This window comes from Myxocyprinus asiaticus, chromosome 5, assembly GCF_019703515.2.
Source record: "Myxocyprinus asiaticus isolate MX2 ecotype Aquarium Trade chromosome 5, UBuf_Myxa_2, whole genome shotgun sequence".
NCBI classification, from domain to species: domain Eukaryota; kingdom Metazoa; phylum Chordata; class Actinopteri; order Cypriniformes; family Catostomidae; genus Myxocyprinus; species Myxocyprinus asiaticus.
The window spans coordinates 2,940,948-3,085,126 of NC_059348.1; the positions used below are offsets into that span (position 1 = coordinate 2,940,948).

Genomic DNA, 144,179 nt, shown 5'->3' on the forward strand with positions numbered 1-144,179 from the left:
GACTCCAAAATATTCATGTCATCAACATTGCACAATCAATTTTGTTACCTTTTTCAAGGTTTCTAAAGTGTCCACATTTACTTTGGTGATGTAATTAGTTTCTGTGACGGCATAAAAATCCTCTCCAATGGGGTAAACATTTACCAGACAGTTGTCTGTCACCTCAACACCCTTGAAGTACGAGAAGAACCTGTCCTGACAAAACAGGACAAATGCTTTATGTGTCATGCATGCTAAAAATTACAATTCTGAAAACTAGCAGTTTCTCCAAATTAAATGCAAGTGATAATCTGACCTGGAGAAGATGTTCTTGCAGGGATCTGGGTAGGCACAGGTTCCAAACTCAGTAATGACCACACGTTTCTCTGTCATAGCACGTACGTAAGCATCTGTTTTGACAAACCTATGATGAAAAAAAGTTTCCTATTAAAAAGTGAACTGGTGCAGGAATAACACAATAAAAACAAGATTAGGGACATACTTGCGGACATATGTGACCTGACCATTGCTGAAATCAAACTTGTGCATGAGGGCCTGGCCATCAAAAAGGTGGTAGAAGGGCTCAGATCCAACCTCGAACAAACCGGGACCAAGACGCAACAGACTCCCTTTTATAAATGAGGGGATGCGACCTAAAATGCATAAAAGTTTTTGTTTTGTTTTATTTATTTCTCTGTTGAAATTAAGTTTTTGGCTCACCAGCCACTGTGACTAGTAGTTTTCCAAGGTCACTAGCCACTCAGCATTTTCACTAGCCAAAATCCCCCACCTCACATAAAGTGATAAAGGAGACTAGAGACTGTAACTGCATGCATTTGTTTGCACATTTCATTTAAACAAGAATGATATGAGTTCAGCAGGACACAGGCCTAATGGTTTAAGTAACCTATAAAATATTCAAAGGCAAATGCCAGTTAGAACAGGAGAAAGATAGAACAGGATGAAAATTTGTCAATAATTTTTCCATAATTCATGGATGTTTCAACCCCTTCAAATTGAACTTGCCTATGAAAGTTTACCATTGTTCTACCATTGTTTAACAGTAGCATTTGTAATGACAAGGCCAGGTAAGACTATTGGTGGCTTCACATTACTGTGGCTAGGTTAATGTTGATAGTCTTTTCTAAAAAATAAGCTGTAGTATGTGTTATGAAAAAGCTAATAGCCTAAACATATTTAGAAACATTTAACTACAACTTTCACAGTTAATATCACAATAAAAATAAAGTCTAATAGATTCACCCCAATAGAATTAAAAACGAATCTATGCAAGTTACCAATTAGTGTTACTGCATTAAAAAAAATTATATATTTCAGTAAGGATAATAATGTGTATTTTAAAAACTGATGATGTATTTGTCTCCTCTTTACCTCGTCAATGCTGTTTATAATGTTTGTGCTGCACAGGAGTTTGAGAGGTTTGACTTCCTCCATATGGAGCTTTATACTAGAATGTTCTCTGTAGAATTAAAATGGGTCACATAAGTTTTGTGTTTTTCACCAGCCGCCACAATATCGAGTGAAGCGATCTTATCTCTGGAGCGCACTGGCGTGCGCTGCTGCAATTCTCGCAAAAGCACACTTCATTCGTTATGAGAGGCATGAATACCATTAAATTTCCTTTGGCAGCAGCACCGAGTCGCCCTATATTCACTGAATTTTCAATGCAGGAAAACCCCTGAAAAAACGTCATCCGCCAAAGTGGTAGTAAGAGTGACAGAGTTACCCGCCACGGCCGATTTTTACCCGCATGGCCCATGAACTGTGGTCTAGAGTGTGTGCAAGTTCAAGTGTCGTTTTCTAATCCCATTTTTTTCTGTTCACTGTCCATATCAATAAATGTGACCAAAAATAAAATAAAACAATGAACCACATACCAGTGACTGTTGCTGGTAGAGGTTCGTTCAGCTCCTCCACAGTCTCAAAGATTTTCTTATAGCCTCCAGCAGGGTGTTCAAAACTAAAAATTGAAACCTCTCTGTTAATGAATTTCACAAAGATTTGCACTTCGTAAAGGAAACACCAGTGATTGCAAAGCAGTTTTTTAATTATTCTTGATTTGGCCTTCAAAAAATTAATAAAAAAATAAATAAAAGGAAGACCAATCACAATTCAGTGTGCAAACATATGTATGAAAGTAGACATTAATGTAAGAAGAGAGAAGAGATAGGTTTATGTAAGTTCATGTAAGAAAGAAGAGATACATTTGCATAAATTATTACAGTGACATCATTGCTGCCAGTTAGACATTAAACACTGAAAATTCTATCAATATACGCCAATTGGGAAATTGTACATTTTTAACCCTTAATTTCCTAAAAGTATAAATTTGATAAAAACCAAAAATAGACAGATAACACACTAAAGGCTGAAATTGTGAACAAAACAATCTCTGAGCAACATTCATACAGTTATACAGTGTAAAATTTGCAACAGAATACAAATCTGAATCAATAAGCAAATGTTGCCAATTAACAATATTATTAAATAACTCACCATTTGTTTACTGATGGCATGAACAGAAGAGCCTAATCCAAAATTTAAGGCATCTAATATAAAAGAGAGAAAGGCAAGTTACTCACCGGCTGACCATTTTTTCTCCTTGTGCGATTTATATGTGACACAACTGGTTCTTGTGGGTTTGTCTACAGAGTTTATGGGTTTTTATACCTTTCCCCCCTACACACATTATCTTTGACCCCTGTTTAAGCCAACGGCAGTATTTGCAAAACAATAACCCCTTTATACCACAAGCCTGAGCTATTGCTCAAAGTAGTCTTCAAATAGGATTGACTTACCCTGATTTTAGATTTTCAAACAGCTAAAAACTGTGATGCAATCATGTATATAAAATGTGATTGTAAAACGTAAGACAAATAAATGAGTTGAAATCAGCTGACAAACACACCCCAACAAAGACTTTATTATCAGCCAATCAAATTATGTTCATTTCTCCTCATTTATACTCTGTTGAACCCAAACATATAAAGTACATTCTTTTTACAATAATATAATAGTAATTTATAATAATATAATAATAGTGGTAAATAAATATTTCCTCATAGGGTTTTAATCCTTCCAGGAAAGTTCTGAAGGGGCACACATTAAATTAACGGCAATAATGGTAAATACAGTATCAGAATCTTTCTATTCTTTTTTTTTTATTTTTTATTTGGAATGCTCAATTCCCAATGTGCTTTTAAGTCCTTGTGGTCGCGTAGTGATTTGCCTCAGTCGGGGTGGTGGAGGACGAATCCCAGTTGCCTCCGCGTCTGAGACCGTCAACCCACGCACGTATGTGTGTCTGTAAGTATGTGTATAATTATTTTTTATTTTTTATTATTATTTATGTCTTGCTGCTGTTTTTGTATTGTTGTACACTGGAAGCTCCTGTCACCAAGACAAATTCCTTGTATGTGTAAGCATACTTGGCAATAAAGCTCATTCTGATTCTGATCTTATCACGTAACTTGTTGAGCGCGTTGCCATGGAGACATAGCACGTGTGGAGGCTTCACGCCATCCACCGCGGCAACCGTGCTCAACTCACCACGTGCCCAACCATGAACGAACCACATTATAGCGACCACAAGGAGGTTACCCCATGTGACTCTACCCTCCCTAGCAACCGGGCCAATTTGGTTGCTTAGGAGACTTGGCTGGAGTCACTCAGCACGCCCTGGGATTCGAATTAGTGAACTCCTGGGGTGATAGCCAGCGTCCTTACCACTGAGCTACCCAGGCCCACCAAATCTTTCTATTCTTTAACACAAATGCAATTCTCGTCTACTCTCTTGTCAGTAGCTTTAATTTGGCAGGAAAATGAAAAATGTAATAGTAAAAAAAGTTATCAAAATAACCTAACAAGTAAACCACTCACGGACATAATGCATTTTTTACCCTTAAACACCATCTAATTTTCCAGCAAGGAAATCCAAGGTATAAATCAGGGGTACTCAATAGAAGGACTCCAGTCCGGATCCGGACCAAAAGACAGTTCAATCCAGACCGAGATCTAAATCTTTGTGCTAGTTATCTGACACCTGGCTAAGTGATTGTGTAAGCAAAGAGCAGGAATAAAGTGCGTTCAGTGCTAGAGAGAAACATTTCTCTCTAGAGCGGGAATGAAGCACGTTCAGCGCTACACGATTATTCCTAGTGCTGAACGCACTTTTATTCCTGCTCTCCACGTGTTGCCTCTCTCCCCGCTATAGAGGCGCCACATAAAGCCAAATTTACTGTACGTAGTGGCAGGCGCGTTTATTTTAACAACAGTAGCGGAGACACCGCTACAGATACTGGTATCTTCGCTTAAACACACTGCAGAAAACAAAAATGAAGCAAGTGAAACTATCTTCAACTGTCTGCTATTTGATTCAGATGGCTCAGCTAATGTCATTATTCAGCATGTTACGAGCCTTTCATAATAAACAAAAAAATGTTGTTCTAATTTTGTGAACATTTATCAGAGATGTCATCATGGCATGGGTAGCTAATTAAATTGTAAATAGTTTGTTTGTTTGTAGATTCTCACTTTTTAAGGAAAATATAAAAATGGTCCATTCAGACATGTACATTTGTTCCTCAGGGCACACACCTGAACCCCCATACAGTGTTTTTTTTATCCATCAGAAGGCCTCCTATGTCCCATACATTCTGAAATTAAAAATATTTCAACACAAAACTTGACTGCTGTCATTCAGATTCAGAACCAACTGTTGATCTTATCTTTTAATATTCATATCCAAGTGCCCTCAAATGAAGACTTGATTAAATATTTTAATCTTTTGGTAGAAGATCCCTCAGACCCCACTACTTTGTCTGTCTCTGGGCCCCAAATGTCCTCATCCCTACCCAGTTTTGAAGAGATTATTTTGACTGTTGAGGATTTACTTTTTTTTTTTTTTTCTTTTTTTTACAAAGTACTATTGCTGCCAACATGGCAAGTTATAAAACTATTCAAAAATTTTATAATTTCATAGCCATATGACACTGTGTAAGCTACGTATTATTATCTGGACCTTTGCTGGGAAAGAAATGTAGAGACTGAACCTCTTGGAACTTTAATTGAGTACCCCTGGTATAAATCCAGGTACCGGTATATTATGGCAGACATTTACTCAGAACAACCAGCACATTGTTATTTCATTACACAGAATAAACAAGGCTTGTGATGAATGTACTGTAAATACCCATAGTAAACCAGTTTAGTAGCAAAGAAAGATGCTTTATATCTGATGTTGACTGTAAAACTATATGTGCTATAACTGTTCATTTTTTAATGTGTTGTAATTTGACTACTGATAATGGCAATAAAATGTATAATAAAACTAATGTGAGGCCAGAATTTGTCAATCCACTTGACAAAGTTGAACAAAATAAACTTTTTTTTAACTACATAGATCTAGTTACTCTTCATTCTTAATTGAGGATCAATGTTGCATCCCTCCCAAACAAAAATCATTTGTTTGTCTTGATATATTTGCAACAATTCTATTTTTCAGCCACAGCGTTGCTTTTTTCTTTTCCAAGTTTTGCAGTCACAAGTATAAAGGCTATTGTTGTTGTAACACACAAACGGAGGGATTTCAGTTTTACATTCCTGAACAGATTTGTATTAACTGTTAAGAATTCAATTGTTTTGGAAACAGGCCATACTAAACAAGCACGTCATTGCTCAAGAAGAGTGCTGAATTTATGTTAATGTTTTATTCTGTATTGTACACTAAAATTAAATAAACATTAAAAAGCAAAGAATTTCTTTACAAGCAAAGGAAGATATCATTTAAAAATATTTTTTCAAGAAAATGGTGTTATTATTATTTTATATGGTTTACTGAATATAATGTGTATTAGGAAATATGAGAGGACAATTAGATCCATCATTTAAATAACAAAAGTCTCTCTGGCAGATTTAGTGGAGACAGAGGCAAATGAAGAATAATTAATACTTTTATTATACTTCTCGCAATACATTCTTTAAGAGCCGGAGAGAAAGTAAGGTCTAAAAAATTAAAGGTGCTGTTTTTTTTTCTTTCTCTGTTTGGGACAATACATTCTCTGACAGTCCAGACTGAAGGCATATGGCTATTTCTCATGATTAACTTTATGTCTTGCACTCAGGATAAGAGAGTTTGCTAAATGCCTTAAATGTGAACGCAAGTAGTTATGCCACAGTACTTTGGACAGAAGCACAACTATTGTTTGCATTCATTTTTGAGTCCTCTCACTTTATTAGATAAATTAACTTTAAGACGATACCTGTTATCTGCCCCACACTATGGTGTAACTTTGATCTTACGAACCCCAGTATTCGTTGCACGGCCACGCCCTCATCGCCCAACTCAGTCCGGGGAGCCATCCGACCTGTCACTTACCACACCCCCCCCCGCCATTTCTAGAGAGGAAATCCGCCACAGTCATCTGCGCCCCTGGCCTGTGGAACACCTCGAACTTAAAAGACTGGAGAACTAGATACCAACGGGTGATCCGCGCGTTGGTATCCTTCATGCGATGAAGCCATTGGAGCAAGCCGTGGTCCAAACAGAGGGTGAAAGCATGCCCCAACAGATAGTATCAGAGGGTGAGGACTGCCCACTTGATGGCCAAGCACACCTTCTCTATCATGCTGTACCTAGTCTCCCACAGTGAGAGTTTGCGACTACTGTACAGCACGGGGTGCTCCTCCCCCTTCACCATCTGGGACAGTACCGCTCCCAACCCCTTGTCCGATGCGTCCGTCTGCAATAAAAAAAGGAGAGAGAAGTCAGAAGAGTGCAAGAGCGGCCCGCCGTAAAATGCAGCTTTCATCCGCATGAACGCCTGCTGACACGGTTCCGTCCACTGGACAGATCTGGTGCCCCTTTTTAGTCAGATCAGAATCAGTGACGGTTGAATAATTGAATAAACATATGATAATAGCCAGCCAGCCCCAGGAACTGTCTCACCTCCTTTTTGGTCTTAGGTCTCGGGCAGGCTGAAATCGCTGCGGTTTTATAAATTTTCTGGCCTTACCTGCCCGTGACCCAAGTGGAAGCCCAGATACCGTACTTCCACCCACTTAATTGCACACTAATTTGGGTTTGCCATGAGTCCCGCTTGTCTCAATGACCTCAGGACAGCCCTCAGATGCTGCAGGTGCCACTGCCAATCATTACTGTTAATATTTATATCATCCAGATAGGCAGCAGCGTAAGCAGTGTGCAGTCTGAGGATTCTGCCCATGAGCCGCTGGAATGTAGCCAGGGCCCCGAACAAACCAAGCGGAAGTGTCACAAATTGGTGTAATCCAAACAGTGTGGAAAATGCCATCTTTTCCTGGGACATGGGAGTTAAGGGGATCTGCCAATATCCCTTCATTAAATCCAGTGTCGAATAAAAGCGAGCTGTGCCTAACTGATCGAGCAGTTTATCAATCCGAGGCATTGGGAACACATCATATTTAGACACCACACTGACTTTTCTATAATCCACACAGGACCAGACCGAGCCGTCACTCTTCGGGACCAGCACCACCGTGCTGGCCCAGTCATTGTGGGATTCTTCTATTACCCCCATATCCAGCATAGCTTTTAATTCTTCCCAAACCACTTTTTTTGTGTTCAGGTAGCCAGTAGGTACGACTGCGTAACACTACCCCTGGGGTCATTTCAATATGGTGTTCTATGAGATTCGTACGACTGGGAAGAGGCGAGAACATGTCGGAGAATTCTCTTTGCAACCTGGCAACCTCTGTAACTTGTGACAGTGAGAGGTGGTCTCCGCAAGTGACCGGGGTGACTTGACCGGTGGCTTTTAAGTTCAAGTCCGGTCCGAGCTCCTCCCTCTCCAGAACAACCATCGCCAAAGTCACGGGGACCGCCTCCCTCCATGGTTTTAGGTAAATCTGATGTACGTTTAACCTCATAATTGATTTCCCCGACTCGCCGTGTGACCTCAAAGGGCCCTTGCCAGTTGGCGAGTAATTTAGAGCTCAATGTGTGTAGTAATACAAGGACTTTATCTCCCGATGCAAATTCCCATAGCTGAGTACCCCTATTATATAGCCGGCTTTGACATTCTTGAGCCTGGAGTAAATTCTCCTGTGTTAATTGTCCCAGTATGTGGAGTTTTTCTCTCAGGTCAAGATCATATTGAATAAAATTTTTGCTGTTTGAAGGTCCCTCCTCCCAATTTTCCCATAGGATGTCAAGCACACTGTGTGGTCGATACCTGTACAATAATTCAAAATGGGGAGAACCCCGTGGAGGTTTGCGGGACCTCTCGTACTGCAAATAATAGGGCTCGAGCCACTTGTCCCAATTTCGAGCGTCTTTGTGTACGAACTTACAAATCATGTTTTTCAAGGTCTTATTAAATCGTTCGACCAACCCATTGGTTTGCGGGTGATAAACGCTGGTGCGAATCGATTTAATGCCTAATAATTCGTACAGGTCGCATAGTGTATGTGACATGAATGTTCTGCCTTGGTCAGTGAGGATTTCCTTTGGAATCCCCACTCAGGAGATAATTTTGAAGAGTGTCTCCACAACACTACATGCTGAGATGTTCCATAGAGGCACTCTATGGACGTGCGCCTCTCCAGCCATTGCGTCGCATGTCACACACTGCAAAATCACTTTAAAAGTGACACACATCCACACACATTACCCCCAATAAATCTTTTTAAATTAAATTAATCCATTTATTTGAACCGCCGCTACCGGGTGTCTATAAAGTAACTTAATCCACCCAATAAAAGTATTCCCGAACCCGTACATTTCCAAAATCTTAAAAAGATAATCCCATTCTACCATATCAAATGCCTTCTCGGCGTCAAGTGAGATGGCAGTGACCCGAGTCTGATCATTCGCCACTGACCACATGATATTGATGAAATGCCTAATGTTATCAGAAGATATGTCATAACTTTACTTAATCGGTTAGCCAAAATTTTAGACAATATTTTAACATCTAGCTGGATCAGGGAAATTGGATGGTAACTCTTACACTCGCTTGGATCTTTGGACCTTTTTAAGAATCAGACTGATCCGGGCTTGCGTCATGGTTGGCGGAAGCTTTCCATTCTTTAATGATTCCACATAAACTTCTAGTAAAATTGGAGTCAGTTCTGTAGCATAAGATCTAAAAAACTCAGTGGGAAAGACATCTGGCCCCGGAGCCTTGCCTGTAGGCATGGCCTTAATTACTTCGCCAAGCTCCTCCAAGTTTATCTCAGAATCAAGAGAATTGTTTTGCTCAGTCATCAGTTTAGGAAGTTCTAATAGTTCCACAAAGTTTCTAATATCCTCTTCAGTAAACGAAGACATGGAACTATAGAGATCAAGCTAGAATTCTTTAAAAGCATTATTAATATCAATGGCCGAGGTAAAATTTTCACTACCAGCAGATTTCACTGAGGGAATGGTAGAAAAGACTCTCTCTGTTTTATATATCTAGCCAGAAGCTTCCCCGCTTTGTCCCCCAACTCAAAGTATGACTGTCTTGCCCTGAATAAACAAAACTCCACCTGAGGACCAGTTGGTCTCCATATAGACACTGATTTCAGTCTTTAGCATTTGTTGGAATTCAGTATTTTGCAAAAGGGATACATTAAAATGGCAACTATATGATTTCTTTTTCTCCGTATGTGGCAACACCTCTAAACACACCAGAGCATGATCTGAGACTAAAATGTTTCCAATAGAGCAATCAACAACAGATGAAATGAGGGACTTAGATATATATATAAAAAAAATCTATTCTAGAGTAAATCTTACGGACTGATGAAAAAATGTATAGTCCCTACCAGATGGGTTCAGAAGTCTCCAAATATCTGTAAGACCAAGATTTTTACTCATCCTGTGAAGTGTCAGTGTTGCTCTAGGGGGCTTGCACAACTATGATCAAGGACTGAGTCCATCAAAAGATTAAAGTCTCCTCCCAATATTATATCATAAGGGGTGCCAGCGGCTAGCAACATCCCTTCAAGATCTATAAAAAAGCCCTGATCATCCACGTTAGGTCTATAAATATTAGCCAAAATAAGACTTTGCCCCTGAATTTCAGCTAAAACAATAATGACTCTTCCTAATTTATCTTTACTCTGTTTGAGACATTTGAATTGTAGATGTTTACTTATCAGTGTAATGACTCCCCTGCTCTTACTCGATCCAGCACTATAAAAAAATGCCCACCCCATATCTTTCCAAATTTTTCCGCTTTCTGCAGAGAAAGGTACATTTCTTAAAGAAACACTATATCATATTTCTTATGCTTAAGAAGAGAAATAACCTTCCTTCTTTTTATGAGGTGCCCCAACCCATTCACATTCCACATGAAGAGAGACAATCCACTCATATTAACATTTGACATTTTGACATATAAGAAAAATAGATAGAACCCTGCGTACGACGGTGCCAACTGGCATCCATCCCTCCAAACTTAAACAGTCCATGTATGCCTACGAGGACCCCCGTGACAACTTTGCTGTCGGATTGCTCAAGTCTGATGTTTCTATACAAATTTTGTGAGACAGAATTACACAGCAAAAGATAATCTATAAAACAAACTCCAGTCAATAGGCGGAACAAACTCAAAGAGCATGTAGAACGTTTCTGAGATCATCCGATAAAGATCTTGTGTTATGCGAGGCAAGGAGTAAAGGAAGACTTTCTTGGAAAAACCACAGCATTTTCTTGTTCCCAGACTTTGTGAATTCGACAAGAGAGAAACGTGATCGATTCAAGGAATGCAAGAAACTTTTACAGCAACGGAAGTTCGCTTTTGCACAGATATTCCCAGCCAAATTGAGAAAAGATGCTAAGGAGGGCCATAAAACATTCAATGCCCACAGCAAGAGATGTCCTTCATAAAGTCAGTAGAGTGAGTAAGTCATTTTGTGGTACTCATGTTGCAGCCAAGTGGACCGGCTCATTCACTTGACTGTTTGAGGAAACTGAGCGTTTTCTTTGTTTTTTTTTAGCAGGTTCAGCCTGAAGGAAAGGAGGGAGGAGTGTGGCAGGGAGGAGGGTGGGGCTGGGTGGGGCTAATCAGGCTAATCAAACCCTCGAGAGGGATAAAGGCGACCGGAGGTGGCAGTTCCAGAGAGAGAGGGAGTTACGGGCAGCTGCCCGGCATGTATTTGTCTTTTTGTTTAAGTTAATCATTAAATGATTATTTATGTTGTTAAGCTGGTTCTCGCCTCCTCCTTTCCCTTTTACTTCGTTACACACATATTATGTATTCAGAATATATGTGAAGTATTTAGTTAAACCTAATAATGGGTTTGAACTTAGGAGTAGTAGGCTTAGACAAAATGTATAAAGCAATACAGTTTGGTACAAGGCAAAAGCAACAATAATTTCTTTGGCATTAATTGGCGACCGGAGGGGGAATCGTCACCAGTAGAATAACATCTGAACTGTTGGAATTCCTGAGGGAGCAGAGGGTCAGAATATGGTGGAATTCCTGGATGGGCTCTTTCCGAATCTGCTTGACATAACAGGCCATAAACTGGAAATCGAGCGAGCTCACAGGGTCCTGGCTCGGTGATCCGCTGAGGGAGACCAAATTTCTGAAATCATCTCATAAAGATCTCGTTACACGAGGCGAGGAGTAAAGAAGGGCTTTTTTGTAAGAACTACAACATTTTCTTGTTCCCAGACTTTGCGAATTCGACAAGAGAGAAACGTGATCGATTCAAGGAATGCTGAATTGGTTGGAGTCTTGCATTCCTTGAATCGATCACATTTCTCTCTTGTCGAATTCGTAAAGTCTGGGAACAAGAAAATGTTGTAGTTCTTCTAAAAAAGCCTTTCTTTACTCTTACATCAACGGAAGGTCGCTTTTGCACTGATGTTCCTGGCCAAATTGAGAATAGATACTAAGGATGGCCGTATTTTCATGTCCCCAGCAAGCACTGTCCTTCATAAAGTCAATGGAGTAAGTTATTTTGTGGTTCTCACGTTGCAGCCAAGTGAACCATCTCACTGAAATCCACTTGATCATGTGCTGGTTCTGCTAGAGGCTGGAGTTTGTTTTGTAGAGGAACACACCTTTGGGACAGTTATGTGGATGAATCTACACGTTATTTTTGTTTATTCCACCTATTGGCTGGAGTTTGTTTTATAGATTATCTTCTGTTGTGTAATTCTGTTTTACAAAATTTGTATAGAAACACCAGACTTGAGCAATCCGATGGCAAAGTTGTTTCGGGGGCTCTTGTAGGCGTACATGGACTGTTTGAGTTTAGAGGGATGAATGCTGGTTGGCGCTGTCGAGCGCAGGGTTAATGTGCACGCTTTTCTTATTTCTGTTTGGTTGATTTGGGGTTTGATTGTTGCACTTAAGTGGAATGTGGTCTTTGTAATTGTATTTTTGACACACAATCTATTTTTTCTATGTCAAAATGTCAAAGGTTAATATGAGTGAATTGTCTCTCTCTATGGGGCACCCCATAAAAAGAAAGAAAGTTATTTCTCTTCTTAAACGTAAGAAATATGATATAGTGTTTCTTCAAGAAATGCATCTTTTCCTGCAGGAAGCTGAAAAATGTGGGAAGATATGGGGTGGACATGTTTTCTTTGTTCACTCAAAATCTCTGTCATACATCTAGTGCCCATGTACAATATATGTAATAGGTGCCAAAAACATGGTTGGTGGACAGTCAGTTTTTATGCAAAATTACACATTATCAATTGTTGTATATTGGTGAAAGTAAAAATGTTTGCGCAAAAAATCTTTTAGACTTCCTCAGATCTTCTTGAAATCCACACCATTGAAAGAGGAGGCTGAGATTAGAACAGGAGCACAGGTTTCACCCTCCTAAGTCTATCCAGCACTGAGATTTGGACATCCCATGTACAATTTATCCCATTTACAGAAATAGTGCTTTCGTGGACAGTCAAATTTGAGGGTTTTAAAGGGCTTATGTTGTTCAGGGGGAGTCAGAGAGTCACCTAAATATGATATTTAGTGATTTTCTGTATACTTTACATTATAATGTTGGTGGACATTAGCAGGTCTATACAATAAATTGGCAATGGACATTTAGTATGTTGGTGGACACAGGACTAATAGACCAATAAAATAAATTGAAAATTGACATTTAGTATGTTGGTGGACACAGGATTAATACACCTACACAATAAATTGGAAATGGATATTTAGTATGCTGGTGGACACTGGGGGGAAAAGAGACCTATACAATAAATTTGAAATGGACATTTAGTATGTTGGTGAGCACAGGGTAAAGAGACCTATACAATAAATTGGAAATGGACATTTAATATGCTGGTGGGAATGGGGTAAAGGGACCTATACAACAAACTGGAAATGGACATTAGGAATGATGGTGGACACAGGGTTAATACACCTATACAATAAATTGGAAATGGACATTTAGTATGTTGGTGGACACAAGGGTAAGAGACCAATACAATATATTGAAAAAGGACATGTAGTATGTTGGTGGCACAGGGTTAATACACCTATACAATAAATTGGAAATTGACATTTAGTATGTTGGTGGATACAGGATTAATACACATATACAATAAATTGGAAGTGGACATTTAGTATGTTGGTGGACATGGGGTAATAGACCAATACAATAAATTGGAAATGGACATTTAATATATTGGTGGTTAATAGACCTAGGTCTTGTGGTTCAAAGTGGGCAAAATAGTTGGTTAGGGGGAAGATAGTGGGTCTGTGGACTGCCCAGCCCCCTCCAGTTGGTACAGGGGTCTTAGGGGGTGTCATTGGTCAAAGTGGGCAAAATAGGAAAATTTTGGGGGGCCGGCACAGCGTCCATGGACCTGTGTCCGTTTCCCCATCCTGAATTCCAACAAATGTTAAAGGCTGAAATCAATGTTTATATTTAGACCAACTGGTACTCAGTGTCCTCTGTGGGCATGGCTTGGGAGGCACTTAAGGTGATTCTTAGGAGTCGGATCATACAGTATGCCTCATTCCCCAAAAAATCCAAAGTACGAGAACTCGTGGAGTTGGAAGGGAATATTAAAAGTGCCGAGGCAGAGCTGAAGCACTGAATGTCCGATGGCCTCAGAGAATTGACCCGATTGAAATACAGATATAATACTATTTTGTCACAGAAGGTGGAGTTTTGGCAATTCAGGGCAAGACAGTCCTGCTTTGGGTCAGGGGACAAGGCAGGGAAGCTTTTGGCTAGATATATAAAGCAGAGAGAGTCTTTTTCTATGATTCCCTCAGTGAAATCTGCTGGTGGTAAAATATTTACCTCAGCCATTGATATTAATAATGCTTTTAAAAAATTCTGGCTTGATCTCTATAGTTCCACGTCTTTGTCTACTGATGAAGATATTGGAAACTTTGTGGACCCATTAGAACTCCCTAAACTGACGACTGAGCAAAAAAATTCTCTTGATTCTGAGCTAACTTTGGAGGAGCTTGGCGAGGTAATAGGGGCCTTGCCTGCAGTCAAGGCTCCGGGGCCAGACGGCTTTGCCGCTGAATTTTTTAGATGTTATGCTACAGAAATTGCTCCACTTTTGTTGGAAGTTTATGTGGAATCATTGGGGATTAGAGGGTTTCTGCCAACCATGGTGCGGCCTGGATCGGTCTGATTCTTAAAGGGGACAGAGAGCCAAGTGAGTGTAAGAGTTGCCATCCAATTTCCCTGATCCAGCTTGACGTAAAAATATTGTAAAAAATTCTGGCTAACCGATTAAGTTGTGACATCTCTTGTACATGTTGATCAGGTGAGGTTTATTCTGGGCTGCAGCTCTTCTGATAACGTTAGGCATTTCATCAGTATCATGTGGTCAATGGCGAATGATCAGACTCTGCCTCACTTGACGCCGAGGGGGCGTTTGATATGGTAAAATGGGATTATCGTTTTGGGATTTTGGAAATGTACAGGTTCAGGAATACTTTTATTGGATGGATTAAGTTACTTTATAGACACCTGGTGGTGGCGGTGCAAACGAATGGATTGGTTTTGGATTGTTTTACTTTGGATGGGGGAACCGAGCGGGGTTGCCCTCTTTCCCCATTGTTGTTCTGTCTTGCCCTGGAGCCATTAGCGGCTACAATAAGAAGGGAAGATGTTTTCAAGGGGTGGTGGCAGGAGGTGTGGTGCATAATCTTTTGCTTTACGCTGATGATATTTTATTATTTGTCTCTGACCCCATTGGATCTGTGCCTTGCCTCCACAGAATTATTCATTCCTTTTCTAATTTCTCGGGTTGCAGAGTCGGTTGGTTTGGATCCGGGGCTTTGGCTTTATGGCGTGCTACCCAGTGGCGGCTTTTCAGCCGGGCACCTTCCAGTGGCCCAGACAGGGCATTGGGTATTTGGGCATTTTATTCCCAAAAAATTTGTCTGATTTAGCGGGTGGGCTTCATTGCATTTATCTATGATTGGGAAGGTTAATGTTATTGAAGTGAATTTCATTCCAAAATTTAACTACCTGCTATAGTCTCTCCCTGTAGATGTCCCCATCTCTTATTTCAAGCGATTTGGTAGCATAGAGGAGTCCTTCATTTGTAGTGGTGAGCATCTTAGATTGCATTTCAGTGGGTTGCATGGGCCGATTCATTTGTTGTAGTGCATTCGGTCTGGGATATTTGGCTCAGTAGTCGCTTCCACCTGAGAGGGCCCCTCCCTGGTTTTGTGTTAAAAGGGAGGTTCTTGCCCCTGTTTCGCATTTGCAGGGCCTTTCTACTAATTGGTGAGGTTGGGTTGGACCTTGTTGTCTCACATTTGTGCTCTGTGTGGACAGGGGTGTCCGGGGTGTTTGATTTGGACATTTGTTTGTATGTTGCCTCGAGCATATGGTTGAACCCCAAATTGTGTTTTGGTGGGTCCCCTTTCTGCTGGTCAGAGTGGATTGTGAGGGGGGTTATTACACTCGGTGACCTATATGAGAGTGGAGTGTTGATATCCTATAAATTTGGTTCAACATTTTGGGATTCCCAAGTAGCACACACCCCCCTAAAGCGGCAGATACTCTGAGAGAGGTGATTACTGCTTTTGGAAAAGGTCATGAGACATCAGTGTATTACTCCCTGCTAATTCAGAATCTGGGGGATGGAGCTTTAACTTCTATCAAGAGATTATGGGAGAAAGATTTAAACTTGGTATTGGAGGAAGGAGTGTGGGCTACGATTCTAAAAAATGTAAAGTCTGTATCTAGAGATACAGGGTGCGCCTTATGCCGTTCAAAATTTAACATAGATTCTACTGGACCCCCTCTAGATTGTATAGGCTTAGTCTTAAAGACACACCCACCTGCTGGTGATGCCAATACGAAGATGGAGACACAACCCATGTTTTTTGGTGGTATGTGTGAAGATATAAGAATTTTGGTTGAAGGTTCAGAGTTTTATATGTCACGTATTGGGTACTCAGATTTAATTTTGCCCCAGACTCTGTATTTTGGGCGATGGAACAGTCATCAATATGGGGGATAAACACATAAAAAATTGGGTTCTGACCAGTTTTATGATTGGCAGGCAGATAATTTTAAGGGGATGGAAGTCGGCTGGAGCGCCCTCATTTCCGGAGTGGTGTGCGGAGATGGGGAGGAAGGCAGCTTTCGAGAAGGTGTCATGTAGAAGGCTGGGGTTTTGGGATTTGTTTGATAGGATATGGGGCAGTTATTTGGCATTTTTGGGGGACTCTTGGGGTGGGGCTGTGGAGAGAGAAGTATAGTTTTAATTATGTATGATTATTATATTTTCTTTTTTGTTTTCTTTTTTTGTGTGTGTGTATTCTTATATGTGACCACAGGGGTGTTCATTGGAGGTCAGGGTGGGGTTGGTGATTGGGGAGGGGGAAGGGTAATAGTGGGGGTTAAATGTTGATATATGTTGTGGTTTTCTTTGTTATACAATTGTGCTCAAAAGTTTTCATACCCTGGCAGAAATTGTGAAATTGTGGCATTGATTGTCTTTTATTTAAGGATAGTGATCATATGAAGCCATTTATTATCACATAGTTGTTTGGCTCCTTTTTAAATCATAATGGTAACAGAAATCACCCAAATGACCCTGATCAAAAGTTTACATACCCTTGAATGTTTGGCCTTGTTACAGACACACAAGGTGACACACACAGGTTTAAATGGCAATTAAAGGTTAATTTCCCAAACCTGTGGCTTTTTAAACTGCAATTAATGTCTGTGTATAAATAGTCAATGAGTTTGTTAGCTCTCACATGGATGCACTGAGCAGGCTAGATACTGAGCCATGGGGATCAGAAAAGAACTGTCAAAAGACCTGCATAACAAGGTAATGGAATTTTATAAAGATGGAAAAGGATATAAAAAGATATCCAAAGCCTTGAAAATGCCAGTCAGTACTGTTCAGTCACTTATTAAGAAGTGGAAAATTCGGGGATCTCTTGATACCAAGCCAAGGTCAGGTAGACCAAGAAAGATTTCCGCCACAACTGTCAGAAGAATTGTTCAGGATACAAAGAAAAACCCACAGGTAACATCAGGAGAAATACAGGCTGCTCTGGAAAAAGACAGTGTGGTTGTTTCAAGGAGCACAATACTTGTTGAACCCTCTCCAAACATAGCGCTTATGGTTGTGACCGCAAACTTTTGAGCACAACTGTATATCTACGAATCAATTTTTTAAAAAAAATATTGAAAAAAATTACATTTGAAAAAAATGTTTAGAACTTCCTAAACTACTTTAGAGTTCTCATCAAAAAAATCCTCCACATGCAGCAATGACATCTTTGCACACCCTTGGCATTCTAACTGTCAGTTTGTCCATATACTCAGGTGACATTTCACCCCACGCTTCCTGTAGTACTTGGCATAGATGTGGCTGTCTTGTCAGGCACTTCTAACGCACCTTACAGTATAGCTGATCCCACAAAAGATCAATGGGGTTAAGATCCATAACACTCTTTTCCAATTATCTGTTGTCCAATGTCTGTGTTTCTTTTCCAACTCTAACCTTTTCTTTTTGTTTTTCTGTTTCAAAAGTGGCTTTTTCTTTGCAATTCTTCCCATAAGGCCTGCACTCCTGAGTCTTCTCTTTACTGTTGTACATGAAACTGATGTTGAGCAGGTAGAATTCAATGAAGCTGTCAGCTGAGGACATGTGAGTCGTCTATTTCTCAAACTAGAGACTCTGATGTACTTATCCTCTTGTTTTGTTGTACATCTGGCCTTCCACATCTCTTTCTGTCCTTGTTAGAGCCAGTTGTCCTTTGCCTTTGAAGACTGTAGTGTACACCTTTGTATAAATGTTCCATTTTTTTTTGGCAATTTCAAGCATTGTATGGACTTCATTCCTCAAAACAATGAATGACTGATGAGTTTCTAGAGAAAGCTGTTTCTTTTTTGTCTAGTCGGTCTGCGCTTATCTAGACAGACTAATTTGATTGACATTATTTTTCATAATAAGTATAGACTGCAACCACCGAAAATAACATTTAAATTAGTTAAATAAGGTTATTAGAAATCAAGACTCTTTTCTATACTTACCAGTACAAACAAATGCTTTACACTTTCACTGGCCTTCTATTGCCTAAAGAAATATGAAAACAAAAGATAAAATCATAATACAAATGCCTTGCAGAATCAAGAAGACTGACTGTGGGGTCTGCTACACAATCTTTTCTATTGAGATTCCCTCAATTGTTCCATATTACACCTCCTGGAACAAAAAACATGGTATTTACATGGTAAAGTCATGCTGACATTTACTGCCTTTAACCCCTTACACCCTAAAGGCATTTTGACGCATTTCCACTAAAATCACATACCCAAAATCTTATAACTCTAAAAAAAAAATTGATAATGAACTACAATTGAATGGTATACATTTTTAGAAAACCTTTAAAAAGTTAAGAAAATATATCTGGATCCTGCTCAGAGACTCTTATGCTACAACTCTGCTGACAAAACACAAAATATGAGTGCTAAAAAATAAACTTTTCAGTTATTATTCAGTTTGACATTATACCTTTTAGTCAGGAAGTATGGATGGTCAAAAATGTACTTTAGTGTCATTCTCCAACATGTCATCTATACCAGGAAAAATAAATTTGTTTATAGGACAAAGCAATCCAAAATTATAGAATACTGAGCCATGGTTTCCAAGGTGGCCTTTTATTTTTCAAAGTGTCCAAAAAACCTCTCCAAACAATAATTAATGTGTTTTATTGAACAATAAAACAGAATAACTGAAAACTATGAATGCAAAAAAATCTAAATAATAAATAAATACTAAAACACTTAAAATTATATCAAATACATATCTCATCCGAAACATTTCACCTCACTTTGCCACCTTAGTCCATCACTCCAAAAATGTGCATTGAGCGCCCTCTTGTGCACAGTTTATATATGTGTGCTCTGGTTCTATTATTGACCCCTTCAGAGACACACGGGTTGCCTAAATATGGAATTTGACACTCTCTTGAGATCCACTGAAAACGATCTGACACATCTATGATATAAAGAATCGTGTTGCAGTGAGATGCTCCCAGAGAACGCTATAGAGATCGCCATTAACACTACCAAGGTAGCTCTCAGGACACTCTTTGAGTTATATCTCTGGATTTACACAACATATGATGTCAAGTGAGGGCTCCTTTGATTCAGGGTCACCTGCTGTAAGTTGTGATATGAATAAAATATTGTCATTTTATTTACTATGTGTATTTTACATGAAAGAATAAACCTAAATGTGAAATAAAGGCTGTTTTTTTTTTTTTTTATAAATACATTTGGATTTCACATGCTAATACTCACTTTAGTTTGGTATATGAATGCTTGTTATATTCTACTAATCAATACCTTTCCAAAGATATATAACACATGGCTGTGTGATTTTTTAAAATATTTTATTTATTATTATTATTATTTTTATTTTTTACATTATTGTTGTGATCACAAATTTGCGATTTCTTTTTTTTTTTTTTTTTTTTTTTTTTTAAATGGAACCGTTCTAATTTATTAGCAAATTTAAAAGTAGTATTTTAGAATTGGTCAGATGTATTCATTCTTAAAATAAGAATCTTAGCTTTAAAACAACACTTAATTTGTGCACATCAAGCAAGTGGTTATTGAGTAATATCATAATTTTTTTTCGTGATCAGCCGGGTACCGGGTCACTCCTGGTTTAAGAGGTTAACTTAAATTTGTAAACTTACTAGTTCATGAGTTCGCCAGCCAATATAATCTCTGAGTGATAAAGGGTAAACTTTGTGGATTGCTGTCCACAAAGGAGGTGCTCGAGGAAGTCTTCCATGACAAGGAGCCTGTGAATCATATAACATGAGGCTTGCAAATGTCGCAGAAGGGGCGAGAGCTTGAAGGGGCGAGAGCTTGAAGGAATGGCCCAATGGTGGGAAGAGGGGACCACGAAAGAAATGTGGTGATCCCACCTCCCCCAAAGAAAGGGCTTGAATCCGCGGAAGGATGTTCCGGCACCTCCAGTCGAGTCGTCCAGACTGGAGAGCTCACATTGTGATCCGAAAAAGAGATCCCTTTGATTAAGAACATGAAATCTCATGCGGCGCTTCGGAAAGGGAGAGCCCTCCCTATATCCGAACTGGGGGCTCACACTGTATTTGAATGGGAGGGTCCACACTTCAATTTGCATGTGAGAGCCCACTGTATTTAAAACGTGAAAGGGGTCATGGGAACCTTGGGCACATAGCCCGGTCGGGGTCTCAGGATCACGTGAGAGTAACCCGGACCGAACTCCAGGCACGATTCGCTGACAGAGACAACATAGTAACAGCAGAGGCATTTCCCAAGTATTGGGCATCTCCAGCATAAAAGCTCATCTGAATTAGGTAAACTGTGTCTGTGATGTTAATGGTCAGGTTAAAGGTAAACATGTGGTGCCCTGTTGTTTTGTTAGAGGAACCCAAGAGGAAAAAGATAAAAGTGTGATAAATATACTATAATCTGTGTCTAATTCGATGAAAAATGACTTTTTTGAATCATTTACAAAACCAATATTAAAAAACAAATCACAACTTGTTTTTTCGTATTTATGAATTTATGCTCAAGCAGTGGCGCCTCTAAGGGGAACACTGGCCACCCATACGAGGGGGACCTACACAATATTGGGAAGGTGGTTTTAATGTTGTGGCTGATCTGTGTATATATATATATATATATATATATATATATATATATATATATATATATATATATATTATGTATATATACAGTTGTGCTTAAAAGTTTGCATACCCTGGCAGAAAATTGTGAAAATTTGACTGATCATGCAAAAAAAACTTCATGGTTACTTTCGTAACCTCCGTTCCCTGATGGAGGGAACGAGACGTTGTGTCGATGTAGTGACACTAGGTGTCACTCTTGGGGGCCCCAAACACCTCTGATCTTTTTTTTAAAAGGCCAAAGAGAATTGGCGAGTGGAATTTGCATGCCACTCCACCGGACATACGGGTATAAAAGGAGCTGGTACACTCAGCCAGTTGTCCCGGAACTTACCTGCTCGTGCCTGCCACTACTCGGGATGAGACCGGCTCAACCCGGAGATTGTAGAACCTCGCAAAGGTGTTGGGTGCTGCCCAGCCCGCTGCTCTGCAGATGTCTGCCAAAGAGGCGCCACTGGCCAGGGCCCAGGAGGCCACCACACTCCTGGTAGAGTGGGCTCCTAACCCCGCAGGGGGTGGCACGTCCTGAGCCTGATATGCCATCGTGATGGCGTCAATGACCCAGTGGGCGATCCTCTGTTTGGAGACAGCTCTTCCTTTCCGCTGTCCACCAAAGCAGACAAAGAGCTGCTCGGAGCTTCTAAAGCTCTGCGTGTGATCCAAATAGATGCGTAAAGCTCGCACCGGACACAGCAACGCCAAGGCTGGGTCTGCCTCCTCCTGGGGAAGCACTTGCAGGTTCACCACCTGATCCCAAAAAGGGGTCGTGGGAACCTTGGGCACATAGCCCGGTCGGGGTCTCAGGATCACGTGATAGTAACCCGGACCGAACTCCAGGCATGATTCGCTGACAGAGAACGCTTGCAGGTCCCCTACCCTCTTGATGGATGTGAGCGCAGTCAGGAGGGCAGTCTTCAAAGAGAGTGCCTTAAGCTCAGCTGACTCCAAGGGCTCAAAGGACTACAGAGAGATCCCACAGGGGAACGAGGTGCGATCTAGAGGGGTTCAACCTCCTAGCGCCTCTCAGGAACCTGATGATCAAGTCTTGCATCCCCAAGTGCTTTCCATCTACCGCATCGTGATGAGCCGAAATAGCGGCTACATACACCTTCAAGGTGGTGGGGGACAGCCGCCCCTCCAACCTCTCCTGCAGGAAGGAAAGCACCGATCCGACTGCGCATCTCTGGGGGTCTTCGCGTCGGGAAGAACACCACTTAGTGAACAGACACCACTTCAAGGCATACAGGCACCTTGTAGAGAGAGCCCTAGCCTGAGTGATCGCGTCTACCACCGCAGGCGGAAGGCCACTTAAGTCCTCCGTGTCCCGTCCAAGGGCCAGATGGTGCCATGTCCCTGAGAAAGAAGGTCCTTCCTCAGGTGAATTCGCGAGGAGCGTGAGATCCGAGAACCATGTCTGGGTGGGCCAGTAGCGTGCTACTAGAATGACCTCCCTGACCTTGGTTTGTGCAAGTAGGCTCACTGGGGGAAATGCATACTTGCATAGTCCAGGGGGCCAGCTGTGTGCCAACGCGTCTATACCGAGAGGTGCCTCGGTCAGGGCATACCACAGCGGGCAGTGGGAGGATTCCCGGCAAGCAAACAGGTCTTCAGACAGTTCAGCACCGACTGTGTCATTCGAGACTGAGTCCAACTCCAAACCAAGAAAAGAGATGCTCTGAACCCGGGGAGAGCTTGCTCTTTTCCCAGTTGACCCGAAGCCCCAGTCAGATGAGGTGCCAAAGCACGCGGTCCCTGTGTGTGCACAGTAACTCTCGAGAGTGAGCTAGAATCAGCCAGTCGTCAAGATAGTTGAGGATGGGGATGCCCACTTCCCTTAGCAGGGCAAGGGCTGCCTTTGTGACCTTCGTGAAGACGTGAGGGGACAGGGACAGGCCGAAGGGGAGGACCTTGTACTGGTAAGCCTGGCCTTTGAAGGCAAACTGCAGGAAGGGTCTGTGTCGAGGTAAGACCGAGACATGGAAGTACACGTCCTTCAGGTCTACCACCACGAACCAATCTTGTTGCCAGATGCTTGCTAGAATGCGCTTTTGCGTCAGCATCTTGAACAGGAGTCTGTACAAAGCCCGGTTCAGTACTCACAGGTCCAGGATTGGACGCAACCCACTGCCTTTCTTTGGTATGATGAAGTAAGGGCTGTAGAACCCTTTCTTCATCTTGGCTGGAGGGACAGGCTCTAACGTGCCCTTGCGCAGAAGGGTAGTGATCTCCGCACGCAAGGTAGCGGCATTCTCGCCCTTCACCGAGGTGAAGCGGACGCCACTGAACCTGGGTGGGCGCCTGGTGAACTGAATCGCGTAGCTGAGTCAGATGGTCCGGGCCAGCCATCGCGACGGGTTGGAAAGCGCAAGCCACGTACCCAAACTCCAGGCAAGGGGATCAAGGGAATGATCGCGTCGGACGTACCAGCGGGTGGGGCCTCGCGGCGGGGCGGAGCTCGAGGTGCCACATCGAGGGGATCTGAGCCCCGTGGCCATGCTGAGTCCAGGGACATGGAAGCACTTACCTGGCTCTTGCCGCCCACCATAAGATTGGCCGAAGGGGGGGGGAGGAGTCTCGTCCCCGTAGTCCACCGGACCCAACCTCGTGTGGGGGTGTTTGTGCCAAAGCTTGGCGTACAGGGGCGGGGGGACCGCCGCTGGAGTTCCATACCTGCAAAGATGAGATGGTGAACGTGGTCATGACGACGGCTGTGCACAACGGACATGTGACCCAGGGAACAAGGAAACTGCTCTTTTGCTGAACTTTTGGGTACCGCAGCCTCTTGGGCATGCGGCAAAATTAAATGAAAAAGAAACAAAAGATTCTCCTCCCGGCCCTCCACTGGGGGATGGAATGGTTTGCTTACCAGCTCCAGTGTAGTAGGTCTCCTTGCCCCTGGGTCACCCGTCTCAGGGGCACTTCGAAGACTTCCTCGGGTTCTTAGCAGCCGGCTGTGAGATGGGTGGCGTCTGCTTCCTGTGCTGGGCTCTACACCGGTGCTGGGCCATGGGAGCAGGCTGCGGCGGAGCCGATGTCGTTGCAGCAGAAGGACGCCCTTGGTGATGAGCAGACGGGGTGTGGGATCTTGTGCCACGCCGGGGCAGGATGTGACATATGGCCTCCGTCTGCTGCTTCACCACCGAGAACTGCTAGGCAAAGTCCTCGACGGTGTCGCTGAATAGGCCAACTTGGGAGATGGAGGCATCAAGGAACTGTGCCTTGTCAGCCTCTCACATCTCAACCAAGTTGAGCCAAAGATGGCACTCCTGGACCACGAGGGTGGACATCGGCTACCTTCATCACCCGGAGAGCGAGGTCGGTCACCGAGCGCAGTTCCTGCATCAATCCTGGGTCAGAATTACCCTCGTGCAGTTCTTTTAGCGCCTTGGCTTGGTGTACTTGCAGGAGAGTCATGGCGTGCAGGGCGGAGGTGGCTTGTCCAGCGGCACTGTAGGCCTTAGCTGTCAGGGATGACGTAACCCTACAGGCCCCGGATGGGAGTTTTGGGCGCCCGTGCCAAGTGGCGGCACTCTGCGGACATAAGTGCACCGCGAGCACCTTATCCACCTGGGGGATCACAGAGTACCCCCTGGCCGCTCCACCATTGAGGGTAGCGAGAGCGGGGGAGCTGAAAGATTGGGACCAGGCAGTAAAAGGTGCCTCCCATGATCTTGTCAGCTCCTCATGCTCTTCCGGGAAGAAAGGAACGGGGACAGGGACCAGGAACCAATCATCGACCCGGGAGGGTTCCGGGGAGAGTGGAGGGTTCCACTCTAGCCCGACAATTGCGGCCACCCGGGAAAGCATGTCCATCATTTCCGCGTCAGCCTGGGACTGGGCGACCATTCTCGAAGGAGGAAGCCCAGTCAAAGCCTCTGTGTCTGACTGGACGAGCCTGATTTCCGATGCTGCGCTCGATAACTCATCCTCTTCCCGGGCTCCGAACGAGGGGTCGAACTCACCCTGAGACGAGCCGGCAAACTCGTCTAAGCGTGCAACCAGGGCAAGTGAGCATGCTGGGGAATGGGAGGTCCGTGGGGGGATACCCGGCAGAGGTGGTCCCATTGAGGGCCCTAAATCTCCCCCAGTGCTAACCAGCACGGCCTCATACCCGTAGGTATAAGGAGAGAGGTGGGGAGCCGCTGGGGTGGCTAGCTTTCTTACGAATGCAAGCCGCGACCGCAACATTGCCATGGTCATGTTCTCGCAATGAGGACATGATATATCCACGAATGATGTCTCCGCGTGGGCAGCGCCCAGACACGTAAGACAGCGATCGTGGCCGTCGGAAGCGGAGAGATAACGACCGCAATCAGGAATAACACACAAACGGAAAGGCATCTTTAAAAAGACGCGTCTTTAAAAAGACGTTCTGTGTGTGCTGCTCTTTCAGAAAGAAAATATACTCTTTTAGAATATACTCTTTTAAATGTTCTGCCGAAGCGCCCAGGGGCGTTCTCTGCAAACCACAGATGCAGAGGGGGAGAAGCCGCTGAAATGCACCGTAAGCGTAGGGCTTTACTGGTTGTTTAGATCAGTGTTACTATCAGAAATAATTAATAATTATTTCTTTAGTTATTAATTCATATTTAAATTAATTAATTGAATCTAACTCATTAAAACCTCATATGGGGCTCCAGTAAATGTAGTGTGCTACGTTAGGAGCAAGTTTGGTTATTAGCAATAATGAATAATTATCAAAGATAATTATTAATTATTAAAATCAATAGAACATTGATGAGAATCAATGTTAGTTTTTTTTAATCCTTTAAATCAACAATTATCAAAGATAATCGTTAATTGTTAACATCGATGAAACATTAATTAAAATTAACACTAGCTTATTGATCATTCAAATTCAACAATCATCAAAGATAATTATCAATTATCAAAAATCAATAGAATATTAATAAGGATTAACATTGACGGGGCAACATCCTGAAATCAGGGACTGATAACCAAATAGTAAAACAGTCTCAATATTAGATTGTTTTCTTAGGAAAATCGACATCCGAAGAATATCGATTTTCGGGAAAAAAAAAACAATGAATGAAGGTTTGAATCCGAGTACTGACATCCCGTCAGCATGACACAGGCTTATGCAAAACAAACCAAAACACTTCTCTTTGTAATATAAACAAAGTTTATTTATGCAGTAATATCAATTAATAATTAATACAATGCAGTCAATAAACTTCCGACTTACAACTACAAACTAAACAGTGATATGATTAGATATGGAAATAAAAATAATCCTATAACACATAAGGTGTGTGTGTGTGTGTGTGTGTGTGTGGTTAGTACGAGAGAGAGAGAGAGAGAGAGAGAGAGAGAGAGAATTAAGTGACAGCCCTAAAGCCGATTTCGCGATCGTGGGAGAGAAAGCAGCTGTTAGTTTATTAGTCAGAGATGCAGTGGACGGCTCGTAAAAGTCCCGCGTTATTTGACTCTTTAATGGATGAACTCAGTTGCTGTCTCACCCGCAATGGCGAAATTGCACAACAATCCAATTTGGTTGGACCACAATACAGCAAAACAAATTCGTGATAATTCATACCCTAAGTATTAATAATGAGCGGACATGGCGGTCCGTAAACTGTACAAGCAAAAACCTTGAAACACAAGAATAACACACTATAATATTCTATCTCTGCCCAGACGTAAACCTCTTACTTGAATCGCATGAGGACACAGGTAGAATGTGTTTTACTCTGTCCTTTAACTCTGACCTGGTTCTTTGAGGCTCGGGTGATGACGGGAGGCCGTTTCCTCGCTCTGTCGGTGGGCGGTACGGCTGTTGATTCTCGGCGGGCTGGCGGAGAACTCAGAAATGTCGACTTGATTGAAGATGGAAGAGAAATCTTTAATCTCTTCACTTCTGTAGGCAAATGGATGAAGATGCGAATTGCTCGGTGGTATCCTTCGGATCCGTTAGAGTGTTCGGTTGAACACAGAGTAATCTCAACTTGTCCAGCGAGATGGAGATTGTATGGCTAAGTTTCAAGTCGGATGTTACTTCCTTGTGCCACGAGGTTGCACATGAGAGCAGCGATGAACTGTGTCCACACACTGCAAGCAAAGTTGCTGGAAGCAAATCCCGAAAGCATTTCAGAGGTATTTCAACTCCTGATGATGTCAAGGTTTGAGGTGCGTTCTGTTGTGTGCCTCATCCAATAGGAGTTGAGAGTTCGATCCTTTAGTGTGCAAGGCTTCATGGGATTTGTAGTCTGTTTTGGACTCCCTTTGTTTGATTTTGGCGCGATTTGTATCAGTAAGATTTACGACTTGGAATGTGGGGGCTTGAGTTAGGTTTTTACGACTGTGTTAGGCCTGCCTTTGTCTTCTATCTGAATACATGAGGCCAAACAAGATCCAGCAGAGAGAGGTGAATGAACTTGGTGGATGAATTCAGCTCAATGAATAGAACCGCTCAGCTCCGAAGAGAAAATCTGAATGAGTGGTTGCATACCAGCTCCTTTTATACCCATATGTCCGGGGGAGTGGCATGCAAATTCCACTGCCAATTCTCATTGGCCTTTTAAAAAAAGATCAGAGGTGTTTGGGGCTCCTAAGAGTGACCCCTAGTGTCACTACATCGACACAATGTCGAGTGAGTGACGGATAGGGAACTGTCTTTTATTTAAAGATAGTGATCATATGATGCCATTTATTATCACATAGTTGTTTGGCTCCTTTTTAAATAATAATGGTAACAGAAATCACCCAAATGGCCCTGATCAAAAGTTTACATACCCTTGAATGTTTAGTCTTGTTACAGACACACAAGGTGACACACACAGGTTTAAATGGCAATTAAAGGTTAATTTCCCAAACCTGTGGCTTTTTAAATTGCAATTAGTGTCTGTGTATAAATAGTCAATGAGTTTGTTAGCTCTCATGTGGATGCACTGAGCAGGCTAGATACTGAGCCATGGGGAGCAGAAAAGAACTGTCAAAAGACCTGTGTAACAATGTAATGGAACTTTATAAAGATGGAAAAGGATATAAAAATGATATCCAAAGCCTTGAAAATGCCAGTCAGTACTGTTCAATCACTTATTAAGAAGTGGAAAATTCAGGGATCTCTTGATACCAAGCCAAGGTCTGGTAGACCAAGAAAGATTTCAGCCACAACTGCCAGAAGAATTGTTCGGGATACAAAGAAAAACCCACAGGTAACCTCAGGAGAAATACAGGCTGCTCTGGAAAAAGACAGTGTGGTTGTTTCAAGGAGCACAATACGACGATACTTGAACAAAAATGAGCTACATGGTAGAGTTGCCAGAAAGAAGCCAATGCCACAAAAAAGCCCGTTACAATATGCCCGACAACACCTTGACATGCCTCACAGCTTCTGGCACACTGTAATTTGGAGTGACGAGACCAAAATAGAGCTTTATGTAAGCGTTATGTTTGGAGAGGGGACAACAAGTATTGTGCTCCTTGAAACAACCACACTGTCTTTTTCCAGAGCAGCCTGTATTTCTCCTGATGTTACCTGTGGGTAAATTAAACTTTAATTGCCATTTAAACCTGTGTGTGTCACCTTGTGTGTCTGTAACAAGGCCAAACATTCAAGGGTATGTAAACTTTTGATCAGGGCCATTTGGGTGATTTCTGTTACCATTATGATTTAAAAAGGAGCCAAACAACTATGTGATAATAAATGGCTTCATATGATCACTATCCTTAAATAAAAGACAGTTTTTTTGCATGATCAGTCATTTTCAAAATCAATGCCAAAATTTCACAATTTATGCCAGGGTATGCAAACTTTTGAGCACAACTGTGTATATATATATATATATATATATATATATATATATATATATATATATATATATATATATATATATATATAAGCAATATCACACGAGCAAGAGTGCGATATTGCTTATATACAACAATTCAATGAACAAGTAAATGTTAAAAAATTAGGAAAAATTGAGTACGGTCATAAAAACGCATTTGTGCATGGAACTACTTTCTTACGCGACGGATCAGAATATGCCATTGCTGGTTCAAACCAAATGATGCGTCCAAGTTTAGAACGGCACGAACACAAGCGGAGTGATACACACACAGTGAAGCGTGCGAGTGCTGATGGATTCGAGGACCGGAACTAACTGTTGTGTGTGTGTGTATATATATATATACATATATATACACACACACACACACACACACACACACACACACACAGGTGGACAAAAGTTTGGAATAATGTAACGATTTTTAGTTTCAGGAAGGAAATTGGTACTTTAATTCACCAAAGCGGCATTCAACTGATCACAAAGTATAGTCAGGACATTACTGATGTAAAAACAGCACCATCACTATTTGAAAAAAAGTCATTTTTGATCAAATCTAGACAGGCCCCATTTCCAGCAACCATCACTCCAACACCTTATCCTTTAGTAATCATGCTAAATTGCTAATTTGGTACTAGAAACTCATTTGCCATTATATCAGACACAGCTGAAAGCTATTTGGTTCGTTAAATGAAGCTTAACATTGTCTTTATGTTTGTTTTTGAGTTGCCACAGTATGCAATAGACTGGCTTGTCTTAAGGTCAATATTAGGTCAAATATGGCAAAAAAGAAACAGCTTTCTCTAGCAACTCTTCAGTCAATCATTGTTTTGAAGAATGAAGGATATACAATGCTTGAAATTGCCAAAAAACTGAAAATTTCATACAAAGGTGTACACTACAGTTTTCAAAGACAAAGAACAACTGGCTCTAACAAGGACAGAAAGAGATGTGGAAGGCCAGATGTACAACAAAACAAGAGGATAAGTACATCAGAGTCTCTAGTTTGAGAAACAGACGCCTCACATGTCCTCAGCTGACAGCTTCATTGAATTCTACCTGCTCAACAACAGTTTCATGTACAACAGTTAAGAGAAGACTCAGGGGTGCAGGCCTATGGGAAGAATTGCAAAGAAAAAGCCACTTTTGAAACAGAAAAACAAAAAGAAAAGGTTAGAGTTGGAAAAGAAACACAGACATTGGACAACAGATAATTGGAAAAGAGTGTTATGGATCTTAACCCCATTGAGCTTTTGTGGGATCAGCTAGACTGTAAGGTGCGTGAGAAGTGCCTGAAAATACAGCCTGACAATTATGGCAAGAGCTACATGAAGCATGGGGAGAAATTTCACCTGAGTATCTGGACAAACTGACAGCTAGAATGCCAAGAATGTGCAAAGCTGTCATTGCTGCACATGGAGGAGTTTTTGATGAGAACTCTTTGAAGTAGTTTAAGAAGTTGTGAAAAAATGTTTTCAAATTGTAACAGTAATTTTTCACGTTATTAATGTCCTGACTATACATTGTGATCAGTTGAATGCCACTTTGGTGAATAAAAAGTACCAATTTCTTTCCATAAGAGCAAAATCTGTACATTATTCCAAACTTTTGGCCATCAGTGTATATATATATATATATATATACATATACATACACACACACACTTTTTGGGGTGCCACCCTCAACATTTTAACTGTTCCCCTCTGGCCACAGAGAAAAGCTGAGAAAGTGAGAATGGCACCAAAAATGTCAAGTTTTTGCTTTGTTGAGATATCTAAAAAAAATATGCCAGAAAAGCATTCGTCTTATGTTACTCACTCTACTCGACAAATGAAGAATTAGAAGCAACGTCTAATACACTGTCCTATAACTGTGTGTAATTTAAAATAAGTTTTGAGGAGGATGTTTAGGCTATTTCCTGTGTTCATCTTGCATCATCTCTTGTAAAACATATTCTAACATTTACTTTCCTAGTCTATCACGTAGTCTAATCGACTGTCACTATGGTAAAGAAGAAATGCTTTAAGTTGAGTATACGCAATGGAACACAGAACGCCGTAACCGCATCTGCTGCTTAAAGTCCCTATTAAGAATGACACAATGTTCTTTTTTTGCTTTTTTGCAAAGTGATGGAAAGAACATACGTGTCTTGCAGAATATTCAGTGCAAGCCCGTATACCCTTAATAATGCATTTTGCCATTGCTTTATATAAATTAGGTTCCCGCGAAGTGTATCATGTTTAAACATACATCCGCACCACATCTTTGCGCATGAGCACAAGGTATTTTAGAATACGATTGAGAAAGTATTCGGATTCAAACGTTTACATGGCTAATATTTTTCTTTTAAATTGATTATTTTAGGTTCGTTGCAAGGGGACCCTCCAAAAGCTCTAACTCAATTTGAACACTGAAAAAATTATTTTGGTGAATTTTAGTGATTTTTTCCCCCCTAAAATATTTAAATACTGTACTCATATAATCTGACATATTGTCAAAATCTCACCTGCAGTAAGCAAGTCTATCCACTGGGAACTTACTACAACCTTTAGAATGTGAAAATAATCTTTTCATAATTTGTTTCTTTATTTCTAAAATAATTGAATACTGTACTCAAAAAAATTGGACCTAAAAATCTCACCTGTAGTAAGCAAGTCTATTCACTGGGAACTTACTACAACCTTTGGAATGTGAAAATAATCTTTTCATTCAATTTAGTGATTTAAAAAAAAATGAATACTGTACATGTATAATTGTACTTATTGTAAAAATCTCACCTGTAGTCAGTCAGTCAGTCACTTACTACAACCTTTGAAATGTTAAAATAATATTTTCATAATTATGAATTTATTTCTGAATAATCTAATACTGTACTCATATAATTGGACATACTGTACAAATCTTACGTGTAGTAGGCTAAGTCAGTCTATCTACTGGTAACTTACAGCCTTTGGAATGAATTATTTTTTTTTTTTTTTAGATTTAGAGTAAAAAAAAGATTTAAATATTGTTCTGTTTCTCACCCACACCTTTTGCTTCTGAAGATATGGATTTAAACACTGGGAGTCATGGATTACTTTTGTTTCTTTTATGTGATTTTTGGAGCTACAAAGGTCTGATCACCATTCACTTGCATTGTCTGGACCTACAGAGCTGAGATATTTTTCTAAAAATCTTTGTGTTCTTGCTGAAGAAAGAAAGTCATACACATCTGGGATGGCTTGAGGGTGAGTAAATGATGAGAGAATTTTCATTTTTGGGTGAACTTTCCCTTTAAGCACCGTAAACGAACATCCAATGATTACGAACCTGAAAACTAACTTTACCCTGCTTTTTTTTTTTTTTTTTGCCAGCTTCTTGTCTGGCACTTGAATAGAGGACACTTCCGTGTTCAGTTTTAAAGGGGTCATAGCCCCATTTACGATTTCTCTTGTGAACAGTAAACTACAACATAAGTGCAATAATTAAACTCTGCAAAATATTACACATTATTAATCTCATATTTAATATGTATTTCACTTAATGCAATTCATTCAAGTTTAAAATGCAATTCAGGCTCACCACTGCACATTCCCCCTCCAACATATGTACAGATGTACATTACATACATGTTAACAGCAAGTTTTCAGTATATATGATATTGTCAGCATATTTTTATACAATTTTATCTTTATATGATATGTTATTATATTCCTTTAATATACAATGTATAAGATACGTTATGTATATTGTGACCATGACCAATGTATAAAATTCCATAAACAGTCAATAATATAAAAGCTTGTTTCTTTACACACACACACAAAAAAAGAGGACATCAGCTAGGTACACCTGGAATTCTCCAGACACTTCCAATGTGTGTGGTCGGGATTATCCTCAGGAAAATCTCAGTGCACCACAAATGTCCGGAGGAATCCTGTGAAACCAAAATCTTATATCACAGTTTAAGTCATTTCATATCATGGTAACTGTATGTACCTAGAATGACCATACCTGTAAATACATCCGGGATTGCAGACATCCAAGCATGGTATAAGGACTCCATAAAGTTCATTTTCATGTTACAGATTATTTCCATTCATTCTCCATCAAAACTCATTCATTAACCTGTTCATGTTTTTCTGATGTGTGTTAGTTTAGTTTATGGTGTAGTTTAGTCAAAGATTTTTTTGTATTTAAAGAGAAGTTGACTGTGGTATATTTTGATAAGTAACTCGTCACTTGATTCTTAAGATGTACGCTCCATGCTCAAACAATATTTCAACATATTTGTGATATTATTTTCAATGGCCATGAGAATAGTATTACTCTAAAGAATTAACAGATACATCATATCAACTCAGTGCGGGCCACAGAGTGATCAGACATAAACCTTAATTCTTTCAATATTCTCTGAATTAATCAATTCCCTTCTTGAGCTAAATTCCTTACATATAAACTGTGAGCAGATACAACGAGACTGTTGTATTACATACTTAATGGTGGAGAATTTTAATCCTATTTCTAATCTGATCATTTGTCATTTATCCTACATTTATTGGTGGTCGAATGCAGTCAAGATTCTTAAACTAATTATTTACATATAAAATCCTACATATTATTGGTGGAGAATGCAGGCAAGATTCTTAAACTAATTATTTACACATAAAAATCCTGCAATTATTGGTGGAGAATGCAGGCATAATCTAAACATGTTGTTTGTCTTTTTATACACACATTCATTCTTTACTTTGGATCCAGATAACAGATCAGAAACTAACAAAACTACTTTACAATGTTGTGTTTATGATGTCAGTATTGCGGTGCACAATATTGACATCATAAATACAACATTGTAAAGTAGTTTCGTTAGTTTCTGATTCCCTTCTTGAGCTAAATTCCTTACATATAAATTGTGAGCAGATACAACGAGACTGTTGTTGTGACAACACGTATTTTCCTCCCTTTACGATTGAAAGGTGTAACGCCTTCAGCGCTCATGAAAAAGTGCAAGATTAGACATAAATTATCCCTTTTGAAGCAAACCCAGGCACAGTTTATGGAATGAAGTTAAAGTCTTATTGAGAATAAGGTTTGACCTGCCAGGATGAAGGAATCTCCTCGCAGTACCATAAGGAATGAAAAACTGAGTGATGCGCCTCAGTATTATCCTAAGTTGTCTTATTTTATAGCTAGATTTATGTCATTGAGAGTGCATTCAACTAGGCTATTTTTTACTATCTGTGGTTTAAATGTAAGGGTAACTAAAGTTCTAATCTTCGCCCTTCGCTGAGCAAATTTGATACAAATCGTGAAACATTGTGCATCTGTGTCTGAATGTAATTTGAATGGGAATTGTTAAACGCTTGATCAATTTAAAGATTTGCAGTAAATCTGTGTACTGTCATTAGATACACAGCAGGGTCTAACAGAAATTAGCACGAAAATCTACTCTGATCAAATTACGTTGTTGTTTAAACAACGTCCCTTTTGTTTGGTGGGCATTGAGTAAACCTATCGCTTAAATATAGATTAATCTTGCTCCAAACGAGTTAAAATTACAAGCGCCACTCTGTAAAACAATTATGTTTGTTGTCTGTAACATGCATTGCTTAAGAATTGCTCTTTAAAAGAACTAGAGTGATAAATACCACGCTGTAAACAGCTAATTGTGTTGTTTTAATTCATATTTTTATTTGTGAACTAAGATTTGCTTTGAATTAATTGAAATTGCAAGCACCACGTTGAGTTACGATGAGCTGAATGTGATGGCTGTTATTTGTGCATTGTTGAACATGCTGACATTCATGTGGTTGCTGAAACTGTGCTTCCATTCAAGAAAAAGAAACACGCGTAAATCAGTGATATTGGTGTTTGTTGTCATGATGAATGGGTCCTCACAGGAAGTCCTAAGAGACTCCGGGGCAACTCATCGCACATGTGCAACCATATTGTAAACATAGCACAGTGTAGCTAAGCTAACTTGAATTAGCAGCCTTCTATTGAAAGTCTTACCTATAGCTATAGCATTAAAGGTTAGTGGTTAACATCCTGTGGCTTGTTACAATTAAATACAGCTTGTGTTTTGGGCAGTGTTGAAGTGATTTAACCCCTTAAACATCTCAAACTTAACACATCTTTGGTCTCTTCCTGACTTTTTATTCAGTTTTTCTCCCTCTCCATCACCCTCATATCATCAAACTAAAATACTGTTTCTTAATGAGCGATTGAGTTACATTTAAATTTAGTTTAATTGGAGAGTTGATTAAAATTGATCTTTCTATCCTTTTCCTTTTATCACCTTTATTCTTAACCTATTTTAGATAATAATTGGTCTGGAGCAGAGTTTACAGGAAACATATTGTTGTCTATCATTCCTATTATTACCTACAACTCCTCACTTTCCAGTTTTATTTTATTCATTTATTGTTTTTAATTTATTTAAATTTTTCCCTGTTGTTTGGTGGGCATTGAGGTGATCTGTCTCTCACAGTGGATACCCACTCAAGTAAAGTCAACTCACCTCAAGGCTCCACAATATAAGACTTCATCCATTTCCCATTTGTGGATTTGTAATGTGACAAAATCTCACTCATTAAAATATTTCTGTTGCAACAAGTCTCAATCAGAATTTTTCAAGATTGCTGTTAAGGATAACAACAAAACATTTATTGGTGGATTTCTTTCTTTCTCCCTACTGTTTGAAGTCTAGACACCAAGCCTATTGAGAACCCTTAATAATTCTGGTTACAATTTTTGTCATAATTAAGAATCATCATGAAATGTCAAATCATTAACCAAATTTTGTGTGTTCTCCCTAGTCGACTCTCACGCAACCACTCTCTCTTTGTGTTTATCGATGCAATCCCAATTCCAGCAACTCAACGCAACCACGTCCATAAATAAATCGCAGAGTAAAGCACCAGGTAACCGTCGCCTACCCCATATGATGAAAGAAACAAGGGCCCACAGCACAAAACTTCACCGGCCCTCTTCCAAGGACCCCTCGCCAATGACAGAGACGGGGGACCCATCCAAGCAAACTCTGAGGCAGAACATAGAATGGCCCTCAAAGACCTTGACAAGCTGGACAGGAACATTGACATGTTCACGCCGAATCCTACTGGGGGTCACTTAATCCATGCTTACCTGCGAGACATCGACTCCCACCTGAAAACAAGGCCTCAGGTGACCAATAGAGATAGACTCTACTTACTCTGGATGACATCCAAAGTTGAGGTGAGAAGCATTCTAGATAGACAGTCAGCTCACACAAAGTCTGACTATCAGCTTCTATGAGAGGCCCTGATACAAGAATTTTCAGACCCAGAGTCTGATCAAAGACTGTTCACTGCCCTGGACACCAAATAGGGTCAGCAAGAAATTTCCCAAGTCTACTACAACCGACTCCAAACGAACCTGAGATGGAAGAAGAAATTAACTTCAAAGCCATCTTCCTCAGAAACCTTCATCCCACAGTGAACTACCATCTAGGGGTCACAGTCTGCCCTCGGAAGATGACAACCCAACAGCTACGTGACTTGGCACACAAGGCTTATGCCAAACAAAAGCTAGCATCACAAGAAGCCCCCGAGACATCATCTGTCTCAAGCCTCACCACTGAAACCCAAGGGCTGGCAGTTGAAGACATGTGGTGCCACAACAAAGCTAGGCTCTTCAACAATGCACCAAGAGAACCCACAGATGGCAAAGAATGTGACCATTTTACACCAGCGTCAGACCCAAGTATACGACCAACCGCTGGGAGAAACCATGGGACACACAACATTCCTCAGAAGACCCAAGAGGAAAGTCCACATGGGAACCCAGCTGGACATCTAAATTTTAATCAGAATTCTAATCTGATAATTTGTCATTTATCCTACGGCCAAGATTCTTAAACTAATTATTTACATATAAAATCCTACAATATGTACATTTATTATAAAGCCAAAGGAGAATGGGCTCCTTAAAGCTAACTCTGGTTCCTCTCAAGGTTTTTTCTATCCACTAACTACTTTGAATGGAGTTGTTTCTTTGCCACAGTCACCTTTGGCTTGCTCACTGGGGGCTTAAAGACATAAAAGGAATGATTTACTATAAAAGCTGCTTTGAAACAATTGTGAAATCGTTGCATCGTGAAAAGCATTGTACAAATAAAGATTACATGAATGTAGAAAAACTAAAGCCATAATCACTTCGTGTAATGAACAGACTGAAATTGAAGTTGTTCAAATCAAATGATTTGTCTCAAATCAAATCATTGATGAATATATTTACTCTATATGAATTCTATATTTACAATGGTAAGATCAAATATGGCGATACGTCAATAACATCAAACCTCATTTGAACTTGCGTTACTTGTGAACTAGGTTTGTTTGTTTTACTGAGGTTTCATGGTGTTTTTCTGGTGCTTGATGGAGCTTGATATCCCAGTGTCACAATTCACTTTCATTATGTGGCAAGATGATGTGTGAAGATTTCCAAGATTTTTCCTTTTGTCTTCCATGGCAATAAACTTATTATACAAGTTTGAAATGACATGAGGGTGAGTAAATCACGACAGAGTAAATCACGACAGAGTTTTCAATTTGGGGTGAATAATTTCTTTAAATCAGTATTTCCATTTATTTCCACTGCAAGGAAAAGTGCAGCCTGAACACTCCACAAAATTTCTCCTTTTCTGTTCCACAGAAAAAAGAAAGTCATACAGTTTGGAACAGAATGGGGGTGGGTAAATGATGTCATTTTGGTTGAACTACTTCTTTAAAACATAAGAGGAGTAAAATTAACAACTATGCTGCTGCTTTTCAAAATCCCAGGGGTAAAATCTGGAGGTGTTTGGATCAGAGCCAAATAACATCTCCGCAACACTAAGCTGCACAGAATCAGAAGAATGTGAGGACACCATTTTACTCAGCTCAGAGCAAAAAGAGTCAATCTCAGCAAGGTCAGCCATTTTTGTAATATTTACCTTCAAATGTTTTGCCTCTTCAGCTTGTTTATTTATATTGGGCCCAAAGTGGTCAAACTCAGACTCAAAAACAACATGTATCATGGAGTTCTTTGACACTTTAACAGAGTCAAAAACCTCAGGGTAACTATGGCTCATTTCAGAGGTTCTCCTCACAGAACCGCAGTGGATTACCTGAGAAGAACTATTAGGATTTGACACCATGGAGCTAGGTATGGTTTCTCCATTAGTGGCAGATCCATTTTGGATTGATCCAGCAATAACATTTTCCTCACTACTATAAACATCATGGCTTTCTATATTATGTGGAAAAGAACTGAAAGAGTCACAATCACCAAGTTCTGATCCATTGAAATGATCACTTAGCACGTCACAGGATTCAGTATTGATGAAAGACATCTGCTTCTCGTCAGGATTGCTCAAATATGTGTAAGCCATTTGAGGAATGAAGGGCTGACACCTGGCAATCATATAACCAGACTCACAGTTTTCCGTTTCTGAGCCAAATATCCCCGTATCAACTGATTCAAGACTGAATGGATCAGGGACATGGATTTTAGAGTTGCTCTGCTTAATCGTTTCCAAACACGGGCCTTTAAGATCAATACAGCATTTGCTGGGGTCAGTCGGTTCTGAACTAAAACGGGTAGGAGTACCAGCTTCATGATAACCAGAATCTAATCTTGGAGCATCATAAGAGAAAGAGTACACAGTGTAAATTTCTTCAAATTCAGATATACATTCGGCTGACCCAGCGGCTACGGGACTGAATGGGTCATGTTCAACTACACCTAGATTTGCTTTCCATTCATCATCATTCTCTGAATGTAGCATGTTTTGGCAGGCATGTGAATTCCCTGTCTCTGAATCAGACCTTAATTTTTCATTTTGTTTAGGTGGGGGGCTGTTTGCCTCTTTGTTTATAAGCTCCATTTTGTAAAAACCCTTTTGGTCATCAGTGATCAGGCTGTGTTGTTTGGTATATTCAGGCTTTGGAGCACAACATTTAAATTCATCTGTGTCATTAAACTCAAGGCTTAAAGGATTCTCCTTCCAAGGCAGCTGGCTGAGGGACTGACAATTCTTCAAATCATTGGGTTCAGAACAAACTGGACTAGGATTATGTATCTCAGGGCTACCAGGATCTAATCTCACCGTGAAAAAGAACATATCTCCATATTTGTAGTCATATGCATCTAAAGGAGAGGGTTGAGAATCACAAATAGAAGTTAGATTACAGGCATCACCATTTACATCATGCAACTCTTCACACGGAGAATCTGGACTATTAAACCCAAGATCCAGGGAACAACTCTCTGCATTTCCAAGTTCAGACTGATAACAATCTTTGTCATTCACATCATTTTGTTCAGAAGAGATACCATTCTGATGTTCAAAAGCCTTCTCAGTGTCACCTATGCCTGGGAAAGGCTTAGGGTCACATGGACTGAGAGGAAACCCAGTATAGGACCCTGCAATGATGCTCTGTAAACCACATAGAGAGACATCCCTTCCAGTGAAACTGAATCCAGCCTGGACTCGTACCCTGTCTTCCTCATCTTCAACTCCAGCAAATGTATTGCAATCAACATCAAAAGAATTAAAGGATGTCGAACTGTGACTAGAGCCGGATTCATGGACACCATCTTTATCGGGCCACGAACTGGCACCTTCTTTTGATACATCTGGTTGCACGGAATCAAGATTTTGACCTTGTGTGGGGTTTGTTCCAACTTTGGGACAGGCGTCCCTGAAAGATTTAAGACTTCTACTTTCAGTGAGCATAGAAACACAATGATCAAGCTCTCCAGGGGGCTGTTTGAAATCAGCACCAAATGGCATGTTGAATGGAGCATTAAAGGTTCCATAGTCTTTGTCTTTCCCAACAGACTGAAGAGGGCAGTGTATGGTTTCTGGAAGACTGTTCTCTGCAGTGATGAAGCCATCTTGACAACGCTTTTCCTCTGATATGTCAACAAACGCTGTGTCAGAGGCAAATGGGTCTGTGCCTTTGAATGGGTCCCTTGGTAAACCTAAAGAGAAAACACCATATAAGAAACAGACTCTGAAATTTCACCATATTAGAAATGTACCCTCTCTTGTCTTCTGAAATTGGTGCACTTTAGTGTTGGGGACTAGCTAACTAAAAGTAGTAATGCTACTAACAGAGCTACTTTTTTCAGTAGCCTGACAGTGGCTGTTTTCAAAGTTGTGTAGCTTATAGTAACAAGCTGTGTAGCATGGTTTTATGTCACATTTTCACATTTTATTTATTGTCTAAATTCTTTTCATATGTCACAGAGAAGCCTGTGAATTTTAGTCCATTTTAGTGAATTGTTAGTTTTGAATAAAACAAAAAAATTAAATAAAAATAATTGATTTGAAACCTGCAGATATCTGTCTTCTTTGCAGTGAAATATTCAATATACTAAACACTGCTGTTCATTACTGTTTTTGATGCAGTTTTTTTTTTACATAAATTAAGGTGTCTAGTTTTATTCATTATTAGTTTTATTAGAAATTTAGAGTGAATATATCTGTTCAAGTTCAATGCTGTCACCCTAAATGAGATCCTCATTGTTCTGTGCATTATAAATACTGCTCTGACTGCAGAAGTACATTTCATCATCTTTATTTAAACAGTGGCAATTGCACGGGAAGCACAGCATCCCATTAATTTGTATTTTTATAATGCACCGATGACATGTTTGCTATACAATTTCTCTATATTTAATAATAATTTAAATATTTTATCAAATAAAAGCACAAAATATCACACTCGCCACTGTCGCACTGTATGTTCAAGTAACACAATCTGTGTATTTTCTACATGAATATGTCCACTGAAGTTAGTGGACACATGACTCTAAGATCCCTGCTGAAACCATGCTTTAATGGGAGCCTACTGCATACCTATCCAATTAGATTTCATTGGAGTAAAGATCAATGTTCACTGTATGAGAGGATCTAAACACGTCTTTTTGGATTTTGCCCAGACACTGTGCTTCTCTGGGAGTCTGTGGGAGCTTTTATTTGCATTGGAAAAAGCATTGTTTTGGCTTTCAATCAATGTTTTTTTTTTTTCTCACCTGGAAGCTCTCAAATGTGCAGAACTTCTCAGCAAATGGCCAATAATTGACAGTGTATGAAATGTCAAAACTTCAAGCTATCGAATGTAGAGTGTTGGTCGAAGTTTGAGAATCAGATATAGGTGCAGTTATTTGCTATTGTCATAACACATTTATTTTAAGGTCAAGGTCAATTTATTTATAAAGCACATTTTAAAGCAACAAGTGTATACCAAAGTGATGTACATTTTAACTTTAATAATTCTATATTTTGCCTATTTGCATTTAATTATAGGAAAAACTGTTTTGAACTTGGTCTATTATTAGGTAATTGCATTGTTTGAGTTGTTGTTTGAGAAGCAGCTTTTGCTAGCAACATTGTTGCTTAAATGTAGTAACAGTTAACTAAACTTTCAAAAGTCGTTTTTACTCTAGATAGAACTAATTTAATTTAGGAGTCCCCTGACAGTTAAAACTAGCCCAAAACATGCACATTTTCAATTACAGAGCAGTGTGATAAATTACTCAAGTTTTGAGAATGCACCATGTACGGTAAATGTATGTTATGTTTCAAAGTTACCAACCTGTCACGTCAACCTTTGGAAAATGGTCGTCTCCAAACACATCACCTGGAATGTATTGAAAAAGTAAGCTTTGAAACGCATGTAAATATTCAAACCCAATCCTTTCATCCTGCAGCACTCACCATCGGTGAATGGGTTTGGATGGAAGAAGTTAAATTTTCTGTGTGTTGCAAGACTGGCCTGAACAATCTCTAAGTCTTCCTCCTCCATATCAGACGAGTCCAACTGTTACAAAAGAGTGAAAAACAACAGCCATCATGTCACAGTATTTTATTATAACTCCATTTCTATTAATCAGTATTCATTCAAACTAATTTTGTAAAACATATAATTCTAACTCTTATTTCTGACTGGCCATGTTCAAAGCTATTAATTACAAGCACACACCTATGGACACATTTACACTTGGTCACGTCATGCGTTTTTACTTATCATACTGCTATCCGACTGAATAAGCACATTCCATTTACACTTGGCCACATAAATGTAAGAATTATTTACAAAACATCTACAGTAGGGATGTGCACAGTAATCTAGTAATAGAGTACTCGTTCTGCACCAGCTACTCGAGTAATAAAAACGCTACTCGAATATAAAAAATTTATTTTCCTTTTCAAATTTACCTGCCGTGAGCAGCCGAAATACACAGTTTTCCCTCTGAATTGTTCACCAAATCTCACAATTACAATTGAGTCCACTGGGAGGTGCTGTGGATGTGTCATTGAGGTGTTGGATGAGAGAAGATGTGTAATAGCATCTGTGCTTCTAAAGCAAAGTCAAGTTATATTAAAAATACTTGTAATATTTTGATTCCTTGATTTATTAAATTCTACTCCGTTTGTATTCAGTTCTTGTTGGAGTAATGTAAACCAACAGATAAGGATCAGCTTTTATCGGTGGAAAGAAAATGCGAGGCGATCTCAAGCTTGACAGACCAATATGTGTGTGTGTTAAATCTCTAAACAGTGGCAGAGCATTTTTTATAAAAAGCAAACATTCACCACTGGTTTTTCTGAATAATAATAAAATGTGAAATGGTAAAAAATATGACAGCATTTATGTAGACTCAGTTTATATCTGTTAATAACCAGGGTTTTTCCTTGGTCAAAAATGGTCTTCGGTCGGTGGCTGACGTACACGGTCATAAAATGTTTCCCCATTTTCAACATTTTATTAAATTATTTTTCAAATTATTTAATTTACATTATTGCAACTAATATTTAAGTTATTTAGTTGCATTTCATGTTTGTAATGAATATTATGTATATTTGATCATCTGAGCATCTAGAAACTTCTGAATTCAACAGTTTTTATCCTTCAAGGTGCTGTCAGAAATAAAACTAACTTAACACCTTATTTCTATAGGCCTAAATATAATATTCACGAGTAAACCACTTTACTGATCTGGGACTGTGCTTCTATGGAGGAAATGTTTGCTCCCTACTGTCACAGATCATTCTGACCCACCTGTCACTTTCACTCAACACTTTCACTCCCGAGTAGTCACCGAACTTTAGAATTAAAGAGGTGTCCGGGGTTCACCGGATACGGGGAACTGTTGTGGACAAAAGGTGCACATTATCACCTTTGAAAAAGGGGAAAGGCTCAATGCAAGTGATAACCGCTTAAAACCGGCCGCCCGGCCTACCTGCTGTTACCACGTAACACTCGGGTCGAAACCGGCTCTATGCGTAGGTTGTAAAATCTCGCAAAGGTATTGGGTGTAGCCCAACCCACAGCTCTGCATATGTCTGATAGAGAGGCCCCCCTTGCCAGTGCCCAGGAGGACGCAACACCTTTAGTGGAGTGCGCCCAGACTCCCAAGGGACACGGAAGTCCTGCGATTGGTATTGCGAGGAAAGTGGCATCCACAATCCAATGGGCCAGCCTCTGCTTGGAGACAGCTTTCCCCTTATACTGCCCTCCAAAACAGACAAAGAGCTGCTCCGAGCTTCTAAAACTCTGCGTGCAGTCCAGATAGATGTGCAGGGCGCGAACTGGACACAGCAATGACAAGGCCGGGTCTTCCTCCTCTGAAGGGAGCGCTTGCAGGTTCACCACCTGGTCCCAAAAGGGAGTGGTGGGAACTTTGGGCATATAACCGGGCCGGGGTCTCAAGATCACGTTAGAGTGTGCTGGCCTGAACTCCAGGCATTCGCTGGTGACAGAGCGCTTGCAGGTCCCCCACCCTATTAATGGAAATGAGCACCACCAGGAGGGCCGTCTTCAGAGACAAAGTGCTGAGCTTGGCCTGCTCCAGGGGCTCAAAGGGGGCTCTCTGTAGGGCAGGTAGGACAACAGAGAGATCCCAAGAGGGAATCAGGTGCGGTCTAGGAGGATTCAACCTCCTCGCGGCCTTGAGGAACCTGTTGATCAGGTCGCACTGTCGTGAGGGTCTCCCGTACAGTGTATCATGGTATGCTGCTATGGCAGCCACGTACACTTTCAGGGTAGAGGGAGACATTCGTCTCTCCAGCCCTTCCTGAAGGAAAGACAGCACACACCTGACGGCGCATCTCTGTGGGTCTTCCCCACGAGAAGAACATCAGTTCGCGAAGAGACGCCACTTCAAGGCATACAGCCGCCTTGTAGAGGGGGCTCTGACCTGAGTGATAGTATTTAATACCGCTGGCAGAAGACCCGCTAGGCCTCCAGCCCCCGCGACAGTGACACTAAGCAGATGACTGGACTTACCGTGCCCGGGCAGGGTGGTTCGTGGCAATGCAGAGCAGGCGCCCCGCCTGGAAGACAGCCCAGGGGGGACGTGCTGCTCTGCAAGCCCGCAACAGTGGCCGGTGACTGGGGCGGGCGAGTGACCCCAGAGACCAGCACACTTACCTGTTCGCCAGCTGTCTTTCAACAGAGAATGAGGGAACGGGAGGTACTCGTGTTCGCCTGATTGACCGGAAAGACTACCAGCGTCTGGCCATCGTGAGTGTGCTGGCCCAGGGAATGAGGAAACTGCTCTTTTATTGACCATGTGGGTGCCGAGGCCCACAGGGCACTCAGCGATGGAATACTCACCACACGTTGGCCCAAGCCATGAGAGATCGGACCGGTCAGAAGTAGTTGCCTCATCCCTGGGCTGCCCGTATTAGGACCGCCTCAAAACCCATCTGGGGTTCTTGGGGGCCGGCTGACAGGCAGGTGGAGCCGACTTTCGGAAGAGATGCGGAGGATCTCTTTCTCTGAGGCCGGCATACGGGCTCCGATGTTCCAGGAGCTGGGGCCGGCACCACAGGGGAACGGCTCTGGCAAGAAGCAGACAGGGCGCGGGACTTTGGAGGCCTGATGGCGGCTGTGTCGCACCGCGGCAGGATGTAAGCCTTCATCATTAAAGAGGAAAAGAACTTACAGGCCTTGGAAGGGAGCCTTGATCGGTCGTGCCAGGTGGCTGAGCCCTGCGGGCATAAATGCACCGCTACGGCACGCTCTACCTGGGGAAGCTCAACATATCCCTTAGCCGCTCTGCCGTTGAGGGTAATCAGAGTGGACAAGCCCACGAACCGTGTATGGGCAGAAAGTGAGTCGCACTCTGAGCCCAGAAACCAATCATGGTGGAGGGTTCCACTTTAGCCCGAAAAATCTTTCATTTTTAATGAGAATGACAATGAGGCTGTGAGGGATAAACTTACAATCTCTTCAATGGGCTGTACTGCAGTTTAAAGTGTTTTGGATCGTTCAGCATACAAAACATTGATAAAATATCTGTCCAAGAACATTCAGTATACAAAGAACTCCAGACAACGAGTTGTGGAAAATCAGATGTGATCTAGGAGCTTTATACAGCTTTATACCGTTTGTGCCATTGAAGAGATGGTAAGTTTATCCCTCACAGCCTCATTGCCATTCCCATTAAAAATCAAAGATGGCGCTAGCGTGAATAAGGTCTATACACAAGAAGGTTCTCTACACAAAACTGTATATCAAATTTTGTGAGAATCAGCCACACGGTGGCACTAAAATAAGCTAAATCAAGTTTTTGCTAATAAGTCTGGAACAGTATAGGATAGAATACAATCTTGTAGTTTTTCTGAATCCTTCATTGCCCCCAAAATCATATGGTCACATTGATTTCCATTTTTTCACAAGAAAACATTTCTATCACTTTGATTTATTTTTTTTAAATTATTATTATTTATTTTTTATTTTTTTTACTTGTAGGCCGTTTGTCCAATTCGCACAAAATGTGGTATAGATCATATGTAGACCCTCCTGACAAAAATATATCAAAAGAACTTGATTCGTTAAATTGTTGATAATACAATTTATAATGTCTATAATAACTAATTGGCCTGTATCTTGTAAGCGCAAGATTCAAAGTTAACAAAACTTAAAACACTTAGTCAACAGAACATTCTGAGGTCACAAACAACATTTCATTAGTTTATGATGCTAGGTGGAGCTGTAACTTAAGAAAAACCTATTTATGCCATGCTGAATATAGCAATTGGAATTTGACAGCATCCACAGGCTCTATTCTGTCAAATCTGGTTATTTTTGTCCTGCTCACCAGGAAAGTCTGATGACACATGCCTATTTTAATCAGTTTCTTTTGTCAGCAACACATCAAAATTATCACTTAATTTAACATTGTGAATTACAGGTGCAGGATTTAATAACAATTTTGTCCACCCGAGGGAACCACAGGATAAGAAATCCTTATTGTTCATAATTCCCTTGAGTGCACAGTCTCCTGGCTTCTTGTTTATTTGTGCAAAAAAGTATATTTTTATTTCTGTAATTCTGCTGTTTGTTTATGTCCAAGTAATGTTTATCACTATTTTAAATATGTTTTAGAGTGTGTTCGTGTTTAACTAATTTGATTTTACCTCAAACACATCGTTCTCATGGTACACACTCGATAGATTTCCCAGTTATTTATCATGAAAGGTGTTAATTAGATGTCGACCGATATATTGGTTTTGCTGATTAATCAGCACCGATAACAGATTTCTTGAACTATCGGTTATCTGCAAAAATCCGTATTGCTAGTTTTTCCCCGTTGCGTCCGGTGCTGGAGCGGCTGGGAAGGGTCCGCTGGCATTATACAGTATGAGAGCGGCCTCTTGAGGTGAAATAAAAACCATCACTTCACTGATGCCTTGTGGTGTTTGTTTTGACACACGAGACTACACTCTGCATGGAGCGGAACACTTCAGATGCAGATTTAAAGCACCAATGAAAAGGTATGTATACAGTACACTACAGTACACTTTGTCATATCATTATAAAGTAATTAATTTGTTGACTAGATGCTGCATTAGTAGAGAACAGCAGTATGTTTGCCAACAAGGCTGAGAGGAAGGAACTTTCTTTAACATTAAAGAAGGAATTATCCGCTAATCCGCTAGCGACCAAGGTGGATTTGGTGGGAGAAGTTGGGGACATGGAGAACCGTAGCCGGCGGAATAACGTCCGAATAGTTGGAATTCCTGAGGCTGAAGAGGGTCAGGATATGATGAAATTCCTGGACGGGCTCTTTCCGAATCTGCTTGACATAACAGGCCATAAACTGGAAATCGAGCTAGCTCACAGGGTTCCGGCTCGGCGATCCGCTGAGGGAGAAAGGCTCTGATAAATTCTGGCCAAATTTCTGAGATCATCCGATAAAGATCTTGTGTTACGTGATGCGAGGAGTAAAGGACGGCTTTCTTCCGCGCATCTTATTAATAGCACGTGTGGAGGCTTCATGCAATTCTCCACGGCATCCACAAACAACTCACCACGTGACCCACCAAGAGCGAGAACCACATTATAGTGACCATGAGGAGGTTACCCCATGTGACTCTACCCTCCCTAGCAACCGGGCCAATTTGGTTGCTTAGGAGACCTGGCTGGAGTCACTCAGCATGCTCTGGATTCGAACTTGCGACTCCAGGGGTGGAGTCAGCATCTTTACTCGCTGAGCTACCCAGGCCCCCCTTGTTCCCAGACTTTGCAAATTCAACAAGAGAGAAACGTGATCGATTCAAGGAATTCAAGAAACTCTTACATCAACGGAAGGTCGCTTTTGCACTGATATTCATGGCCAAATTGAGAATAGATGCTAAGGATGGCCATAAAACATTCAGATGCCCACAGAAAGCGATGTCCTTCATAAAGTCAATGGAGTAAGTTATTTTGTGGTACTCATGTTGCAGCTGAGTGGACCGACTCACTGAACATTCACTTGACTGTTCAAAGAAACCGAATGCCTTTTTTGTTTCTTTTTGTGCTGGTTCCGCCTAGCGGCTGGAGTTTGTTTTGTGGAGTAACACACCTCGGGGACAGTTTGTGGATGAATCTACATGCTCTTTGTGATTATTCCGCCTATTGGCTGAAGTTTGTTTTATAGATTATCTTTTGCTGTGTAATTCTCTCTCACAAAATTTGTATAGAAACACTGGACTTGAGCAATCCGACGGCAAAGTTGTTGCGGGGGCTCTCGTAGGCGTACATGGACTGTTTGAGTTTAGAGGGATGGACACCAGTTGGCGCTGTCATTCGCATGTTTTTATTTTTTTCTGTTTGTTTGGCTCTGGGGGAAGTTCGGGGTCTGATTGTTGCACTAATGTTGGAATGTGGTCTTTATAATTTTGTTTTGTATAATTTCTCATTTGTCAAATGTTTATGAGTGGATTGTCTCTCTCCAAGTGGAATGTGAATGGGTTGGGGCACCCCATAAAAAGGAAGGAAGGTTATTTCTCTTCTTAAGCGTAAGAAATATGATACAGTGTTTCTTCAAGAAACGCATCTTTCCCCGCAGGAAGCTGAAAAATTTGGGAAGATATGGGGTGGACATGTTTTCTTTAGTGCTGGCACAAGTAAGAGCAGGGGAGTCATTACAATGATAAGTAAGCATCTACAATTCAAATGTCTCAAACAGATTAAAGATAAATTAGGAAGAGTCATTATTGTTTTAGCAGAAATTCAGGGGCAAAGTCTTATTTTGGCACCGAACATTGATGATCAGGGCTATTTTACAGATCTTGAAGGGATGTTGCAAGCCACTGGCACACCTCATGAAATTATATTGGGAGGAGATTTTAATCTTTTGATGGACTCAGTCCTTGATCATAGTGAAGAAAAAGTGTGCAAGCCCCCTAGAGCAACATTGACACTTCACAGGATATATAAATATCTTGGTCTTACAGATATTTGGAGACTTCTGAACCCATCTGGTAAGGACTATACAGTTTTTTCATCAGTCCATAAGATTTACTCATATATATATATATATATATTACACACACACACACACTATATTGCCAAAAGTATTCGCTCACCCATCCAAATAATTGAATTCAGGTGTTCCAATCACTTCCATGGCCACAGGTGTATAAAATGAAGCACCTAGGCATGCAGACTGCTTCTACAAACATTTGTGAAAGAATGGGCCGCTCTCAGGAGCTCAGTGAATTCCAGCGTGGTACTGTGATAGGATGCCACCTGTGCAACAAGTCCAGTCGTGAAATTTCCTTGCTACTAAATATTCCACAGTCAACTGTCAGTGGTATTATAACAAAGTAGAAATGATTGGGAATGACAGCAACTCAGCCACGAAGTGGTAGGCCACGTAAAATGACAGAGCGGGGTCAGCGGATGCTGAGGCGCATAGTGCGCAGAGGTCGCCAACTTTCTGCAGAGTCAATCGCTACAGACCTCCAAAGTTCATGTTGCCTTCAGATTAGCTCAAGAACAGTGCGTAGAGAGCTTCATGGAATGGGTTTCCATGGCCGAGCAGCTGCATCCAAGCCATACATCACCAAGTGCAATGCAAAGCGTCGGATGCAGTGGTGTAAAGCACGCCGCCACTGGACTCTAGAGCAGTGGAGACGCGTTCTCTGGAGTGACGAATCACTCTTCTCCATCTGGCAATCTGATGGACGAGTCTGGGTTTGGCGGTTACCAGGAGAACGGTACTTGTCTGACTGCATTGTGCCAACTGTGAAGTTTGGTGGAGGGGGGATTATGGTATGGGGTTGTTTTTCAGGAGCTGGGCTTGGCCCCTTAGTTCCAGTGAAAGGAACTCTGAATGCTTCAGCATACCAAGAGATTTTGGACAATTCCATGCTCCCAACTTTGTGGGAACAGTTTGGGGATGGCCCCTTCCTGTTCCAACATGACTGAGCACCAGTGCACAAAGCAAGGTCCATAAAGACATGGATGAGCGAGTTTGGTGTGGAAGAACTTGACTGGCCTGCACAGAGTCCTGACCTCAACCCGATAGAGCACCTTTGGGATGAATTAGAGCGAAGACTGCGAGCCAGGCCTTTTCGTCCAACATCAGTGTCTGACCTCACAAATGCGCTTCTGGAAGAATGGTCAATATTTCCCATAAACACACTCCTAAACCTTGTGGAAAGCATTCCCAGAAGAGTTGAAGCTGTTATAGCTGCAAAGGGTGGGCCGACGTCATATTAAACCCTATGGATTAAGAATGGGATGTCACTTAAGTTCATATGCGTCTAAAGGCAGATGAGCGAATACTTTTGGCAATATAGTGTATATATATAGTCCCTCATTTCATCTGTTGTTGATTGCTCAATTGGAAACATTTTAGTCTCAGATCACGCCCTGGTGTGTTTAGAGGTGTTGCCACATATGGAGAAAAGGAAATCATATTGTTGACGCTTTAATGTATCCCTTTTGCAAAATCCTGAATTCCAACAAATGTTAAAGGCTCAAATTAATGTTTATATGGAGACCAACTGGTCCTCAGTATCCTCCGTGGGCATGGCTTGGGAGGCACTTACGGAAGTTCTTAGGGGCCGGATCATACAGTATGCCTAATTCACCAAAACAATCAAAGCACGAGAACTTGTGTAGTTGGAAGGGAATATTAAAAGTGCCGAGGCAGAGCTGAAGCACCGAATGTCATCTGATGGCCTCAGAGAATTGACCCAATTGAAATACAGATATAATACTATTTTGTCACGGAAGGTGGAGTTTTGGCTATTTAGGGCAAGACAGTCATACTTTGAGTTGGGGGACAAGGCAGGAAAACCTCTGCCTAGATTTATACAATAGAGAGTCTTTTTCTACCATTTCCTCAGTGAAATCTGCTGGTGGTGAAATATTTACCTCAGCCATTGATATTAATAATGATTTTAAAGAATTCTATCTTGATCTCTATAGTTCCACATCTTCGTCTACGGATATTAGAAACTTTGTGGAACCATTAGAACTTCCTAAACTGACAGCTGAGTAAAACAATTATCTTGATTCTGGGGTAACCATGGAGGGGCTTGGCGAGGCAATTAAGGCCTTGCCTACAGGTAAGGCTTCGGGGCCAGATGGCTTTGCTTCTGAGTTCCCTATCTGTCACTCACTCGACGTTGTGTCGATGTAGTGACACTAGGGGTCACTCTTGGGAGCCCGAGACACCTCTGGTCTTTGATAAAAGGCCAATGAAAATTGGCGAGTGGTATTTGCATGCCACTCCCCTGGACATACGGGTATAAAAGGAGCTGGTATGCAACCACTCATTCAGATTTTCTCTTCGGAGCCGAACGGTCATGCTCATTGAGCTGAATTCTACTGTTCATTCACTTCTGCTGGATCTGATGGCGCATTTCAGCGGCTTCTCCCTCCTCTGCACTGGTGCACTGCAGAGAACGCCCCTGGGTGTTTCGGCAGAAAACAAAGAGAGTATATTTCTTTAAAAGAGCGGCACACACGGAACATCTTTTTAAAGAAGCGTCTTTTTAAAAGATGCCTTTCCGATTGTGTGTTATTCCTGGTTGCGGTCGTTATCTCTCAACTTCGGATGGTCATGATCGCTGTCTTTCATGTCTGGGCACGACCCACACGGAGGCAGCGTTTGTGGATGGTTCATGTTCTCATTGTGAGAACATGACCATGGCAACGTTGTGGTCGCGGCATCCCCAGCGGCTCCCAGCCTCGGTCCTTCTACCTACGGGTATGAGGCCAGCACGGCTAGCACTGGGGGGCGATTTGGGGACCCTAATGGGATCACCTCCGCTGGGTATCCCCCCGCGGACCTCCCATTCCCCAGCACGCTCGTCTGCTCCAGTCAGGCTTCCAGATGAGTTCGCCGGCTCGTCTCACGGCGAGTCTGGCTTCTTGTTCGGCGCCCGCGAAGATGATGAGCTCTCGAGCGCAGCATCGGAGAGCGGGCTTGTCCAGTCAGACGCAGAAGCCTCAGCTGGGCTTCCCCCCTCGGGGACGATTGCCCAGTCACAGGCTGATGCCGAAAGGACAGACCAGTCGACCATGTGACTCTGAAAAGTCACTTCTGATTGGCTCAGGACACCTTTGGGGTGCGGCCAATTTCAGTTCAAAACTTTCCTACCAAGGAAAAACTCTCTCTTCTTCTCTCTTGGAACGGTCTCTTGGTCCTGTCTCATGCTCTTCACTGCAGCTCTTCAGCTCCGCAGCCTCCGTGCCATGTAGAGTCCTAGGAAAACTCAGGACTCTAAGTCCCGCGGAAGCCTCTCACTCTCTGCTCTATAGTTCACACACCCAACCGGAGTCGCGATTTCCTTGCGGAAAGGCCTCGCTTCAAAGCCCACCAGCATCATCCATCCAGACAATAATTATCCGCGATCATAACAGAGTCCAAGACATCGACGAAACAAATTTTCTTCAAACGCCAAAGAACCAAGCAACTCAAAGAATGCAACGCAAGGAAAAGCAATGACACGCAAGTACATCTCCAGACTTTTGCTCAAAGTGCTGGTGTATTAGTTAAATACTGTGGGTAATCCGATTGCAAATTGATTTAGACTCAAAAGGAGGATACATTTTTCTTAAGGCATTGTCAACAGACTCCATAAAGTTCATTTTCTCTGTATTGATCATTTATTTCACATTCTGTCACTACTCATCAACCTGTTTCATGTTGTATGTGTTAGTTTTATGTTTAGAATAGCAATAAAGTTTCTGTATTCTAAGATAATTTGATATATTTTGATAAATAATCTCATCCCTGTTTTTAAAAGATTTTGCTTCAAAGCTATACCTAAATATGTGTAATATTATTTTCAATAAGCCATGAGAATAATATTACTCCAATAAGAGAATTAATCATAATTCCCTTATTAAAGCTAATTCCTTATAATAGAAATTGTGAGCGGATACAAGACGTTGTATTACGATTTTAATGGTGGAGAGTTTTATTCAGACAAATAATCCAGTTATTTGTCATTTATCTAATTTATAATGGTTGTCGAATGCGATTAATTCCATTATAAATTTCCTTACATAATGATGAAGAATAAGGACAGTTTAATTTAATTCCTAGCTCACACATACTGTTTTCCTACATATAATGGTGGAGGTACGCGGGCACTTTAACCCATCCCGTGTACATTTATACTAACAAATTTCCTACAGGCGTTTCATCAATATTATGTGGTTAGTGAATGATCAGACTCCAGTCGCTGCCATCTCACTTGATGCCAAAAAGGCGTTTGATGTGGTAGAATGAGATTATCTTTTTAAGATTTTGGAAATGAAAGGGTTCAGGAATACTTTTATTGGTTGGATCCTAAATTACTTTATTAGACACCCGGTAGCGGCGGTAAAAACTAATGGATTCATTTCAGATTATTTTACTCTGGACAGGGGCAGGGTTGCCCTCTTTCCCCAATACTGTTCTGTCTTGCCCTGGAGCCATTAGCAGCCGCGATTAGAAAGGAGGATGATTTTCCAGGGGTGGTGGCGGGAGGTGTGGCGCTTAAGCTTTTGCTTTACGCAGATAATATTTTATTATTCGTCTCTGACCCTACTAGATCTATGCCTTGCCTCCACAGAATTATTAATTCCTTTTCTAAATTCTCGGGATACAGAGTTAATTGGTCTAAATCCGAAGCTTTGGCTCTGACAACGTACTGCCCGGTAATGGCTTTCAGCAGGGCGCCTTCCAGTGGCCCAAACAGGGCATTAAGTATTTGGGTATTTTATTCCCAGCAAATTTGTGTGATTTAGTTAAGAGTTAATTTTGACCTTTTAATAAAAAGTTTTTTTGAGTGATGTGAGCAGGTGGGCTTCATTACATTTATCTATGATTGGGAAGGTTAATGTTATTAATATGAATTGTATTCCAAAATTCAACTACCTGCTACAGTCTCTCCCTATATATGTCCCCCTCTCTTATTTCAAGCAATTTGATAGCATAGCAAAGTCCTTCATTTGGAATGGTTAACGTCCCTTTCAGTTAGTTGCATAGGCCGATTGACAAAGGTTGGCTAGGCCTACCCAAGATTTTGTTTTATTATTATGCATTCAGTCTCAGACATTTGGCTCATTGGTCGCTTCCACCTGAGAGAGCCCCTCCCTGGTTTTGTATTGAACAGGAAGTTCTTGCCCCTATTTCGCCATTGCAAAGACTTTCTATCAAACTAATCGTTGATTGAGTGCACCTTATGCAATTCAAGATTTTACATCGATTCTATTGGACCCCCTCTAGATTGTATAGGCTTGGTCTTAAAGACACACCCACATGCTGGCGGTGCCAATCAGAAGATGGAGACAAACCCATGTTTTTTGGTGGTGTGATAAGATCCAAGAATTTTGGTTGAAGGTTCAGAGTTTTATGTGTGATGTATTAGGCACTCAAATTTCATTTTGCCCCAGACTCTGTATTTTAGGTCATCAATATAGGGGATAAACACAAAAAATTGGGTCCTAACCAGTGTTATGATTGGTAGACAGACTGTTCTAAGGCGATGGAAGTCGGCTGGAGCGCCCTCATTTCACAGAGATGAGGGTGGCGGCATTCGAGGAAATGTCATGTAGTAGGCTGGGTAACTTAGATTCATTTGATGGGAAATGGGGCAGCTATTTGGCGTTCTTGGAGGGCTCTCAGGGAGGGGCAGTGGAGGGAGAAGTATAGTTTTAAATGTGTGTGATTATTATTATTTTTTTAATTTATTTTTTTGTGTATACTCATGTGTGACCACAGGGATGTTTGTTGAGGGTCAGGGTGGAATTGGGAGGGGTAATAGTGGGGGTTAAATGTTGATTCTGTGAATATAGGTTTTGCTTTTCTTTGTTAATTGTATGAATCAATAAAAACTGTTAAACAGAAAAAAAAGATGCACTTTAAAAGGTGCACTCTGTAATTTTTTCCCCTTTAAAAAAGATTTATTCCTAAGAAATGAATTATAATTTTGAAACATATGTATAAAATCATGACCACTCACATGAGATGAGGACTGTAGTCATATCAGTAACCTTATAAAAGTTGTTTTATTCCACATGGGGCAGGGGCGCCCTCATGGGTGCTGCCATTTTAGAATCACATGACCAGCTGAATACTACTCACTTAATCTCAGTAACCGTACTGTTATTAGACACTTTCACTCCTGGATTAAATTAATCATGGTTGATTGTGAATAGTGAATTTCTACAATGGCGTCTGTAACTGAAAACTTGTGATTTTGAATGATACTGCATCCACACCACTAGGTGTCACTGTAAGTCCAAGATGACACGAACAAAGAGTTACTGAGTGTAGCTACCTTTAATTCACCTTTTTCAATTAAAGTTCATTAGAACTAAACATATTTACAAAGGAGAAAAAGTCATAACTTCATACTTAATTCATGAGTGTCCAAGCTTTAAAGCTTTTTTGTTAAATTCTGCTTTGTAGTTGCCTTTATGACAATTTACCATTGTCCGTGCATAGTATCCAGAGTTTAACTATGGTATTAGTAAGATCATGTTAATCACAGGTTAAAAAAAAAAAAAAAAAAAAAAAAAAATTAAAAGAAAAAAAAAAAAAGATCACCATGGTTAGATGTAATTATTGTATGTAAAAATATATATATATATAAAAAAAATATTATAATAATAATAATGGAATTTGTAATGAAAAACAATATCCTAAACACATGTAGAATAAAAACAACCTCTATAAAAGTGATTTTTATTGCCCTAATATACAATATTTCATATTTTTGTAGGCTAATAATATTAACATTTATTCCAAATATATACACTATTTCTGGCAAAATACATAGTTACTACTACAGTTAAAGTTACTACAGTAACTGTCAGGTATATTTCTATAAGGGTGCTGATTCGTGGAACGAAAAGCCTGTAATTACTGTTGTGAATGGAACAATGTTTTCCTGTTTACCTTGTCAATGTAGTTTAATATGACGGGCTGTTTAATCTTGTTTCAACTAGCTTCAGCACAGAGCCTTTAAGTGTCTCACATCAGACGTGTTTATAACAGAGAATTCTGTGTCAAATTCAAATGGGTCGCACGCGACTCGCACTGTGTTAACCTCGGGACGGCACGCTGCAAGCGCAGAGCAGGTTCATCAGATTAGTGAGACCGGCCGCTTTTACTCTGCTCTGCCCGGCAAATGCACTGCACAGCTTCAGGTAGCGCCATTTCGTCACACTCTTGTAGTATTTGCGGACATTAAGGAATCCCTCCAACTGTCTAAACTAAATTATAAACGCATGCAGACACTCAAAGGAGTTATCAACCACTTATGTTTTTTATTCAGTTGTACATAGCATCAAAATGTATTTTTGAATATGAAAAAATTACCGAGGTCCGGACCTCGGTGACCTCATAGCTGGCTACGGCCATGCATTTGTTTACATTTGGCAGCACATATGGCTGTGTACCGTATGTGTATTTCTGTTAACCCTTTAGACCTGCTCTCTATTTAATAGTATATAATAGGGCAGTTTTATTTTGCTTGTTTAAGTCTATAACTTGTAGTATACTGTAGTTTTAAATTATAAAACAGTATGTCTGCTTAAGCTAAATTAAAATTACTTTTTTTTTTTTTGTCATTTTATTTTCCCTACGGGCTGTAATTAATACAAAAACATACTTTACTAAAATGATATGCTTATTCTCTGCAATATCTACATTTTCATGTCAACTCATCTTCATGATGTCCATCAACAGTGCACTGTCACTTTAATTCAACTTGAACAGCACTGCTGCACTACTGCTTCTGCCTCGCACTGACGCACTGTTTCTGCTTCTGATGTAAATACACTAATTTGTTAACATGGAAACCAAAAAAAATACGCACTGCTTCTGTCCTGCTTCGGCTTGCAGTGTAAAACAGGCGTAATCTGACACCGCATATCAGCAGCACTTGCTCGCTTTAATATGACAGCATTTTACGCTCAAAGGATGTGTAAGATGTTCTTATCCTTGTCTACTGCACCTCTTTTAAACCTGTTTTAAGTAATATGACAACATTTATTCTTTACAGTATTAATACATTGTTGGATTAGTTTTGTAAAAAAAAAAAAAAAAAAGATGCTTATTTCTGTTTTTCTCACATATGTTTTGTTCAAATGATGTTTGATATTAGCAAATAGCCTTGTTTTCCTTGACGAGCCTGATGAAAAGAAAACAATTTCTGTTATGGAATAGGAAACAAACAGTTTCACTAGCAGAGTCCCAACTTAATAGTGTTCTACTCATGGGAAATGTATTTATGTAAAATAGTAGTCTAAACACATTAAGAAACTTTAACTGCCACTGTTGTAATGAAAAAGTCTACTAGATTCCACCAAATAGATTAGCATATTTAACATGAAACTGCAACATTTTTGTCAAAATACCACAGTTACTGTTACTGCAGTAAAACTGTGATCAATTTTAGTAAGGGTCAAATCAAGTCAAGTCATTTTTATTTGTATAGCACTTAACACACATCGTTTCAAAGCAGCTTTACAGAAAATGAAACTGTTCTATTTATAAGTCTTAGAGTCATCATTGTGTATTTTTATTAAAATATGATTGTAAATTGTGTATAAAAATAAATAAGTAAATAAGTAAATAACAATTGTATTTAGAACCCTAGTGAGCAAGCCGAAGGCGACTGTGGCAAGGAACACAAAACTCCATAAGATGTTGGTTAATGGAGAAAAATAACCTTGGGAAAAACCAGGCTCACTGTGGGGGCCAGTTCCCCTCTGGCTAGGGTGATGATGTGTATTTGAAAAACTTTATTTTAGCGCATGTCAAAATAATCCAGCAGAGCGAATCCCTTGTGCAGCATGACTGATGATATATAACCAGGCTTCAGTCGTGCTGCACAAATCCGCATCTTAGATGAGATGTATATTTAGCACGTATGAATATCCTTAATTTTGTTTTGGCGGCCCGAAATTTAGCTTTTAAAGACCCTGAAAATGTTTTCATGCAGGAAAAACCCTGTACTGCCAGCAAAAGTCCTCTATGTAAGTGGTCAGAGACACTCCAGTAGTCCAATACACTACATTCTGATGACCTAATAGCCTATATAAGCCATAGATCTTATTCACAACAGTGCCATATTTGATTTTTGACAGGAATGAAAGTGAGGCTGATGTACAGCATAGATTTAAGGGGGCCGCACACCGGACGCATCTGGCGGATGACATGGTGCATTTTTGTAATCTGAAATAATTGTTTTACGTGAATATACGCACACCACCACTGCCTCTCCCATTCAATGTCCAGTCTTTACTCAAAAACACATTATACATCACGAAACTTCTCATCAGCACGCCGTCTCTCTGTAATCACTTACCACTCTCCCTCTTTCCCTCTCTATTAGTGTGTCTCATGGAAAACTTCCACTCTTATGTTTTCTTCCTCATTGTGTAATGACACTGTGGCAAATCCTTAAAAAGCCCATGCATATTTTTTTTCCACCACCACACAATGGAATAACCCATTTCAAGGGTGGCCGATATAATAACTTAAAATCAAGCAGAGCTATAGAAATATATCTTCATATTTACAATTAAAGCTTCATATTACACATTTTGTATGAGCCCAACCGATATGGGATTTTTGAGACCGATACCGATTTTAGAGAGGGAAAATTCACCAATTACTGATATGGTGGTCAATATAGTAAATTTTTGAGCTGGAATGAAAAAAAAAAATAGAAATTTTCTATGTGGATTTTTCACCAATTTTGCACTGATATGACTATGCAAAGGTACTCAGAAGGCTGCTTTCTTAAATATTTTTATCAAAGAATATTTGACATTATTATTATACATGTCAACAAATTCGAGAAAATAAAGAATAAATAAAAATACAATAAATAGCTTAATAAACATCAGTACTGTATAAGTCAATTGCTGACCATTTAAATAAAGAATAAATTGAAATACAATAAATAGCTAAATAAACATCAGTACTGTATGTTTAGTATCAGTCAAATGCTGACCATTAAAATAAAGAATAAATAAAAAGTTAAATAAACATCAGTACTGTTTAGTGTCAGTCAAATGCTGACCATTAAAATAAAGAATAAAAAAAAAATAGCTAAATAAACATCAGTACTGTTTAGTATCAGTCAAATGCTGACCATTTAAATAAAGAATAAATAAAAATAAAACAAATAGCTAAATAAATATCAGTACTGTTTAGTATCAGTCTAATGCTGATCATTAAAATAAAGAATAATTAAAAAAATAAATAGCTAGATAAATATCAGTACTGTATGTTTGGTATAAGTCAATTGCTGACCATTTAAATAAAGAATAAATAAAAATAAAACAAATAGCTAAATAAACATCAGTACTGTTTAGTATCAGTCAAATGCTGACTATATTAATACTGCCAAGTCAAGATAAACAGCGGCAGTGGTGTTACACTGTATTCTGCTATACAAGTTCAGGGGAAACTTTCAACGGTGGAAAACCAGACTTTTAAATATTACATTTTATAAATGCAACGACTGGAATTGTTCGGTTGAAGGGGGTACCAAACTGTGAATCCTGAACAAAACAGTTTGGTTACACATTAGCTTCCACTCAGCTGACAACAATGAAAGTAGCTACGTGATTAGCTAGTTAGCTATAAGCTCGTTGTCATGGAGAGTAAAAGACGGACATTGTTTATTTTACTTTCCAGCATTGTCTCACAAACTAGGTAACAACATAACATGAAATCAACACTCAGACACAATCCACCACCACACCGTTGTCTGTTGAGCTGCAAAAAGATGCTCTGATGTATACCTTTCAATCTGCTACATTACTGACTGCACTGACAAACTATAGCTGGCTAACAGCAAACAGACATGAGTGACATGGTTGTCAGGGACATGGTTAATGTTATATTAGTTATATTGAAAAGGGAAAATGATGGGGTCATTATTAAGTTTGCAGTATATATTTTACAAACCAGTTAACTTACCGAGACAAAGCTCAACTCTGTTTTCATATCGGTAAAATATACGCCGATACCGATATAATCGGTGAAAGGCTAATATCGGTCGGGCACTAATGTGAATACGCGTCTAAATGGTCAAATACACTTCAAAATTCAGCCAAAATGCCCATCTTGGCAAAGTATGAATGTAAAGACAGTCAGTTATATCAAGTAAAGTATAAATGTTGCAACAGACCTAGTATGACGTTATACTAATAAAAAAAATATAGGAATTGAGGAAACGATACAACCACTCACTGCTCTTGACTGAATAACTTGATTAGTAGCTTTAAAAAAAAGTATTAATGTATTATAATCACACAGTTAAGACCAGTAGTAGTTGTCACATTTCATTCAGAACATTTATTTGAATACTTGTTACTGCTGTTTTAAAAGCTTTTAAAATTTTCTTAATTTGTATTTTTTGTTCTATTGTTTTTAATTTGTTTCTATTCATTTCTTTTGTGTCTTTGTTCTTATTTTATTACAGACTGTTTACTGTCTTGAATAATTAATTGAGAACTTGAAACAGTACTTATTATAATTAACAAATTAGTACTGGATGCACCATCCACTTTTTCTCTTCCAATCCGATTCCGATATCGGAAATCTCAGTATCGGCCGATACCGATCCCGATCCGATACCAGTGTTGTTTTTTTGCATAAACAGTTTATAATATCTTTACATTATTGTGTGGAACTAATTAGGTGTACTCTTTAATATGTAAAGAATCACAAACCTTTAACTACACATTATTTCAATATAAATGTATAACTTAAGAAAAACTTTGTTAACTAGTATACTCGATAATGTAGCAGCAAAATTAACAGTAATTCCAGTATGTCATCAGTAGAAAAAATTGATAAAAATTGCAATTTTTTTTCAACTTGTATCTGGACTTTAAAGGATTCAGATCTCTTTTTTGTTCAATTTAGTTGTAAGAAATAAGCTCACTTTTCATTCACACAGTTATTTTTGGAACCCATTCAACTTAAACATTATTATAATTTGTAAACAAATGATAATAATAATAATAATAATAATAATCATAATAATATATAATAATAGTAATATCTCTCAATCGTGCACCTTTTGTCACGGATCCACCGGTCGGTCTCTCTCTTTCTTCCTCACTGCCATCACAGCACTCACTCTCCCCTGAGTTCTGATTACATGCACCTGCATATCATTAGGGGCTAATCAAGGACTGCATATATACAAGGCTTTGGATATCTTTTTATATCCTTTTCCATCTTTATAAAGTTCCATTACCTTGTTATGCAGGTCTTTTGACAGTTCTTTTCTGCTCCCCATGGCTCAGTATCTAGCCTGCTCAGTGCATCCATGTGAAAGCTAACAAACTCATTGACTTTATACACAGGCACTAATTGCAATTTAAAAAGCCACAGGTGTGGGAAATTAACTTTAATTGCCATTTAAACCTGTGTGTGTCACCTTGTGTGTCTGTAACAAGGCCAAACATTCAAAGGTGTGTAAACTTTTGATCAGGGCCATTTGGGTGATTTCTGTTATCATTAAGGTTTAAAAAGGAGCCAAACAACTATGTGATAATAAATGGCTACATATGATCACTATCCTTAAATAAAAGACAGTTTTTTTGCATGATCAGTCATATTTTCAAAATCAATGCCAAAATTTCACAATTTCTGCCAGGGTATGCAAACTTTTGAGCACAACTGTATATATCATGCATGGTAGATCTTGCTACAGTAATATTATGAAAAAGTAGATCTCACTGAAGTGTGAGCACCCCTGTTTTAAGCACTTCAGATTCACTTTAATTTCACTTTTGCATTATTCCAAATATGTTTGTATATTAACATGTAGCGGCCAAATACAAATAATACACCCCTGTTGCAGCGAGATGTTAAAATGAGGAGCACGTTACACAGATGTTGTGAATTCAGCTACACCAAGAAATTTAATGCAGATGTCATCAAAATAAAAGCTTGATGGTTTAGAACTCTTTGGATTAACTGTAATGCATACCAATGCAGTTAAACTAAAATATATGATTTTTGAATAATAAATAATTATCATCAATAAAATAGTATAATATTACAATAACATAATAATTCAAAAATAATCGCAATAGTTTAACCAGGCACTATCTGTACTGGTATATTGCTGTGCCATATGTATTTAAGTAATTGTTTTTCTTTTCAGTCTAAACATGCCTCCTTACTATGTAAACTCAGCTTATTATAGATTGCACTTTTTTCACAAAAGTCAGTGCTAACTGACTTGCCCAACTTGCCCATCACTAACTATGGAAAGCAGGCAGTAAATTGAATTTGAGATTTTGGCTACATTTTCTAGTGATCGTGGCAGCGTAAATTCAGCAAATAATGATCAAATGATGGAGATTATTATTATAATTGGCCGTATATCCAGACATGCCATGTAGTTGAGTTCAGTTTCAGCATTTTTCAGTTATGCTGTTGTAGGGCTTTACTGGTGGTTTAGATCAGTGTTACTATCAGAAATAATTAATAATTATTTCCGTAGTTATTAATTAATATTTAAATTAATCAATTTAATCTAACTCATTAAAACCTCATATGGGACTCCAGTAAATGTAGTGTGCTACGTTTAGGAGTAAGTTTGGTTATTAGCAATAATTAATAATTATCAAAGATAATTATTAATTATTAAAATCAATAGTACATCGATGAGAATCAATATTAGCTTTTTTAAATCCTTTAAATCAACAATTATCAAAGATAATCGTTAATTGTTAACATCGATGAAACAATTAAAATTAACACTAGCTTATTGATCATTCAAATTCAATCAATCAAAGATAATTATCAGTTATCAAAAATCAATAGAATATTAATTAGGATTAACATTGACGGGGCACCACTCTGAAATCAGGGACTAATAACCGAATAGTAAAACAGTCTCAATATTAGATTATTTTCTTAGGAAAATCGGCATCCGAAGAATATTGATTTTCGGGAAAAAAAACAATGAATGAAGGTTTGAATGCGAGCACTGACATCCCGTCAGCATGACACAGGCGTATGCAAAACAAACCAAAACACTTCTCTTTGTAATATAAACAAAGTTTATTTATGCAGTAATATCAATTAATAATTAATACAATGCAGTCAATAAACTTCCGACTTACAACTACAAACTAAACAGAGATATGATTAGATATGGAAATAAAATAATCCTATAACACGTAAGGTGTGTGTGTGACAGTGTGTGTGTGTGTGATTAGTAAGAGAGAGAGAGAGAGAGAGAGAGAGAGATATGAGACGATTAAGTGACAGCCCTAAAGCTGATTTCGCGATAGCGGGAGAGAAAGCAGCTGTGTTCATCACTCAGAGACGCGGTTTTACGAGCGGGGCTCGTAAAAGTCCTGCGTTATTTGACTCTTTAATGGATGAACTCAGTTTCTGTTTCACCCACGATGGCGAAATTGCACAATCCAATTTGGTTGGGCCACAATACAGCAAAACAAATTTGTGATAATTAATACCCTGAGTATTAATAATGAGCGGACATGGTGGTCCGTAAACTGTACAAGCAAAAACCTTGAAACACAAGAATAACACACTATAATATTCTATCTCTGCCCAGACGTAAACCTCTTACTTGTATCGCATGAGGACACAGGTAGAATGTGTTTTCCTCCGTCCTTTAACTTTGACCCGGTTCCTTGAGGCTCGTGTGATGATGGGAGGCCGTTTCCTCACTCTGTCGGTGGGCGGTACGGCTGTTGATTGTCAGCGGGCGGTACGGCTGTTGATTCTCGGCGGGCTGGCGGAGAACTCAGAAATGTCGACTTGATTGAAGAGAAATCTTTAATCTCTTCACTTCTGTAGGCAAACGGATGAAGATGCGAATTGCTCGGCGGTCTCCTTCGGATCCATTAGAGTGTTTGGTTGAACACAGAGTAATCTCAACTCGTCCAGCGAGATGGAGATTGTATGGCTACAGTTTCAAGTCGGACATTACTTCCTTGTGCCACGAGGTTGCACCGGAGAGCAGCAAAAAAAACTACGTCTATATTCGGTGAAAGAAGCGAATTCTGGACGCATTTCAGAATTATTTCAACTCCTGATGATGTCATGTTTAGGGACGTTCTGTTGTGTGCCTCATCCAATAGGAGTTGAGTGCTCGATCCTTTAGTGAGCAAGGCTTCATGGATCTATAGTCTGTTTTGGACTCCCTTTGATTTTGGCACGATCTTTATCAGTAAAATTTACGACTTAGAAGGTGGGGGCTTGAGTTATGTTTTTACGACTGTGTTAGGCCTGCCTTTGTCTTCTATCTGAATACATGAGGCCCAACACTGTACTGTAATTTTGTCAAATTGCAGTAGTCTGCTTCATACTCCACAATCTAGCACTCGGAACCAGCCTGCAAGATGGGGAATTACACTGTGCAAATTGAATTCAGAACAGATTTGTTGGGCATGTTTGCACTGTTTCCTGATTTGCATTATTCCGTCAGTAAATCTGGTGCTAAAACAATACAGACAGTTCATGCAAATATACAATACTATCAGCAGGCGCAATTCATTCTTAGATAATTCAGCCCAGTCGTGTTTGCTAAACATATCAAACAAAAGCATGAAAAAAAAAGAGGTGCAATGACAGCATGACAGTGAATGTGTATGTTTACCTGTGGAGTGTTTGATCTGAACATTACATCCTCCTCTTTGACTTCAGTCAATGTGATCTCAGTAAAAGACGATGAGCCGCTGCTCTTCTGTCAACAATAAAAGGTAGTGAGTTTAACAAACACAAGCAAAAGTAGATTTATATAGTTATGTGAATGCTGAAGCACACACCAGGTTCTCTGCAGAACACTGCATTTTATCAAGCTTCTCTGCAGTGCTCTCCCGCTCCACATGTCCCACTTCCTCTGACTTCTGATTGGATGTGATGATCTCAACATCTGTGTTCCTTATGGACTCCTGTTCCAATACCTCACCAGCAGCTTCTTCTGTCATCTCAATAATATTGTCTGTCATTAGGCCAGCTATCAGCTCATCCAGCTTTTGTTTAACCTAGTCAGTACAACAGATGTTTTCATTTACAGGTGTTTCTTTGGGTAACTTTTCAGCGCTCAGTCTCAGGTTTCAAAAATAAAATAAAATTCTATTTCAAAATTTCAAGACCAATATTGATGAAAAACATGGCCACAGGTACCCGTTCATGGTGGAGCAATAAGTACAAATACAAAATATCAGCCAATTTATTAATTTGAAATAACTAATTTAACATGTAGTTTGCAGGTTAAAAAAGAATGTCATCAGTCAAAGACTGATTTTAAATGCTGGCTGTTCACACAGAATTCATGTGTGCTAAATGGATGTATTTGACCATTGCACTGTGTTTCGCTGTTTTATAATGAATGCCACATTTTACTTTAACGGACACTCACGCTCGCCACAACAATAGCGCTCCTCACGTGGAAGGCATGGGAAATGTGACTAAGCTGCGCTCACAATTAATTTTGTCTGCTGTTAGCATGTTGGTAAACTATCGCCACAAAAAAATCAGAAGCACAAAGTACCAAATTATATTGTTACGACTGTAACCCTGGTTGCCTGAAAGGAACGAACGAGACGCTATGGGAAGCTCCACCCAGGAGTGATGATTATGAAACCCTTTACAATCCTGCCAATTTATTGCAGATGTTGCTTTGAAGCTCCCATCTCGATGCTTGCACCATTGCAAGCATATTGGGTGGAACACAGCGCCATATTGGCTGAAGGGAAGAGAATGCATCCCTCGAAACTTTAGTAACATCACTCACTCACTCACTTTATTTATTGTCACTCCATATACACAAGTACAACAGTGGGTGAAAGTATAGGGTGCAGTTCCAAGCAACATAGCAGTCATAACAGTGATGAGACATAAACCAATCTACAATAAACATCAGATTTACACAACACAATTTACAAAAATAATATACACATAATTATATGACGCCAGTCATTTTGGCAAGTTATCTTTGACTCTTTTGGTATGGGCACAATGGTGGATGCCTTAAAGCATGTAGGAACCACAGACAGGGAGAGGGAGAGATTGAAAATATCCGTTAAGACACTCGCTAGTTGATCTGAGCCTGGAATGCCGTCTGGACCCGCAGCTTTGCGAATATTCACCCATTTGAGAGATCGGGTTACATCTACAACAGAGACAGTAAATGAACTAACCTCTGCTGTGTCAGGCACAGGAGTTCTCTCCGTGGAGATGTTGTTTTCCTCAAAACAAGCGTAAAATGTGTTTAGCTCGTCCGGAAGGGAAGCGGTGGTGTTCACAGCGGAGTGATTAGTTGCTTTGGAGTCTGTGATTATGTTAATACCCTGCCACATACTTCTCACGTCGGTGGTGTTGAACTGTGCTTCCACTTTGTTTTTGTATTGTTGTTTGGCAGCTTTGATTGTTTTGCGGAGAGTATAAATGGCATGTTTATATTCCTCAGTGTTCCCGGAATTAAAAGAAGAGGTCCGCGCATTAAATGCCGCACGAACGTTGCTATTAATCCACGGTTTCTGGTTAGGGTAGATCTGTATTGAATTGGTCGGGAAATGAGTAGTGCAACTAGTGTATGCAGCTTCTCATTCCCTCCTTTTAGGGAACCAGGTTTACAGTCCTAACATTACCCTTAACTTTCAAGTCGGTCACTTCAATGCTACGTCAGTTGCTAAAACTATGGCAATCGTATACCATCACGCCAATCTACTGAACCGCATGTACTAGCATTACCTACTAGCCAGTAGGGAAATTTAAAGACATCGACAAATTCTCCCCTTCATACTGACAAATCTGAAGGAAGAGAGAATTAGAACCAACCATTTAAGGTAGAAAGAATGGCAGTGACATTAGCTGATCTGGGTAATGAAACACCACTAACCTATAGCAGGGGTCGGCAACATTTTTGACATGGAGTGACATTTTTTATTTTCCTGGTCAATGGCTGGCCGACACCCCCACCCCCCCATGCAAATGTTTGCGATTTTCCCCTTATGAAAATGTTTTTATTTTGCATTTTTCTAATTTAATAATTTATTTTTCATTACAAATAATATTAAACAGTTTGAGTGAAATTTTTTGACAAAACACAATGATTATGATATAATCATGATCCTGCATGTGAATTTTCAGAGCATCTAATGTGCTTTAAAATGAAAGAAAACCTGTCCTTTTGTTTTATGAGTTAAATGTCACAAATTTGCTTATTTGTTGACTGATCACGAAATTGTGTGCGATCTTAAATATTTCTTATATTATGTCACTGTAATCACAAATCACAAGCACGCAAGCAGGAGAGGAGCAAGCTATTTTATTTATATGATGTTTTTTGCAACTGCATTCCAATCTACATCTTTATGTAGCCTAATCCTTCCTCATGATCGTGTTTTCATCAGATGAACAGGAGGCTAAACAGTATTAAAGTGTGACGAGACTTGCGCTGCGCATGCAAGCCATTCACACATCAAGCCGATCAACTAATTAGCCTTTTTCAGTTAATCGCACCTGCAAAATCCTAAACTTTATTTCCAGGTTTCATTTATTTTTAAATAGACTCAGATTTTTGAACCCCACCATGTGGGTTTATGTTTTCTCTTTTAATCGTTTAATGTAATTTTGAGTGTGACCATGGTTTGAGGAGGGTGTAATTAATAGTGGTGTTTTTTTTATTGCATTACGTGTTGTTCTGAGAGCAAAAAGAAACAAATGAAACAGGCTATCATCCGCGCAGTCTGACCGAAGCAAAGCGGGTGCGTTTACAGAAAGTGAAGCGCTACCTGCTCGTGATGCGCAAATGGCTTGCATGCGCTGCACGAGTCCGTTGGGTATACTGCAGCCTCGTCACATTTTAACTTTTTGTTTAGCCTCCCATTCAGCTCATAAAAACACGCTGCGTGATCATGAGTAAGGATTACATCAAGGTGTAGATTGGAATGCATGTGCGGAATTTATATAAATAAAATAGTCTTTCCCTGTCTGTCACTCACTCAACGTTGTGTCGATGTAGTGACACTAGGGGTTCACTCTTGAGAGCCCCAATCACCTTTGCTTTATTCAGAAAAGGCCAATGAAAATTGGCAATTGGAATTTGCATGTCACTCTCCGCCTCGGACATATGGGTGTAAAAGATGGCGTGCACCACTCATTCAGACTTGTTCTTCGGAGCCGAGCGCATGTGTGTGTGTGTGTTCGTCCCGTCACCATATTCCTTGCTGCTGGAATTTACGTCAGATTTAAGCGAATTTACGACACTTTCTCGATGCGCCCAACTCCCAAGAGGGGCTCTTTGGCGACACTGTCGAGGATTTCACCCACCAGTTCTCGACGGTGAAGAAGCAGAAGGAGGCCAAACAACACATCCTGCCGCGGCGCGGCTCAGCCACCTATAGGCCTCTGAAGTCCCGCGCCCTGTCTGTCTCTTGCCAGGGCCATCCTCCTGAGGTGCCAGCCCTGGCTCCCCCACCATCGGAGCCCGTACGCCGGTCTTTGAGAAGAAGATCCTACCGCAAGAAGGCAGCTCCGCCTGCCCGCCAGCCGGCTGCCAAGAACCCCAGACGGGCTTCGAGGCGGTCCTATGACTCTCATTGATGACTCTGACCCAGGTGTGTGGACGGGCCCCACTCCCGCCCCTGGGTCAGCACGAGGTGGGTATCCCAACATTCTCAATAAAAGAGCAGTTTCCTCATTCCCTGGGTCATTCTCCAATCCTCAGCACCTCTGGCCCTCGCACCCACGACAGCCAGGCTCTGAAAGTCTTTCTGGTCAGCGAGCAGGACGCGAGTATCTCGAAAGCCAGCAAACAGGTAAGTCCGGTAGTTCTTGGGGCTGCCCGCCCACCCCAGTCACCTTTGCGGGTTCACGGAGCAGCACGCCTCCCCTGGACGATCCTCCCAGTGGGGTGTCTGCTCTGCCCTGCCGCGAAGCACCCACCCCGGGCGTGATAAATCCAATCGTCCCCCTGCAAGCCTGGTCAGCTCTTTCCAGCCTGTCGCGATGGCACATCAGGACGATCCAGCTCCGCAACGCGAAGGAATCTGGCGAAGGGTGCGATAGAACCCGTCCCCTTAGTCGAGTCGCACAAGGACTTTTACAGCCTTTATTTTATCATGGGGGGGAGAGGGGAGTTGCACCCAATCCTGGATCTGCGTGCCTTGAACAGCCTTACACAGGCTTCCATTCAAGATATTGACGCAGAAGCGCATCCTAACATCTGTATGACATCAGGATTGGTTCACGGCCATCAACCTGAAGGACGCATACTTCCACGTATTGATCCTTCCACAACACAGACCCTTTCTTCGGTTTGCCTTCGAGGGACGAGCATACCAGTACAAGGTCCTCCCTTTCGGTCTGTCCCTGTCTCCTCGCATCTTTACCAAGGTCGTAGAGGCTGCCCTGGCCCCGCTGAGGGAGAAGGGCATTCGCATTCTCAATTATCTTAACGACTGGCTGATCCTAGCTCTCTCGTGAGATCTATTGTGTGCACAGGGACCATGTGCTTCGGCACCTCGACCGACTAGGGCTTCAGGTCAACTGGGAAAAGAGCAAGCTCTCCCCGGCGCACAGCATCTCTTTTCTCGGTATGGAGTTGGACTCGGTCACCCTGATGGCATGCCTTACAAACGAGCATGCACAGTCGGTGCTGGCCTGCCTGAAAACCTTACGCAGAAGATAGCGGTCCCGGTGAAACAATTTCAGAGGCTCCTGGGGCATATGGCATCCTCGGCAGCGGTACTCCCCCTCGGATTGATGCATATGAGACCGCTCCAGCACCGGCTACAGACTTGAGTCCCGAGGTGGGCATGGCACCACGCCTCAGTGCCGTTAAACTTTCAGTCCTTGGTCAGACCCGGTGTTTCTACGGGCAGGGGTTCCCTTAGAGCAGGTCGAGGCATGTCGTGGTCACGACCGATGCTTCGAACTCGGGCTGGGGCACTCTGTGCAATGGGCAGGCAGTATCGGGCTGCCCTGCCTGCAAAGTATCGTTGGCCCTGCGGAGGCTTCAGCCGTTGATTCAGGGCAAGCACGTGTTGACCTGGACGGACAACACAGTGATTGTGGTGTACATAAACTGCCAGGGCGGGGTACGCTCATGTCGCAATGCATTTCGCAGAAGTCCCTGTGAACCACTCACCTCCCAGGCGTCCTCAACCGTGCAGTGGACATGCTCTCATGGCAGGTAACGCGCCGGAGAGTGGAGACTCCACCCCCATGCGGTCCAGCTGATTTGGGAGAGATTAAGAGAGGCGCAGGTGGACCCGTTTGCCTCCCAAGAGTCCTCTCACTGCCCCCTTTGGTACTCCCTGTCTGAGGCTCCCCTCGGCACGGCTGCCTTGGCGCACAGCTGGCCTTGGGGGCTGCGCAAGTACGCGTTTCCCCAGTGAGCCTCATTGCACAGATGTTGTGCAAAGTCAGGGAGGACGGCAATATGCGCCATACTGGCCCAACCGGACTTGGTTTTCAGACCTGATGCTCCTGGCAGTAGCCCCTCCCTGGTGCATTCCCCCGAGGCAAGACCTTCTCACTCGGGGGCGGGGCAGGGCACGTTCCGGCACCCCTGTACAGACCTCTGGAATCTCCACGTCTGGCTCCTGGACGGGACGCAGAGGACCTAGCAGGCCTTCTGCCAACAGTGGAAGACATGATCACTCAGGCCAGAGCCCCCTCCACGAGACAACTGTATTCTCTGAAGTGGCGTCTCTTCATGAACTGGTGGTCTTCCAGCGGGGAAGATCCACGGGAATGCGCAGTCGGGTCTGTGTTGTCCTTTGTCTCCCTCTACCCTGAAGGTGTACGTGGCTGCTATTGCAGTATATCACAATACACTGATGGGAGACCCTCTCGACAGCACGACCTGATCACCAGGTTCCTCAAAGGCGCAAGGAGATTGAATCCCCCTAGACCGCACCTGATTCACTCTTGGTCTCTCTGTGGTCCTACCTGTCTTACAGAGAGCCACCTTTGAGCCCCTGGAGCAGGCCGAGCTCAGCACTTTGTCCCTGAAGACAGCCCTCCTGGTGGCACTCACTTCTATCAAGAGGGTGGGGGACCAGCAGGCGCTCTCTGTCACCAGCTGATGCCTGGAGTTTGGGCCAGCACACTCTCATGTGATCTTGAGACCCCGGCCACGTGCCAAAAATTCCCACCACTCTCTTCCGGGATCAGGTGGTGAACCTGCAAGTGCTTCCTTCAGAGGAGGAAGACACGGCCTTGTAGTTGCTGTGTCCAGTTCGCACACTGCGCATCTATCTGGACTGCACACAGAGCTTTAGATGCTCGGAGTAGCTCTTTGTCTGCTTTGGAGGGCAGCAGAAGGGGAAAGCTGTCTCCAAACAGAGGCTGTCCCATTAGATTGTGGATGCCATTTCTCTGGCTTACCAATCACAAGGCCTGCCGTGTCTTTTGGGAGTCCGGGCGCACTCCACCAGAGGTGTTGCATCCTCCTGGGCACTGGCGAGGGGCACCTCTCTAGCAGACATATGCAGAGCAGCGGGTTGGGCTACACCCAATACCTTTGCGAGGTTCTAGAACCTGCGCGTATAACCAGTTTCGACCCGAGTGTTATGGGGTAACAACAGGTAGGCCGGGCAGCCGGTTGGGTGTATCGCTTGTATTGCACCTTTCCCCTCGAGGTGATAATGTGTGCTATCTTGTCCACAACAGTTCCCCGTAACTGGTGAACACTGGACGCCTCTTTAATTCCTTAAGCACTATTTGGTGGCGAACTCAGCGGAGGAGTGACGCCGCCAGGCCCAGTATCAACAACCGAATGAGAAAGTCTTTGATTAGAGACAGCCAAACCCTTTGAATAGCCTCCAAAGCAGACCAAGAGCTGATCTGTCAGCCTAAATTGACTTGTACAGTCAACATATATGTGTAGCGCCCTCACGGGACAAAGCATGTGCTGTCAAGAGTTATTAACTTGCCTCAATTGGCTGATATTTTTTGTTTGTAAAATGTACCATTTGTTTATCTGAGCCACCCAGGCGTGTTTCCACTGGATGTAAAAAAAATATTGTATCACATTGCACAATACAACGCTCTCGATTCGATAGCACATGTATCGTTCGATACATAAATAAATACATAATTGGTAGTGTTAATAGGGCAATGTGTATGCAGACTATATGTACATAAACTCCAGCCTTTTGGGGGTTTAATAAATCACACTGGACCTTATCGCGATTTAAATGTACAGCCCTACATTGATCAATAATATTTTATCTTTTATAACAATAGACCAAAGGAAATAAATCTAGCATTTTTAGGAGCATATTAACGCAAGACAACGTAAGAAACCCATGTATATACGAGACTTATTATTCTCTGCTTTTGACGTTGAAATGTAAACAGGTATGAGCATAACACTTGCGCACATTGGATAGGCTGGTAAGAACACTGGAAAAATGCAGAGTGGAATTGGTGGAAAAGGGCAAAAAACGTAGCCTACACATGCCAAAAGGTTTCTGCTCAAACCACCAAATAATATTGTCGTGTACATAATATGTACATACTGTATATCGTAAAGCCAGGACAGGTTCCTCTTAAGTTTTTTTTTTTTTTCACTCCACTAACATTGAAAGAAATTTAAGGCATGATTATTTAGAATTCCTTACCTCTGGTGATGATGTAATGTGTTATGCCGTCCCCTTGTTCAGCCACCTGTGACCAATTAGTAATTTAACCTCCATGTTGCAGCTTATTGTATGTTTGCTGCAGCTTGCTGATAGCTACTCTCCTCTGCTCTCTTCACTATTGAGGTGTTTTTCTATGGATTTGTTGCATTCTTGACCATGTAAGTTTATTCCTTTCTAGTCCTTCTGTTATTTGAATTTGATCATTTTTGTTCATGCCATTTATTTTAGCTATTGTTTTTCTAAGACTAATCAGATGGTATCCCGAGGCACTATGTGCATGTTTTATTTATGCATTGTTTACTAGGGGTGGGTAAAAATATTGTTTTTCCGATTAATAGCGATCTTCATTTGAACAATATCGATATCGATTCTTAAATCCCAAGATCGATCTTTCACACAATACACAACCCTCAACTACAATGAGAGGAAATCACTCGTATTTGCAACCAAATTTCATGCTATGCGACTAAAGTGAATATATTTGTCAACTGGCTGGTAAATGTTTACATTTCACTCACCAGTAATTGTGTAGTTTAGTCGTGAAGTGTTCAGCAGCAAGATCCTTTCACAGCGTGTTGAGAGTAAAAGTTGTAAAGTGTGTCCAAAGACGAGATCCACGCAACACATTTGTCATTGAATACTGTCTCTTTTAATACCCTTTCAGTTCTTTACAGTCAGTTGTTGATCAAAAAAAAAAAAAAAAAAAAACAAAACAAAACACACACACCTTTTATTTCTAATCATGCATCGCACAGATGTGGTAAAGCCATTTGAGTCCTCTCTGGTTAACATGCGCTCATTTAAAGGCGCCGTTTTTTTGTTAAAGATACAGTACCGGTTTTAGCATGTGTTCAACAAATCAGTATAAATAACTGAAAATAGTACAAATTATGCAATTCAACAATAAATATGTAACAAATAATATATGAAATAACATCTTATTTATTGAATGAATACATTTGTTCATTTTTAAAAAGCCAAAATGTGACATTATGAAAGTAATAAAATATAATTAGTAAAATTAATATTTTCCTAATGTACTTAGTTAAAAGGTCCCCTGTATAATTAACAGCATTAGCTGGTAGATAAATTTATTTTATATGTAAGCAAAAGGGACATTAAATAAATCCATATGAATCGATATTAAATCGAATTTAATCAGAATCGAAAGCTTGTGAATCAGAATCAAATTGAACTGGGAAATCTGTATCAATATCCAGCCCTATTGTTTACCCTCATGCCGTTAGTAGTATTTATATTTACATACAATGTAATTTCTCACTAGGGTTGTAGCTTCATTGGACTTTATAATAAGTAGTTTAAATTTGATAGTCATTTGTTTATTTCTAGTATTTCTTTAAAAAGTTTACTGCATTATTTCATCAAGCTTTTGATGTATTTTGCATGATGTTGTTTGAATTTGTGTTTATTATTTTCAATTGATTGTTGTAGATACCAACAAATGCATGGATTGTCTGTGATGCTGCTGATCAGGCAAGTAAATGTACATTGAGATCAAAGGATTTGGATTTATTGTGTTTTAACGGACACATCATCCTGGTAACATCAATCCAAAACCAACTCCACATTAACGAGATTTTACACTTGTCGTTCGAGCTGGAAAGGCTACTAGGATGGATAGAGGATGACTGTGGGAAATCTAAATAGGCATCAGGGACCTTGAAGCCCCCTAGATGGCACCAGGATTTTTATAACTCAGTCAAATACCTCCTCTACTCATAACCAAGACCAATGCCACTCTGGAGCAGAGAATCACAGCCACCTGAGGACATCACAAGGAGCCTCCCTATCTGAGACTCAAGTGGAGGTGAAGGTTCTTGCTGATGATATAAAACGAATAAAGGGAATATTGTCAGACTTGGGCCAGATGATGAAAAACATGCAGATGCAATTATCTACTGCAGTCTCTCCCTCTAAAAGTTCCTCTTTCTTATTTTAAACAATTTAATAGAATATCTAAGTATTTTATTTGGAATGGTACACGACCTTACATTTCAGTAAGTTACATAGACCAATTGACGAAGGAGGTTTACTATGCTTTTAATCTTAGACACCTGGGGCCGGATTCACGAAAATGTTCTTAAGAAAAAAAAACAAATTACGTTCTTAGGATAAATAAGAAGTTCGTAAGAACGTTCCTAAGTTCAATTCTTGAAAAATTCTTATGTTCTCAAATATTTTAAGAACAATTTTTTTCTTAAGAATAAAAAGACTGATCAGCCTGCTCATAGAGTTGCCTTGTCTAATAGCTTACAACAAATTCAATACTTCAACACTGGTAAATCGTAACAATTTTTTATTTTTTTTTAAATGTAAAGTGTGTGAGATGTGTTAGTTTAACGACATTAACCGTCATAGGAGAATTTACTTGCTGATAACATTTGATAACTTTTAATTTGACATGGAGGAATAGAAAAGAAACAAACTTCATTAGACAAGGGGTTCTTGAAGAAATTACTGCATGTAAAAAGTACTCCTTAGGAAGCTTGATAATATCACGTCGGAAAGTACAAGGCGGGTAAATGGGAAAGGGTGGCGGTGAATTTCTCTGCTGTGCCCAACTCCTATAGGGGGTGAAAAAGAAAGTCTCAGCATTATAATTGTTTCTATGAACCCTAAAGATCACGGAGAGAGAACACTATATGCAGCGCATCCGTTAGAATGATTGGTCACCACATAAAGAAGCTTAAATAGCATTTATTGTTTGAATATGGTGATAACTTTGACATGTTTTACAGGCTGAAAATAAAAATATAATTAAAACCCAAACCAGTCAAAAAAAAACATTTGGTCTAAAATCACATTTCTACAGACTCAACATGAAAACACCAGTTAATTCATTAAACATCTTACATTTTAGAATTTATGACAAATGTGAGGTTATCCTAATGGGTATGCCTTATTCAGTTTAATATTTTGCATCATTTCTATTGGACCCCCTCTACATTTAAGGATTGGTTTAAAATACACACCTACCTGCTGGCGATGGCAGTTGGAGGATGGAGATATAGCCCATGCCCTGTGGTTCTGCGCTAAGATTCAAGTATTCTGGGCAAGAGTCCAGAATTTTATTTGTGAGGCTCTAGATACTCAAATTTCATTCTGCCCTAGACTATGTATACTGGGGGATGGGACGGTTTTAAAGTATGTGACAAATATACAAAAAGCTGGGTCCAAACTAATATAATGATTGGCAGAAAGAAAATTCTTAGAGGATGGAAGTCAAAAGGCGCTCCCTCATATAAAGAATGGTTCACCTAACTGGGCAGGGTAGCGGCATTCGAAAAGATGTCATAAATAGCTTGGCAGATTAGACATATATGATAAGAAATGGGGTAAATATTTTACCTTTCTGGAAGTCTCTCAGGGAGGACTATGTGGAGAGAAACATGATTTTTATCGAAACTAAATTGTGTATCCTTTGTGAAATATTTCTTTTCTCCTTTCTTTATTTGTTGATTGTTATATTTTAATTTTCTCCAAAAAAAGAATTGTATTTATATTGTATGTGTGTAACAGGCTTTGACCACAGTGACATTTGTTGAGGGTTAGTGTGGGGTTGGGGATTGGCAGGGGGATAGGGGGTTTAAAAGGGATAATAATGGACCTAGTTCCAATGATGCATCCACTGTTCCTAAACAAAATAAATCAACAGGATGATGGAATTAAGAGCTTCTCTTGTGCTTGAATTGGGTGAATACCTGAGATAACACCAGACAAAGCAGGATAGTATCCCCCCCTCTTTGCCACCCAGGGTCAGCAGACAAAGTAATCTTCCTCCTCCTTCAGTCTATGTTGTCCACACCCTTAACACAAGCTGGGGAGAGAATCATTGGAGATGTGTTCCCCACACCTCAATGATGCGTGTTTATTGACTGAGCCTTTAGCTGCTGTTCCCGATAGCATTAGACCACAGCTTTTACTGAATAAGTATGGTATAAGTATGGAATAAGTAATAAGTATGGACCAAACCTAGCATGGCAATGGTCCTCCATGGTCATCTTCTGCTAATCAACATCTATCAAATCCAGCCTTTTATTCCAATGATCATCAAGCATTACGTTGTGGGCCCATGTATTCCAATCAAATGCAGGGAAATGCATTTTTCCTTCCATGGATACCCCCTAGCTACCCGCCATACTTTTCAGGTGGCGGATTAAGGCCTCCTTATTGCTCTGATGCCCTTTTCCCTACTCCTGCTTTTTATCCACCATATGGCCAACCTGCTCAACCAAGCTACATCCCTCCAGTAGCAGCACTACCACCTATCAGTCAGACTCCTGTATTAGCAGCTCAGATCAGAGCTGCAGCACCACTTAATGGCCCTTCAGTTGTACCTGCTTTTAGACATTTCTATGTATCCTTGCCTCAAACATTGTCAGAGCATCAATCTATGATATCAGCTGGAGAGTCGTTTACTAATCAACCTACAACCCATGTTCAGCCTCCTTCATTGGGTATGTCTTGAGGAAAATTCCACATTCCAAAGTACAAAGAATCAGGCTACAAGATTAGTGGAATTCAGACCATTCTGTACTTTCTGTAGCAGTGAAGCTCATCAATTAAGTCAATGTCCTGACTTTGAGAATGTTGGAGATGTGGACGGACACGTTGCTCATCTATATGTGATCAAGAAAGGCTGCCCATCTTGTAAAGACTGTCATCTAGGAGTTCCACATTAAGTGAATACTCGGAAGCCTGACTCTGGGATATTCTGAGTAGACCAAGTGGCCTTTATTCTGTTCTCCTAAAGGTGGTGAAAGTTATTCTGAGTCACCAGGGAAAAGATTTGGAGACTTATGCTATCCTTGATGATGGTTCAGAAAGAACTATGCTTCTGTCCTCTGCTGCGAGAGTCTAGGTCTAAATGGGGTGGCTGAGCCACTTGTACTGCGAACCACTCAGCAAGGTTCAGAAGAAATGATGGGTGCTAATGTCTCCTTTTCCATCTCCCCTGCGTCCTATAAGCAGAAGAAATATCAGATCAAAGGTGCCTTTACGGCTAAGATATTGGACTTACCCAAACACACTTATCCAGTGCTTACACTTCAAAGACGTTACCAGCATCTCAGAGGCATTCCCCTTGAAGAATTCCAGAAGGTCAAGCCTATGTTGTTAGTGGGAGCAGAGATCACCCTCATCTACTTTATTCTACACAGCGAGTAAAACTGGCCCTCCAGGAAGTCCAGCTGCACTGCATACTCGTATGGGATAGGCATTGCAAGGACCAACTTCATTAGTTGAATGGATCAGTTCCATTACTCAATGTCTCTTCTTAGCCTCATCTACCAAACACCAGCTGCAGAAAGAAGTAGAAAAGTTGTGGCAAATTGATGTTCTCCCATATTCCCAGACTTCAAAAGGCTGCCCTGCATTCTAGGCAAGACAAAGAGGCACTTGTGTCTAGAGCAGAGAACGGAACACCAAGAGGTTAATGGTGTTAAAAGGTATGCCACTCCTCTACTTCGAGCTAAACTTGCACCGAAACTGTCTGCCCCCAAGAGGCAGTGATGCCGGCATTGCATTGTATGGGCTATAAACATCGACCAGTGAAATATATGGACCTCACGCTGCGGATTCTGCATCGTACCCTTGCTCGTCAATATAATCCTCTTGGTTTCATCATTCCATTTACCACACATGCTAAAATTCTTATCCAGTAGCAATATGAAACCTGGTTGGGATGATCCAGAAATTCCAGAAGGCATTAGGGTGGCTTGGCTTACATAGGAAAAAGAGTTCCTCGGTTCCAAGTACCAAGTTCCTTGGTGGTATGGGCCGGTGGGAACAGAAACAGTCCGTTACAAGAGAATTTCATATGTTTTGTGATGCATCTGAAAAGGCATATGGATCTGTTGCCTATCTTCGCATAAAAAAGGGACATGAAGTTCTTATTTCCCGTGTTATGGCCAGTTATACAGTTTCACCAAAGAAGACTATCTCAATTACTCGTCTGGAATTATGCGCTGTTTATCTGGGTCTCAGCTAGCTAATCTTCTGCAGAAAGAGTTAACTTTATGCATTCATAAAACCGCACTCTGGTCAGATTCCACTACTGTGCTGACCTGGATTCACTCTGATTCTTGCAAGGTGCATGTTGCCAATCGCATCACAGAGATCCTGGAGTATACTAGGCCTGAGCAGTGGAGATATGTCGACATCGGAAGTAACCCATCAAATGACATTACCAGAGGAAAAAGACTGGCAGAATTGTCTACCACTAGTGACTAGTTTCTCGTCAACAATGGCCAATGTTTCCAGGTTCATCTTCTGATGAGGTGGCAGTAGAATTGAGAAAATCTTTGTTCTGTGGACATGCCCAAGTCACTGGGAGCCCTCCAAAGTTTTATCCCTCTGAATTGAGCACCTGGTCAGAACTAGTTGAAACAACTTTCCTCCGATTCAAAATTCATGAATAATCCCAGCAGAACTCAAGCAGAGCTACACCTTCTCCGTCAAGCACAAGAGGAAGTCTTTCCAGAGGATTACACGCTCCTCAGAAGTGGTCAGGATGCTCCTTCATGGAGTCGTCTAGCTGAATTGGCACCTGAATATGACCTTGTTACAAATCTTATTTGAGTGGAAGGTCATCTGTCATTGTAAGGATCTGGAGCCAGATGCTATACACCCAATTGTTTTGGACTCTAAGAACCCAATTACCAAGCTTTTGATTGCTGACATAGATTCAGCTTTGTGCCACCCTGGACCACAAAGAGTGTTTTGATCCACTTCAGCTGAAGTTTTGGGTTTTATGTGGACATCAGGCAGTGAAGCATGTCCAGCAATTATGTCTCCAATGTAGTAAGTGGAAAGGTGCTCCCTCAGTTCCTAGAATGTCTGATCTTCCCATCTCAAAACTCCACCTTTATAAATCCCCTTCTGATCAACAGGAATAGATTGCTTTGGCCCTTTCTGTATCAGGCAGGAGAAGAGATGGGGCCTACTCTTTAAATGTCAGACAACATGGTGCGTCCACTTGGAGCTCCTTTCTGGTCTGGATACTGATAGTTTCCTTCTGGCCCTCTGATGATTTTTAGCTTGCAGAGGTTGACCTTATGAGCTCATATTTGATCAGGGGGCTTACTTTCGTGGAAGAGAAAGAGAGCTTAGAGAAGTCTTCAATCAACTTAGTCCAATGCTTCAAGAGATGCTTGCCCGAGAGCAGATTAAATTCACATTTAATCTACCATTCAACTCATTTTGGAGGTACCTGGGAGAGAGAAGTGAGATCTGTTAAAACTGCTTTGAGTAACATTGGGTACACAAGTAGTTACTGTGCTTGTTGAAGTGGAGATGCTGAACTCAAACTCTCGGCTATGCATCATCAGATATTTCTGACACTGATCACTCCAAATATCCTTTTGATGGGGCGAAGAGATGCCTCTCTTCCTCAGGTGATGTATGCCGATTTAGAACTTCTTATTACTCCTCATGGGTTATGGCCTATAGGGACTGTTACTAAGATCTTGCCTTGTTCTGATGGTAGGATTAGAGTTGCTGAGATTCTTTTATTAACAATTTTTGATTCCATTCTCAAATTAAATAAACATAACAGAAAATACGGCATCAAATTATATAAATTATACACTTCCCCCCCCAAACACAGGTGGGTGTGTCTTTAAGACCAAGCCTATACAATCTAGAGGGAGTCCAGTAGAATCAATGTAAAATCTTAAATTGCATAAGGTGCACCCTTGCATCACTAGATGTAGACTTGACTTATTTTTTTTTAATCCCCTTTTTCTCCCAATTTTGAATGCCAATTCCCAGTACTTAGTAGATCCTCGTGGTGGTGTGGTTACTCACCTCAATCCGGGTGGCGGAGGACAAGTCTCAGTTGCCTCCACTTCTGAGAAAGTCAATCCGTGCATCTTATCACGTGGCTCGTTATGCATGACACCGTGGAGACTCACAGCACGGGAGGCTACTCTACTCTCACGCACAATTTACCACGTGCCCCATTGAGAGCGAGAACCCCTAATCGCAACCACAAGGAAGTTACCTCATGTGGCTCTACCCTCCCTAGCAACCGGGCAAATTTGGTTGCTTAAGAGTCCTGACTGGAGTCACTCAGCACACCCTGGATTCAAACTCGTGACTCCAGGGGTGGTAGTCAGCGTCAATACTCGCTGAGCTACCCAGGCCCCAGACTTGATATTATTTAGAATCCTAGCCCACACTCCATCCAATACCAAGTTTAAATCTTTCTCCCATAATCTCTTGAGAGAAGTTGAAGCTCCGTCACCCAGACTCTGAATTAGCAGGAAGTAATACAATGATGCCTCATGACCTTTTCCAAAAGCAGTAATCACCTCTCCCAGAGTATCTGCCGCTTTAGGGGGGTGTATACTACTCCCAAAAATAGTAGAGAGCAGGTGGCACAGCAGTAAATAAAGAACTGAGATCTGGGAATCCCAAAATGCTGAACCATATTTTCAAAAGGATCTCAACACTCCACTCTCATATAGGTCACCAAGTGTATTAACCTCCCTCGCAATCCACTCTGACCAGCAGAAAGGGGACTTATTAATACATAATTTTGGGTTCAGCCATATGCGAGGCGACATTTAAATGTCCGAATTAAACATTCTGGACACTTTTGTCCATACCGAATGCAAATGAGAGATAACAGGGCATAACTTAACTTCTCTGGTTAGTTTAATAGAAAGGCTTTGCAATGGTGAAATAGGGGCAAGAACTTTCTGTTCCATACAAAACCAAGTGGAAGCGACCAATGAGCCAAATGTCTGAGACCGAATGCATAATAATAAAAACAAAATCTTGGGTAGGCCTAGCCCACCTTTGTCAATCGGCCTATGTAAATTATTGAAATGTAATCTGGGACATTTACCATTCCAAATGACTTCGCTATCAAATTGCTTGAAATAAGAGAGAGGGACATCTATAGAAGAAGAAAGCCTTTCTTATTGTCACACATTATACAGTGAAATTTCTTTTTTCATATATCCCAGCTAAGCTGGGTTCAGGGTGCAGGGTCAGCCATTATACAGTGCCCCTGGAGCAGATAGGGTCAAGGGCCTTGCTCAAGGGCCCAACAGTGGCATTTTGGTGGTGTTGGGGCTTGAACACCTGACCTTCTGGTCAGTAACCCAGAGCCTTTAACTGCTGAGCTACCACTGCCCCTATTGCATATTCCAGCTAAACTGGGGTCAGAGCGCAGGGTCAGCCATGATGCGGCGCCCCTGGAGCAGATGGGGTCAAGGGCCTTGCTCAAGGGCCCAACAGTGGCATCATGGCGGTGTTGGGGCTTGAAGCCATAGGGATAGGGAGAGACTGTAGCAGGTAATTGAATTTTGGAATACAATTCATTTTAATAACTTTAACCTTACAATTCATAGATAAATGTAATGAAGCCCATCTACCCACATCACCTCAAAACCTTTTTATTAAAAGGTCAAAATTAACTCTTGCTGGGAATAAAATATTATGGAAGGTGTTGGGCTGAAAAGCCGTTACTGGGCAGTACACTGTCAAAGCCAAAGCTTCGGATTTAGACCAATTCACTCTGTATCCTGAGAACTTAAAGGAATTCATAATTCTGTAGAGGCAAGGCATAGATCTAGTAGGGTCAGAGACAAATAATAAAATATCATCTGCGTAAAGCAAAAGCTTATGTGCCATACCTCCTGCTACCACCCCTTGAAAATCCCGATCAATTCTGGCCAAGTTCTGAGATAATCCGATAAAAATCTTGTTACACGAGGCGAGGAGTAAAGGAAGGCTTTCTTGGATAAACCACAATATTTTCTTATTCCCAGACTTTGCGAATTCAACGAGAGATGTCTCCCTGTCTCACTCTGCGGATCTCCACACTGGAACCCTGTGAGCTTGCTCGATTTCCAGCTTATGGCCTGTTATGTCGAGCAGATTCGGAAGGAGCCCATCCAGGAATACAGACGTTATTCCGCCGGGTACAGTTCTCCATGTCCTCCAACTTCTCCCAGACATGCTCCGACTCTACCTTGGTTGCTAGCAGATTAGCAGATAATTCCCTCTCTGATGACTCCAGATAATCGATCCGTTTCTCAACATCCCCCATTCTTGTAAAGATCTCAGAGAACTTTGCCTCCATGGCAGTGATCGATCAGCGTATCGCAGCAAGATCCTTCAAGTCAGCAACGACCTTCGTCAGCATTGCCGACATGCCCAGCATCTCTCGCCGCATTTCCCGCTTCTCTCCAACCAAATAGACTCCCTGGCTCACGGCCCGCTCGGGGGTATCAGCTTGAGCACGTAAGTATCTTTTAATGTCTCCAGAGCCCGAGGATTTTGAATTCTTTGACATTGTCCTCCTAGAACAGTTATGGAACAGAATGTATCGAATCTCACCAGTTTATATCATTAAGTGTTAAAACTAGCAAAGTGCGCAGAGCTCGCCATTCATACGTCCGATCCTTACATGGCATCACAGCGTTGCTGAGATTCTTATTGATGGGAAACCTTTCATTCGCCTGGTCAGTCGTCTTATGGTTCTGCCTGCCTTCTCAGAGGACCATAATGTGTAGAATTCTCAAGTGTAAAAACACATTTGGGGCGGCTGTTGAGAATTCCCCACCTCTGGTAATGATGTAATGCGTTATGCTGACCTCTTGTTCAGCCACCTGTAGCCAATTAGTAATTTAACCTCCACTTTGCAGCTTATTGTATGTTTGCTGAGGCTTGCTGATGGCTACTCTCCTCTCTTCATTATTGAGGTGTTTTTCCATGGATTTGTTGCATTCTTGACCTTGTAAGTTTGTTTTCTAGTTCTTCTATTATTTGAGTTTGATTGTTTATTCATGCAGTTTATTATAGCTATTGTTTTTAAGTCTAATCTGTTCAGATGGTATCCCAATGCAATATGTGCATGTTTAATTTATGCATTGTTTACCCTCATGCCGTTAGTAGGATTTGTATTTCCATACAATGTAATTTTCCTTATTAGGGTTGTAGCTTCATTGGACTTTATAAGTAGTTTGAATTTGAATGTCATTTGTTTAGATTTCTAGTAATTCTTTAGAAAGTATACTGCATTATTTTATCATGTTTTTGATGTATTTTGCATGAAGTATTGAATTTGTGTTTATTATTTTCAATTGATTGTTGTAAATACCAACAAATTCACAGATTGTCTGTGATGCTGCTGATCAGGCAAATAAATGTACATTGAGATCAAAGGATTTTGATTTGTGTTTTAATGGACACCCCACCCTGGTAACATCAATCCAAAACAAACTCCAAATTAGATTTTACAATTATATGACAGGCATGACTTTCTATAAAGCTTCTTTGAAACTGTTTTGTGAAAGTGCTATACAAAAAAAATTGTGTAGACATGTAGACAAACTAATGTTTTTCAAGAAAAATATGAAAATTGTTTTTTTTTTATAACAATTTGATAAATGCTGTTGTTGAAGTTACTTTATTATAGAGCTCTGCATTTTGTTGCCAATTTCAGACACTGTTGTGTCATTTAAGATTTAAAATACATTTGTCAAATCCTTGAATGTTTAAAGGGTCACAACACCCCCTGTTTCAGCACAGTTGAGTTCTTGCATTCCAAATTTTCAAAAGATGCCAGCAAAAGTTGGTGTGATCAGCCATGGAGTGAGGGAAGAAGGGTGAGGGAACACAACAACCGTCTGATCGAGTCACTCAGCATTATTTCACTAATGCAGTAAACTCGTAACAAATTTTGCAAGCTCACAATACATTGCACAGAATCACACTGGTAATATCTGTAATTTAATGCGCAAATAAATGCCAAGCCATGTACTCTTTATTGAAAATGTTTTTTTACACTTTAATAACTTTTGAGACTTATTCGAATATGTTGATTCACAAATATAAGTGCTTAGATCGGTTAACACACTCACATTAAGGATGGATGGATGGCTGGATCAATAGCGTTTGTGTCTCAGACAATCAACGTAAACCGAGCCCCAGTCAGAGACAGTCCACCTCACTGCATATCTCGAAACACTCACGTTAATAAATGCGTGCTGCGTGAACATTTAAAAGGTTTTGCCATTCATTGAAAGCCTGTCCTGTCCCTCAGTCAGCAGCGCATAAGGGGGTACTCACATCCTATCTGGTACAATCAACTCTTTCAAATGAGGGGCTTGAGAGTTTGAAGCGCTGGTCACGTGGTATAATGAATAATCATGAGACAGCGCGTTCTAATAGAATAAGGCTCATTGATAATTATGGAGACACTGATGATGCACTATAGTACAGGGAAACGTCACATTGTGTGACATTGACTGTTGATTTAAAACCCGGAAGACGAAAATAGAAAAAAAAAATCCCTAAATGAACCACATAAATTAAAATGAATGGATGCTTACATTGTCTTCTATCATGTGTAAAATACATACCTGGTAACGTCTCAAATGTAGTTTAGTGTTTCATGACCCTTTAAGTGAAACATTTGCTGGGGCACTGGTTATTTTTTATGATCTTATCATTGGGCTACTGCATAGTATTGTATAATGAAATTTGTGTATCACTACATGCCTAGTTTCTACCATCATTGGTCTTAAGTAGGAGAGGACAGATGGGTGAAATTATTTAGCTAATTATTACAATTCACAGTTACCATGCCCAATTTCCATTGTCACATCCTCATGTCAAAAGGCTAAAAGTTTGTCCGGAAAAAAAATGTAACCTAAAAAGTCTGCTTACTGAAAAATAAACAAATTTAAAACCTGAGACTTGCACTAAATAGCAAATTTGAAATGCCAAAAAATAAATAAATAAATAAATAAAATAAATAAATAAATATATATAACAAAAAAACTTGAGACTCATAGCTGAAAAGTGTGTGCTTTCATTTACATTTCTATTTTTGAGATTCAAAATTTTTAAGTTGTTACATTGGCTTCATACAACAGGGACAGTGAAAATCATGCTTGAGAAAATATAAGACGTGATATGTGAAGAGAACAAATAAGGTAAATATTACTTATGAAAAGAATAGTTTTCATTTGAACTGCATTTTGTCAAGGATTAATTTTGTGCCATTTAGGGGCAGAAACTGAAACCACAGAATCCAGAAAAGTGGATTACACACTAAAGGAAAGGTAGCATGCAGGAGAAGATCATACTCTGTCTGGCAACATGGTTAATTGAACAACCAGCACTGACTCTGGGAAAATACTGATATTTCACACATTCACCTGTTTACCTGTTCCAGCTTATTGAATATTTTTGGGAGGACTGCTAGCTAAAACAGGTGAGAAAGAGAATCTGTAAATTAATTCTGACCTGTTCGATCTCTTTGAATGAGTCCTGCAGTGGAGCGATGTATTCATGCATTATTTCTGCACGTGTTTTGGCACAGGTCACTTCCACCTGGAGATGCAGTAGGTCGTCACTCGCTGCACGAAGCTCCATCTTGTACTGCTCTAGTGTTTGCTGCAGCTCCCGCTGCTCACCCTGCAGTGACTGCAGCTGCACTCACACACATGCAGTAAAACACACAGACAACAGCAGCAGCAAAGTGACATTAAAAAGATTATTAGACAAAAAAAAAAAGACATGAAATGGAAACATTTCGAAAGCACCGAGACTCACAGTAATTAACAATGACTATGCTTTATATTAGAAAATATTCTTAAAACAAAGCTAAAACAGGGAATTTATTTATTATCTTTTGCAGTAATAAATTTGGCCGCAACACTGTTTGATCTTGATCTGGCTCACACATTCGGTCTACAAAAAACCTTTAAAATTCATACCATTAATTATTTTGCTTCCAGTGGGGAACTTGGTAGGGGCAACATATTCGTACAGAGTGGCACCATTCTCTAGAGCGGAATGGGGCACTGCACCACTGCATCCTCCGAAACAGCTCGGATGTATACTCTACCTCACTCCACATCTCCACTCACTGTTTTAGTAAAATTGCATGAAATCACACATACAACGTTCTAATGCATGAGCACTTGTTCAGCCCTCGATGCTAGGGATGCTTTGTTACCAATTTATGAATCAGGTTCGATAATGTGCTCACGTACTTGTACTCGTAAAAATGCTCCGATACCAAAAACAGATACCGTCTGACATACGAATGTGCTAACATTTAGCTAACAAATTAAAATCACGATATGTCCTAGTGTAATTATTAAACCACAAAAGGTTGAGAATTAAATAGGAAATAATTAGTCTACATGTGCATCACACGTGCTCTTGTGTGTAGTAGATGACAGACAGTAGCGCACACATTCACCTTGAAGCATGCAGCACATACTTGAACTGTAGTCTGTGTGGTAATTTGGATGCAGTATTCCTGCAGTTTCCAGTACTGCAGTACAAGTCTGGTAATGTGGACACGGTATCAATACAGTTTTCATTACTGCAGTAAAAGTGTGGTAATTTGAACACAGTATTCCTGCAGTTTTCAGTACAAGTGTGGTAATTTAGATGCAGTATTCCTGCATTTTCCAGTACTGCAGTACAAGTGTGATAATTTGAACGCAGTATTCCTGTAGTTTCTAGTACTGCAGTAATACTGCATCCAATTTACCACACTTGTACTACAGTTTTTGTATTATTATTATGCATTCGGTCTCAGACATTTGGCTCATTGGTCGCTTCCTCCTGAGAGAGCTCCTCCTTGGTTTTGTATTGAACAGGAAGTTCTTGCCCCCATTTCACCATTGCAAAGCCTTTCTATCAAACTAACCAGAGAAGTTACACCCCGTTATTTCGCATTTGCACCCGGTATGGACAAAAGTGTTCAGTGCGTTTAATTCGGACATTTAAACGTTGCCTCGAGCATATTGCTGAACCCAAAATTATGTATTAATAAGTCCCCTTCCTGCTGGTCAGAGTGGATTGCGAGTGGTGTTACTACACTCGGTGACTTATGAGAGTGGAGTGTTGAGATCCTTTGAAAATTTGGTTCAACATTTTGGGATTCCCAGATCTCCGTTTTTTGGGCTAGGATTTAAAAAAAAAAAAAAAGTCAAGTCTGCATTTAGAGATGCAAGGGTGCACCTCATGCAATTCAAGATTTTACATTGATTCTATCTGACCCCCTCTAGATTGTATAGGCTTGGTTTTAAAGACACACCCACCTGCTGGCAATGTCAATTGGAAGATGGAGACACAACCCATGTCTTTTGATGGTGTGTTAAGATCCAAGAGTTTTGAAGGTTCAGAGCTTTGTGTGATGTATTGGGCACTCAAATTTAGTTTTGCCCCAGACCCTCTGTTTTGAGTGATGGAGCAGTCATCAATGTGGAGAATAGGCACATAAAGAGTTGGGTCCTAACCAGCGTCATGATTGCCAGACAAATAGTTTTAAGGGGATGGAAGTCGGCTGGAGTGCCCCCATTTCAGGAGTGGTGCTCTGAGATGGGGAGGGTGGCGGCTTTTGAGGAAGGTGTCATCTAGAAGACTGGGGAATTTGGACTTGTTTGTGGGGAAATGGGGCAAATATCTGCCGTTTTTGGAGGGCACTCAGGGAGGGGCAGTGGCGAGAGAGGTGTAGTGGTTAATGTGTGTGATTATTATATTGATAATGTGTGTGATTTTTTTTATTTTTTTTGTGTGTGTCTAATCATGTGTGACCACTGGGGTGTTGTTGGGGGTCGGGGTGGGGTTGGAGATTGAAAAAGAAAACTACTGTATACAAAATTTACAAAAATATACAAATGTTGGTTTTGGCTATGCCAATGCACAGACCCAAAAATATCAACAACTGCAAAGATCATATAGCTTGAACAAAACACTCAACTCTCTCCTCAATGGTTATAAACAGCCCCTTTTTATAGCTTCTCTCCTCTTTGAAATAAACAATAAAAATCTAAATAAAATACAATAATAAATGAATAATTTGTATACATAAATAATTAACAAGCAATAAACTAACATTTACACAGAACACAGGTGAAATTCACAATTTAAAGCACTAAACTTCCCCTGCAACTTAATCCGAAATGGACAGGCTTCCCTATTGGCACAAATGTATGCTTTAAAATGTACCATGTTTTGTACAGTGAGGGTTTGGCAGTGCAATGTGTACCATGAACTATATCATTATTAGAGACATTTTGCTGGTTTGCATGACAAATAAAAGACATTACAGTTGTACAGACTATATTGTGTCTACTTGTGAATATGTTGGTAAATCAGTGAAATGCTATAGTTATAGAGAGGGAATTAGACTGACTTAAACAGATGCAAAAATGAATAAAACCAGACTAATACAGGACATTAAACAGCATGTAACAAACATTAAACAGAAAAAAAACACAACACAATGAAAACACAAATCTGTGTATACTTGATGTAACATTAATGCCGGCAAACAGACTGTGTGTGCAACGGAGGTATGTGTGCATTTTGAGTGTGCATATGCATATTCTCAATTCACAGTCACTCGTCACAGCGCTCATCTGTGATACCCTCCATTAATGATGTGTTTAGGAACTTTTATTTTGATTTTATTCTGATTCCCAATCCACTGAACTAATGCATTTCTTTTTTTTAACAGACCTACCTCTAAAAACTCTTCCACAAGACAACAGGGAACTTATTGATGCCCCAATTAGCAGAGAAGGAGCTATGCATGCTCTTGACAAATCTCCGGTCTGACGGATTGTTTGACTATCTGACTCATTGTCTGGCTACGGCCAGACTGGCACCCTACTTTTTAAACTGTTACATAAAAAAAAAAAAAAAAAAAAAAAAAAAAGGGCAGCCCTAGATGGGACTCACATTGAACAATATCTTATGAATTTGTTCTTGCTGAAATTATCTGCACAAAAATGGTGACTTCTGGAAATCCTTCTGAATTGGATGGATTATTTTTGTTGGAGGACGATACTGGAGCACCCAAGAATACCATTAATCAAGGGCCAAGGGCTCTAATTGCTCAATCTTCACCTGAGAATGCGGATAACACCCAACGTTCCCTTTTGGAAATGAATCTGTATGGAGATTCATTAACTCTACCTATCATACAACTAAATCATACTCCAGTAGATGGCAGCAACAACACAGAGACCCACTATTTCAGGGTACTGAAACCATTCGCCTCTCTAAAAATTCTTGCTACAGTCATGCATCAATAGATGGAAACTGTCTCTGACAATCAGGAGAATAGGAGACAATATCAAAACTTTCTGAAACAATGACAACCCTCCTGGACAAAAAGCAAATGGAATTAGCACAGTTTGTGTTTTATCATGTTGAATACCTGCAGAATCAATTAACTGCACAGCATGTGGATAGTATCACTGAAGTTAAAGCCATAAAACCTCAGTCTTTCCAAGCTCCATCTATTAGCAATGCATCTGTTCAAACCACTTTCCCCAACACCTATAGACCCTTTTCACACTCCGGGTTTTGAATTTTTTTGAATGACTTTCCAGAAGAGTTAAAAAAGAGAGCAGTGGAATAAGACAGTAAGATGGGAGAAGATTCCAAATTTACTGTCACTCTCTCAGCAGCTGTAATCGAAACCCCCTCCCAGCTGTGGTAAATCATTTTTTTAAACTAATTCCAATAATGTAACAAAGCATTATGTTATAAATTTACTCTATTTAAAAAATTATAAAACGTTTTGCGAGATTTAAACTAATAAATATGGCGGAAACGTGTCACAGTCTGTGAAAAAGATCTATTGGTCCTACCCAGCCAGCAGCTACCCCTAAAACATACAGGTTGCAGTCTACTACACAGAATATTATTGAAAGAGATCTTATGTCACATTATGATCCTTTCATGCATGAGGATACAAGATCAAGACTTATTGGTAAAAGTCCAATAAAACTTTATTTTATTGAAGTTTCCTTCCTTTGAGAGAATGGAGGATATACCATATCCTCTCCTTTATTTGGAAAGTCAATATTAAGTTTTAACGAGGTTTCTTACCAGATGTAGCATTATTGGCATTTCTCCCAAAGACAAACTTCACTTAGATCGGCACAATGTTGTCTTGTCACATGACTCGATGCATCAAAAGTTCAACCCTTTAATGACAGCCCAAATTATCCTTAACTGAGATCAGTCAGTTTAAATGAAATGAAATTATGCATGGCGTATAGAGAAGACAAATCCTGTCATGTGATCAGCAAAGCACAAAAAAGCAGGAAAATGTACAGAGCAAAGTAGGGGAAAGCAAACAAAGTATATATGGCATGCAAGGCTCATCGCAATCTTAATTCCATAATGCTGCAATTTTCCTCTCAACGTGCTAACATGTAAATGCTGTTTCTTGTACAATCGTCACGCTGATTTTTACACATTAACGTGACAATGACAATGAATAAAAACTTAATATTACATGTTCTTATGAGTGCCGAATCCCCTTCATCATGTGGCTACTATTATTTCTGCATTGTGCATTTATAACAGTTTTTACAGAGAGTGGTCTACCAAAATGTCATGTCCATTTGCCAGAAGCTGCGAGGCGTGTCAAGGTTTTGTCGGGCATACTGTAACCAAGCTTTTTTGTGGCATTGCCATAAAGGCTTCTTTCTGGCAACTCGACCATGCAGCTAATTTTTGTTCAAGTATCGTCGTATTGTGCTCCTTGAAACAACCACACCATCTTTTTCCAGAGCAACCTGTATTTCTCCTGAGGTTACCTGTGGGTTTTTCCCGAACAATTCTTCTGGCAGTTGTGGCTGAAATCTTTCTTGGTTTACCTGACCTTGGCTTGGTATCAAGAGATCCCCGAATTTTCCACTTCTTAAGTGATTGAACAGTACTGACTGGCATTTTCAAGGCTTTGAATATCTTTTTATATCCTTTTCCATCTTTATAAAGTTCCATTACCTTGTTATGCAAGTCTTTTGACAGTTCTTTTCTGCTCCCCATGGCTCAGTATCTAGCCTGCTCAGTGCATCCACGTGAGAGCTAACAAATTCATTGACTATTTATACAGATACTAAATCGCAATTTAAAAAGCCACAGGTGTGGGAAATTTACCTTTAATTGCCATTTAAACTTGTGTCATCATTCAAGGGTATGTAAACTTTTGATTAGGGCCATTTGGGTGATTTCTGTTATCATTATGATTTAAAAAGGACCAAAACAACTATGATAATAAATGGCTTCATATGATCACTATCCTTAAATAAAAGACAGTTTTTTTGCATGTTGCATGATCAGTCATATTTTCAAAATCAATGCCAAAATTTCACAATTTCTGCCAGGGTATGCAAAATTTTGAGCACAACTGTATATACATTTGGCCAATGAATAGCAAGCGCACTAAACAGAGAGGACTTGTGAAGGAGACATTACGTCTAGGTTGTAAAACCTTGTAAATGTGTTTTGAGAAGACCATCCTGCTGCAAAACATATGTCTTGTAAGGACACACCATTCGTCCATGCCCATGAGGAGGCCATGCTTCTAGTTGAGTGTGCTTATCACCAACTGGGCAAGTCTTACCCTGCAACTCATAAGCCAGGGCAATTGCATCGACAATCCATTGATAAAGTCTTTGCTTGGAGACAGACATTCCTTTCATGCATCCTCCATAGCATACAAGGAGCTGATCAGACGGTCTGAACTGGCGTGTACGCTCAACGTATGCGTGTAGTGCCCGCACAGGGCATAACAAATGTAATGATTGTTCCTCATCCGAATTAAATGGAGGGGGGGGGGGGAAAGAATGCCTGAAGGTCAACCACCTGCGCTTTGAAGGGCGTGGTTAGGCACATAGCCTTTTCTGGGTTTGACAGTGGCTTTTGAAAGACCTTTGCCAATTGATAGTAAATGTAAGTGATCGACCTGCTTTACCGAGGCCAGAGCCAGCAGTAGTGCAGTCTTAACGAAGAGCATGCGCAAATCAACAGAGTCCAAAGGCTCGAAGGGGGGCCCTACGAGAGCTTTTAGGACTAAAGTTAAGTCCCAAGTCGAGACTGTAGCCAGGCGAGGTGGGTTTAATCGTCTTGCTTCATGTATGGGGCAGTTAACTGGGTCTTTGCCATTTGAGAGACACCAATCTGTGAACACCTTCCATTTTTGCGCATAGAGGCATCTCATGGATGGCGCTCTGGCCTGTAAAATGGTGTTCATGACTGAATGTGTCAGATCTGGCATGTTTAGCGTGCTCCGTTCAGAGGCCACACATGCAGGTTCCACAGCTGGGGCTGGGGATGCCATATTGTGCATTGCACCTGAGAGAGATCCCTCCTCAGCGGCATTTCCCATGGCGCACTATACAGCATCTCTATCATTTCTGGAAACCATGGCTGGTTGGGCCATTTCGGCGCAACCAACAGAATCATTTTCTTGTCCTCTTGGACTTTGCATATGACAGAGTGAATCAGACATACCGGGGGAAGCGCATATCAGTATATCATAAGCGGCCATTTGTGTGCCATTGAGTCTGCTCCCAGCGGGGCTTGTGACATACAGTATGTCGCTCTCAGGGAGGTGGCGGTGAATGAATTCCGCCTTGGCGGTTTATATATATATGCCACAATTGTCATGTTGGAGCAAACCAGGACATGACAGTTCACTATTTCTGACTGAAAAGCCTTTAAGATTAGAAATACTGACGATAGCTCTAGGCGGTTGATGTGCCATGCTTTCTTCGCCCCTGTCCAGGTGCCGAAAGTCGGGCATCCATCGCACACTGCCTACCAACCTGTGTTGGAAGCATCCATAAATCACCACTTTCCACCTGACAACTTGCCCCAGCGTGACACCTCACTGGTAAAATGCAGGAGCTGTCCATGTTGCTAAAGCAGCTATACAGCGGTGGGATATAGTGATGCGTATGCGCCAAATCCCAATGCTTTCTGAAACTGCTTCAGTGGAAGTGTTCTCTCCAGTTTGAACCGAGACAGACACTGTACAATGGCCTGAACGCGCTCACTTGTGAGGTGCGTGCGCCCGCTCGTGAAGTCGAGGCGGACTCCCAAAAAGGAGATTTGTTGGCTGGGGGAGAATGTGCTCTTCACCCAGTTCACAATGAGGCCCAAGCTGTTTAGATGCTGAAGCAGAAAGTCTCTGTGCTGGCATAACAGAGCCTCCGATTGTACCAGTAATAGCCAATCGTCGAGGTAGTTCAAGATGCGCATGCTACTCGGTCTCAGAGGGGCGAGAACCGCATCGATGCACTCTGTGAATGTGCGAGGAGCCAGAGACAGTCAGAAGGGCAGGACTTTGAATTGATACGCTGTTCCCTTGAACGCGAATCTCAAAAACATCCTGTGATGTCATACAATTTGAATATGAAAGTACGCATCCTTCAGACATATCGACGCAAACCAATCGTGTGGGCATACATGCAATAAGATCCGTTTTGGAGTAATCATTTTGAACGGGTGCTTTGTGTTTGTTTGACTGTTTTTAAACGCCATGCCAGCTTCTATGGCTGTAAGTAACTCTATATAAAAGGTTTTTAAAATCTATTTTTCCTAAAAACTCTAAAATTGCGTTAGGTTTGACTTTATTTCTTCCAGAGTGTTTACTGAATAAAAAAGGTTTCTCATGGGGTTAAGACCAGTACAGTATAATAAAACATGTTTCAAGGATAATGGATTCTGGCAGAAGGTACCTGTTGGTGAATCTTCTCCTAATATTAAAAACTTGTCATCCTGGAGTCACCTATTTGACAGCAGGTGTAGACGATCTGGTCCCAGCGATTTGAAAACAGAAAGAAGCTTCTTTTCGGGTGCTTTGTGTGTGCGATTTAAATGTCTCAGATCCAGGATCGGCTGAAGCCCACCCTCTTTCTTTGGGACGAAAATAGGAAGAAAATAACGGCTGTAAAACCTTTTTGGGTTTGACAATTTGTTACAATAATCACACTTTTCATGAGGAGATTGTGCATTTCGGCTCGTAACACTGGCACGTCTTCGAACGAAACCGTGGAAGACGGCGTTGAAATGGGGTGGCCGGCGTGCAAATTGGATCGTACAACCATGTTCAAATCTTTTTGCACCCATTCTGAAATACCCGTTAGGGCTCGCCATGTGTCCACATATTGGGACAGAGGGCAATTTGGTTTGTTTACCGTATGATAATGCGTCGCTCACCATAGGGAAGCAGTTGCGCATAATGTGTGTGCTTTGAAGAGGAAAAGGGCTCTTTGAGAATGTGTGAGCATCTCGTGCATTTGCAACGAATACTGTATTCTTTTTTGCACTGTGCATTTATTGCATTTGACTGCAAGACACAAGAACAACACTTTAAACAATATTGTGTACAGCAATATTCCTTTCCCGACAAACAGTAGTGGGGAGATGGGGAACAGTGTTTTGTGTCTCCAATCGAGCCTTTTTTGGAGTAGACCCGGAAGGAACCACAGGCTCTGCTTTCCGCTTAAAGGATTGTGCCCGTCAGGAGCAATTTTGCTGTGCGTGCCGATACGCAGGTGCCGGTTAGGCAGCAGGTATGTGGCTTTTAGTCGGGTGTTGGCTCAAAACACACTGTGGGCGAACCAGCTGTGATGTACTCCATTTGGGCATAAAGCGTCTCATAGCCTGTGACTGCTGCCAAGTCGTGACGTAATGCTCAGCAAACTTATTCTCAGAGCTGCCAAAGAGGCCGGCTGGAGACACTGGAGCATCCAACAGAGTGGCATTTTCCTTATCACTCATTTCTGTGAGAGTCAGCCATATATGTCATTCCAGAACTGCCAGGTTGCTCATGGACTTGCCGATGGCCTGAGCAGTGACTTTCATGGTATGCAGTGCTAAGTCTGTAGCAATGCGGAGCTCTTTGAATGTCTCTGGATCGAAGCCGTGCTCGTCCATTTTCTTGAGGACCTGGAGCACCGCCATTGCATGGAGTGCTGATCCAGCTTGTCCTGTTGCCGAGTAAGCTTTTCCCACCAGTGCGGATGTTTGTTGGAAGGATGTATGGGGTGTGATTTCCATGGCCTGTTATACTCACTGGGCAGAGGTAAGCCGCTACTGCCTCCTCCACAGGGGGTTGTTGGGCATAACAGTTTTCTTCCCTGTAATCCACATTAGAGAGGATGGCGTCACTGCGTGCACACCAAGAAGGGCACTCGCCAGGATTAAGACAGTTCGTTATGAACTTTGGGTAAGTATGGGGCAGATTTGCGGGACGCTGCCATTTGAAGGCGTCCGGACTGCAGGAACCATTCATCGATGTGAGACTGTTCAGGTTCCTCTGTGGGAGACCACTCAAGGTGAAGCTCTTCGACCGCCCTTGTAAGAACGCGAAGCATCTCCCTGTCAGTGGCGCGTGCACGTTCCTCACCCTTGCTGGGGGGAGGGGGGGCAGCATCATCCACTGACCACGCGCCTGATGCAGCGAGAGACATGACATCGTCATTATTATCCCCAGCGTCAGAACTGCTCTTTCAGAAGGCCGGAGCTCGTCTCGCACATAGCGTATCAGAAAATATGCACTTTGTAGAGATTGAGGGGCTCGCAGGGCGTGTGCCGCCACGAGGACCACGTTAAAGTCATCCTGCTTGACCTCACGGCCCCGCCGTGCCTCCTCATGTGAATCTTCGGGTATCACAGAAGAGTTTTTTCCAGTTTAGAAAACCAGCTTTACAGATGTGACATCTTTGTTACGGATGTGAATGAGGGGAAACCATCCAAAACGCTTTGAAATCTGCAGACTTCGACATCTGAGATATAATATTATGCTATAATACCCATCAAGTCTGCATGAAATTAAATAAGACTGAAATTGCCATTTTTCCAAGATATGGTTGACATTTACGTGGAATTGCCCAGTAGCAGAGTAAGTGAAGTTGTTCCGAGGGAAGATTGAATGACACTTGTTTGAAAAAAAAAAAAAAAAAAAAAAATGCCGACAGAGAATACACCAGACTGGACACTGTCGATAACATATGAACCCCTGATGAAATAACCCCATTTTTATTTTTTATTTTAAACAGGTTTACACAATTCACGCAGGTCACATTTTTAGGTCAGAAAAAACTGAATTCCTGATTAATCCAGAAGAATCACATCCCTGCAAAACACACAGTCCAGTCTATGCATGAGGACGCGGGGTCACACGAGGTAAAATAATGTTTACCACATTATACAAACCCACAGGAAAATTATGAAGGACCCATGGCGAATTTGCCTACAAATTGATGCCATGACTGAACACCTCTTTTGAGGAACTTTCCCTTGAGAGCATAACAGAGGAACTACAGCATGTCTCTACATCTTTACAGAAAAGAGTTAGAGACACCCTGACAGATGAATTATAAATTCAACAAAATATTAAATATTTGTTTTTTGCAGTTTGAGTATTTGTTTATATGAGAAATGCTAGCCAATGTAACGTACAGCATCATATAGAAAGCTACAAAGAAAAGTTATTCTGCCTCATTTTTAGAAAAAATGTCATTGTGTACACACTGGGGTTTTGAAGTAAGTTTGGAGCAGCAGTAGTATCTTGTGTAAATTGCCATGTGAACATTTAGCTTTATGCTAAGCTAAAATGCTATTTCTAGCCCTTGTTACATAATTTTGTAATCTGTAGTGGAATACATTTTAAAAGTAACCCTCCCAACACTGAGTACAAGTAAGTGTTCCTTAGACCCCGTGAAAACAAAATCAGAGTTTTGCTGCTTTTAGCCTGTGTATTAACTTTAAGGTAATCTACAGCAAATGCTAGTGTGTTTCTAAATGTTGACAAAATTTGTTTTCTGAAGATATAAGCATCTAAAATCTGCAGTCTCTCTGGACCCAGAAAAATGTATGACCCACAACTTACTGCATTAATTTTGTCCAATCAAATGCTTTCTAGAATGAGAATGTCCCCTCCCCCTAAATCTGATCAGAGCATCTGGCTGTGTTCTAACTGGCACTGATCATGACTTCGCAGGGCACTTCAAAAGGGAGCACAATCCACACTGTAGGTTTGTTCAATACAGATTTTAAATCTTTGTTTAGTGTATTGTGATTTACAGAGCCCCACAGGCTGTACTGTTAGAGAGAGAATAAAAAGAGAGCCTAATCCGTGCCCATGAGTTTGAAATCTGTACGCTCAGTTTATAAACCGTACTCTTAGATTTGTAAACTGTTTCCTCGTTTTAACAAATCGTGCCTATGGAGGTCACGTGACGCCATGCGAGGAGCAGACATGTGAGCGACGAGCTCTGGACACTTTGCTAGTTTAATTATTTTCATGTTATAATCTGGTGAGATTCGATAAACCCAGTTACATATTTGTTCTTAGAGGTAAACATGAAAGAGAAGTCAAAATCCTCGGACACTGGAGACATTAAAAGACACTTACGTGCTCAAGCTGAAACCTCTGACGATCCTGCGGACCGGGGACTCGATTTGGATGGTGCGGCAGGAGAAGAAATCCAACGTCAACTGTCCAACATGTTTGTGATGCTGATGAAGGTTGTTGCTGATTTGGAGGATCTCACTGCAATACGTCGATCGATTACGGCGATGGAAACAAAATTCTCCGAGTTGGTTACAAGAGTGGCAGATGTTGAGAAACGGATTGATTATCTGGAGTCAGCGGAAAGGGAATTATCCGCTAATCTGCTTGTGACCAAAATAGACCTGGAAAACATTTTGGAAAAACTGGAAAATCTCGAAAACAGGAGCCGAAGAAATAACGTACGGATTGTTGGAATTCCTGAGCATGAAGAAGGCAGAGATATGGTGAAATTCCTAGACAAGCTCTTAGAGTCTGCTCGATATAACAGGCCATAAGCTGGAAATCGAGCAAGCTCACAGAGTCCCGGCTCACAGATTGGCTGAGGGAAACAGGCCCTGATCAATTCTGGCTACATTTCGGAGATCTGATAAAGATCTTGTGTTGCGTGAGGCGAGAAGCAAAGGAAAGCTTTCTTGGAAGAATCACAATATTTTCTTGTTCCCGGACTTTGCGAAATCGACAAGAGAGAAACGTGATGGATTCAAGGAGTGTAAGAAACTCTTGCATCAACGGAAGATCGCTTTTGCACTGATGTATCCGGCCAAACTGAGAATATGGATGCGAAGGATGGCCGCAAAAGTATTTACGTGTCCCAAGCAAGCACGGTCCTTCATAAATACATTGGAGTGAGTAAGCCATTTGCCTTTTCTCGTGTAAGTGGATTGACTAGCTGAACATACACTCGATTGTCTGGAGGAAGCTGGGCGCCATTTTTGTTTCTGTTTGTGTTGGGTCCGCCTAGCAGCTGGAGTTTGTTTTGTGGAATATCACTTCTCCTTCAAGAAACTTTTGCATTGACGGAGGATCACTTTTGCACTGGGGTTCCCGGCCAGATCGAGAGTGGATGCTGGGTATGGCTGCAAAATATCTGCATGCTCACACAAAGGATGTCTTTTATAAAGTTGACAGACTGAGTAAGTCATGGTGTATTTTTTTTTTTTTTTTTTTTTTATGCGGCTTCCGAGTGAATTTGACTCTTGACCATCAGAGGAACTGGGACGCCTGTTTTGTTTCTTCTTCCGCCTAGCGGCTGGAGTTTATTTTGTGGAATAACACTGCTTCGGGACAGTTGTGGATGAATCCGTTCGTTCCTTGTGCTTATGCCTCCTGTTGGCTGGAGTTTGTTTTGTGGCGTATTTTCACAAGACATTGGAAGGATTACGTCATCTACTGCACTCATAAACAGCTGGCTCACTGAACACTTATTTGTCTGTCCGAGGGAACTGAATGGCTTTATATCAGTTGGAATTTGTTTTGTGGAGGATCACACCTTCGAGACAGTTTTGTGAATGAATCTACACATTCTTTGTGTTTATTCTGTCTATTGGCTTGGGTTTGTTTTACAAAGTATTTTCTGTTATGTAATTTTGCCTTAAATTTGTGCAAAAGCACCGGACTTGAGCAATCCGATGGCAAAGTTGTCACGGGGGCTCTCGTAGGCGCACAAGGACCTTTTGCGTTTAGAGGGATTGATGGCGGTTAGCGCTGTCGTGCGTGGGGTTAATGCGCACGTTTGTTTGGTTCGGGGTTTGATTGTTGCACTAATGTTTGAATGTGGTCTGTATAATCTTATTTTTGACACAATTTATTTTTTCTATTATATCAAAATGTCAAATGTTAATGAGTGGGTTATCTTTCTCCACGTGAATGTGAATGGGCTGGGGCACCCCATAAAAAGGAGGAAGGTTTTTTCCTTTTCTCAAGCATAAGAAATGTGATATAGTGTTTCTTCAAGAAACACATTTTTCCCCCCACAGGAAGCTGAAAACTTTGGGAAGATATGGAGTGGACATGTTTTCTTTAGTGCTGGCTCAAGTACAAGAGTCATTACATTGATAAGTAAACATCTACAATTCAGATGTCTCAAACAGATTAAAGAAATTATGGAGAATCATTATTGTTTTAGCAGAAATTCAGGGGCAAAGGTTGGTTTTGGCTAATATATATGCACCTAATATTGATGATCAGGGCTTTTTTTTATTGATCTCGAAGGGATTTTGCAAGCTGCTGGCACCCCTTATGATATAATATTGGGAGGAGACTTTAATCTTTTGATGGACTCAGTCCTTGATCATAGTGAAGCAAAAGTGTGTAAGCCCCATAGAGCAACACTGACGCTTCACAGGATGTGTAAAAATCTTGGTCTTGCAGATATTTGACGACTTTTGAACCCATCTGGTAGGGACTATACATTTTTTTCATCAGTCTATAAGATTTATTCTAGAATAGATATATAAAACATTTTCCAATTGAGTGGATTGCTCAATTGGAAACATCTTAGTCTCAAAATCACGCCCTGATGAGTTTAGAAGTGTTGCCACATACAGAGAAAAATAAATCATAGTTGGTGCTTTAATGTATCCCTTTTGCAAAATCCTGATTTCCAACAAATGTTAAAGACTGAAATCAATGTTTATATGGAGACCAACTGGTCTTCAGTATCTTCTGTGGGCATGGTTTGGAAGGCACTTAAGCCAGTTCTTAGGGGACGGATCATACAGTATGCCTCATTCAAATATTCTCTTGATTCTGAGTTAACCTTGGAAGAGCTTGACGAGGTAATTAAGTTCTTACCTACAGGCAAGGCTCCGGGGCCTGATGGTTTTGCCGCTGAAATTTTAGATCTTACGCTACAGAATTGGCTCCACTTTTGTTAGAAATTTATATGGAATCGTTAAAGAATGGAAACCATGACACAAGCCAGGATCAGTCCGATTTTTAAAAAGGACAAAGATCCAAGCGAGTGTAAAAGTTACCGTTCAATTTCCCTGATCCAGCTAGATGTAAAAAATGTCAAACATTTTGGCTAACAATTAAATCAAGTTATGACATCTCTTATACATATAGATCAGGTGGGGTTTATTCAGGGCCGTAGCTGTTCTGATAACATTAGGCATTTCATCAATATCATGCGGTCAGTGGCAAATGATCAGTCTTCGGTCGCTGCCATCTCACTTGATGCTGAAAATGCATTTGATATGGTAGAATGGGATTATCTTTAAGATTTTGGAAATGTATGGGTTCTGGAGTACATTTATTGGTTGGATTAAGTTACTTTATAGACACCCTGTAGCAGCGGTACAAACAAATGGATTAATTTCAGATTATTTTACTCTGGATAGGGGCACTCAGCAGTGTTGCCCTCTTTCCCCATTATTGTTCTATCTTGCCCTGGAACCATTAGCAGCCATGATAAGAAAGAAGGATTTTCCAGGGGTGATGGCAGGAGGCGTGGCACATAAGCTTCTGCTTTACGCAGATATTTTATTATATGTCTCTGACCCTACTAGATCTATGCCTTGCCTCCACAGAATTATTAATTCCTTTTCCAAGTTCTCAGGATACAAAGTTAATTGGTCTAAATCCGAAGCTTTGGCTCTGACAGCGTATTGTCCAGTAACGGCTTACCAGCCAGGTGCCTTCCAGTGGCCCAAACAGGGCATTAAGTATTTGGGGATTTTATTCCCAGCAAATTTGTCTGATTTAGTTCGTGTTAATTTTGACGTTTTAATAAAAGGTTTTTCGAGCAATGCGGAAAGGTGGGCTTCATCACATTTATCGATGATTGGGAAGGTTAAAATTATTAAAATGAATTGTATTCCAAAATTTAACTACCTGCTACAATCTCTCCCTGTTGATGTCCCCCTCTCTTATTTCAAGCAATTTGATAGCATAGCAAAGTCCTTCATTTTGAATGGTAAGCATCCCAGATTGCATTTCAATAAGTTACATAAGCCGATTGACAAAGGTGGGCTAGGCCTACCCAAGATTTTATTTTATTACTATGTATTCAGTCTCAGACATTTGGCTCATTGGTCACTTCCACCTGAGAGAGCCCTTCCCTGGTTTGGTATTGGACAGGAAGTTCTTGCCCCATTTCACCATTGCAAAGCCTCTCTATCAAACTAATCGGAGAAGTTACACCCTGTTATTTCACATTTACAGTACACTCGGTATGGACAAGTGTCCAGAATGTTTAAATCGGACATTTATTTAAATGTTGCCTTGAGCATATGGCAGAACCCAAGATTGAGTATTGGCAAGTCCCCTTTCTGCTGGTCAGAGTGGATTGTGAGGGGGGTTACTACACTCGGTGACCTATATGAGAGTGGAGTGATGAGATCATTTGAAAATTTCATTCAACATTTTGGGATCCCCAGATCTCAGTTTTATAGGTATTTACAACTTCGCCACCTGCTTTGTACTGTTTTTGGGAGTAGCACACACCCTGGAAAAGGTCATGAGGCATCAGTATATTACTCACTGTTAATTCAAAGTCTGGGGGGACGGAGCTTTAACTTCTCTCAAGAGAGTATGAGAGAAAGATTTCAACTTGGTATTGGAGGTAGTGTGGGCTAGGATTCTTAAAAATGTTAAGTCTGCATCTAGAGATGCAAGGGTGCGTCTTATGCAATTCAAAATTTTGTATAGATTTTATTGGACTTCTCTATATTGTATAGGCTTGGTCTTAAAGACACACCCACCTGCTGGCGATTCCAATCAGAGGATGGAGACATGGCCCATGTTTTTTGGTGGTGTGGTGAGATCCAGAAATTCTGCTTGAAGGTTCAGAATTTTGTGTGTGACGTGGTAGGCACTCGGGTTTCTTTTTGCCCCAGACTTTGTGTTCTGGGCGACGGGGCAGTCATCGATGTGGGGGATAGTCAAAGAGAATTGGGTTCTGACCTGTGTGATGATCACCAGGCAGATTATTTTGAGGGGTTGGAGGTCAGCTGGTGCATGGAGTGAAGCACGGAGATGGGGAGGGTGGCGGCTTATGAGGAGGTGTCATTGGGAAGACAGGGTGTCTTAGAATCGTTTGTCCGGAAATGGGGCAAGTATTTGAAGTTTTTGGAGGGCTCTCGGGTGGAGCGTGGAGAGAGTAGTGTAGTATAGTTTTAAGTGAGTATGATTATTATTGTTTTTTTTTGTGTGTCTGTTTGTTTTTTTTATATACGTTTACTTGTGTGACCACAGGGTTGTTTTTTGGGGGGGGCGGAGTTGGACGTACAGGTGCATCTCAATAAATTAGAATGTCGTGGAAAAGTTCATTTCAGTAATTCAACTCAAATTGTGAAACTCGTATTAAAAATTCAGTGCACACAGACTGAAGTAGTTTAAGTCTTTGGTTCTTTTAATTGTGATGATTTTGGCTCACATTTAACAAAAACCCACCAATTCACTATCTCAAAATTAGAATATGGTGACATGCCAATCAGCTAATCAACTCAAAACACCTGCAAAAGGTTTCCTGAGCCTTCAAAATGGTCTCTCAGTTTGGTTCACTAGGCTACACAATCATGGGGAAGACTGCTGATCTGTCAGTTGTCCAGAAGACAATCATTGAAACCCTTCACAAGGAAGGTAAGCCACAAACATTCATTGCCAAAGAAGCTGGCTGTTCACAGAGTGCTGTATCCAAGCATGTTAACAGAAAGTTGAGTGGAAGGAAAAAGTGTGGAAGAAAAAGATGCACAACCAACCGAGAGAACCGCAGCCTAATGAGGATTGTCAAGCAAAATCGATTCAAGAATTTGGGTGAACTTCACAAGGAATGGACTGAGGCTGGGGTCAAGGCATCAAGAGCCACCACACACAGACGTGCCAAGGAATTTGGCTACAGTTGTCGTATTCCTCTTGTTAAGCCACTCCTGAACCACAGACAATGTCAGAGGCGTCTTACCTGGGCTAAGGAGAAGAACTGGACTGTTGCCCAGTGGTCCAAAGTCCTCTTTTCAGATGAGAGCAAGTTTTGTATTTCATTTGGAAACCAAGGTCCTAGAGTCTGGAGGAAGGGTGGAGAAGCTCATAGCCCAAGTTGCTTGAAGTCCAGTGTTAAGTTTCCACAGTCTGTGATGATTTGGGGTGCAATGTCACCTGCTGGTGTTGGTCCATTGTGTTTTTTTGAAAACCAAAGTCACTGCACCCGTTTACCAAGAAATTTTGAAGCATTTCATGCTTCCTTCTGCTGACCAGCTTTTTAAAGACGCTGATTTTGTTTTCCAGCAGGATTTGGCACCTGCCCAGACTGCCAAAAGCACCAAAAGTTGGTTAAATGACCATGGTGTTGGTGTGCTTGACTGGCCAGCAAACTCACCAGACCGGAACCCCATAGAGAATCTATGGAAGGAAAATGAGAAACAAGAGACCAAAAAATGCAGATGAGCTGAAGGCCACGGTCAAAGAAACCTGGGCTTCCATACCACCTCAGCAGTGCCACAAACTGATCACCTCCATGCCACGCCGAAATGAGGCAGTAATTAAAGCAAAAGGAGCCCCTACCAAGTATTGAGTACATATACAGTAAATGAACATACTTTCCAGAAGGCCAACAATTCACTAAAGTTTTTTTTTTTTTTATTGGTCTTATGTATTCTAATTTGAGATAGTGTATTGGTGGGTTTTTGTTAAATGTGAGCCAAAATCACCACAATTAAAAGAACCAAAGACTTAAACTACTTCAGTCTGTGTGCATTGAATTTAATACACGAGTTTCACAATTTGAGTTGAATTACTGAAATAAATGAACTTTTCCACGACATTCTAATTTATTGATGCACCTGTGCGTGTATATGTTTTGCTTTTTTTTTTGTAAGACTTAATAAAAAAAAATTACACATCGTGCCCACGATTTTATAAACTGTGCCCTCAATTTTACAAATAGTACACTCAGATTTGTAAATTGTACCCTCAATTTTGCAATCCATACCCACGGATTGGTAAACCGCACTCATGGTTTTGCATACTGTATCCACAGATTTGTAGCCCCTCCATCATTTTAGAAATTTGAGCCCAGTGATTAGACACACAAGATCAACTAATTTAATAGTATATAATTTATAATGGATGAATATTAATACAATTGAGACTGCAGGTCAGCAACAGGTTGTCTTAGTTACATGCTTAAAATGACTGATTCTTCACAATTAGGTTTGGGTCTAGCATTATAGACAGTGATCTTATGAGGAATTACATGCTTCACAATCTTGCTCTGCTGTTTACTTTTTTTTTAAAACACATCAAAACACCATCTTACCTCAAACATAATTTGGCTATATTATCTACAGTGCAATACCTTTAAAATGATATAGCTGTTACCTGTTATCCTCCAAAAAGATGCCTATAGGTAATATTTTAATTCAAATCAGCTGATAAAAGTTTATAAAAAAAAAATATATAAAAATAGCCTATATCTGATGCAGTAGCCACAGTCAGCACTGGACAGGTGAACTCTTACCCTCATAATAAGAGTGCAAGGGCAATGTAGAATTCATGCAATGTGTGGTACAATTCTGAAAATTATTTTGTCTTTGGTTTAATTAAATCTTTTCCAAACAACATAAAAACATTAACTGGTTACCAGCATTTAAAAATAATGTTTTCACTCAGAGAAACTTGAAAGGAATTTTATTCCCGTTTTCTACCATGTTCATGTGCTTTTGCTAACTGAAGTTCCATCAAACCAGCCAATCAGATTAGTGCTCATTAGATTGAGAAAGCATTTTCCGGTTGAGTTTGCAATGTACATGGACTGTGGGAGTTCCATGGGCATGCCCATTCTTTAACCTGTAACATTCCTTTGAAGTAAACAATCAACAACATTCCTGCTGCAGAAAGCACTAGCATCTCAGGCTTCATCTTACCATATACTTCTCCTGTTTGTGGAGATCATGAATGATTTTCAGTTGATCTCTAAGCTGTGTCTTCTTCTCTTCCAGATTCTCCATAGTCTTCCGTGTTTCATGACACAAAACCTTGACCTTCTGTAGATTCTCCTCCTCCATATTCAGCTCATCCTTCAGCTCCTGAACATATATATTCATGAGTACAGATTAACCTCCTCAGCTACATCACTATGCTCATTAAACTTAATGATAGCCATCCTCGTGATCACCTTCTATAAACAAAAGTCACATGATGCATTATGGTAATTATGGGCTCAACATCCAGCAAATAATCAGCATTAATCAAGCTATGCTCAAGATAAGCACGTTCACAAAACTTGAGTACACCTGAAATGATTTTATTTTGTGATTTGACTAATTTGGCCTTTACTATCTTCTAGAAGACATACTGTAGACTTGAAGCTATTAAATGAAGAAAATGTTTACATGTGATAATATAGCCTTACTATTAAATTATATTTTTCAATTCTACTATAACTTCTACAAAATTAATCTGGCACAAAAACAATGATGATCTCATTAAGGGTGACATTATACAAATAAATTCAAAGGCTTTTAAATAAACACACAAAATTAAACATTGAAAGTTTAATTTAGGCCAAATTAAGCAGCAAATACCTAAATATTTTACTTCAAAAAAAAGACATAGTGACTTCTCAGCAAGGCTCAAGTGAATCACTTATTTAAACTGGTTCATTAAAACCATCCGAACAAATTGATTCACTAAAATGATTTGGACTTCCCCATGTTACATATAAGTGGACTGGTGAATTATTTAATTTAACCGGTTCATTTAAATGAACCTTCCGAATTAACAGATTTACTTGAATCTTTTGGACTACCCATGAGAGAGAGAGAGAACAGTTTAAGGTTTGATTGGCAGTTGCGTGCGCAGAACAATGTGGCAATGTAGTTTCTGTCATGTTACACCATAACTCATCGGATGTAAATTTACTCATAATGTAATTAAGTTAGCAGCTAATGTTCCTTCCCAGCTCTGATGCGGGGGGCATGGCTCGGCTCCTCAGGCAACCCAGAGAATGCGAATGCCTATACTGTATATGCCAAGATCTGCCACTGCTTAGGGGGTATTTACAGTTAGTCTATTTATGCGTTTTACTAAGGCTGTCAATCAATTAAAAATTTTAATCGAACTAATTGCATGATATGTGTAACGAGTCAGGCGAGGATGGAGGATCTAAATGTGGCTTTTAATGAAACAAAGATAAACAAGGTAACTCAGAACATAAAGAAACAAAACACAGGGAACAAACACACAGCATAATACATGTGAAGACTAACAAATAAACCAGGGGAAACAAGGGCTTAAATACACATGGGCAAACAAGGAAACGGGGAACACCTGGGGAAAACAATCAGGGGAAAACCAATCATGAAAAGAAACAACAAAGGACTACAAAACTAACAGGAACGGGGAACTAAACAAGAATTTCAAAATAAAAGTCTAAGCAAAAACACAGGGAATACGTGACAATAAGTCGATTAATAAATAGAATAAATCACACATACAGCTCTATGTGATACAACTATACAGCTGGAGTTTTGCTTACTGCTCCCTGCTGAAAACAGGTGGTAGTACTTCAAGATTGAATATCTCTGATGGTAGGAATATTCCTGATTAATTGCATTTTTGAACCCATTTATATATATATAATTAATTGCACTGCATTAATGTTAGCACTAGTGTTTACTTACCGGATTGTTATCCGATTGGATATGCACATTGTATTTGCCCTTCAGGGATTGTTGTAGGCAAGATTTGTGCTGCGCTTATGGACCCTTTTCACATTTCAAAGTTTGAAAAGCAAAAGTAAACTACTGTAGGGTATACAGTATCCTAGCAGTAAATGGGTGACCACAGCAAATAGTATTAAGTATAAATTGCATTCCCATTTGCTCCAACAGCTGAATAAAGAATCCACTATTCTTCAAAAGCCTTCAATGTGGGATGATTCGCAGCCCACAAAACAGGCATCACAAATGGGATGGTGTAATTTCTGCCAAAATACGGATGTCCCGGGTAAAACTGGACAGTTGTAAACCCTAGCAGCAAAAAATATTGCTTATGCCACCTTTCCCGTTTTTTAAGCCGATGTCTGTGACGTTTGCATTAAAATAACTTTGCTTAAAAAAAAGGGCCATTGTGTCACCGTCAGTTGCATGAGAGCATGCACACTCTCCCTCTCTCTTACACACACACACACACACACACACACACACAGCGCACGCTGGGTGAGAATGTAGCTGCATAGACACAAGGGTGGTCAAACGGAAAATTGACACATTTTGTTTACGTTCTGTTCTTATTATCGTATTTATCAAATGACGCACAACAGGTAAAATTATCTGTCAGTGTTTTTAACATTCTGTAAATGAAGGAAATATTGGTACACAACTTTACTCTCTCATGGACCCCCACCAACACCACCACCACATCATGCTGCTGGCCTTTGGTCTCCAAAATTAACACAAACATGCATGAAGAACACTACCATGGAATGTTTCTCTGTCTTATTTGATCTATTCTAAATAAGGCGTTAACGTTCATGAGTGCAGCTAGATCCTTAGTCTCTGTGACTGTGTACACTAACAAACAGACAGGACACAGAACATAACTTAGCACCTTGATTTCATTATCATCTTCAGTGCCTTTCTCCTGAACCTGAAGCTCCACAGGCTCCCTGAAACACAAAATATTTCATTTATTATCAATGCAGGAGATAAAGCAAAGAGCAATTTGATATTTCTGCAGATTTCAACATTAGGCTAATCCATCTTTATCTCAACTGAATACAAGCACAAATAACTGCAGAAATATGTACAGTGGGATAATGTAGCAGCACATATGTGCTGATGATGTGTGAATGCATTAGGATATTATTTCAATAAATAAACCTACACGTCACAGGTGATGCTTTTTCAAGGATTTCTGTTGTCGTCATTGCAAATTATTGTTGAGAAAATATTTTGTTATGGTAAGAATGAAGCTCAAACGCACATACGATTTCGGCTGCATTCATGATAAAGATTAAGCTGCATGCATGCGTGTACCTTGCAGCGGCGGCAGCGCGCGCTCTTGCTGGCCGCAGGCAGTCCAGAATAAAGCGCATCATATTAGCGATGGCACATCATCTGCAACCCATACGTCAAAAGAGCGAACTAATTCAGGGTTTTAAAGATAACGTGTCTGCTGTCTGTGAAGTGAAAACTGTCGAATGTAGACGGATAACGTCAATGACCTCTCCTTGAATCTCTCTGTGCTCTCCTTCAGATGCGGCAAGAAGCACGTGATCACGCACATAGACTCTTGACAGCGAACACTGCACGCGACGCGACCCACCTACTAGAAGTATGGCGAGTGGATATTGCCACTTTAAAGGCTTCCCGGGTGTGGCGAGTGGATAGTGCCACGATTGCCTACCGAAGGAGACAGTCGTGTACTTTTACGTGAGAGAAGGATACGTCGCCTCAATAGACGCGTGACTCCAACGTCATGGATAAGTACGTCGCCTCATTAGACGTGTGACTCCAACGTCGTGGATAAGTACGTCGCTGCTATAGAAAGTCGTTGATAGGTACATCAACCTAATGCAAAGCTAGTGTCAGAGCTTTCTACCAAAGGGTTTAGTGAGGTTGTAAAAAGAGTGACAAAACTCAGAAAGTGTAAATTTATTGACAGCTGAATGGGTCATGGACTTTTATTTCATTCAGGAGGCTGGAGTTCCTGTCGTATTTGTAGCCAGAACTTATTTACATTTTATTTACGGTTTTCAGTTGCAATTTGGTTAGTTTTAGATACTAGACCCTTTCACAATTTCAACCATGTGTTAGAAAGTCTTTCTGCTAGAAAGTCCTGAAGGCAAACTGATGTTCTGTTGTCACATCTGGTATATACATAGTCACAGGTGACATTGCGAATTATACATCTTCAGCAGAGCTGTAATTTTACTAAGTAATATACAGTAATTAAAATGAGCCCACCATTACTAGCAACAACTTTAAAGACGAAGACATCAATTCAATAATTATAATCCAGTAATATATAATATTCTGGACTGTGCCATTCTGAACTTTTACTCTTTATGTTTTAAGTATATGATGCTAATATTTTATACTTTTACTTAAAGGGGTAGTTCACCCAAACAAGATTCTGTCATCATTTACTCCTCTTCTTGTCGTTCCAAACCTGTATGACTTTCTTTCTTCTGTGGAACATGTATTTTGAGACTTATTATACAAGACTTTTCCATGTCTCTCAAAGATATAATTTTTGGCTTCCTTATGATAAACACAATGGCTAATTTCATTGATTTTTAGGAAACTATCAAAACCATTAATATTTATAATACATATCACATATTTAACAATTTTCAACCTCTACCGTGTCAAATTTATTTGTTTATCTATTTTATTGTGTCTTTTTTCCCCCAATTCTAATTTATTCTTGTTGACTTAGTATTTTGCTGTTTTTAAATGTCATCACTTGAAAGCACTGTTTGTACACTTCTTGCTCAATTTCAGGAATAAAGTTAAGAATGAAAAATTGACACTGCTTTATTGTGTATAGTATATTTGTTTCAAGTATGACCATGTTACCTTGTCCTTTAAATATTTTTTTTTTATTTATTTTTTTTAACAACTGATGTATTGTTAGCTGCTTTTTTCCAATTTAAAGGAGGCAGATTGCAAAAGAAAGGGACTGCTGATTTTTTTTCTTCAATTATTTCAAGTTGCACTTAGAGAATGCACTTCAAAAGTCCACAAAGAGACCACATAGATTCCAAGGGTGGTCTTGCGCATAGAGGTTAGGGCGTCATCATGGGAAACATCCTAAAAAAAAGGTCAAATAAAAAAAGAAAATTAACAACAGACTGGGGTGAAAGGGGGAGTTTGTTTTAGGGAAACATACAATTTTAATTTAAATATCTTACCATGTACTCCTTCACGAGTTTTGAGGGGTCTTCATTCAGGTAAGCAGCAAGTGTTCTCTAGACGCATTCACGTTTTCTTTTCAATGGTGGCATTATGGAAATGTGACAAATGAGCTGTGTTCAGCAGAATTAACACACAAGTTAGCATTTTGATTTTCAGACTTATTCCTGTACCTCTAACACTTTCTTTAAATAGCATCACACAGAATATCCCACTGCGTTATTTCCACAAGAATCAAGTTTGTCAATCTATTCACTGGCTGAAATTAATTCTACAACAGCATCTGTGATGGCCCCAAAATAACAGGAACCAGTACAAGAAAACAAACAAATGGTCCTAAACCAGAAGCTTTGCTACAGGAAAGCTACAAAATAATCTTGGATGTGACATCTGTGCAACTGTGACAGTTGTGCCTACTGCATGAATGACAACTCTGATGCTTCTGAGAAATGCGGTAAAGTAATGAACAAGCCCTGAAATTAAAATGGTATGAATCATGTACATATTCCAAACATTCCAGAGCATATAAACCAAGCTTTAAAGGGATAGTTCACCCAAAAATGAAAAGTTCAGTCATTAATTACTCAACCTCATGTTGTTCAAACCCCTTATGATTATTTTCTTTCTGAACTCAAAAGGTTAATTTTGGCCAGTTTGTCCTGCTGGTTTCTGTCCATACAATGACAGTCAGTGGTGCCCGTATCTTCTGAAGCTTCAAAAGTATCATCAAATAATTCCATGTGACTCCTTATGTATAATCTGAGTGTTATGAAGTCATATGATTGGATCTGGTGAGAAACAAACAGAACACTCTTCTGTGCCCCTGTTCCTCCTTTGTTTTTGGAAATTCTGAGGAACTGGGTTGAGAAATGATCAAGCTGACCCATATATTTGGACACCAAATTGTAATTGTACTGAATTCCACAGATACCTAATAAAATTTTAAAATGACAAATCAAATTGGTTGCTGATAAATTTGTTACAATATTATCATATACCACAGTATTTCTTTACCAGCACTTCTTTACACACAGATGAAATACAAAATTGTTACAGATGAACAAACCTGAATTACATCCAAAGGACTTCAGTTCAGAATTCAGAAAGAACAACCATCACAGCTGACATTACATCACAAAGACTTACCTCTTGCTCTGTAAAGAGTGCTGGCCATCTGTTCTTAAATTCCACAAGAAAGGCAGACCTCATGCCTCCTGTGTGCAAATGCAGACTAGTAAAATTATGAATGATCTAACCTACAAGTTTAGTAAGCAAGATGCCATCTTATTCAAGAGTCCAATGTATTTATTGCGATATGTGTAGTTAGAGATGCCAAAGTTGGAGATAACATTTGATATTAAATAAAAATGCTCAACGCCATTATTAGTATGCACTATTGCCACTATTGTTGGGAAATAACTGAATAAATGCAATAGCCTATAACAAATAAATCTACTAATGCAAACTTCAAACACACAAAACACACTGACGTAGCTACCTGGAGATGACTTTTTTTTTTTTTTTTATCTGGAGAGGACGTCTGTGTCAGATGTGTTTTAAGGCGACATACCTGAGACGATGTGTGTGTCAGACGTGTTTTAAGGCAACGTACCTGAGACGATGTGTGTGTCAGACGTGTTTTAAGGCGACGTACCTGGAGACGATGTGTGTGTCAGAGGTGTTTTAAGGCGACGTTCCTGGAGACGAAGTACACGTCCAATTTTTTATACATTTCTGATATATGCCGCCGTCACGTCGCCGCCGGTAGATGTTCCTTACGTGCACTCGTTGTGACGTCACCTCCGGTCTTACGTCAGCAGTCCCAATCAATCCCATTCAAAACTCGACACGGTCTGACGGTGACGGAAGGGTAGACTGCTCCTTCTCTTTCTCCCTGGAAGCCTTTAAAGTGGCACTATCCACTCGCCATACTGCCTGTCGGCGTTCCCGCCCACCCTGTGAAGTGCTATCAAAATAGTGTTATGCATGAAAAATGTATGATAATTCATTAAAGTAATTTGAAAACCATCATGTTCTTTGGAACTATGGTTCTTTGTTAAACTATGGAATAGTCTCCCTAACACTGTTCGGGACGCAGACACACTCACTCCGTTTAAGTCTAGACTAAAGACTCATCTATTTAGCCAGGCATACAGTACACCTAATTTATCCATCAACTCACAGTTTGGCTGCTTTAGTTAGGTCTGCCAGAACCAGAAACATTTATCATGATCTATAACTCTGCATAAAATTGAATGGCATCTACACTAATATTATTCTGTTTGTTTCCCTGTCTCAACCAGAGCCAGCCAGATCCAGCTTCGTTCCTGTTTGGTGTTGGACTCCACTGCTACATGTCTCTGAGTGATGATGACTAAATGCAGCCGGTGCCAGACAGACATCACTTCAGTCTATTATGATGGACTTCAGGGGATGAACTGATGCCAACTCCAACCATAAAACATGGACTACTTCATATGCCACTGCTTGAACCTTGGATTTAGGATAGACCTCACCAATATGACCTGCTGGTTGAACTGTGATGCACCTCACTGATCTCTGCCTGCATCACCTTAGTCTAATGATGAACTACACTCTTAAAATGGAATACATAGACTTTCAATTATTTGCCAACAAAAGCCTTCATCAGCCAACTAACAAAGGACAAAGCATCAGTGTGAACTTCTACAGTTAATCCAGGATGGACTTCAAAGACATTAGTCATTACTCTTACAGTTCATACAAAATCTTTGTTTAAACACTGGCCCTTAACACTTACTTAGTGCAGGTCATGGTTTAAAATTAGTAAACTAAGTAATACTGGGATTATATTCATGCTGTTAGCCAGAGGGGAACTGGCCCTCACAGTGAGCCTGTTTTCTCCCAAGGTTATTTTTCTCCATTAACCAACATCTTATGGAGTTTTGTTTTCCTTGCCACAGTCGCCTTCAGTTTGCTCACTGGGGTTCTAAATACAATTATTATTTAATTATTTATTTTTATACACAATTTACAATCATATTTAATCAAACTACACAATGATGACTCTAAGACTTTATAGATATTACAGTTTCATTTTCTGTTAAAGAATGATTTTCTGTAAAGCTGCTTTGAAACGATGTGTGTTGTGAAAAGCGCTATACAAAATAAAAATGACTTGAATTTCTTAATCTCATTAACAAAAATAATGAAGAAAATTTATATGGGTATTTTTATTTCATTAACGATAATGGAGATGACAAGAAAAGATATTAACAGTGCACTAACAATGTTTTCAAAAAGAATAATCAAGAAAGAATGTATTAAATTTTAAATAATTCAGGTATAGTGTTGGGGATTTCCCCCGCTCGAGCTGCATGAACTGAGCTGATCACCATTCACCTGTCTATAAACACGGAAAATTAATAACAGTCCCTAAAACGATTAACAGCACAATAACTACTAAAAGACGTCCGGACAACATCGACATTCAAAAGGGGAACAATGAAGGCTTGAATCCGAGCACTGACATCCCCTGCCAGCCCTTGGCACAGGTGCATGCAGAACAATACCAAAACACTTCTCTTTAAAGTATAACCAAGTTTATTGATGCAGTAATATCAATTAATAATCAATACAATGCAGTCGATAAACTTCCGACTTCCAACTACAAACTAAACAGTTACAAGATTAGAAATGGAAACAGATAAGCCTATAATAAACGAGAGGAGGGTAGAGGTGTGTGTGTGTGAATGGGTGTATGTGCGTATGTAAGGAGAGAAGGTGTGCACAAAATAGCAGGCGTGGCTCTCGTAGAGAGTGCGTCATGCAAGGTTTCTGGCCAGAGAATGTGGCTGCGAATGTGGGCGGAGAGACTGGTTAATGGCATCTGCCCGCTGGTTGATAACTTAGGGACAAAGCTGGGCTCTATTGCCAAGTTATCTGTTCGCCAAATGTGTGTGCGGGTATGTTTGTGTGTGCATTTAGTACGAGAGAGAGAGAACAGGGTGATGGCACTGAAGCCAGTTTAGCTATTGTGGGAGAGACGGCAAGTGTTAGTTTTATCACTCAGAGACGTGGTGAACAGCTCGTAATCCATCTGCTGCGGTCATTGATTCTTTAATGGATAAACTCAGTGTGCCGGTCTCATCCGCGATGACAGAAATGCACAAACAGCCCAACGTGGTTGGACGACAGCACAGCAAATCTCATTCGTGGTAACAGTAAGTTACAGTAATACCTTGAGTATTATTAGCAGCAATGAGTGGACTCGGTGGTACATAAACTGTAAAAGCAATAACCTTGATACACAAGAATAACATACTATAATAATCTATCTCTGCCCAGACGTAAACCTCTTACTCCATGAGAACGTGGATAGAATGTGTGTTCATCCGTCGTTTGACTCAGACTGGGTTCCTCAAAGCCCGGGTGATGATGGGAGGTCGTTTCCTCGCTCTGTCAGCTGGTGGTATGGCAGCTGATTCTAAGCAGGTTGGCGGAGAAATCAGCGAAGTCAACTCAGTTGAAGAAGGATGAGAAATCTCCTTTCTTCACTTCTGCAGGCAAAAGGGTGAGACGCGGATTGCTCAGCAGTCTCCTTCGGATCCGTTAGCATGTTCGGTGGAACACGGAGAATCTCGGCTCGTCCAGCAAGATGGAGATTGTATGGCCAAAGTTCAGTTCAGGTATGTACGTTACTTCCTTGGGCAGCGAGGCTACACCTGGGAGCAGCAGGGCTGCAACTAGAGTGGCGAATACTGTCGCTGGAAGCGAGACTTATGAGGAATCTACAGGGTTTTATACTCTCGATGACATCATGGTTGAGGGATGCATTCTGTCGTGCGTTTCCTCCAATAGGAGTTGAGAGTTCGATCCTTCCTCTAGGAGGACAATATGTCAGAGAATTCAAAATCCTTGGGCTCTGGAGACATTAAAAGACACGTGCAGTGAGTCGATTTGGTCAGAGGGTTGCGGGAAATGTGGCGAGAGATGTTGAACATATCGGCAATGCTGATGAAGGTCGTTGCTGACTTGGAGGATCTTGCTGTGATACGTCGATCAATCACTGCCTTGGAGGCAAAATTTACTGATGTTGTCACAAGAGTGGGGGATGTCGAGAAATGGATCGATTATCTGGAGTCATTGGAGAGGGAATTATCTGCTAATCCGCTAGCAACCAAGGTGGATTTGGAGCATGTCTGGGAGAAGTTGGAGGACATGGAAAACCGTAGCTGGTGGAATAACATCCATATCCGGAGTCCCAGAAGGAGTGGAGAGACAGAATATGGTGGAATTCCTGGACGGGCTCTTACCGAGTCTGCTCGACATAGCAGGCCATAAGCTGGAAATCGAGCGAGCTCACAAGGTTCTGGCTCAGCAATCTGCTGAGGGAGACAGGCCCCCAGAATTGTCTTTTTCCCAGACTTTGCGAACTCAACAAGAGAGAAACGTAATCAATTCAAGGAATGCAAGAAACATTTACATCAATGCTTTTGCACTGATAATCCCAGCCAAATTGAGAAAAGATGATAAGGATGGATGTAAAACATTCACATGCCCACAGCAAGCAATGTCCTTCATAAAGTCAATGGAGTGAGTGGGTTGACCAGCTCACTGAGCATTCGCTTGACTGTTTGAAGATTCTGCGCGCTCTTTTTGTCTGGTTCCGCCTAGTGGCTGGAGTTTATTTTGTAGGGCAACACACCTTCGGGATGGTTTTGTGGATGAATCTACACGCTCTTTGTGCTTATTCCACCTATTGGCTGGAGTTTATTTTGTGGAGTATTTCCTGCAAAATCATTGGAGTGAGTAAGTTATGTTGCAGCTGTGTGGGCTGGCTCACTGAACATCCGCTTGACAGTTTGAGGAATCTGCATGTTTTTTTTGTGCTGGTTCCACCTAGCGGCAGGAGTTTATTTTGTAGAATAATATACCTTTAGGACAGTTTTATGGATGAAGCTACATACTCTTTGTGTTTATTCTGCCTACTGGCTGGAGTTTGTTTTATAGATTATCTTTTGCTGTGTAATTCTGTCTCACAAACTTTGTATAGAATCACCGGGCTTCCGCAATCTTACGGCAAAGTTGTCACGGAGGTTCTCATGAGCGTGCATGGACTGTTTGAGTTTGGAGGGATGGACGCCAGTTGCCACTGTTGTGTGCGGGGTTAATGCGCACATTTTTCTTTTCTCTGTTTTTTTGGTTCTGGGGAATGTTTGGGGTTTTACTGTTGTATTAATTTTGGAATGTGGTCATTATAATCCTGTTTTTGACACACAATCTATTTTTTCTTACATGTCAAAATGTCAGATGTTAATATGAGTAGGTTATCTCTTATCTGGAATGTGAATGGGTTGGGGCACCCCATAAAAAGAAGGAAGGTTATTTCTTTTCTTAAATGTAAGAAATGTCATATAGTGTTTCTTCAGGAAACACATCTTTCCCCGCAGGAAGCTGACAAATTTGGGAAGATATGAGGTGGACATGTTTTCTTTAGTGCTGGCTCAAGTAAGAGTAGGGGGGTCATTATATTGATAAATAAACATCTACAATTCAAATGTCTCAAACAGATTAAAGATAAATTAGGGAGAATCTTATTGTTTTAGCAGAAATTCAGGGTCAAAGTCTGATTCTGGCTAATATTTACGCACCTAACGTTGATGATCAGGGCTTTTTTATTGATCTTGAAGGGATGTTGCAAGCCACTGGCACCCCTCATGATATAATATTGGGAAGAGACTTTAAGTCCCTCATTTCATCTGTTGTTGATTGTTCAATTGGTAACATTTTAATCACAGATCACGCCCTGGTGAGTTTAGAAGTGTTGCCACATACGGAGAAAAATAAATCATATAATTGGCACCTTAATGTATACCTGTTGCAAAATCCTGATTTCCAACAAATGTTAAAGACTGAAATCAATGTTTATATGGAGACCAACTGGTCCTCAGTATCCTCTGTGTGTGTGGCTTGGGAGGCACTTAAGGCGGTTCTTAGGGGTTGGATCATACAGTATGCCTCATTCATCAAAAAATCCAAAGCACGAGAACTCGTGGAGTTGGAAGGAAATATTAAAAGTGCAGAGGCAGAGCTGAAGCACCGAATGTCGTCTGTTGGCCTCAGAGAATTTACCCGATTGAAATACAGATATAATACTATTTTGTCATGGAAAGTGTTTTGCCTATTCAGGGCAAGACAGTCATACTTTGAGTCGGGGGACAAAGCAGGGAAGCTTTTGGCTAGATATATAAAGCAGAGAGAGTCTTTTTCTACCATTCCCTCAGTGAAATCTGCTGGTGGTGAAATTTTTACCTTTGCCATTGATATTAATAATGCTTTTAAAGAGTTCTATCTTGATCTTTCTAGTTCCACGTCTTCGTCTACTGATGAAGATATTAGAAATTTTGTGTAACACTTAGAAATCCCTAAATTGATGACAGAGCAAAAAAATTATCTTGATTCTGATATAACCTTGGAGGAGCTTGGCAAGGTAATTAAGGCCTTGCCTATAGGCAAGGCTCCGGGGCCAGATGGTTTTGCCACTGAATTTTTTAGATCTTATGCTACAGAATTGGCTCCACTTTTGTTAGGAGTTTATATGGAATCATTAAAGAATGGAAAGCTTCCGCCAACCATGACATAAGCCCAGATCAGTCTGATTCTTAAAAAGGACAAAGATCCAAGTGAGTGTAAAAGTTACCATCCAATTTCCCTGATCCAGCTAGATGTAAACATTTTGGCAAAAATTTTGGCTAACCCATTAAGTAAAGTTATGACACCTCTTATACATATAGATCAGGTGGGGTTTATTCGGGGCCGTAGCTCTTCTGATAACATTAGGCGTTTCATCAATATCATGTGGTCAGTTGCAAATGATCAGTCTCCGGTCGCTGCCATCTCACTTGATGCCAAAAAGGCATTTGATATGGTAGAATGGGATTATCTTTTTAAAATTTTTGTAATGTATGGGTTCGGGAGTACATTTATTGGTTGGATTAAGTTACTTTATAGACACCCTGTAGCAGCAATACAAACAAATGAATTAATTTCAGATTATTTTACTTTGAATAGGGGCACCCGGCAGGGTTGCCCTCTTTCCCCATCATTGTTTTGTCTTGCCCTGGAACCATTAGCAGCCGCAATAAGAAAGGAGGATGATTATCCAGGGTTGACGGCGGGAGGCATGGCGCATAAGCTTCTGCTTTACGCAAATTATATTTTATTATTTGTCTCTGACCCTACTAGATCTATGCCTTGCCTCCACAGAATGATTCATTTTTTTTTATTACTATGCGTTCAGTCTTAGACATTTGGCTAATTGGTCACTTCCACCTGAGAGATCCCCTCCCTGGTTTGGTATTGAACAGGAAATTCTTGCCCCTATTTCGCCAATGCAAAGCCTCTCTATCAAACTAATCGGAGAAGTTAAGTCACACCCCATTATTTCGCATGTACATTCGGTATGGACAAAAGTGTCCAGAATGTTTAAATCATACATTTATTTAAATGTTGCATCGAGCATATGGCAGAACCCAAAATTATGTATCCGTAAGTCCCCTTTCTGCTGGTCAGAGTGGATTGGGAGGTGGGTTACTACACTCGGTGATCTATATGAGAGTGGAGTGTTGAGATCGTTTGAAAATCTGGTTCAACATTTTGGGATCCCTAGATCTCAGTTTTATAGGTATTTACAACTGTGCCACCTGCTTTGTACTGTTTTTGGGAGTAGCACACACCCCCCTAAAGCGGCAAATGCTCTGGGAGAGGTGATTACTGCTTTTGGAAAAGGTCATGAGGCATCAGTGTATTACTCCCTGTTAATTCAGAGTTTGGGGGACAGAGCTTTAATCTCTCTTATGTGAGTATGGGAGAAAGACTTCAACTTGGTACTGGAGGAGGGAGTGTGTGCTAGGATTCTTAAAAACGTTAAGTCTGCATCTAGAGATGCAAAGGTGCGTCTTATGCCATTCAAAATTTTGCATAGATTCTATTGGACCCCCTCTAGATTGTATAGACTTGGTCTTAAAGATACACCCACCTGCTGGCGATGCCAATTGGAGGATGGAGACATGGCCCATGTTTTTGGTGGTGTGTTGAGATCCAGAAATTCTGGTTGAAGGTTTAGAATTTTGTGTCTGACGTGGTAGGCACTCGGGTTTCGTTTTGCCCCAGACTTTGTGTTCTGGATGATGGGGCGGTCATTGATATGGGGGATAGTCATATAGAGAATTGGGTTCTGACCTGTGTGATGATAGCCAGGCAGGTTATTTTGAGGGGTTGGAGGTCAGCTGGTGCGCAGCTGGAGTGGTGCACGGAGATGGGGAGGGTGTCATCGGGAAGACGGGGTGACTTGGTTTTGTTTATCCAGAAATGGGGCAGGTTTTTGGAATTTTTCGAGGGCTCTTGGGTGGGGCGTGGATAGAGAGAGTAGTGTAATATAGTTTTAAGTGAGTATGATTATTATGTGTATGTATGTATGTATGTTTATGTGTGTGTGTGTGTATATATATATATATATATATATATATATATATATATATATATATGTGTGCCTGTTTCAAACATTATATATAACTTGTGGCACACATACACTTGTTTGGAAATTATACATTATATTTTGAAAGTTTCAGCTGCTGTGCAAAGAATCAGTCTATCTATCTATCTATCTATCTATCTATCTACCTATCTATCTATCTATCTATCTATCTATCTATCATCATCTTTTTCAAGCCTACCTAAAGTTTGTCCACAAATTTTTAACCCTTATGTAGCTTTGGGGTCAAAAATGACCTCTTTTTAACTTTGCTTCATCTCAGTGGCTTGAGATTTGGTGACTTTTCCTACATTTGCTATCTATACACACACACACACACACACAAAATATGTCTGGATTGTTGTGGTGAAAAAAAAAAAAAAAATCAAATTTGACCCCACGTAGGAAATGATGGATGAGACAATTAAACACACACACACACACACACACACACACACGCACACACACATTGGTTTTGCTATACTTGGGAGGACTCTCCATAGACATAATGATTTTTATACTGTAGAAACTATAGATTCTATCCCCTAACCCTACCCCTAAACCTAGCCCTCACAGAAACCTTTTTGCATTTTTACATTTTCAAAAAAAACATCATTTAATATGCCATTTCCCTTGTGAGGATCATCCAAAAGGTCCTCACAACCAGAAATGTCCTCACGGAACAGGTTGATTCTCAATACTTGGTCCTCACAAGTATAGCAAAACCTGTACACACACACACACACACACACACACACACATAGACAGACAAACACACACACACACACACACACACACACACAGATCTAAGGCTAAGTTTGAGAGTTACTTTTTTCCACAGTGAGAAAGTTTACGCTTTGGGTTGGGAGCAAAATGTTTATTCTAATGTTTATTATGATTGTACACAATAAATTAATTATCACTGTTCATTCCTGTTCATTTCTGTTTATTGCTGTTTATTACAGTTTTTCTCAATTGCTTTGGCTCAATTCTCAAATGAGAATTATGTTTTCAAAACATTAAGTTCAAATCTCTGAACAATTAGTTTCTTGTTCACACCAGATTTGAATTTCTTATCCATTTAAGCAAATTGCACGTGTTTTGGCACATGTGTGCAAAAGATTAAGTACAATTGTCTACAATTGCACAATCACTAAATGCACATGGCTTGCTGATCAAAACTGATGAGTTGATTCTCAGTGAAATTGTCATATTCTTTACAACTTTTAAACATTCTTTCATTGTGTTAGCCATCACATGCAAAATGATCCATTCAGTTATCAAAATATGTCAGAAATCCATGTATATTCCATAAATAGGCCTATCTATGACATCTATGACATGGAATGTTTTTTCATTGTTGCAGTTTTTTTTTTTTTTTTTTTGCATGGATGTCATTTTATATTTACACTATATATGACTTTACATGTAAGAAATGTGTAAAAATGGACATGCAAATGTGAATTTTCTGTTTACATGTAACACATTGCTACAAAGTAAATGTACTGTATGCATACATATGTGCATATCCTTTTCTGTGTACTACAGTATTGTACAGTATTGACTTTTCCCAGTAAACCTTTACCTACTTACTACTATAGTACAGTAAGCAGTCAGTGTCAACAAAAAAGTAGAAAACAAAAATGAAATTTGTATATAACAAACATTTCCAGGGTTGACTGTCATGGTGAAAAACATCTAAACATTTTGACCAGTACGGCTCACACGATGACAAAAAAAAAAAAAAAAGAAAAAAGAAAAAAAAACTTTTCATTTTTGTGGCATTGGCCAATTTACTGACACAATAACTAGGTTTTGAAGCATGAATTAAATGTTTTGGGTGAATTACTACATTTAGCAGACATGCAAAATGGAGTTGTGATGTCCCATAAAACAGTTGTGACAACTGCACTTACAGTTTAGAGAATGTTAAGACTGTTTCAAAAAATGAGCCAAAGCAATTGAGAAAAACTGTAATTTATTCTATTGATTTGGGATGTTTGAAATAAACGATAGGTAACAAAAAAAATCTTACTCCAAGTCTTCTCTTTGTAACACCATGGTATGTAATCTTGATGTGGCATCATTGCAAAAACTGACATTTCAAAACACCTCAATCCAAAAAAAAAAACAAAAAAAAAAAAAGCTAAACTTTATCAAAGACATTAAAACATCACTATTTTTGTCAATGTCTAAATATAAAAACAAATGCAAAACTGATAAGATAAAAAAAAAAAAAATCTGTTTGCTACAACCAGGCAAATGAGTGGACCTCTGCAGCAATTTACTGGTTATGGTTTTAATTTCAGGTCAGGGGCGGATCTACCGGGGTGCCAAGCGGTGGCAAATGCCACCCTAAGAAAAGGCATTGCCACCCCATCTATAAGTAAACAAATGTATAAAATATAAATGTAAGATGCTGACATTGTGTAGGGTTAGTTCATGTCGAACTGCCTCAACTCTCACCGAACGCACAAATGACCACACAGACTGATCGTGTGATTAATTACAGCAGCAGCCAATCACATGATTGGTTAAAGCAGCAGCCAATCGCGTACTTGCTACTACAGTGCACGTACAGTGTTTGGGCACTCACAGGCTGAGGTGTTTTGAGATTATTTTCTCAACCATAATGACAATATGGACAAATATCCGGCTGTTATCAGTGTCAGCAGATTTTTCCGTAGCTCGTGCTCTTTTCCAGTGGAAAGAAAAGCAAAATACAGTATGTCCCTCATTGGGATAGATTTCTCGGCCATATTGTTTGCGTGTATGTAGAACATGTGTGTTGTCTTTTTCACCCTCTCTCTTAATCGCTCTCAAGTGTGGGGTAACCAGGTGATCTGATTGTTAATGGGGCGCACCGGCACGCAGTGTTTCCTTCCTATATAAACTGAGTATTCAATGGTTAGATTGTGCGATGGGAGACAGTTGTTCGTGAGCTATGCCATCTCGGTCATCGATGCTCCGGCACAGATTTACTTTTTTTCCGTGTTCCCACTGCTGGAGCGGAGAGTTTGTGGTTGTCGCTGTCTGAACTTCAGAGTTAGCTGTTTTTCAAATACAGAACTGTCAATAAATGTGTCTGTATTTCCACTACTCTCGTCTCCTCTCTCGCATCTTTTATTGCATTTCATTTTTAAAGCGTAACACCCATCTACTGATATACAGATGCAATCTTGGTTTATTATAATAAAAAATTATATTTGGGCCAATTAGAAACCGGAACCTCTAAAAAGTAGAGGCAAAAAGTCACCACTAGTTCAATCAGTCATGTTCTTAATTAAAGTGCTGACCTATGTGTTCATCTGATTAACAAAATCCTAAGACCAATAGTGGCAATTGTAGAGATGAAAGTACTATATTATGTGAAATATTTATTTGAGTGCTTGAATCGGTCATTAAGAATGACTAATTTAAAATAATATTTTACTGTGCATAAAATAATTAATATTCATGAGTTTCGCAGCACTGCCACCCACAGTACAATTTTCATACAGTTTATTTTTATTTAGTACTAACTTTGTGTTAATGTTTGCTTTCCAGCTGACACAAAGGTGATAGGCCTACAGGGCTTTATTAGCAGAATAACATGGGATGTGCATGCACTCTCCATCCATGAGTACACTTAACAAAATAAAAAAGTTTCCCTGCATAAGGTGGTGACTTTTTGTCCCACATAAGGTGGAGACATTTAGTCCAGATTGCCAGTTTTACAGTATGTCAAGCTAAGGAGCATTTAGAATTTGTTGATTTGTTTAATAGACAATGACTTGGTGCTCTGGAGATAGAAATTTTGTGACTTATTTTTGTTTTATGTGATTTAAAAAAAAAAAAAAAAATGATTTACAATTTTTGTTTTTTATGTTAGCAAATCAGTAGCAAAATAGTTACTATGTGCAGTTGTATCGCAAATTCAAACTACAGTGCAACATGTAACATGCGTCAAAGCAGACATGGCACGTTATCTAGAAATTATATCAGAAAAGCAGTAAAATACATCAGCTAGTCCATTACAACTGTAAACTACTAATAACAAATCAGACATAAGACAGTAATTACACAATAAGACTATGTATTTAGAAAAATACTGAGTGTCACAAATTTTTTTGTGCTCTTCGCAGATGATGAGTTGTTCCTCGATAAAAACACAGTATGCCCACCTCTTCAGTCACTACTACACCACTGGATATGATAAGTGTTGGTGAGAAGCAGATCAAAATTGAAGTCCTTTTTTTTTTTTTTAAATATCCTCTTTCACTTTTACTTCCAGATGTGAATGTGAAACTAAACAGGCACCACATACCCAATTTTGGAATGCCCAATTCCCACTACTTACTAGGTCCTCATGGTGGCACGGTTACTCGCCTCAATCCGGTTGGCGGAGGACAAGTCTCAGTTGCCTCCGCTTCTGAGACCGTCAAGCCGCACATCTTATCACATGGCTTGCTGTGCATGACACTGCGGAGACGCATAGCATGTGGAGGCTTATGCTACTCTCTGCGACCCACACACAACTTACCACATGCCCCATTAAGAGCGAGAACCACTTAATTGCGACCACAAGGAGGTTACCCCATGTGACTCTACCCTCCCTAGCAACCGGGCCAATTTGGTTGCTTAGGAGACCTGGCTGGAGTCACTCAGTACACCCTTGATTCAAACTTGCCACTCCAGGTGTGGTAGTCAGCGTCAATACTCGCTGAGCTACCCAGGACCCCAAGCTTTCTGCTTCTTGATGAGAGCACTATAACTGTACTTATACCAAGAATTAACCAGAGAGTAAAGTTTACTAATTATTTCAAGCAGTTGTGCACTGTAAGTAGCTACAATGCCTTCCATATGTTTCAAATGTAAAACATGTTGCTGTGAGAACAATTGTGGGAGAGCATTTTCATACATGTGTGTCATTCAAAAGACATCTGTTGAGAAATCACATGCCAGCCGATGTCAGTCATACAAAATAAATCTTTCCATCTGTCTCATCTGAAGTGTCACATCAACATACTGCTCCATCCACTGATGTTCACATATCAGACACTGTGGAGACTGAAGAAGGGTGGGATGACTTTGATAAGGAGGAAATTACTGACCATGTAGCTTTGTTTCTTTTTTAGATTAGATTAGATTAGATTCAGCTTTATTGTCATTGTGCAGAGTACAGGTACAGAGCCAATGAAATGCAGTTAGCATCTAACAAGAAGTGCAAATAGCAATATATATATATATATATATATATATATATATATATATATATATATATATATAAATATGAGTATATACAATAAAGATTTTTATGGAGCGCAAAGTTGCAAAGTTGAGAGCTAAATCTTCACAAACATATTCTGCTGTCAACTTTATTTTCAAACAAACTGCAAGTTTAATTATAGACATAGTTGGGTGTCTACAGGAGAAGACCATGTCCTTATTCCAAAGATTTGGACACCAAGATGACCAAGCAGTAAAAAACTTGCATGCTCAATTTGAGGGCCACTGAGCTATTAAGAGACCTTGAATCTGAATACAACCAAATTAAATACTTCACAAAAACAGGGTATCGTATTGAGCCTGAGGTGGAGTATTTTCAAGGGGTATCGTATTGTCAGCTGCATGACTCTGCATCTGGCATAGTAAAACAAACTGCAGTACTGGATTCATTTCAGTATATTCCAATGTGCCCACTGAAAAACATTCCTTGAAACCCCTAGTACAATGAAAATTATCATTGACTATCAGAAAACTATCAAAAAAGAGTGTGGTGTTGGAATATTACAAGACTTCCATGATGGAGAGCTTTACAAACAGCACCCCTTTTTTTCTAATGATTTTTCCATCCCACTTCTTTTGTACAACGATGATTGTGAGACCATTAACCCCTTGGGTTCCAAAACTGCTGCACACAAATTAGGATTGATTTATTTTCAAATAAAATGTTTGCCCCCCGCATTGCTGTCTTCTCTGTCTTCATGCTTGCTCTTAGCTGTGTATAAATCAGACAATGCTAAAACATATGTACCTGATTGGGTAGTAGTTAATGGGACAAAGTACAACTCAACTCAACTCGTCTTTATTTATATAGAACTTTTTAAACATTTACATTATCCAAAGTGCTTCACAGTTTTTGGGAACAACAATAAAAAGGAAGAAAACAACAGAACATCACAGACATACCTTTACAACACACTCGAAAATTTCTTTACTCACTTAAATATTAATTCATTACTCAGACTTAAAAGCGAATTCAAAAAGATAAAACTTCAACTTTGACTTAAAAATCTCAGTTGAAGGGGAGGACGTGACTAGGGAGATCATTCCATAACTTGGGAGCAACCACAGAAAAGGCTTGATCACCTTTAGATTTCTGTCTAGATCTTGGAACTGCTGACAGCATTTGGTTGCATGATCTCAATAGCCTAGAGGGATTGTAGGGCCTAAGAAGGTAATTGATGTACTGTGGAGGCTGGCCATGTAGTGCTTTAAAAACAAACAATAAAAGTTTATAGTGGACTCTGTAATTAACTGGCAACCAGTGAAGGGAAGACAAGTTGGGAGTAATATATTCCCTATTCCTGGTGCCAGTCATTAACCTGGCTGCCGCATTCTGCACAAGTTGTAGACGGGATAACGGCTTATGACCAATTCCCAAGTAGAGGGAATTACAGTAGTCGAGGTGGGATGAAATAAAAGCATGAATTATCACCTCCAGGTCTTTAGTCCAAGAAAAGGCTTTATTTTAAAATAACTCTAAGATGATAGTAGCTGCTTTTAACTATAGAATTTATCTGCTTATTTAAAGTACGAGCTGAAACTAGTATTACACCAAGATTGCTCACATTGTCCTTTACACTAATCGCTAGTGGTGCAAGTGTTTGGACTAATGCCTTTTTAGATTTAGATGGGTCAAAAATATCAACTTCTGATTTATTGTCGTTTAACCGAAGAAAGTTATTAGATAGCCAACTCATAACAACCTTCAAACAATTCATGAGCGACGTTAGCGATTCCCTTTTTTAGTGGGAAGTAAAGCTGTGTTGTCGGCATACAAATGATAAGAAATTCCATGTTGACGGCAGATAGATCCTAGAGGGCGCAGATATAATGAGAATGATATGGGGCCCAGCACAGAGCCTTCAGGAGGACCATATTTTAAAGGAGCTGAAGATTATGTTGAATTTCCAATTTTAACAGAAGATATTCTATCTGCTAAATAAGAAAATTTTAGCGCAGACCCCTGAATGCTAACCTCACACTTCAACCGATCGAAGAGGATAGCATGGTCAATAGTGTCGAAGGCAGCGCTAAGGTCTAACATAATTAAAATAGCAGAGAGACCTGAATAAAATAACATTAAAAACAGACTCTTGTGCTCTGATGAGCTCTAAATCCGGAATCCAGACTGGAATCTGTCCAAAATATCATTTATTACAGACCAGGCATGACCATTTCATTGAGATGCACAGAGGATGGAGTGCCTCAGTTTGGTTTGATAAAAGTTGTCTGGCCTCAATTTTGATGTGAAACGTGTTGTAAGAAAATGGCACATTGTGGGCTTAGACCGCCATTACTTCTCATACGCAGTGTCACCTGATGAAGCACTTGAGGCTGTCTCTCTAAAGTTACTACATGATTTTCAGCCCTTGCATGCTGTGAAATCATTTTATGTTTAATGCATATTCAAAATACACAACTGAAAAGCCAATAATAAAGTGTCACTTAAATCTGAACTGAGAACTGGGAAATACTTGTGTCTTCTACCTGTGTCCTCATGCGATTCAAGTAAGAGGTTTATGTCTGGGCAGAGATAGAATATTATAGTGTGTTTTTCTTGTGTTTCAAGGTTTTTGCTTGTACAGTTTACGGACCGCCATGTCCGCTCATTATTAATACTCAGGGTATTAATTATCATGAATTTGTTTTGCTGTATTGTGGTCCAACCAAATTGGATTGTTGTGCAATTTCGCCATCGCGGGTGAGACAGCAACTGAGTTCATCCATTAAAGAGTCAAATAACGCGGGACTTTTATGAGCCGTCCATCGCGTCTCTGAGTGATAAACTGAGAGCTGCTTTCTCTCCCACTATCATGAAATCGGCTTTAGGGCTGTCACTTCTCTCTCTCTCTCTCTCTCTCTCTCTCGTACTAACCACACACACACACACACACACCTTATGTGTTATAGGATTATATTTATTTCCATATCTAATCATATCACTGTTTAGTTTGTAGTTGTAAGTCGGAAGTTTCTTGACTGCATTGTATTAATTATTAATTGATATTACTGCATAAATAAACTTTGTTTATATTACAAAGAGAAGTGTTTTGGTTTGTTTTGCATACGCCTGTGTCATGCTGACGGGATGTCAGTGCTCAGATTCAAACCTTCATTCATTGTTTTTTTCCCGAAAATCGATATTCTTCGGATGTCGATTTTCCTAAGAAAACAATCTAATATTGAGACTGTTTTACTATTTGGTTATTAGTCCCTGATTCCAGGGTGGTGCCCCGTCAATGTTAATCCTTATTAATATTCTATTGATTTTTGATAATTGATAATTATCTTTGATGGTTGTTGAATTTGAATGATCAATAAGCTAGTGTTAATTTGAATTAATGTTTCATCGATGTTAACAATTAACGATTATCTTTGATAATTGTTGATTTTAAAGGATTAAAAAAAGCTAACATTGATTCTCATCAATGTTCTATTGATTTTAATAATTAATAATTATCTTTGATAATTATAAATTATTGCTAATAACCAAACTTGCTCCTAAACATAGCACACTACATTTACTGGAGCCCCATATGAGGTTTTAATGAGTTAGATTCAATTGATTAATTTAAATATTAATTAATAACTACAGAAATAATTATTAATTATTTCTGATAGTAACACTGATCTAAACAACCAGTAAATCCCTACAATCTTAAAAACTTTTTTATCTGAAGGTTTGATATTAGTTTTGTAGACAAAAATATAATTTATTTAATTACAAAACTAAAATTTTATATAAAATGGATGAATGAAATGGATGACTTGGACCAAATAATAAAGAAAAGCAGCCAATAAGTGCCCAACATAGATGGAACAATACTGTTTAAAAAGCATCCCAGGGTGATACCTCAAGAAGTTGGTTGAGAAAATGCCAAGAGAACATTTCTGCAAAATCTAGGCAAAGTGTGGTCACTATAAAGATATATAAAATATAAATAAATATAATATAGTTTTGATTTATTTTGGATTTTTTTAGTCACAACATAATTCCCATATTTCCATTTCTATTATTCCATAGTTGTGATGACTTTAATATTATTCTAAAATGTGAAAAAAAATTACAAAATAAAGAATGAGTAAGTGACCCTAAACTTTTGAATGGTAGTGTACATTAGATTCGGATGTGAGTGAGGCTTACAATAACAAAATGACAGAGTGGCTGAAAAAGAATAAGCAACCTACCAGTCAAGTTGAAGAATATATGAGTGGAACAGCCATCTATTGAGCACAGTGGATAAGACAGAATTGATCTAAATCATTAATTGAGATCACCAAAGAGTATGAATAGTAAGGAACTATTAAATATGTTAAGAAAAAAAAAAATCAACAACAATATATATTATTCACTCACAAAGGAGTTCCGTTGTGTGGTTCCTCAGTTGTAAAAACTGAGGAACAGTTGTAAACTGTAAGTACACTAATAACAAAAATACATTTTTGGGTATTATTTCACCATGTGTTTGTGTGCATATTTACCATTTGTGTATCATCGCAATGTTTTATTTTTTTGAAAGTGGGACCAAATGTGATTCAGTATTTGGAGGGGGAAGAACAGCATAAGCAATTCACTCAATCCTGCAGCTTGGGGATAAAATGCATTGCTCTCAAGCCTTCATCATCATTGGAGGAATGGCACTTGAACAAGATAGTCTTTTACAGGCAGTTAATACTTGCCTCAAATTATTTTAAGTATTGGACATTGAGTATCCCATGTCTGCTGCCGCTGTTTTATTCTGTGCCATGCAGGAGGTGTACCCTCAACACACTGTCACCAACTTAAGGATTTTATTAATGAATAAGATGGATTAGCTTTGTTCAGTTTGTTTGTTAATTTATTTATGGTGCTACATTGTTTTTGTGCCATAATTACAAACAGTAACTTAATAACTTGTAAATAATAAAAATAAATAAATAAAGCCGTTCAGTTTCCTCGGACAGTAAAATGAATGTTCAGTGAGCTGGCTGTTCATGAGTGCAGCAGATGACATAATCATTTCAATGTCCTGCAAAAATACTCCACAAAACAAACTCCATCCAATAGGAGGCATAAGCACAAAGAATGAGCAGATTCATCCACAACTGTCCCGAAGGAGTGTTATTCCACAAAACAAACTCCAGCCACTAGGCGGAACCAGCACAAAAAGAAACAAAAAAAAGGTGCCCAGCTTCCTCGGAGGGTCAAGTGTATGTTCAGTGAGACAAGCTACTTGGAGGCAATGTGAGAAACACACCATGACTTCCTCAGTCCAATGATTTTATGAAAGTCATAGGTTGTTGTGGGCATGTAAATTTGCAGCCATCCTTAGTATCTATTCTCAATTTGGCCGGGAACTTCAGTGTAAATGCGACCCTTCGTCGATGCAAAAGTTTCTTGAAGGAGTGTTATTCCACAAAACAAACTCCAGCTGCTAGGCGGAACCAAAACAAAAAGAAACAAAAAAGGCGGCCAGCTTCCTCAGACAGCCGAGTTTATGTACAGCGAGACAGCTCACTTGGGGGCCACATGAGAAACACCAAATGGTTTACTCACCCCACTGACTCTATGAAAGACAATGCTTGTTGTGGGCATGTAAATATTTTGCAGCCATCCTTAGTATCTATTCTCAATTTGGCCGGAAACATCAGTGCAAAAGCGATCTTCCATTGATGTAAGAGTGTCTTGCATTCCTTGAATCGATCACATTTCTCTCTTGTCAAATTTGTAAGGTCTGGGAACAAGAAAATGCTGTGATTCTTCCAAGAAAGCTTTCCTTTGCTCATGCTCGCACTGATTGTTACTGACGGCACACTGCATGAGTGTTTGTAGCCTGCTAGCCTGCTTAGCATTGCTTATTCTTATTCTCATACGTTCGTCATTTTATCTTTTGTCATTTTACCGCGTTTCAGGTTTTTCCGCTTTTCTACTGTTTCATCTGTGTGTATTTTACCTGTTGCTGCTGGTGCCTAGAGTCTGTGTTTGTAGCCTGCTAGCTTTTTTAGCATCGCTTAATCTATCTGTTTTCAGCCTTTAATCCTTAACATCTGCCATTTTTCAGCGTGCATCGGGATTTCCCCGCATTATTCTCTTATCGCGATTCAACTGCGTGCATTTTCCAAGTGCATCCGCTTTCTATTTTTATCACAATTAAATTGCGTGCATTTTACAGTGTGCACCCGTTTTTCTCCTCTGTGCTACACGGATTATTGCATCGATCTCAAAGCACCGCTTATCAAGAACAACCATAACAACAAACAATTGCGTGAGGGATTCACATCGATCTCAAACCCTCACCGCTCAGGAACAACCAACAACAACAACAACAACAAACAACTGCGATAAGTCATGGCATCCGCTCATGTTATTTCTTCCTGCATTACATGTCACATGTTTACAATAGCCTCTTCCGTCAGCAGTGAGGGATTCACATGCGATAAATGTAAGGAATTAATCAGGCTGATGGAGAAGGTTAATGAGTTAGAGACACGCATCCGAACGCTAGTGGAGGTCAGTGAGAAAGAGAAGCAGATACTGTTTCGGATGCGGGTAGTACAGCGAGCAACACACACACTTTGGTTCCGGCTGTAGAGCCCCCGCAGCAGGGCATTTGGGTGACGTCTCGGTGGCATACTCGCTCAGCAAAGCGACACCACTCTCCCATTCCTGTTAGGGTTTCCAATCAATTCTCTCTACTCAGTGATGCACCCACTGAGAATCATGTTGAAAGAGCCCTTGTTGTTGTAAGGAACGTGGAAATAGAGACTCCAGCCACTATTGTTAAATGCATTTCGGGTGCCAGAGCATCTGACATCAGATCAAATTTATAAGTGCTGGCTAATGCTAAATGTAGATTTTCTAAAACTGTTATTCATGTCGGCACTAATGATGTCCGGCTTCGCCAGTCGGAAATCACTAGAGATAATGTTAAAGAGGTGTGTGAATTTGCAAAAACAATATAATATCCTCTGGCCCCCTCCCTGCTCATCGTGGTGATGAGGTTTATAGTAGATTAGTGTCACTGAATGGCTGGATGTCTGAGTGCTGTCTGGATAATAGAATAGGATTTATAGACAATTGGAAGAGTTTTTGGGGTAAACCCAAAACCAGGGAAGGTGCCGCTCTCCTCTCTAGTAATTTGGCTCATAGTCTTAATAATGATAGTATTTGACAAACTGGGGCCCAGGTCAGGAAGCAGACAAACTGGTTAATCCGAACGTCTGCTAGCTGCCTTGAGACATCACAAAGGTCACGTAAACTACAACACATAGAGACTGTATCACCTAGATATCATATAGAGACTGTGTCTGTTCCCCGAACTACCAAACACAAAACTCACTAAATCATTTAGAAAAAATCTGATTAAGGTCAAACTTGAACAAAACAAAAAAATTAAAGATAAACATCATATAAAGATAGGACTACTAAACATTAGATCTCTTTCTACCAAAGCACTAATTGTAAATTAAATTATTACAGATCATAGTTTGGATGTGCTCTGTTTGACTGAAAACTGGCTTAAACCAGATGAATATATTTGTTTAAATGAATCTACTCCCTCAGGTTATTGTTTAAACATGAGCCTCATCTGAAGGGCCGAGGAGGAGGTGTTACTACAATTTACAGTGAAGTTTTGGTGTTACTCAGAGGACAGGATATAAATATAAGTCTTTTGAACTAATACTGCTTAATGTGGCACTGTCAGATATAGATATAAATAAAAAACTCTGTCGTCTTTTACCCTTGCTACAGTATATAGATCACCTGGGCCTTATTCTGATTTCCTTGGTGAATTTTCACATTTTTATCAGATCTTGTAGTTACTGTAGATAGAGCTTTAATTGTTGGTGACTTCAACATTCACACAGATAATGAAAATGACACATTGGGATTAGCATTTATCGATAATCTCAACTCTCTTGGAGTCATACAAAATGTAACAGGACCAACTCATCACCATAATCATACGCTAGATTTAATTCTGTCATATGGATTTGATGTTGATACTATAGAAATTCTGCCACAGAGTGATGACATCTCGGATCATTACCTCGTCTCTTGTATGCTGCGATCAGCTAATGTTACTCAATCTACACCATGCTATCGATCAGATAGAACTATTCTTTCGACCACTAAAGATAGCTTCACTAATAACTTTCCAGATCTTATCTCATAAACTCAGTAAACCCCAAAGCCTAGAAGAACTTGATGAAATAACAGAAAATATAAATACAGTCATTTGTAGCACTCTTGATAATGTCGCCGCCCTTCGATTAAAGAAAATTAAAGAAAAAAGCCCTGCACCATGGTACAATGATCACACTCATGCTCTCAAGACAGCATCTCGGAATATGGAGCGCAAGTGGAAGAATACAAAATTAGAGGTATTTCGCTGTGCATGGAAGGATAGTGTCTGTAGCTACAGACAGGCACTAAAATCTGCCAGGTCAGCATATTTTAGCAAACTCATAGAAAATAACCACTACAATCCTAGGTGTTTATTCAGTACTGTGGCTAAATTGGTTAGGAATAAAGCATTGACTGAACCAGATATTCTGTCGCAGCACAATAGTAATGACTTCATGAATTTCTTTACTGATAAAATTGAAATAATCAGAAATAAAATTGGAATTATGCAATCATCTGTCACAGTACCTCAGAAGACAGCGTCTCATAATTTTCCTCACGTGCAACTTCAATCCTTCTCTGTCATAGGTCATGAAGAGCTAACAAAACTTATCGAAACATCAAAAGCCACAACATGTATGTTAGATCCAACACCAACCGAGCTCTTAAAAGAGGTATTCCCTGTAATCTCAGAACCTCTTCTTAATATTATAAACTCCTCGCTATCCTTAGGACATGTCCCAAGAAACTTTAAAATTGCAGTTATCAAACTGCTTATTAAGAAGCCACAACTTGATCCTGGAGAACTGGCTAATTATAGACCGATTTCAAATCTCCCGTTTATGTCGAAAATACTAGAAAAGGTAGTATCCTCCCAAATATGTTCATTTCTACAGAGAAATAGAATATATGAACAATTTCAGTCAGGATTTAGGCCTCATCACAGTACAGAGACTGCACTTATCAGAGTTATAAATGCCTTGCTCTTATCATCTGATCGCAGCTGCATTTCACTTCTAGTGCTTTTAGATCTTAGTGCTGCATTCGACACAATAGATCACGACATTCTCTTGAATAGGCTAGAGAATTATGTTGGCATTTGTGGAGTTGGATTAGCATGGTTTAGGTCCTATTTAGCAGAGCGCTACCACTTTGTCTATGTAATGAAGAATTATCAAACCAAACAAAAGTATGGAGTGCCACAGGGATCAGTTTTAGGGCCTCTGCTTTTCTCCTGGTATATGCTTCCCCTGGGAGATATTATAAGGATTCGTGGAATAAGTTTCCACTGTTATGCCAACGATACCCAACTTTATATTTCTTCAAAACTTGATGAGATTTCACAATTCTCCAAATTAGAAAAGATTGAAATAAAAGATTGGATGGCCAGAAATTTCCTTCTACTCAATTCCGACAAAACAGAGGTACTAATTATTGGTAAAATATAATTTGACTCTCGATGGATGTACTGTTACATTGTCTTCTACAGCGAAGAACTTAGGTGTTATATTTGATACCAATCTTTCCTTTGAAAATCAAATGACCAATGTTTGTAGAACAGCATTCTTCCAACTAAGAAATGTTGCTAAATTACGACACATGCTCTCTGTTGCTGGTGCTGAAAAACTAATTCATGCATTCATAACCTCAAGACTAGATTATTGTAATGCATTACTGGGAGGATGTCCAGCAAGATCAATAAATAAACTTCAATTAGTTCAAAATACAGCAGCAAGAGTGCTGACTAGAACTAAGAAATATGATCATATTAGCCCCATTTTATCATCGTTACATTGGCTACCTATTAAATTTCGTATTAATTTTTAAATTCTGTTAACTACGTACAAAGTTTGAATGGTCTAGCTCCGCAGTACTTAAGTGACCTTCTACCATGCTATGTTCCATCACGTTCATTACGATTGCAAAATTCTGGCCTGTTAATATTTCCTAGAATATCAAAATCCACAAAATCCTTTTCATATTTGGCTCCTAAACTATGGAATAGTCTCCCTAACACTGTTTGAGATGCAGACACACTAACTCAGTTTAAGTCTAGACTACAGACTCATCTATTTAGCAAGGCATACACCTAATTTACGCTTGAACTCACAATTAGGCTGCTTTAGTTAGGTCTGCCGGAACCAGAAACCAGAAACATTGATTGTGATCTATAGCTCTACAATAAATTGAATGGCATCTATGCTAATATTATTTTCTTTGTTTCAGTCTCAACCTCAGGACTCCTATCCTAACCTTGGACTTAGGATAGACCTCACCAAAATTACCGGCCAGGTTGAACTGCGATGTACCTAACTGATTTCTGCCTGCATCACCTCGGTCTAATGATGGACTACACTCTTGAAATGGAATACATAGACTATCAATTAACTGCCAACAAAACCCTTCATCAGCCAACTAACAAGGACAATTGCATCTATGTGAACTTCTGCAGTTAATCCAGGATGGACTTCAAAGACATTAGTCATTAAACTTACAGTTCATACAAAATCTTTGCTTAAACACTGACCCTTAACACTTACTTAGTTTAATGATTTTAAACCATGACTTGCACTATACATAAGTAATATTGGCATTATATTCATGATGTTAGCCAGAGGGGAACTGGCCCCCACAGTGAGTCTGGTTTCTCCCAAGGTTATTTTTCTCCATTAACCAACATCTTATGGAGTTTTGTGTTCCTTGCCACAGTCGCCTTCGGCTTGCTCACTGGGGTTATAAATACAATTATTATTTAATTACTCATTTTTAAACACATTTCACAATCGTATTTTATCAAAATACACAATGATGATTCTAAGACATTATAGATATTACGGTTTCATTTTATGTTAATGCATGATCTTCTGTAAAGCTGATTTGAAACGATGTGTGTTGTTTAAAGTGCTATACAAATAAAAATGACTTGACTTAATTAAAAACTAGCAAAGTGTGCAGAGCTCGCCATTTACACATCTGCTCCTTGCATGGCGTCACGTGACTCCCAACATAACAACTTGTAACATAATTGCAAATTATATTACTATAGTAAATTAATTATAACATTGTAACTTGCACACTGACAATGTTTTTATGCCTTCTTAGGCAGCATATTATTGGATAAACTGGATTAGCTTTTTTTTAATTTTTTTTTATTAATTTATTGATATTTATTACTTGTACTTGTAACATAACTGCACCCAGTAATGTAATAACTTATAACATAATTGCAAGTTATATTACTGTTGTAAATTAATTGGAATTTCTAACACACTGTATTTGCAAAATAGTAACCCAGTTGTAACTTGCACAGTAACATTGCTTTTATGCATTTTGTAATGAACTGGCCATGGAGACGATGTTTGGATCCATGTGCAGGAAGTTTATTAAAGAATACAAGAAAACAATCCAAATCAGCAGGCAGAGAGACATACAGTAGTTGTTAAGCAGGCCATTAAATCCAATAAACCAAAAAGACAGTCCAACCAGGCAAACAAAGTAAAGGGTAATCCAAAAGGTAGTAAATCTAGAAAAACAGGCAATGGTCATAACATGAAACAATCAGCAATGGCAATAGTAAAACGCTTGGTAAGGCAGGGTTAAATGGCAATGGAGATGAATGGCTATTTATACATGAGGTAAACAGGAAATGAGCAGAGAAGAAATGGGTGATGATCAGTATTCGGGAGAGGGCTCCCTCTGGTGGTTGGTAGGATGGGTAACAGCCTCGGATGTTACAGAACCCCCCGCCTCTACGAACAACTCCTGGTGTTCTTCTGCTGGGATGTCCCCTTGGTCGTGGTGCTGGATGATTAGGTTGAGCTTGGTGAAATTCTTGGATCAGGGACGGGTCCAATATGTCCTTGACAGCTACCCACGATCTCTCCTCTGGTCCGTAGCCTTCCCAGTCCACCAAGTATTGCATCTGGCTCCCTCGTTACCTTGAGTCCATGATCTCTTTGACCATATATGCTGGTGCTCCATCTACCTCCAATGGAGGCGGAGGCTCTGGATCCGTGTTTCCAGGGTCAGATGCCGGGTTGGTGGGTTTAAGCAAGGTCACATAGAAGGAAGGAGAGATGTGGTAGTTAGCAGGAAGCTCCAAACGGTAAGTAACTGGGTTTATTTGACGGATAATTCTGAAAGGACCCACATACCTGGGACTGAGCTTCCTACAGGGTAGCCGCAACTTGAGATCCCTTGTGGAAAACCAGACCCTCTGTCCAGGCTGATAGTTGGGATGGGGGCACCTCCGCCGGTCAGCCTGAAAGCGTTGTGCTTGGAACGCTCGCTGTAGTCGGACATGTGCGCTGTCCTACACCCTCTCACTTCACCTAATCCAATCGTCCACCGCTGGCACCGTAGAAGGTTGTCCTGTCCTGGTTGGTAGCCCAGCACACATTGGAAGGGGGTTAGCCCGTAGAGGTATGAGTGAGGGAATTGAGCGTATTCGGCCCAGGGCAGGAAGTCGCTCCACTTCTCCTGTTCACGGCTACAGTAGCTCCGAAGAAATCTGGTCTAAACTAAATCTCCTGGTTTAAACATTCCACTTGTCCGTTGGATTGAGGGTGGTAGCCAGAGGTGAGACTCACATTGATGTCCAGTTGCTTGCAGAATGCCTGCCAAACTCAGGACGTGAACTGTGGCCCTCGATCGGACACGATGTCCTCTGGTAATCCATAGACTCTGAATACTTGGTGGAATAGAGCATTAGCAGTTTCCATGGCAGTGGTTAAACCCTTGAGTGGGACAAGTCTACATGATTTTGAAAATCGTTTTTTTCTACGAAAAAGAAGCCTGCAGCAGCTGGGGAGGTGGAAGGATGAATGTAACTGGAGGCAAGGGCTTCCTCGATGTAATTTTCCATGGCGAGGTTCTCAGGGCGTGACAATGGGTAAGCCTTACTTCTCGGTGGAGCTGTATTGGACAAAAGTTCAATGGTGCAGTCCCATGGACGATGAAGAGGAAGTTGTGTAGGTTTGACCCTACTGAACACTTCATTGAATTCTGCATACTTCTCAGGTATCCTGGTCTCCTTTAGTAATTCAGGGCTTTCAATACTAGTGGTTAGACAAGGCCTGGAAACAGCAACCTGGAGACAATGTTCATGACAGAAACTTGACCATTGTGTGAGCTCACCTTGGTTCCAGGATATAGATGGGTCATGGATGGCCAGCCACGAATGACCCAGGATAAGAGCGTGCTTGGGTGAGGTGATGACATATAATGAAATGTTCTCTACATGAAAAAGACCAATCTTGATGGTTATAGGAACAGTCTGTTGGGTTATACCAGTATCAATTGGAGCGTTGTCTACAGTAGTGATGTTAATAGTTGGGAAGCATTGAATGGTGGGTATGTTGAGTTCTTGTACGATCTCTTGATTTATGAGATTCACAGCAGCCCCAGAATCCACTAGTGCTGTAAAACATCCTACATGATCACCAATGGAGACCTCTACAGGTAATAGAAAACTGTGAAAAATGGGTCCGTTACAATGTTTGTGGTACTCACTTGCTGCCTTGATTCAGGGGAACTTGATTTCTTGTGTGGGCATGCAGTATTGAGATGACCTGGTAAACCACAATAATAGCAAAGCTTTTCGTTGCGTCGACGCTGGCGTTCCTCCATAGAAACTCGAGCGTAAGCAACTTGCATGGGTTCGGGTGATACAGTCGATGCCTGTACCTGTACTGAGACTGTAGAATTAGAGGTGGAGTGAAACTGAGACCATGGAGCATTTTGAAGCAGGTTATCCATCTTGACAGCCATGGTTATGAATTCAGAAAGAGTAGTACCCTCACCCTTGCAGGTCAGTTCCGTCCTGAGTTTTAGGTTAAGCCCTTCGCGGAAAACTGTTTTCAGTGTGACATCATTCCACCCACTCTGAGCCGCTAGTGTCCTGAACAGAACTGCATAATCTGCTTCTGATCGATGATCCTGGCATAGATGAAGCAGCTGAACAGAGATATCTTGGCCACCCACTGGATACTCGAAGTCTTCATGGATTTGTTGAACAAAGTAATGAAATGAGGCCTGGAATTGAGGATCTTTGTCCCAAAAAGTGGTGGCCCAATTGAGTGCTTTACCGGTAAGCAGCGACATCATAAAGGCACATTTCTTGGCATCTTGATTAAATTATTCAGGAAGATTAGAGAAATAGACTTTGCATTGTCATAAAACCCCCCGGCATTTATCAGCAGAACCATCAAACTTTTCAGGGAGAGCAAAGCTCACTGGTTTAACATGGAGAGCTGGCAGTGAATGAATGTAGTGAGTCAAACATTCGTTGGCGGCTCGTAAGTTGTTCAGCTTGTCTTGATAACCCTTTAAAACCTTGCACTGGTGTGCGAATGTGGCCTGGAGCTGAGAAACTTCCACTGGATCCATGGTAGGCAAAGTATTCTGTAATGAACTGGTCATGGAGACGATGTTTGGATCCATGTGCAGGAAGTTTATTAAAGAATACAAGAAAACAATCCAAATCGGCAGGGACAGAGACGTAGTCGTTAAGCAGGCGATTAAATCCAATAAACCAAAAAGACAGTCCAACCAGGCAAACAAAGTAAAGGGTAATCCAAAAGGTAGTAAATCCAGAAAAACAGGCAATGGTCATAACATGAAACAATCAGCAATGGCAATGGAAAACCGCTTGGTAAGCCAGGGTTAACTAGCAATACTTCGCAATGAGCAATGGAGATGAATGGCTATTTATACATGAGGTAAACAGGAAATGAGCTGAGAAGAAATGGGTGATGATCAGTATTCGGGAGAGGGCTCCCTCTGGTGGTTGGTAGGATGGGTAAAAGCCTCGGATGTTACACATTTCTTGTGCTACCTTGTTATTAGAAACATAATTGCAACATTATTGCAACTTGAAAATTAATTAATGCATTAAGTACTGCAGTGCATCTCCTCATGGACTGCACCAGATTTGCCAGTTCTTGCTGTGCAATGTTACCCCATTCTTCCACCAAGGCACTTGCAAGTTCCTGGCAATGGCAGAACACTGATATTCCTGTCTTACAAGAAATCACGCACAGAACGAGCAGTATGGCTGGTGGCATTGTCATGCTAGAGGGTCATGTCAGGATGAGCCTGCAGGAATGGTACCACATGAGGGAGGAGGATGTCTTCCCAATAACGCACAGCGTTGAGATTGCCTGCAATGACAACAAGCTCAGTATGATGATGCTGTGACACACCGCCCCAGACCATGATGGACCCTCCACCTCCAAATTGATCCCGCTCCAGAGTACAGGCCTCGGTGTAACGCTCATTCCTTTGACGATAAATGCAAGTCCGACCATCACCCCTGGTGAGACGAAACTGCAACTCGTCAGTGAGGAGCACTTTTTGCCAGTCCTGTCTGGTCCAGTAAAGGTGGGTTTGTGCCCATAGGTGACATTGTTGCCGGTGATGTCTGGTAAGGACCTGCCTTACAACAGGCCTCAGTCCAGCCTCTTTTAGCCTATTGCGGACAGTCTGAGCACTGATGGAGGGATTGTGCATTCCTGGTGTAACTCAGGCAGTTGTTGTTGCCATCCTGTACCTGTCCCGCAGGTGTGATATTCGGATGTAGCAGGTGTTGTTGCACATGATCTGCCACTGCGAGGATGATCAGCTGTCCTTCCTGTTTCCCTGTAGTGCTGTCTTATGCATCTCACAGTATGGACATTGCAATTTATTGCCCTGTCCACATCTGCAGTCCTCATGCCTCCATGCAGCATGCATAAGGCACGTTCATGCAGATGATGAGCAGGGATCTTGGGCATCTTTCTTTTGGTGTTTTTCAGAGTCAGTAGAAAGGTCCCTTTAGTTTTTATAACTGTGACCTTAATTACCTAGCGTCTGTAAGCTGTTAGTGTCTTAACGACCGTTCCACAGGTGCATGTTCATTAATTTTTATGGTTCATTGAACAAGCATGATAAACATTGTTTAAACCCTTTACAATAAAGGTCTGTAAAGTTATTTGGATTTTTACAAATTTATCTTTAAAATACAGTGTCCTGAAAAAGGGACGTTTCTTTTTTTTGCTGAGTTTATAATAGATGGTAGTCTATCCCTCACAGCCTCGTAGTTATTCCCATCAAAGATGGCGCTAGTGTGAATAAGGTCTATAATTGATTACACAGCAAAAATGAATATCAATAATATTATTAATAATAGGGGGACAAAAATGTTTAGGAAAAATAACCCAACAAATTAGTTATTTTATAACTTCATTTATTGTGTAAAATGGGCTACCCAATATATTGGGTTAAAATAACCCATATAAGGGGTCAGTGCTATTTCCTACCTGTTTGGTTATTTTAAACCCAACTATTTTATGTTTATCTTATAAAATGCGACCCATTCATGTTGTTATTTTTAGAGCCATATAACTGAGTCTCATATCATCAGTATTATTGGATACAATGGGCTCTACTTTCATGAGTACGCAAAGCATATAACAGAACCGAACTGAACAACTAGTTGTTAAAGTCATGATCAATAGTGCATGTGAGATGTGTCCATCTTCTCCTGGTGTCAATCACACAGAGAGTTGCCTCTTCACTCACTCATATATCCCAGTCTTTCTCTTCCATCTGTTGTTACTCTTATCAGCCCTGTGGTCTCGGGGTAAAACCAGAGACTATTTAGCAGAGAAGGGCCACTTCTATTTAAATGAAAGGGAGAAATTGAAACGCCCAAACAAGAAGCTCAAATGAAGTCCTGCCTTGCAGGTAAAAGAGCAAATCACCTTTTAGGTACAGACATCGCCTGACAATCAACTCGCTTAAGCGCATGCGCATTAATGGTGGTGATTTTGATTCATTTTAGTGAATCGATTCTTTTGATTCCATTCACCAAAAAGATTTGTTCAGATTCGTTCACTGATCAGATCTTGAAGTTAGGCCTTTGCGCCTGCAGATGGCGCCAAATGATCATCTTTTAAGTAATTGCACTGTGCCGAGTCTAATGATCCTTTATTAAAATTATACTAAGAGACTAAAGTTGGTTTAGCTATCCTTATGAGGATCCTCCATAGACATAATGATTTTTATACTGTACAAACTATAGATTCTATCCTCTAACCCTAACCCTAACCCTACCCCTAAACCTAAACCTCACAGAAACCTTTTTGCATTTTTATATTTTCAAAAAAACATCACTTAATATGCCATTTCCTTGTGAGGACCGCTGGCTGGTCCTCACAACGTAGGTGATCTCAGGTTTTACTATCCTTGTGGGGACATTTGGTAGTAAAACCTGTACACCCATTCACACACACACATACACACACATACCTTCCTCTCATGTATTATAGGCTTATTTGTTACCATATCTAATCATGTTACTGTTTAGTTTGTAGTTGAAAGTCTAGGTTTATTGACTGCATTGTATTAATTATTAATTGATATTACTGCATCAATAAACTTTGTTATACTTTAAAGAGAAGTGTTTTGGTATTGTTCTGCATGCACCTGTGTCAGGGGCTGGCAGAGGATGTCAGTGCTCGGATTCAAGCCTTCATTGTTTACCTTTTGAATGCCGATGTTCTCCGGGTTCTCCGGATATTATCTTTGATAATAGATCATATTCTATTGAATTTGATAATTGATGCTTATCTTTGATGATTGTTGATTTAAAGGATTAAAAAGCTAATGTTGATTCTAATCAATGTCCTATTGATTTTAATAATTAATAATTATCTTTGATGATTATTAATTATTGCTAATAACCAAACCCGATCCTGAATGAAGCACCCAACATTAATGGTGCCCCATGTGAGGCATCCTACGTGCCATTTTTGTCACAGTGTCACATAAGAATCCAAAGTAATAACTTAAATCACTAGTTCAAAGTTTGGTTCTGTTTGATGACTGACTTTTCTCACGACTTGCCAAGCATAAGGCAGGGTGGTGTGAAAATGCTCTTAGAGTGGGATTAGGGGTTTGTCAGTTTACGATAGTCTGCTCAAAGCCTGCTGTTGTTGTATTTAACTCATAACGCTTTCGCCTAGATGTTACAGAGAGGTTTCAGGTCACCTAATTAACGTCCATGAAGGAGAGTTCACAGTGAAATTCGCACATTGCATAACAGTAACCCATAAGCCACAGGTCGAAGCCTCTCACCTGTGCGTTCGTGTCAGCATTATAGCAAATGTAAAACAACAAGCTATCAGAGCCACTGTGTCGTGAGCATTTTTATAGTCCTGGTAAAATGAGTCGCCAATCGCCCCACGTGGCCAGACTGAAGCTCCTCAGAGGTCAAACAACCCAGCACTGCAAGATGTGGTCGCCGCTATCCTCCGTCTCTCCATAGAGGAGAGAGACAATGGCTACAATTGTGATGAAGCATTGCAGGAACTAGTTGATTATGTCAGCAACCCAGTTGGCAAGCAAAAGCGCACAATCCTGGACCTCGTAGGCCAAATGTTCCTTCTTCATCACCGCAGAACCCAACTGAAAACCACAGAGCACCAGGCCCAGCTCACCTAACTTCAGAACAAGCAGTGCAGAGGGAAAATCTCAGCCTGCACCAAGAAGTTAGGTGCACCCAAGCTGAGAGAGTCCAGGCACAGGATGATAATGCCCGGATGCATGAGGTAAATGAAACCTGCGCAGGCAGCTCGAAGCTGCCCAGCTAAGAACAGAGTCAGATCAGGTAAGTGCAGCTGCTGACTTGGCCACACAGGAAATGCACAGCACCATGTCTGACATTGAAGAGGGCCTCCTCTTTAGCACAATAAGTAGAAATGTGCCCCTAGGAAACCCAGGGACACATGCTAAGAGCCGAGCTGCTCCTAGTGGTACAGTCTCTGACTTTGTCCTCCTAGATGCCTTTCAAGTTCCTCCAGCAGCCTGCTGGTTGGATACAGGTGCCCCTCCTTAAGTTTGCCCCCCTCAGTCTGTTTTCAGTCACGCCACATT

The 144,179-nt window shown here is 40.3% G+C and overlaps 2 protein-coding genes across 4 annotated transcripts in view; both read right to left on the bottom strand.

Annotated features, from left to right (window-relative positions):
- rpe65a (retinoid isomerohydrolase RPE65 a) overlaps window positions 1-2,664 on the bottom strand; it is an 11,361-nt gene extending 8,697 nt beyond the window's left edge. The window contains exons 1-5 of the mRNA XM_051697619.1: window positions 2,583-2,664; window positions 1,878-1,960; window positions 482-632; window positions 296-403; window positions 49-190 (exon numbers count right to left, since the gene is read on the bottom strand). Of these exons, the coding sequence (XP_051553579.1) occupies window positions 49-190; window positions 296-403; window positions 482-632; window positions 1,878-1,960; window positions 2,583-2,593 (495 nt within the window). The 5' untranslated portion in view covers window positions 2,594-2,664. The remainder of the gene's footprint in view (window positions 1-48; window positions 191-295; window positions 404-481; window positions 633-1,877; window positions 1,961-2,582) is intronic.
- Window positions 2,665-32,435: 29,771 nt separating this feature from the next.
- si:ch73-140j24.4 (uncharacterized) lies at window positions 32,436-108,982 on the bottom strand. Of its 3 annotated transcripts, XM_051697474.1 has the most exons (10): window positions 108,496-108,564; window positions 108,344-108,373; window positions 108,068-108,125; window positions 105,382-105,543; window positions 85,636-85,821; window positions 64,516-64,734; window positions 64,347-64,433; window positions 41,664-41,766; window positions 41,542-41,586; window positions 32,436-39,922 (listed from the first exon to the last, which is right to left on the bottom strand). In XM_051697474.1, exons 4-10 carry the CDS (start codon window positions 105,520-105,522, stop codon window positions 37,704-37,706), a joined length of 3,000 nt encoding a protein of 999 aa, XP_051553434.1. In that variant the 5' UTR covers window positions 105,523-105,543; window positions 108,068-108,125; window positions 108,344-108,373; window positions 108,496-108,564; the 3' UTR covers window positions 32,436-37,703. The 3 variants fall into 3 exon arrangements, with proteins under 3 accessions (XP_051553434.1, XP_051553433.1, XP_051553432.1); XM_051697473.1 differs by lacking the exon at window positions 108,344-108,373 and having other exon boundaries at window positions 64,347-64,430; window positions 108,496-108,982; XM_051697472.1 differs by lacking the exon at window positions 108,344-108,373 and having other exon boundaries at window positions 108,496-108,982.
- Between the last annotated feature and the right edge of the window lie 35,197 nt (window positions 108,983-144,179).

Bases quoted from the DNA above. Each gene is read 5' to 3' on its own strand.
- si:ch73-140j24.4 (XM_051697472.1), bottom strand. From the start codon at position 108,557: ATGATGCGCTTTATTCTGGACTGCCTGCGGCCAGCAAGAGCGCGCGCT. The intron at 64,735-85,635 runs GTCAGAATTAAT...TGTACTGACTAG, and splicing joins CATTCAAAGAGATCGAACAG to GTTAAACAAAAGCTGGATGA. The intron at 64,434-64,515 runs GTGTGTGCTTCA...TATTGTTGACAG, and splicing joins AGTGTTCTGCAGAGAACCTG to AAGAGCAGCGGCTCATCGTC.